The sequence below is a fragment of the Hyperolius riggenbachi genome, chromosome 3, assembly GCF_040937935.1.
Source record: "Hyperolius riggenbachi isolate aHypRig1 chromosome 3, aHypRig1.pri, whole genome shotgun sequence".
NCBI classification, from domain to species: Eukaryota; Metazoa; Chordata; class Amphibia; order Anura; family Hyperoliidae; genus Hyperolius; species Hyperolius riggenbachi.
This window is the reverse complement of record NC_090648.1, coordinates 138,101,428-138,219,947: the sequence shown is the minus strand read 5'-3', so window position 1 is coordinate 138,219,947 and position 118,520 is coordinate 138,101,428. Positions and strand designations below refer to the sequence as shown.

The following is a 118,520-nucleotide window of genomic DNA, read 5'->3' as shown; positions in this document are numbered from 1 at the left end:
TGTGTGTGTGTGTATATATATATATATATATAGATAGATAGATAGATAGATAAAATAGCAACTTCTAAATTGACTATATTTAAAGGAAATCTGTAATGAAAAAAGCTCCCCTATGGGGTACTCACCTCTGGTGGGGGAAGCCTCCGGATCCTATTGAGGCTTCCCCCGTCCTCCTCGGTCCCACGGTGGCAGCGAAAATTCTCCCGGAGCGGCGGCGATGTAAATATTTACCTTTTGGCTCCAGCGCAGGCGCAGTATCCGCTCCTTCCCACGGAGATAGGCGGAAATAGCCGATCTCCGTCGGGCCGCTCTACTGCGCAGGCGCAAGTCTCCTGCGCTTGCGCAGTAGAGCGGACCCGACGGAGATCGGCTATTTCCGCATATCTCCGTCAGAAGATCCACAACAGCGCCCCTGCTGGAGCCTGGAAAGGTTAATATTGAACAGGCTGTTGGGTCTGTCGGGCCGCTGTTCAGAGGGCTGCAGCGAGACCCCTGTGGGACAGAGGAGGACGGGGAAGCCTCATTAGGATCCGGAGGCTTCCCCTTCCCGAGGTGAGTACCCCCAGGGGACGTTTTTCTTGTTAGTGTCTCTTTAAAGGATTTAAATTTAAAAAAGGTTGTGCGCTCCTAACCATAAACTCATACAGTTGGCAAGCTGAACTAAAAATAGCTTGACTATATTGTGTGAAGGCACACTGGGTGCGAGTCAGGTGTCTGGGAGCACTGGTGGTGTGGAGTGTAAATTTGCTATACAGTATCACACTATTGCTGTGCATTTTTTCTCTCATGTCTGCATATGAGCACTGAATATTGGCTGATAAGAAGCGCGAGGATATACTGGCAAGGCCACAAACGCATCTGCTGATCTGAATTGGTTGGCCACATGATCTGGTGAGTGTATATGGTTTTAATGTTTTTTGAAGAAATCACTGTCAAGGAAACTATATGAGACTCTGATATTAAAGAGGAGCTGTCAGCCATACTATCTCAGAAAAAACACACACACACCCACATATATATATACAGATAAATACTTGCTCTACTTACATATGTATTGTACTGTCCACGTTTTGATTTTAGTGATTTTTCTACAGTGAAAAAAGAGAAAGTCCATCTTATCATTTCCCATTTTAAGTGTGGCTATTTTGAATCCAATTCTGATGTAATTTCCTCTCTTAGTCTCTTCTGCCTGATTTGCCCGCCCTTCACTATAGAAAGTACATTGTCTCAGCATGAGAAATATTGGCCAATCAGAGAGGAACAGATGTGTGGGAGGGGAAAACAGGAGAGAAAGGGGTTTAAGCCAATCAGGCTGCATTAGTTAAGTCTGAGGGGAAGTAGAGAAGCAAAAAAGGACAACCCAGCATGCCCTGCAACTTCCTTTTTGTGTACCAAATTTTGTGTGTACCAAATAAGAGTCAGGTAAACTGGGTAATGATCATTTATCAACAAAAGTAGTAGAGATTTTAACATTTGGATTGCCTGATTAGCATCCTTATTACTTGTTTACCAGATAAAAATAAAGAATTGATTTTTTATTTTATGCCCGACAGTTACTCTTTAATGTGAACAGGAGACTTTCTTCTTATTATTTTTTATTGTTTTAAGATTTGAGTAGTGTGTCACACTACTTTTTAAGCTGTGCATTGTTGAGCGCCACACCATTTCATTTTTTATATTTAAAGGATACTTGTAACCACCTAAATAAAAAAAAAAAGTTACATTCCGGAGAAGAAAGAAGGGGATCCTATAGAACCTTCCCGATCCTTTCTCGGTCTCCTCGTTCCCCCACTGTCCCCCATTCAAATTTCCTGCCAGCTGCATCTTCAGATCTCCTGGACAAAGTGGGAAGCAGGCCTGATGACTTCAGGCCGAAGTCGTCCCATAACGGAGGAGCCAGGAAGACGCCGGGGGACCTTGCGGCCTATGGTGGACTGGAGGAAGCCCCAGGTATGTCTCGGTCTCCTCGTTCCCCCACTGTCCCCCATTCAAATTTCCTGCCAGCTGCATCTTCAGATCTCCTGGACAAAGTGGGAAGCAGGCCTGATGACTTCAGGCCGAAGTCGTCCCATAACGGAGGAGCCAGGAAGACGCCGGGGGACCTTGCGGCCTATGGTGGACTGGAGGAAGCCCCAGGTATGTCTCGGTCTCCTCGTTCCCCCACTGTCCCCCATTCAAATTTCCTGCCAGCTGCATCTTCAGATCTCCTGGACAAAGTGGGAAGCAGGCCTGATGACTTCAGGCCGAAGTCGTCCCATAACGGAGGAGCCAGGAAGACGCCGGGGGACCTTGCGGCCTATGGTGGACTGGAGGAAGCCCCAGGTATGTCTCGGTCTCCTCGTTCCCCCACTGTCCCCCATTCAAATTTCCTGCCAGCTGCATCTTCAGATCTCCTGGACAAAGTGGGAAGCAGGCCTGATGACTTCAGGCCGAAGTCGTCCCATAACGGAGGAGCCAGGAAGACGCCGGGGGACCTTGCGGCCTATGGTGGACTGGAGGAAGCCCCAGGTATGTCACTATTTCATTTTTAACAAGTGCTCAGGGTCCCTTTAAGAGATTTTTTTTAATGAATGTTGTAAAGGCGTGGTGGTCACAAATGGATTTTCTTATTTTAGTTTCTCACTAGCGATGATTGACATAAAATTCCATCCTCTTTCTGGTGAGACAAGAGGAAGTAAGAGAATCTCTACAACAGGGACGCATTCATTAAAAAGCTGACAGATGTTTTAAATATTTCCCATTCCTTTACAGTAAGTGTATTAATATCTATCAGTCTCCCTGTTGAAGTGAAAAAAAACATATTCTCAACAAGAACACACTCAACACAGGAAAAAAAAAGACAGACAAATCTAGCCCTTCACTAATCTATTCGAAAATGAAAAAGTTCCAATTTAAGAAATTGCTAATAAACAAGATTTATGTTATTTATACGCCAGGCTTAGAGTGGAATAAAGAGGGCATCTTCTCAAGCTGTTCACAGTAAGACCACTGGGGAATGCAACATAAAAATATGAAAATATAAACAAAACATCAAAGAAAAATATAAGCAGGATTGTCCCAGATGCATAAATCACAGATGCACAGTGTGAAGGACTGGAAGAGCGCTTTCATACAATATATGATTTAGCTGCATGACTGTGTGTGCGTGCCATATAATCACTACAATATACAGTGGAATGTGCTCCATTTTTTCGCACCTTCTGCAATAGTTATTGTTTGGCTATAGTCTCTTACAGGTAGCTTTTTGCCCTGCATGGAAAATTAATCCTGGAAAATCTGCTCTATTACTTTATGGCAGTATAGCACGGGCAATTGGGCAGAGCAATTTCTATCTAGAAAACTGCAGTTCTAAAGGGAAATCCCAGCAGGGTGAGATGGACAATGAATTTATAATGAGGTTATGTGAATTTGAAATAAATGATTTTAAAGTGGAACTACAGTTACCACATGTACTTTGTTTAACCTCCTTGCCGGTTATCCCGAGCTCAGCTCGGGGTAACCTGCGCAGGAGGATTTCTCAGGCCCCGCTGGGCCGATTTGCATAATTTTTTTTTGTTACATGCAGCTAGCACTTTGCTAGCTGCTTGTAACATCCGATCGCCGCCGCTCACCGCCGCGCCGCCCCCCCTCCAGACCCCTTGTGCAGCCTGGCCAATCAGTGCCATGCAGTGCTGAGGGGTGGATCGGGATTCCCTCTGACGTCATCCCGCCCCGTCGCCATGGCGAGAGGGAAAGCCCGGCAGGAAATCCCGTTCTGAACGGGATTTCTGCTTACTCTGATCGCCTGAGGCGATCGGAGTGGCTGCAGAGATGCTGCTGCTCAGCGGCTATCATGTAGCGAGCCCTGGGCTCGCTACATGATTAAAAAAAAAAAAAAAAGTGCTGCAATGCCCTCTTGCCGGCGGGAATTGGACCGGCAAGGGGGTTAAATTAATATTATGCCTACCTGGAAAAAAAATTCTCTGTCGCTCTTTCTCTATAAATATATGTATACTTTTTTTAGTTAAAATAAAGTATTAGTTTCACTTTTCTTGTAGTGTGGTCACATGATTTTGTGAACAGATAGCTGCTGAGTCAGATGCAAGGTCTCTCAGTAGCTTCCTGTACTCAGGAGAAAAAATTAATTGCATATTGGACCAGGGCCCATATATAATTCACATTTTCTCCTGAGAGATCATTTTTTTAATTCTTTTTAAAATAACTTCTAAGCATTTCGCAATTGGAAAAGTACCTAAAAGTTGGTGAAAAAGTACTATCAAAACTATTTTGAGTATTTTCTTGTTTGCTGGTGGTTCAAAGGGCATTTTATGGCAAGGTGTGAAAATATCACCTAGGAGAAAACTTAGGAGAAAAAGTGAATTGCATATGAGCCCTGTGCATATGGGCCCAGGGCCCTGTGCATATGGGCCCAGGGCCCATATGCAATTCACTTTTTCACCTGAGTTTTCTCCTAGGCAATATTTTTAAACTTGTCAATAAATTGCCTTTTTAGGCCTCGTTCACAACTGCTGTGCTGAAAACCGTGTTAAAGCGTGTGGTAAAAAACGCATGCGTTTGTGCGCGCTTTAGTGCGCGTTTCTGTGCGTTGCGCTGCGCTTCTTTAAAGCACGTTTTGCTTACTGTAGCAGCAGCAGTTGTCAATAAAACTTTGTTTTTGTATGTAAATGTTTTTTTTTCTGCAATTAGGGGTAAAAAAACGCATGCGCTTCTATGCACTTGTACGCTCTTCTATGTGCTAAAAAAGCGCACCCATTCACTTGCGATGGTGTGCGCTTCACAGCTGAGCACACAGAAATGCATGCAACACCCAGTTTTTGCAGCGCATAGATGTGAACCTTTAGTTACATGGAAAAATCAATACCTTGCTGAACGCACAGGGCAGTGCACTGTGAAAAGCGCACAGAAACGTCCCTGATGTGAACGAGGCCTAAGACACCAGAAAGCAAGAAAATACTCAAAATAATTTTGATAGTACTATTTCACCAACTTTTAGGTACTTTTTTTAGTTGAAAAATGCTGAAAAGTTATTTGAAATCGGAGATGAAAAATGATCTCCTGGGAGAAAAGTCAGGTGAAAAAGTGAATTGCATATGGCCCCAGGTGTTGTTGCTGTTCACTTAACAACCAACAAACATTCCATAGTGATGCATCTTTGCAGCAGTAAAGAGATTGTCACCTGTGATAAACTGATAAATTAAGACTGTAAATCAGAGTGACAAAAGATTTCAACATGTGCAAACATTAAAAAATGTATAGAAATACTGTACAAAATAAGCTATTTTATTCATTAAGCTATATTCAGTAAAGCGCCTCTTTAAATATTTATGGTAATAAAAAAAAAAAGTGTGCCCAGAAGCTTTTTTAAACCTATTTTCCCTATGCAGGCTGGTATGGCCAGAATGGCTGAGCCTGCCATTGTGGGGCTACACTGCCAGAACAATATCAACCTACATGGTTCAAAAGATAAGCGGTCCACTACAACAGGAATTGGAAAATCCTGCCATGTTTTGTAAAGCAACTTAGTCCAAGGTTATGGACCTGAATCCAAATAATGAGGTAGAGTAATATCAAGCTAACCTGTAAGTCACTTATAAGTGACTAGAGGCCTGATGCAGTGGCGAAGTTGGTGTTTGCAGGGAGTGCATGGCAATTTTACAGTTACTAACGCCCTTTAGCACCACGGCCATTAACATGCATTACCTAAACAACATGCGGGTCAACCTGAAAATGCCCACGGCGCTAAAGGGTTAACGTTAGTAATGGTAAAATTGCCGTACATGCCCTGTGCATGGCAACTTTACCGCAATGTTGTGCATCAGGCTCTATGAGGCATATTCACTAAATAGGAGTAAAATATCTGTGCGTAGGCAGCACATGACAATTGTAGCGTTACTTACACCAGTTAAGTAACATGCGTTGCACAATTAGCACAAACCATGTTGTCTAGGCAACACGACCATTGCTAGGGCATAGCTCCCAACTGTCCCTTTTTCGGAGGGACAGTCTCTTTGGAAACCAAATCCTCTATCCCTCTTTCTTTCTCATCTGTCCCTCTTTCAGGACTGATGTACATACCTATGTAAATATATGTCTTTTTCTACTAAAAAAAATGTGTTTAATTGGCTCCAAACTTTATTACCATCTTTTAAGTTAACATATTTCTTAATTTCAAATGTTAATATGAAGAAAAACTAGTGACGACAGAAGGACTAGAGTGGTTTGAATTCTAAAATTACATATTTTGCTTAGGAATTTTTAGTGATATGCATGGCTAGGGGAGTGGCAGGGGCGGATCTTAAAATGTCCCCCTTACTCATCTCAAAAAGTTGGGAGGTATGCAAGGGTAATGTGTGTTATGCTACTTGTGTAGCACGTGTTACACTAGCAATGTGCGCATTACTTAGGTAACACGAGTTGCACTAGTTGTACAATGCATGCCATGTAACTGGTTCAAGTAGTGAAAAAACTTTTATTGCTATTTAGTGACTATGCCCCATGTTTACAAAATAATGTAATAGTTGTATTTTGCAGGTTCAAACAATAGGGAAGATCATGTGGAAAGGACATAAAACTCTTCAGCAGAAGACATTTGTGAATGCTAATTAAACTGCTGACTAAATAAGAACAGGTGAAACAAATATGCTTCTTGAGGCTGCTGGTGACAAGGTTGTATGGCAGCAGATGAGATTGGCTAGAGAGCAGATGAATAGATGAATACGCAAGCTAAGGCCGAGAGCCAAACAACAAGAATTATTGTGAAAAGAGAATACATCGGTTGTCGGGAAGATGATTGATTCTATAAACCGCCTGGAATTTTCCATTAAGGTTGAGTAGAGATTGTGTAGTCACCTCAGCCTGAAGTGGAATTTTTCAGAGTCCTCTAGTTCTTTACGTCTTCCAAATCTCCAGCACCGATTATTTCATCAATCTCAATGTCATTGTCAGTGACAGGGATAGAGTCACACATCTGCTCTTGAAATGCCAATGCGATGGTGTACGGTTTTGCAGAAAGTTGATGGCTGCACCGCTGTAAATACGTATCATAATATCCTTTTCCCCTTCCCAAACGGTGACCTTCCTTATCAAATCCTAGTCCCGGCACAAGAATAAGATCCAATCCCCCTGGAAAAGATTGGATTATTTAGTGTTCAAAGGTACTTTATTGATGAGCAATCAAATACAGTAAAAAAGGTGAAAAACAGTACAAGAATAGGAATACCGTATTTTCCCGGACTATAAGACGCACCTAGGTTTAGAGGACAAAATCAAGGGGGAAAAAAAAAAATATATATATATATATACTAAACATGGTGCATCCATGGTGAAGGGTCATCTTGTGGATTATGCCCCCTTTGTGTCCCCCTTGTATCTCCCTGTGTCCTCCTCTGTCCCCCTTGTGTCCAACTCTGTTCTCTTTATGTCCTCCTGTATGCCCCTTTGTTTTCCCCTTGTGTTCTCCTCTATGCCCTTTTGTGTCACCTGTGTCCTCCTCTACATGGGCACAGTACAGTACCCGACATTGCAGCAGGTTGAAGGTTCGTATTGGCAGTGTTCACAAGTCAGGAACTCCCTGCATTTGTACTATAAGAAGCAGTGACTTTTTTCTCCACTTTTGGGGGAGAAAAAGTGAGTCTTATAGTCCAAAAAGCACAGTATGTCTCAGACATTACAGTTAACAGATATTAGGAACATAAAACACTGGGGTTAGGGGTACATAGTTGTAGTTTATAGCCGTACAATATTTTCACACAAGTATCACAATAATTAGAGGCGTGAGGGTGGGGAACTGCAATGCCTAAAGTATGAAATACTTACAGACAGGGTCCCAATCCCGGTGAGGGAGGAATGAGTCCCAGCACACATAAACAACTGTTTAATATATCATGCATTGACAGCCCTCCTCTGTGGTCAATCCAAGGCTGCTAAACCTTTTTAAAATGGTGCACAGTATCTAAAACTCTGGCATCAATATGCTCATAGACAATTTTTTTTTTCAGTTTTGGCAAAAATAGTGTCAAATTGTAAATCTTGTTGTTTCTACTGTGATAGAATATAAAGTTTAGCAAAGGGAATTAGTGCAAATCCCTCTATCCCTCTTGTGCGGGATTAGTTTGTGAAAAGTATGTTTCCTTGGATCAGGTTTGTGGCACAGAAGGAAGATCTTGGGATCTTAAGTAAAGGAACTGTGAGTGAGATTGGCTACAATGTAGCAATTTTGGACCAGGAGGTCCATGAAGGAGCCTGACCAAAACCTCCATAGCTGAAGACTGCAGTGTCTCAACGGATTGCGGCTATTCCTCATCATCAAATGTGAACCCTACATCTGCTTCCCAGTCTGTCTGGAAGAGGAACAAGGCTTCCTCCGGTGGCATGTTAGGAGAAAAGTAATTTAAATTGCAATTTAGTCTGGAAAAACTTTTTAGAAGCATGTGTACAAATATATCATACATTTTAAAATTGTGGTCCTTTAAAGAGAGCCCGAGGTGGGCTCAAAAAAAAAAAAGTAGGCTACCTGATCCGCAGGGCTGAGCAGATCACGTAGCCACAAAAAACGCCGCTCCTGTAGGCCGCAATGGCCCACTTTCACTTGTGTGACCCTTGGGTCATGACGCTGCGCTGAGAAACTGTGTGTCCCTCACAGCGTGCAGGGAGGCGGGGGAGCGGCAGGAGGCGCAGCCAGGGGATAGAGCTGCTCAATGGCAGCTCAGGAAACCCTGTAAGAATGCCCCTGGCGGGCGTACAAGAGGAATCGGTGCAGGAGACTTGGACGCAGGATACAGCCGATATATGGCTGATCCTGCTGCAGCACAAGTCCCGGCCGTGTTAAATACTATTCCCCCTCCAGGCCGCCATGGATGGTGGGGAATGGAATAATTAAGGGGCCCATACACTCAGCCGATTTTCTGGCCGACCGATCGATCTCGATCGATCGTTTGCAAATCGGTTGGCCAATCGACCGATCGATGGCCGATTTCGATCGATTTCGATGGATTTCCATTGAACTGGCAGGGTGGAAAATTTAGGTCGATCTAATGAGATTGCTTATCAGTTTGCATTGGCCTTAATAGAAATCTGATGGCAAAAAAATGCCATCAGATCGAATTTCAATAGATTTCAAACTGAAATCTATTGGAATTCTATCCTGGTAAAAAATGTTCTAAAAACGCATCAGATAGATCATCAGATGCATTTCTTATCTATCTGCTGCCAATCTGACGAGTGTATGGGCACCTTTAGGCTTCCACCTTTTGCTGGAAGCCAAACTATTGTGTTTTAAAAGTAACTTCAGCTCCGTCCTCTGACGGCGCCGAAGTTACTCCTTGTCCACCCAAGTCTCTTGCGCTGGATTCACTGTGTTCGCCCTGGCGGGTGTTTTAAACAAGGAATTCCTCGCCCCAATGTTTACCTTTGAGTTAGCAACAAATCTTCTCGCTAAACTCTGTGGGCTATAGCGCGGCGGTTGGGGGACACAGAGTCATGTCATTAGGCAGAGAACATGGATCTGTGTCCCATCTGCCCCCCCCCCCCCAAGATCCACCTCGGGTTCTCTTTAACCAAGATGCAGAGTAAGCCTCTGCCCTTCTTTGCCCACATTATAGCATCATTCCCCGTTCTCCATCCCCTCACTGTAACTTGTGAGGGAGTGGTGGTGTTAGGAACTGATTGGATATTCTCTTCAGTCCCTGTTGACCTTCCCACGATGGAAGAGACTTTACCCAGTAGTGGAGTCTAGGTGACCACGGGTCTTCACCCACACCCCCTTGAGGGGGATGCAGGACCACACTCCCAGGAGGGGAATGTGGAACTTCGCTGCCTAGTGCCCTACCAGGTCACTACTGGGATCGTCTCAGCAAGTGGTTGGGAGAACAGAGACACTAATTGTGGAGCAGGAGTGGTCAGACGAGATCCGGAAGTCCAGGCAAACAGAGATCAGCACAAATCGGGGTCACAAGCCAAGAGGTCGGGGCAGGCGGAGATCAGGAGTAGTCGGGGTCACAAGCCAGGGGTCAGGGCAGGCAGCAGACAACGGTTATCCAGAAGACAAGCCAAAGATCAGGGCAGGCGGAGATCAGGAGTAGAGTTGGGCCGAACCTCCGATTTTAGGTTCGCGAACCGGGTTCGCGAACTTTCGCGGAAGGTTCGGTTCGCGTTAAAGTTCGCGAACCGCAATAGACTTCAATGGGGATGCGAACTTTGAAAAAAAAAAAAAATTATGCTGGCCACAAAAGTGATGGAAAAGATGTTTCAAGGGGTCTAACACCTGGAGGGGGGCATGGCGGAGTGGGATACACGCCAAAAGTCACCGGGAAAAATCTGGATTTGACGCAAAGCAGCGTTTTAAGGGCAGAAATCACATTGAATGCTAAATGACAGGCCTAAAGTGCTTTAAAACATCTTGCATGTGTATACATCAATCAGGGAGTGTAATTAAGGTACTGCTTCACACTGACACACCAAACTCCACTGAACAGAACAGGTATGCAGTGGCGGGTTCACTGAACAGAACAGGTATGCAGTGGCGGGTCCACTGAACAGGTATACAGTGGCGGGTCCACTGAACAGAACAGGTATGCAGTGGCGGGTTCACTGAACAGAACAGGTATGCAGTGGCGGGTCCACTGAACAGAACAGGTATGCAGTGGTGGGTTCACAGAACAGGTATGCAGTGGCAGGATCAATGAACAGGTATGCAGTGGCAGGATCACTGAACAGGTATGCAGTGGCAGGATCAATGAACAGGTATGCAGTGGCAGGATCAATGAACAGGTATGCAGTGGCAGGATCAATGAACAGGTATGCAGTGGCAGGATCAATGAACAGGTATGCAGTGGCAGGATCAATGAACAGGTATGCAGCCAGGGACAAGCTAAGGCTAACTAATCTTTCCCTATGAGAGACTGCAGTAGCTCGCCCTACTCTAACTAATGCAGGCACACGAGTGGCCACGGCCGCCGCTGCCTGCCTATATAAGGGGGGGTGGGGCTCCAGGGGCTAGTGTAGCCTAATTGGCTACACTGGGCCTGCTGACTGTGATGTAGAGGGTCAAAGTTGACCCTCAGTGCATTATGGGGCGAACCGCAATGGGGCGAACTTTTCCGCAATAAAGTTCGCGTGCGGTACCCGCACGCGAACCACCTAGGTTCGCGCGAACCAGGTTCGCCGGCGAACCGTTCGGCCCAACTCTAATCAGGAGTAGTCGGGGTCACAAGCCGGGGTCACAACAGGAGATCAATCAGGAAATCAGCAGAACTGGAACAACGGTTCACCAACAGGCTAGCCAAACTGATCAGAACGAGCAGCACTGCAGTTAGGGACAGTGCTACTTTTATACTGTGAATTGGCGCCGAAATTAGCGCTCTGCGCATGCGCAGAGCGCGCGCCCCCGTTTGCGCATGCGCGCGCGCATATGGTTATGCGCGCGCAGACGCGCGCGCGCACGGCACTGTGCGCATGCGCACTGCGCGCAGCGCCAAACGCCGTGCAGGAAGAGGGACTACAAGGACCAGAGAGCCCCCGCGCGTGCGCACTAGGGGGCGCCCCCGAGAGCTCCGAGGAGGACCCCGATGGTGAGTATGACATTGCCCCCCTCCCAGGGGCAACCTCCGGGTGCCCCTAGGACCAGGTTTGCCTGGGAATCTCTTGTGGAATTGTTTGACCAATCTAGGGGCATGTACATTCCGGGCAGGTTCCCATGAGTTTTCCTCCAGACCAAATCCCCTCCATTTGATGAGATACTGAAGCGACTGTCTAATTCTTCTGCTGTCCAGTATCTTCTCCACCTCAAATTCTTCCATCCCGTCAATCACAACTGGTTGTGGTGGATCCGAGGAGCGGCCTGGGAAGCTATTTGGAATCACTTTCTTCAAACTGGAGACGTGGAACACGGGATGCACCCGGAGTGAAGTAGGTAAAGTAAGTTTGAATGCTACTGGATTGATTTGTTTAGATATTGGAAAAGGTCCAATGTACCTGGGCGCCAGCTTCTTGGAGGCACAACGCAACTTAAGGTTTGCGGTGGAGAGCCAGACCAGGTCTCCAGGGGCAAAAACTGGACTCTCCTTCCGTCGACGGTCAGCAAACCTTTTTCCCTTCTCCTGGGCCTGTTTTAAAGTAATATGGACAGTGTTAATGTTGTCGTGGATGGCAGAAATCCTTTCTTGGGCTCCGGGACAGACAGAGGTAAAGTTCACATCAGGTAAGAATGAAGGATGATAACCGTAGTTGATGAAGAACGGTGACTGCTGAGTAGAGGTATGAATGGAATTATTATATGCAAATTCTGCCGTGGCCAACAGTGGGTACCAATCGTCCTGAGAGGCTGAAGTAAAGCACCTTATATACTGCTCCAGGGTCTGGTTTGTCCTTTCAGTTTGTCCATTGGATTGTGGATGGTAACCTGAAGAAAGGGAGACCCTAATTCCCAGACCCCTACAGAGCTCTCGCCAGAATTTGGAAGTGAACTGGGTGCCCCGGTCAGATACGATGTCCTCAGGTAGACCGTGGAGTCTGACAATTTCCCTTACGAAAGCTTGGGCTGTCTCTGCAGCGGACGGAACTTGTTTGAAAGGCAGGAAGTGAGCCATTTTGGAAAAACGGTCGACAATGACCAGTATAGTGGTAAACCCCTCTGAAGGTGGCAGATCCACCACGAAATCCATTGCGATGGCCTTCCAAGGTTGTGTTGGCACTGGAAGAGGTTTCAGAAGACCCCATGGTCGGCCCCGAGTGGTCTTAGAACGGGCACAGACCTCACAAGAGGCCACGTATGACTTGCAGTCCTTAGATAGTTCAGGCCACCAGAAGATCCTCCGTACTAGGTCCTGCGTTTTATGAACCCCAAAGTGGCCAGCCAGTTGATTATCATGACAGGCTTGCAGGACTGACAAACGAGTCTCGGAGGGAACAAAGATCTTCCCTTGGAACAGGTAGAGTCCTTCTTTAAGTGGTAAATCCGGAGGCGAGCTCAAGCCCGCAGAAGCTTGTCGGATAGAATCCATCAGGTTGGAATGCAGGAACAGGAAGTGCTGTGGAGACAGGATGTTCTCAGGTGATGACTCAGGGCCTGACTCGGACTGGTACATGCGGGACAAGGCGTCTGGCTTTATATTTTTGGATCCTGGACGGTAGGTCAAGTGGAAGGTAAACCTGGAGAAGAAGAGTGACCACCTAGCCTGACGTGGTCGGAGTCTCTTAGCAGTCCTGAGGTACTCTAGGTTTTTATGGTCTGTGAGTACCAGTATGGGATGTTCAGCACCTTCGAGAAGGTATCGCCACTCCTCCAGAGCTGCCTTAATGGCCAAGAGTTCTCGATCCGCCACGTCATAGTTCCTTTCTGAAGGATTCAACTTCCGGGAGAAGAAGGCAACTGGATGGAGGACCGCCTTAGGACCGAAGCGTTGGGAGAGGATTGCTCCAATAGCAACTTCAGAGGCATCGACCTCCAAGACGAAGGCTTTGGTAGGATCGGGGTGTTTAAGGATGGGTGCTGAAGTGAAGCACGACTTTAACTTTTCAAAAGCTGACTGGGCTTCTGGGGTCCAGCGGAAGGACTGACGGGTACTGGTCAACTGAGTGATGGGTGCAACAATCCGTGAGAAATTTTTGATGAAGCGTCTATAAAAGTTGGCAAATCCAATGAAACGTTGTATGGCCTTCCTATCAGCAGGTACCGGCCAGTCAAGGATCGCCGAGACTTTCTGGGGATCCATCTCCACTCCTCCTGGAGAAATCTTTAGGCCCAGAAACTGGATGTTAGTCTTATGGAATTCACACTTCTCGGGCTTAGCATAGAGTCCATGGGTTCGAAGACGGGCCAAGACCCGTTTTACATGACTATAATGGACCTCCTGAGAAGGGGAGAAGATAAGGATGTCATCCAAATAGACCACCATGAAGTTGTCAATATAATCCCTGAAGATATCATTGACGAAGTGTTGAAACGTGGCTGGAGCATTACACAAGCCAAACGGCATCACAAGGTACTCGAAATGTCCGAACCGGGAACGGAAAGCCGTCTTCCACTCATCTCCTTTGCGGATCCTGATCAGATTGTAGGCCCCCCTTAAGTCAAGCTTGGAGAAGATACAGGCCGATCCAAGTCGCTGGAACAAATCAGGCATCAATGGTAGAGGGTATCGATTCTTAATGGTTATCTTGTTCAGATCCCGATAATCGATGCAAGGACGAAGGGAGCCATCCTTCTTTTCCACAAAGAAAATCCCGGCCCCAGCGGGAGACGTAGAAGGTCGAATGAACCCCTTTTGGAGATTTTCCTCTATGTACTCCTTGAGGATCTGGGTCTCGGGTTCTGAAAGTGGATAAGTTCTGCCGAAAGGGATGGGAGCACCTGTCTGGAGGTCAATTGGACAGTCATATGGGCGGTGTGGTGGAAGAGCATCCGCCTTGGACTTGTCGAAGACATCTAGAAAGTCGTGATAGACCCTTGGGATAATGTCCTTTTTGGGTGAGTCCATACAGAACAAGGACCCAGCTCGAGGAAAACATGTCGTACAGGATCTCCACCGGGGTACGAGCTCCACTAGTGTCCATCTTGGCTGCTCGTTACTGTTAGGAACTGATTGGATATTCTCTTCAGTCCCTGTTGACCTTCCCACGATGGAAGAGACTTTACCCAGTAGTGGAGTCTAGGTGACCACGGGTCTTCACCCACACCCCCTTGAGGGGGATGCAGGACCACACTCCCAGGAGGGGAATGTGGAACTTCGCTGCCTAGTGCCCTACCAGGTCACTACTGGGATCGTCTCAGCAAGTGGTTGGGAGAACAGAGACACTAATTGTGGAGCAGGAGTGGTCAGACGAGATCCGGAAGTCCAGGCAAACAGAGATCAGCACAAATCGGGGTCACAAGCCAAGAGGTCGGGGCAGGCGGAGATCAGGAGTAGTCGGGGTCACAAGCCAGGGGTCAGGGCAGGCAGCAGACAACGGTTATCCAGAAGACAAGCCAAAGATCAGGGCAGGCGGAGATCAGGAGTAGTCGGGGTCACAAGCCGGGGTCACAACAGGAGATCAATCAGGAAATCAGCAGAACTGGAACAACGGTTCACCAACAGGCTAGCCAAACTGATCAGAACGAGCAGCACTGCAGTTAGGGACAGTGCTACTTTTATACTGTGAATTGGCGCCGAAATTAGCGCTCTGCGCATGCGCAGAGCGCGCGCCCCCGTTTGCGCATGCGCGCGCGCATATGGTTATGCGCGCGCAGACGCGCGCATGCGCACTGCGCGCAGCGCCAAACGCCGTGCAGGAAGAGGGACTACAAGGACCAGAGAGCCCCCGCGCGTGCGCACTAGAGGGCGCCCCCGAGAGCTCCGAGGAGGACCCCGATGGTGAGTATGACAGGTGGCATGACATTTTACTGTGGTCAGAGAGAGATGGGGGCTGGCACTGCATCTGGGTTAAACTCCAACCAACTGCTCTGACAGATGGATTGGCTGGGCTTACCAGGCAGGGTTATTGGGATACAGGAAGCTTGTGCATATATACACACCCCAGTGCATAGGGGATTGTTTGTTTCTTTGTTTTAATAACCACATAACCACGTCAGGTTTGCTTTACAACTGGCCTTTAGGTCCAAATGACACGATCCTCACCATAGGTAACGGGAGAAAAAGAAGGAAACATAACAACAACAAGTTTTCCTTTTATCACTATTGCATAGAGGTGGTCAATGAGAGACAGCTGCTGAATTTTATTGGTCCAGCTCCAGCATCAACGTGAACACCAGGATGAGGAGGTTATAACTTTATAGTAAAGTCACACACATCCAGTTGTGATTGGCCAATCAATGACCAATTTTAACACCTCCAAATACTGTAGTATGATGGCTGGCAGATACTACACAAAGATTGTGTAAGTAAGCTGTCATACTACATGGAAGTGGTAAAATTGGCCAATCATTGCATGTGTTTATCAGGCTTAAAAGTGAGAGGGATATGGAGGCTGACATATTTAATTTCAAACAATACCAGTTGCCTGGCAATCCTGCTGATCCTCTTCATCTACTACTTTTAGCCCTAGACCCTGAACAAGCATGCAGATCAGATGATTCTGACAAATATCTGACTAGATTAGCTGCATTCTTGTTTCAGGTGTGTGATTCAGACACCACTGATGCCAGAATGATCAGCCAGACAGCAGCAGCTAGCATTGTTTAAAAGGCAATACATATGGCAGACTCTATGGGCCTGATTCACAAAGCGGTGCAAAGTGTTTGCACGCCTGTGAAAAGCCCTTTATCACGCCTAAACTCAGTTTAGGCGTGATAAAATGAAACTCGCGCAGAGTTTTGCGCGCGCAATCGCGCGGTGCAGTGCGCGCGATGCGCCCATTAAACCCTATGGGCGCTGCGCGCGGAGTTGCGCGATTGCACGCGCAAAACTTTGCTCGCGATAAAGAGCACAAAACGGTGCTAACTCAGTGGTGCAAAGCTTATCACGCCTAAAATCTTTTAGGTGTGATAACTGAGTTATCACCGCTTTGTGAATCAGGCCCTATATCCCTCTCACTTCAGGTTCCCTTCAAAGTGTACCGAGCAGCATTTTTAGCCCCCAGAGCATCTCAATAGCACATTAAAAATGCATGCTAACCATTTGTCTCATTACAAAAAAAATCAAATTTACCTCTTCGTTTTACATTTAAATGTTTATTAGAGGCTTTTATCGTTCCAGTTTCACGGTCTGCTGTCCACAGAAAGAGCGGGTAGATAAGGACTGCTGTAATTAACAGTAGCAATGAGCAAACAACAGATTTCATCAGCTGGGGGATAGCACACTGTACCTCAAACAGTTTGGGGAAGTCACACTTGATTACATTTACAACCTCCCTTGGAAAAACAAAAGGCAGAGGGAAGAGGAAGGGGGGGGATGGTAGCTCCTACAACTATTAGAAGCCAGGGCAAACTGTAGGGGAAAAAAAGTTGCTTGGATCCCTTTAAAGAGGAACGCCAGTGAAAATAATGTAATAAAAAAGTGCTTCATTTTTACAAGAATTATGTATAAATGATTTAGTCAGTGTTTGCTCATTTTAAAATCTTTTAAATTCCTGATTTACATTCTGACATTTTATACATGGTGACATTTTTACTGTTGGTTGGTGATGTAGCTGCTGCATGCTTTTTTGGCAGTTGGAAACAGCTGTAAACAGCTATTTCCCACAATGCAACAAGGTTCACAGACAGCGCCCCCTGATGGTCTGTTTGTGAAAAGGAATAGATTTCTCATGTAAAAGGGGGTATCAGCTACTGATTGGGATGAAGTTCAATTCCTGGTCGGAGTTTCTCTTTAAGGATTATATTCAGGTATGTTATTTGAGCTGAGCACAGATGACTTGATAGACAGGCAGTCACTCAAGCAGGAGGTTCTGCTCACCCGATTGCCTGGTATGGTAAGACAGGCTGATAGGCAGGTAATCCATGTGTGGTCAGCCTGCAAATTAAAGAAAAAGAAAAACAAACTAACAAAGATTATTCAATCAAGGATGACAGAAAGCTAAGAAGCACGCAGAGCTTCCCATGAGTGTGAATGGTATTTGCATTGATGAAGAGCACTGTGTGTGCCTGGAACTCTGTTGCCTTCTGTACCTCTGGCTTATTGATTGAATAAACTGTTTGTTTTTACCAAGTGCACTTATTATATTACTTATTTACCGTTAAGAGTGCAAAATCCCAAAACTTAAAGCAGTATTTATAAACTGGTGCATGCGAATGTGAGGGCACCCCTGGCCAAATGACATATTTATGTTGAAAGTGAAAAGGCAGTAACAATTACAGCAGAAAACGGTCTGAAGAAAAAAACTGTGTGCACTGTTACTTTGGACTTTAAAACACAGGAGCAAATTAAATAGTAACTGTGACCAGTGTAGATAGGGTTGCCACCTGATCCCTTTAAATACCAGCACATATGAATTATACATCCCTTGTGGCTCGTTAAATGCAGTTTAGGTACTAATTACGTGTAAGTAGCCCCAAACCCTGTATAACTCATATGTGTCGGGATGAGGTGGCAACCCTGAGGGCTCGTTTCCACTATTGCGGTGCAGAATCGCCTGGATTCCACCGCTGTTGAAATTGCATGAAATAGCATGCGGATGCGAATTTTTTCGTGTTTTTTGCCGCGAATTCGCATAGGTGAGGGTATATGCGAATTTAACCATGTCACTGCCTGTTTGAAGGTACATTGATACCTATGCGAATTCGCATGAAAATTCGCATACCATAGCCGCATGCAAATTTCCTATTAAATACATTAGCGGTGATTCGCATGCATTCCACTCGCAGGCGAATTCGTTGGCTCTTTTGTGCGTTTTTTTACTGCTGAAAAAAACACACCTCAACAACGCTACAGTGGAAACAGGCCCATCCACTTGCATTACATGTGCGAATCTGCATGCGTTGGACGCATGCGGATTCGCGATAGTGGAAACGAGCCCTGAGTGTAGATGATTTGGCTGCCCAGGCAGGTCAGTATTTAGTAACACCCTTTGCTGCTTGTTCACGTAAATGACTGCCAAATGAATGGGAGCAGCTGGCAGCACAGTGGTGAAGTGGTTAGCACTCTTGCCTTGCAGCACTAGCTCCATGGTGCGAATTCCAGCCAGGGAACTGTCTGCAAGGAGTTGTTGTATGTTCTCCTGGTGTCTGTGTGGGTTTCCTCCTACATCTCTAAAACTTGCAGATAAGTTAATTGGTTTCCCCCAAAACTTCGCCCTGGAGTATGATGGGCGTATGACTATGGTAGGGATTAAATTATGAGCCCCTTTGAGGGACAGTTAAAGTGAACCCAAGGTGAGAGTGATATGGAGGCTGCCATATTCATTTCCTTTTAGACAATACCAGTTTCCTGGCAGCCCTGCTTATCAATCTGCGTGCAGTAGTGGCTAAATTACACCAGAAGCAAGCATGCAGCTAATCTTATCAGTCATGACAATATTGTCAGAGCACCTGATCTACTGCATGGTTGTTCGGGGGCTGTGGCTAAAAGTATTAGAGGCAGAGGATCAGTAGGAAAGCCAGGCAACTGGTATTGCTTAAAAAGAAATAAATATGTCAGCCTCCATATCACTCTCACCTCGGGTTCCCTTTAAGGGATGAGGCTATATACGCTGTACAGTGCTGTGGACGATGTTGGTGCTATATAAATACTAAATAACAATAAAAAAGCTAAACAGGCGGTGAATTCACCGCCTTCAGCTGCTTGTGGAAAAGAGGCCCAAACTACAAGTTCACCACCTAGCAAAACAGTATTTTAAAGAAGGTAGGAAAAAGGCTATCAAACATAAGTTAATTTGGGACAACTTATTTTGAGTACCCTTTTGCCTTGCTGAGGCTTGCTCGAGGCACACACAGGATTGTTATGATCCTGGAGCCCGGGAGGATGTTTGCCGGATGACTGCGCTGGAATGGAGGGACAGAGGAGGACGGGGGACGCCTCATTAGGATCCAGGGGCTTCCGCCTTTTGAGGTAAGTACCCCCAGGGGCTCTTTTTTTCTTACAGATCCCCTTTTAGCCAAACTGTTGCCAGTAGCTTTTTGCTTACCAGAGGATAAAGCTTCTTCTCGGCAGTCTTCTTCCAAAGGCTGTCGGATGTTCCAGGATGTTGCCGGTAACTGCTGAATTTCCTCCAGTGAACTCAGCTTCACCATGTCCATGTGATTACTGCGGGGCCGGTAACGTGGAATGAAACAGGCTTTACCTTGCTGGAAAATGTCATTTATGATGTCGCCAGTCTTTACCTCATCAGGCATGTTCAAAAACACAGCAATGCGTTGAGCCCTCAAGTACTTGTCATGAGACAGCAGCTGCAAAGGACATTTTTATTATGAAGAAAATGTAGAATTCTTAATTGTAGACTGTATAATATAGAATGGATTTTGTTCAACAACATTTTCACATAAGAATGTAAACTGAATACACACTACACAAAACACAACTGAATACCACTGTAGTACACATAATTACACATACCACTGTTGTGGTTCCTGTGCAGAGATGAATAGCTCATACAGGAGTGGATGAATGATGACCGGTTTAAACTAAATGCTGATAAAAACCAGGGCTGTGGAGTCGGTGAGTCGGGGCAATTTTGGGCACCCGGAGTCGGAGTTGGAGACGTTGATTTCTTAAACTGAGGAGTCGGAGTCGGATGATTTTTGTACAATATCCACAGCCCTGTTAAGTATTAGACTAAGGAGTCGGAGTCGAGGAGTCGGAGCCATTTTGGGTACCCGGAGTCGGAGTCGTGGTTTCATAAACTGAGGAGTCGGAGTTAGAAGATTTTTGTCCCGACTCCACAGCCCTGATAAAAACGGAGGCTCTTGTCATCGGATGTCAGCGCATGGCAGCGAAGCAGTTCTAGTCTCAATGAACACTACTGAAAATAGGGAGCTCAGACTTAAATAGCAATGACTTGGTACATGGCTTGGGTGTAGGAGAATTAAAGTTCAGGAATCAAATTACAGCTGTTATCAAACACGGCTTCTTTTCACCTTTCAATAAACATTGCAAAAACTAAGCACCTCATACCTCCAGAGGATCTTCCAACTCTAGTTCATGCTAACATCACATAATGGTATGACTACTGCAGTGCCCTTTATGCAGGCATTACAAATAAAGACCTGCTCTACCTGCATTTAGACCGGGCACCATCCTGTTAAGCGCATTTATTGCCGAACTAGCAGCCAAAAGTACAGCACAGTTTAATGATACATTGCATCAGACCTGATTCAGACGACCTGCATCTGGCATGTCCTAAGTGCGTGGCCCATGGAGGGAGGGGTGCGGTGACCAGGGGAAGAGGTGGACGGGCACAACAACCGTTTCGCACTACAACAGCGCTTGCTCACGTATGGACAAACACGTGAGCAACCGCTGTTGTAGCACGAAACGGCTGTTGTGCCCGTCCACCTCTTCTCCTGGTCACTGCACCTCCCTCCATGGGCCACACACTTAGGACATGCCAGATGCAGATCGTCTGAATCAGGTCTGATGCAATGTATCATTGAACTGTGCCATACTTTTAGCTGCTAGTTCGGCAATAAATGCACTTAACAGGACGGTGCCCGGTCTATCCGCTTTTGTTTTGTATACAACTTTGGGACTTTCTTCAATGTGTCTGCCAAACTGAGAGCACGTCGCTGTGCATACAAGCCGCAGCCGACAGCGTTTTCCCCATGGTTTATGCTTGTCTGGTGTGATACAACCCCTCTGCCAGCCAGGTGCCCAGCATACTCCTTTTGCTCCATTTACAAAAAACTACCTGCATTTAGTACAGAATGCTGCTGCAAGGCTATTGATAAACCAACTCTGCCATTGCCACATAACGCCAATCCTTTGCTCACTCCACTGGCTACCCATAAAATGGAGATTCCTCTCAAAAACTGGCCAACTAAAATTCAAATCTCTACAAAATTTAGGTCCTGGAAATCTGAAAGATTCATTGCAACTACATCAAAACTCCCACAACCTCAGATCAACAGCATCTTATAATCTGGTCACCCTCAGAGTCTACCTCAAAACAGTTGGAGCTAGAGCCTTCTGTCATGCTGTCCCTACCCCGTGGAACTCCTTACCAAATCCAATAAAGACAGCTTTAACCTTGGAGGTGTTTAAATGTAAACTGAAAAGCCACCTGTTTAGTCTGGCATTTATGACCACTTACGGTAACTTTTTACTCTGTAACTCATTTCATATGAAGCTAGTAATCTTGGTGCCAGGAACATAATATACAAGAAGGTGCAGGCATACACCCCAGTACAAGGTAGCGGTTATGTGGTGCCAAGTGGGTGACTTGATTGCCCATTACGGATTAGGCACCAGCGACTGGCTCTGGAGTTCAGCTTTTATTAGCTGAGCTCTAGTTATTGGGTGCTAGCGAATGTGGAGTGGCTATGGAATTTAGTTATTATCAGCCAAGCTCTGGAAATTGGTTTTGTCTGGGTGCCGAGGTTCAGCTATTATGCTGGGTACACACCATGCATTTTCCCGCTCGATCCGCGGATTGATCGGGATCGATTTGATTATTTCCGACATGCCTGATCAGGTTTCGATCGTTCCAGCCGTCGATTTTGCATGTTAAGTATGCAAAATCGACAGCAGGAACGATCGAAACCCGAAACGAGCATGTCGGAAATAATTGAATTGATATCGATCGCCCCGTGGATCAAGCGGGAAAACGCATGGTGTGTACCCAGCGTTAGTAGCCGGGATTCAGAGATCATGTTTGTTAGGGCAAACATGGAATGATTCTGGAGTTCAGCTTTTAGTAGCCAATCTCCGGATATCAGGTTTGTTTAACCACTTACCATTCAATAGAAATTAGCTATTCTAAAGATGCCTGGATGTGAGACACACACCCAGCAATAAAAACTGCCCCTGCCACTCGCGCACCCATTTAATAGTGAAGTGTTAACTGCCATCAGACTAATTAACCCCTTGTGTTATCTATACTTGGCCGTACGATTCATGGACACCTGTAATGGCTGCTGTCCATAGCAATCGGATGCGTCAACTAGGGCAATAGCTCGGGGACCCAACGCTGTATAGATTTATCGCTATGTTGTTGCCTAGCAATGCATCTACACAGCACTGTGGTCTCCAAACTGTGCACCTTGGCGATTGCATGCAATCGCTACAGACACGCAGGCTGGCGATAATGGTATGCTACATGCCCAACTAGTGATGGAATATGCATATATAGGGTAACATTTTAACCAGGACAAGCCAAATAATGTCTTTTGAGGGGTTTTACAACTGTGACACTTGTCATATAAAAATTAGAAATAGCAAAACATGAAAAAAAATTGTAATTTTTGCCTAATTTCTTCTTGATAAAACTCCTGTGAAATTAAACAATACTTGGAAAAAATATTTCCCAAAGAAAGTCAAGATTGTCTTGAAAAAACAATAGATGTATCGCTTTAATGGCATAGGTAATACAAGGAATGTGAGGGCAGCCTATTTGGTGGCATGAATGTAAAAAAAATATTGATATATCAATAGCGACACAGCTGATATGCCGAAATTGTCAGGAATCTTAAAACAAACCAGAGACTAAAAAGTGTAAAGAATCGATACTTACCCGGGGCTTCCTCCAGCCCCATAAGCAAGTGTGAGTCGCTTGCCATCCTCCCACGGTCTGCCGTTAAGCCGCGATCAGCCCTGGTAACAGGCTGTCACGTCAGTCCGGGTCTACTGCGCATGCGTGGGAGGTCCGCGCATGCGCAGAAGACTCAGACTGGACCCAACTGAGCTAGTTACCGGGCCTGATCACAGCTGGACGGCAGATCGCGAGAGGACAGAAAGGGACTGGGCCGGAGGAAGCCCTGGGTAAGTATCGATTCTTTATACTTTTTGATTTTTGGAACACTTTAAGGAGAAAAACCGAGGAATGCGAAGTGGTTACGCACCTGTGATTGTGGGATAGCTCCAGAGTTCCAGCAGTACTAGTCCCTTCCCAGAAGACAGAACTTTGTATTTAGAACTTTCAGAGATATAGGGCATGATTCCCTAAAACAAATAGCATGCCTTATCCGAGTTAACACGCCTTATCAGAGATAACACGCCTTATCAAAGTTAACACACCTTATCAGAGTAGCATAGCGAGCGCTACGAACCCGCAGCGGCTCAGGGCAGGACGAGTGGAGCTCTCGTCATTGCCAATTAGCAGGCATAAGTTTGTAGCGCCCGCTATGCTACTCTGATAAGTCGTGTTAACTTTGATAAGGCATGTTATATCTAATATCCAGCTGACCCTGCATCAGTCTGCCTTACCAGAACGCTATCCAGCTGACCCTGCATCAGTTTTCTGAAATTGCATTTGTCCTGTATTGTGTAGTTAATTAGCTTAAGTTTAAATGATTTTTTCTTTGCCGATGACGTACCACAATAATGAGTGCCACTAAGCAGTCCTTATTTCTATACTGGTTTCCATTTGAATAACTGCTGGCAATAATTTTCCCACTTGGCAAACGGATTAAAAGTAGGCACAAGGCATCACAGTCATTATTGCATTTGCAGCTTCCTCTCATGCGCTGGATCAAGGCCAGATTCTGGTAAGAATTCATTTGATAAATGTCCCCTACTGTCTGTAAACTGAGGGTAATTATTCAGAATGACAAGTCTCATACTGAAATGTATGCTGTATTATTATCTAATCAATCAATTACAGCATGGCATACTCCTCCTCATTATTGGGGAAATTCTGGACTACTGTATGCTTTAGTCATGCGGTAGAGTGTTGTACCATGTTAGCCATCAGTAAAAGCAAAACATTTTTTTATCTTATTTTTTATTTCTTGTGCCATAATTCTTTTTAATTCTTGTGCTGATAAGAAGGGGTTTTAAATTCTACAATATGCTTTAACCTACGACAAACATTGTATGTAGCCTGACCAAGTTACCTCATCACACTGAGTCTGTGGTATGTGATGGTTAACCAAACAAGTGGTCTTATCTTTTGGTATTAAATTAGCTGGCATCCCTGTGAGATCCTCTTGATGTTGTAATTAAGGCATCCAATTACTTTTATTGCAGAACAATGTATCTCATTTTTAATGTCCAGTGTATACAAGCTGTGTTCTAACTTTTGTCAGTATACAGGAATCAGTCTGATGAAGGCTTCATGGCCGAAAGAAACTGCTTTTCTTCTAAGGGCTGGTGCACATCAAGAGCGCTTCTGAGCACTTTTAAAAATGCCATCGCTTTGTAAAGCAATTGGCTAATGTATCTGAATATGATGGAGCACACCAGAGCGATGAGTTTTTTTCCCGAACGCAAACACGGGTCCTGCAGCATTCAGGCGATTCAGCCTCAATGTTAAAGAGAACCCGAGGTGGGTTTGAAGAATATTATCTGCATACAGAGGCTGGATCTGCCTATACAGCCCAGCCTCTGTTGCTATCCCAAACCCCACTAAGGTCCCCCTGCACTCTGCCATCCCTTATAAATCACAGCCATGCTGCTGACAAACAGCTTGTCAGAGCTGGCTGTGTTTATCACTATAGTGTCAGTCTGCTGCTCTCCCCGCCTCCTGCAGAACTCCAGTCCCCGCCTGCATCCCTTCCCTCCCTGCTGATTGGAGGGAAGGGACGGGGGCAGAGACCGGAGCTATGCAGGAGGCGGGGAAGCAGCTGAGACTGACACTACAGATGTAAACACAGCCTCAGAGCATGGCTGTGATTTATGAGGGATTGCAGAGTGCAGGGGGACTTTAGTGGGGTTTGGGATAGCAACAGAGGCTGGGCTGTATAGGCAGATCCAGCCTCTGTATGCAGATAACATTCTTTAAACACACCTCGGGTTCTCTTTAAGTATAGGGAAGTTGAAAATTGCTCTAAAAAGCTCTAGATCAGAGCGATTTTCCAAGCGTTTTTGTTACAGAAGCTGTTCAGTTACAGCTCTACTGTAACAAAAAATAAACGCTACACCAAAACACTCCCAAAAACTCGGCTTATACTCGAGTATATACGGTATATTGCCAGTGGTAGTCAGCTCTTTATGTAAATAGTTTGAAGCCTTGCTCACTCCTTCCTCCCCTCACAAGATACATGTAGAAGCGGTGGTGTGGTTCACATCATGGACCAGCAGGACCTGCTGCATTCATGCATATCTATTGTTTGCCAGTTACCAGACAGTGTAGTTGAGGAAGGGGTAGCAATTAGACACATTATCCATGAGATGAACTTCATCCCTGTCGTACCATGTGACCTTTCAGACTGCTTGGCCAACGGAAGGGAAAAGAAGGGGGTGACCCAATGATCTTGCTGTTTAACTCTATTATGAAAGATGATTCAACGGTTAAAATATCTACCTTACTCCATGTTTTACTTGTAGCGGCCAGAAAGGTAATATACAACAGATGGATCTACCCTACTCCACCGTCTCTTTGGAATTTGCAGGAGGAACTAAGACACCTGGGGCCATATGCAATTCACTTTTTTCACCTGAGTTTTCTCCTAGGAGATAATTTTTCATCTTCAATTTAGATAAACTTTTTAGTACTTAGCAATGGAAAAAGTACCAAAAAGTAGTTGAAAAAGTACTGAGTATTTTCATGCTTGCTGGTGGTGTAAAAGGAATTTTAAGTACAAGTTGTAAAAATATCACCTAGGAGAAAACTCAGGTGAAAAAGTGAATTGCATATGGGCCCTAATGCTGTTAGAGAAACTGGAAGCTAGTCTTAACAAAGAAAAAGGAACTAAGACATTTTTCACAAAATGGAAACCCTTTATGTTGGACTCCTCCACTACGGAACTGTGCAACATGGTGTCTTCCTTTAAATATACTACTTGGTACTTAAAGGCTCATATATCTGGCTCAGTAGGACGCTTGGACTTTGGCGTATGATCTATGGACCAGTGACTGGTATTAGCAATGTTAATCGGTTCAAGGAGCTCAACAAACTTCATCCAGTAGTAGTATGATCAGAGAGTGGATGGGGGGTGGAGAGGGAGGGCAGGGAGGGAAATTTTGCCACATTACTTAAGCTAGTGCCTGTTGCACTAATAATCACCTTCTGTCTGTTATGCTCAGATGTGGAAAAATTATGTTTAAAACTTAATAAAAACACATTGAAAAAAATAAATCTATTGAGTGATTACTTCCCAGCCCTCTGCTTCTACAGCAGAGATAGCTAATTTTCAGCACAGCTAGGAATGTAGCAGGAATGTACACAAAAGATAATGTTATCACCTCTCCGGCCAGAAGCTTTTCACTGAAGCAAGGAGCTTTCTGCTGAAGAACAAAGCGATGTGTGAAAGATGGCACTGCTAAATAAATGCAAATAAAAATAATTTATTCATATTGGGTCTCTCTTGACGTGTTATCGCCCAGTCTGCCTAGATCATCTTGCAAACTGGACTCATCTTTTTTGAACTGTATTACACAAATAACTGTTGTGTCATCTGCAAAATAAGACAGTACTTTCAGCCAGTATTACATCAGTGGAAAGTGTTGCGTGTTGATGTGCCATCCCATCGAAACACCAAAAACTAGATTCATATCACCCTGTGGCACAGTGTGCCGACAGGGTCTAAAGCATAGCACTGCAACCCCAAACACACCACTCACATGCCCCCCCCCCCAAGCCCTTCGCTCAGTGACATACTCCCTGCTGGACAGGAAGTGCATCACTGGAGTTCCTGGCTTTCCCGTAATATTTGCGTGCCGCCACCAGCAAATTTAAAATGTCAGCGACACCCACTGACTTCCTTGCATTCCGCTGTGTCGCTGCAGAAGTTGCACAGTGTGCCGACAGGGTCATAAGCATAGCACTGCAACCCCAAACACACCACTCACATGCCCCCCCCAAGCCCTTCGCTCAGTGACATACTCCCTGCTGGACAGGAAGTGCATCACTGGAGTTCCTGGCTTTCCCGTAATATTTGCGTGCCGCCGCCAGCAAATTTAAAATGTCAACGACACCCACTGACTTCCTTGCATTCCGCTGTGTCGCTGCAGAAGTTGCATGGTAACGCACTGTTGACTTTGTGGCGGGTCAGAAATTTCCGCTGCAACGCGACGAGGTAAGTGTACCTGGCCCCATACACTTTCTCTGCTGTTGCATTACCCTGCATGCAAAAAGTATTGACTAGGCTGCCCCCTTCCCCAGTAAAGATAGCCATATGTGTCCCCAGTATTAGGTAGTCCTCTACCCAGTTTAGTTAGCTAGAAACACTCCCAATATTAGGCAGCCCTCCAACATTAAACGTGTGCGGAGAAGAGCGTGCCTGGCCTGGCTCTTCTACTGACCACATATGCTATTGCTCCGTTGTTATTGTCTGATGAAGTGGGATCAAACCTGCAAAACGCGTTGCATATTTGGAGTTCATAAATAAAATATATTGACTGTGTTTACTACAGTCGTTGTGTGTCTACTTGGAGGAGGTAAGTCCACCACTACCTCCTCTATTTACCAAGAATTTGGTTTTTTAAGCTCATTTAGCTTCCTTTTATCCTTTGGGCGCCTCTGTTCTCCTGCATACTAGAGGGGGCTATAGAGGAGATGCTGCGAGCCTGAAACAGGCTGAAGAGGTAATCCAGCGCTGAGATGTGAGACGAGTAGCACTTCTATAGCGATTCCCCTTACTTTGCAATGGCCAGGTGAGGGACAGCACTCAGGACAACAAGTGAGCACCCGCAGGTCTGAGCACCCAGAGGCTGGTGCCTTCTCAGCCTCTGCCCTGTCCTCAATCATCAGAGTAGTTTTCAGTCATGGTTCCCCTCTGAATTAGTTGGAATGGAATTCAGAAACAGGTGCTGCAGTTGTCCATACCCGCAAAAGTGAACATTATATCACAATGGTTAGAAGACGGGCATGCAGCAAAAAAAATGAAAATGTAGCAGTAAATATACCGTACATTCACACTTATGACCTCATTATAATGCGGGCTTAACACAATGCACATTGAATGTGGAAACACACACATTGGTTTATAGCATGGTCAGTTAGTACGGTATGACATGCGCTGTAGAAAGCATGTCATGATAACATGATCAATTACAATACAAATATGTGAACATGCCCAAAAGTGCGCTTACCCTTGTCTGCATGAAAAAAGTTTTTATATTTTTTAGCAGTTTTCTGGACCTATGCATGCCGTGCAATAACGTATACTTTTCCACATTAGCTAAAGGCAAAAAGGAATCTTTTTTTCCAGTATGCAAAATGTTGCATTACATTTGAACAAACAAGCCCATTCATTTGAGCGGTCAGTTCCAATGCAATTTTTATAGCAGAAAAACACCCGTAAACTTGCAAAGTGTGAACTGTGCTTTAGGTTAAATTATGTTGCCTTTGCATTCCCTGTAACAGCAGGATCGCAAAGGCATGGAAAGGCATGTGCTTTGTGTCAGATACAATGAAGCATACAGTTAATGAAAAGTATGCTTCATCCCTGTCAACATATGCGTTTTGCAGTAGCACAGAGCACGCAGTTAAACAGCAACACACCCGCCACACTGCTATAAGTGTTGCATTGCCACGTGGCAAGCCGTGTTACAAAGCAAACTTTAAGCTGCACTGCAACGCACCGTGAACGTAGCCTCAAGAAGGAACCACATTTGCTGGCTGCTGATCCGGGTGTATGGGCGGGAATTGCAAATGATGTGCTATGTTATTCTGCAGGGACTGAAATATAGCAAAGCATGAGCACATCCCATAGAGCAGTGGTCCTCAAACTAAGGCCCACGGGCCGAATGCAGCTCCCTGAGGCTTTTTGACTGGTCCCCACTAACAAAATGTATTATTTATAGAAGTGCATCTTTAAATATCGGTGACTCGCATATAGAATAGCAGTGCTGGCATCACCAATCCACAGGGAAGCCAGCGAGCAGTCATTCTCTAGCTTCCATTCCAATTCTGCATCCGGTGATACTGCTGTCCAGTTGGTTTAGAAGTAGTATCTGCACACTCCAATGGGTGACATCCAAACGATTGTATTGAACAACAAGATAAATTGCAAGGCTGACATGTTTCGAGCCGCAATGTCCTTATTCATAGCCTGGGGCTATGTATACTACAGCCCTCCAGCAGTCTGAAGTATGTTAACCGCTTGACCGAAAAAGTTTGGGGACCTCTGCCATAGAGTATAATTGTGTGCGATTCTGCATTGCACATAATCGCACACGATATTTTGCAAACATAAGGAAAGGATCACACTTGGGTCCACGGAAAATGGCAGCGGTTTTCCACGGATGATTTTTAGTTTTAGAGTACACTTTCCCCATGTGTCAACCCTACAGTATGCAATGGGAAAAGTGCACAGTGTGCAAAAAATTACTGTATGCAGCAAATTGTTTATCCTGCATGCAGGAACCAGTCATGTGAACGTGGCTGTCGAATCTGGAACGATTTTGCAAGTGAAACCCCACATGCAGTGTGCTCCCTACTTCATAGTTTTAACAAATATTATAGTTCTGTAACATGCCCACACTTAAAATGGACCATCAACAGCTTTGCCCTTACTACTACGCAGCTGCATGCTAAACTTGCAGGACATGTTACGTTTCTCTGCTACTTAATACGTGGCACACACCTTTCGCGTCACAGCTCGGGATTGGTGAAGCTTTTCTAGGTCGTTCAGAGCTAGTAAGCGTTGTTTCAGCTGAGCCCTGAGCGCCTTCTTAGCAGCGTGTACACTCGCCATGATTTTCGGGATCACAAAAGTGACGCTCCGCTCTTAGCCCCGCCCACACCGGCCGCTGTCAGCTGATGAGCTGAGGTCAGTGACCTCGCTGTTGTGGCAGTGCAGTCAGGTGCTGTCAGCGTTGTACCTGTATGGGTGCCTGGTATTCCCCATGACTAAGTGAAATGCGGCTATTTTTATTCCAGTACGCTGTTAGATTATGCTCGAAAGAATAAGTATGGCTCTAATGACATTTGATAATTGCTGTGTCACTGCAATGGCCCAGCTTCCTGCAGTTACTTCTGGGAGTAGATGCTGTCCATATACAAATCCCCACCACCACCTATAAAAAGGAACTATAACCAAGGATTGAACTTCACCCCAATCAGTAGCAGGGAGGATGTCGGGATGTCATAACCATGGTCCAGACAGTTTGCTGCCCGTGAACCTTGCTGCATTGTGGGAAATAATGGCTTTTTACAACTGTCAAGTATGCAATATTTCCCTCTGTGCGTAGAACACTCAGTAACGAACATTCAGCGCAGATCACCTGGCAGAACTAAAGATGCCACTACTACATTTCATAATGTACATCAGAGAAAGGAAATATTTGACAATGGGCAAACACTGAATAAATAATCTATAAATATTATAAAAATAAATTAGCAATTTTATTCATTATGTTATATTCGCTACAGTTCCTCTTTAAAGGATACCACACCTGAAACTGAAGACTGCAACATCCAGCCCCTGTACACGACCCTCGCTGTCCTCCAGGGCCTCCTCCTCACCCAGCTGTTCAACTTGCTAAAGCAGCTGAATTGTGCAGTACTGTGCATACGCTGGTCCAGAGGCATACATCTTCATACTCACTATGTCAAGCCTCGTAGCCACGCATGTGCAGAACGCTATGGGAGTGCGATCAAGGAGGTGTGCTGCTGGGCCAGTGTAAGTGCAATACTGTGCGACTTGGCTGCTGTAGTAGGCCGAACAGGTAAGCGAGGAGGACAGTGAGGGACATGCAAGCCTAGGAGGGATTGGTGAAAGGGGACATGTGTCCCCTGAGCCAATACGTGCCTGTTTAATGAGAATTATTGCTGTTATAGCCGGTGATCATTCTCAAAATGCATACAGGAAGTAAATGACTTCCTGTAATGATCGTGTCCACGTACTTGACCCCCTTACTGCAGCTGTGGTTGGTCAAAGGGATCATGTGATCCCTTGACCAATCTGTCCTCAGTGTCCCGCAATGATCATTATTAAGGTGCCCATTAACGGTACAATTTTTTCATCAAATGCGATCTTTCCACGCAATTTGTACAATAGAATTGCGCAGTGTGTGTCGAAAAATCAATGTAAAATACTATAGACAATTGGAACAGAAAATGTAAATGAGTCGAATGTTGGTATTTATGATCAAATCAGAAGAGCGAAAATGCCCTAATTGACCCGTTTATGGGAACAATCAATGATTACCTTCCAATTACTGTACTGTCAATCAGGGCTGTGGAGTTGGAGTCGAGGAGTCGGAGCAATTTTGGGTACCTGGAGACGGAGTCGTTGATTTCAATAAACTAAGGAGTCAGATGATTTTTGAACCAAATCCATAGCCTTTGTAAAAATTAGACTAAGGAGTCGGAGTAGGAGCAATTTTGGGTACCTGGAGTCTGAGTTGGAGTCTGTGGTTTCTGCAGAGTCGGAGAATATTTGTGCCGACTCCACAGCCCTGCTTTCAATCATAAAAACGACATCAAAAGATAGCATCTGATGAAAAAATTATTCCGTTAATGGGCACAACGCATGGTTGCCTGAATTTCGGGGCGACTGCACCCGCTATCCCATTCAGGATAATGAATGGGATAGCAAGCGCTGCCCCCACGGGAGTCATGTGCATTGCAGAGCCGCGCTGAGCGCATGGCTCTGCGTTGTATAATGGAAATGATCCCTAATAGTGATCAATGATTAAAAAATTGTTAAAAAAATGTTTAAAGTACAAAATATATACAAAAGAAAAAAAAAGTGTTTATGAGTGCACCTGATGCTTCTCCCTCCCATGCAGCAATGATTGGTGTAAGGGATCATGGGGTCCCTGAACCAATTAGTGTGCCTGAAGATCCGTACCTATGACACAATTTTTGCGGCAAGTTTTTTTTTTTTTTTGCGATGGGTGCCTTTTTTTTTCATGATGTGTAACATTGTTTACTGAAAATTAGTTGAACCATGTTTAGCAATATGCAGCAATCGTGACTATCATGAGGGATCACTGGCAACCAATCGCTCAGATCCCCATTGCCCAATGCCGCTAATATTGGCTATAATAGTAAATTTGGAAGCCAGAGTCATACAATAAAATAGAAGATGATGGTGGTTGCCCACTATAGAAACTGCGGCTATAAATATAAAAATAGCTGGTGCCACAGCAGTTTCTATAGTGGGCGATCCCGCTGCCTGTTATTTTCAAAATTATGATCAAACTTGGGGAAGTTCCAGCAAAACTACACAAGTTGGTAGCTTACAAAACATCCACTTTTAACCTCCTTAGCGGTAACCCCGTGTGTGACACGGGGTAAGCCGCCGGAGGGTGCCGCTCAGGCCCTGCTGGGCCGATTTACTTAATTTTTTTTTTTGCTGGACGCAGCTAGCACTTTGCTAGCTGCGCCAGCACCCCGATCGCCGCCGCCGCGCGCCCGATCGCCGCTATCCGGTGCGGCGCGCGGCCCCCCCCCAGACCCCGAGCGCTGCCTGGCCAATCAGTGCCAGGCAGCGCCGAGGGGTGGATCGGGTCTCCCAATGACGTCCCGACGTCGGTGACGTCATTCCGCCCCGTCGCCATGGCGACGGGGGAAGCCCTCCAGGAAATCCCGTTCTTTGAACGGGATTTCCTGATCGCCTATCGCCGGAGGCGATCGGCGGGGCTGGGGGGATGCCGCTGAGCAGCGGCTATCATGTAGCGAGCCCTCGGCTCGCTACATGATTTAAAAAAAAAATAATTAAAAAAAAACTGCTGCGCTGCCCCCTGGCGGTATTTTTCATACCGCCAAGGGGGTTAAATAGCCCTGGTTATTAGCTTTCCATAATGGTGACTTTTGTGGCCTTTGTTTAGACTCTTCTAGGGCTATGCAAAGTATGGCGCTACAATACTTTGGGAACAAAAATTGGCCTGTACAAATCCAATTGCACACTTTGGAGTTGATGGCCTGCATATATGCCCCACTGGCTATCAACTGAAAGATATGGGGTATTATTTTAACTGTGATATGTTGTAGAATAGATTTTAGGGTTGAGGCCTATGGCAATTCTTTTTAGTGACAAACTGAATAAAAAGCAATAAAATGTTTCAGCATTTTAAATATGTATGTCATAAGGGTATATTACTGTTATTATTGAAAATATGGGCTTGCAATTATTGATAGAGTACAATGAGAAAATATAAAACACAATATAGAAAAAATACACCTTTATTTCCAAATAATATGTTATCCCCATACTTTGCACTACTTTAAATATTGGGATTACCATTCTAAATGGGCAAATAAATGGGTGGCTTTTATCTACGGTAGCATTGTTTATTTAAAAACTATAGTGAATGGAAATTGAGAAATAGTGTTTTTTCAATTTCCTTTAAAATGCATAGAGAATAAAAAAAACTTAAAAAAATATAATTCCCAAAAAGCCTAATTTGTCCTGAAAGAAAAACAAGATCTAGATCATTTAGATGTGTTAACTAGTGAGAAAGTTATTGGGGAAGGGATGGGAGGAGTGCTGAAATGTGAAAATTCCTCTCGTTCATAAGGTGAAAACAACACCTGGACTGAAGGAACAAGATTATAAATATATAAGCTGTTACTGCTGCATTACTGATTGTCCATATGTCCCTTTGTTCACAAAATATAAACTGGACATTTTATGATGTTGGTGAGCTGATCCCTTTGCGTATGGTATAAATATATAAGGGTGAAAAAAGCTCTGATTGTAAAGCTCTGTGTTGGAGTTGCAAGGATAGGCAGGTGTCAAGAGCAGTAACTCACCTGTAAATGACTAGAGGTCTGAAACTCCACCCCTCCATCAGCAAGAATGCCATGGCCATTTTTATCCAAAGTCTACCAAAGCTGTGGCCACCCCCACCTGTGTTGCCCCCAGCTCGGCACCCGGCAATTTTTATGCAAGCACTAAAATTCCAATGCGTTTTGTGGTAACTTGCCTGCTTCTTCAGGTCAATCAGATCACAGTGCCTTGCCCTTAACAGTCTGGATTTCTGTTATTGAGATACTCTATACCAGAAAGCCAGACCACTAAGAGGCTCTCAGTACAAGAAAGCCAGACCGTTAAGGCACTTTGTTTGATTGATCTGAAGAAGCGGGCAAGAATAAAAAAAACTTTGCCCTTTTATTCATTGGATGAGAACATTTTTTCCCAGTATTCTGGCCTATTTTTTCAGGAGGGGTAAGACCAAAACTACTTTTCCTTGTTAAAGAACGATTGAAGTGAGAAGAATATGGAGGCTGCCATACTTATTTCCTTCTAAACAATACCAGTTGCCTGGCAGCCCCAACAGAAACAAGCATGCAGCTAATCTTGTCAGATCTGACAATAATGTCAGAAACACATGGTCTGCATATGCTTGTTCAGGGTCTATGACTAAAAATATTAGAGGCAGGTGGATAGCCAGGTAACTGACCCTGAGGTAAGGTCAGAGGGATAAAATATAAATACCTGGGGCTTCCTCCAGCCTGATCGCTCCCACTCCATCTTCTTCTGAATTACCGTTCTTCCGCAATTGGACCCGGAAAGTCCTCCGGTCTAGGGCCAACTGCGCATGTGTGGCCGCGCGCTCCCACCACGTTTAAGTTGCCGGGAGCGCTTTGCACCTACGCAGTACTACTGCACAGGTGGAGAACTCCGGAAACGAAACATGGGCGTGCACCTGGCTGGACTGCGCCGACTAGCCCCGACTGATGGATTTTCCGAGGCCAGTAGCGGGTGAACGGGTACTCAGAAGAGGACGACGTGGGAGCGATCAGGCCGGAGGAAACCCCAGGTTTGTATATTTTATTCCTGTGGCCCCATCTCAGGTACACTTTAGAAGGAAATAAATATGGCAGTTTCCATCTCCCTCTCGCTTCAGTTGTCCTATTAGCATTTTATATACACCAGGCGCCTCCGCAACAGTGTTTTGTCACTCCATGGGTCACAGTTGTTGTTGTGGCACAAGATGAACCGATTAGGAGGTTACATTATTTTGGCTGACTAGCTTGTGTATCATTTCCAGTAGAGCTGTACAAAGTAAAAATCAACATGGGTGCATACCACAGAGATACTGTAATACAACATAATGCCAAGATAAGACAAAAATGTTAATGTGTCAATAATTAAGGAGACAATTGTCTAACAATACCTACAGCAATGAGAACAACAACATTAGAGAGCCCTACCCTGACACACTTACATTCTAGAAGGATCTACAGTCAACATTCCTTCTCTATACTGTCAGTATACATTTATTAATAATGGCCTCTAGCAAACAGCTGGGTGGCAGCCATTATAAACTAGTGATTCACACGCAAAGCTAGATAAGCCTGACTAGAAGAACTGGCCCCTGAGTCATGACTACACATCGATGACGTCATAGAAATACTGGTGCGTCATGTGAAGTTTTCCTGCCTAGCCAATGAGAAGAGGGCACCAGCGAGGAGGAGCCGGAAGGTGTCCCGGAAAAATCTGCTATCAGCGGAAGTTAGAGGAAAACACCGGAAGTGTGAAAGAAGGAAGTGGTTGCAACCGGCAGTCCACTGTCCGTAGACAAGCCACCGGCAGGAGCGTTAGCGGGGCGCGTAGAGTTGCGGCGGATAGCGAGGAGGGGATCCCGAAACACGGAGGCCGTGACACTGCCCTTGCCAGGCCGGAGTGTGTTGTCGTTCCGTCACTATAATAGCGCTTCCCCGGAACGGCCAGTGCGGAGAGTAGTTCCCCGTCGCCCCCCCGCCGGTGGTGTGTGTGAGGTGAGTGCCTGGCACGGGGGAGGACCCTCATGTCACATCATGTGCCCCCCATACAGCTGTCCCAATCTGTATGGCCTCTGGGGAGCCGGGGGACGAAGGCTGTGTGGAATGAAGGGGAACCCAGTCAGTGAAGCAATGATTACTACTACTGGAAGATAGCAATGTACAAAACAAGTGGTTTCAGTGCCTAGTACATATGATGACATTTCCATGTTTACTGTTAGTTACTGTTAGTTTACATATCTGTTAGGGTTACAGAGTGTTGGTGTTGTATGGACAGGGGTTAGTCCTGGGGCTCTGGCGAAATGGAAGGGCCAGATTATGCCAGGTTTATTAGGGTTACAGAAACATGTCAGGTCAAGGCACTGGTAATCATAGATTGGTGATCAACATATATTTCAGCCTTCAGTCAATAGCCTTGTTGTGACCTTACATAAACTATTTACAAAGGTTCAATTGATTTTTGACATTTGGCTATTGGGACATAGCTGTCCTGTGTATGGTTAGGTTTAGTTATAAATTGCTTCAAGCAGAAACTGAAGTGACATCAAAAGCTGGAAGCTGCTGGTCAATTGATTTGGAGCTCTTGGCTTGATTGAACTGTTCTCCACTTCCTGTTGAACAGAATTATTATTATTATTTTTTGCGTAAAGTGCTATTGCACTTACATTTTTTTTTTTTTTTATTATTTACAAATAAAATTGGAATGCCTGCTTTAGCAGTGGATTTGGAGATTGTATGCCCAAGTAAATGATTGTTCCCCTTTTTACACTCCATCCAATTGCATTCTACCTTTTGGGTGAGGAAATGTCTGCTCTGACCCACTTGCCCACCTCTTGTGACCATTGGCTGTGCCCTTCCACTCACATAATCAATTCACTAATGACAGGGAATCGAGCGGTGATAAGGAAGCGCCGGCGGGGACGAGCGGGAATCGATCCCTAACTAATTGCTCACAGGGATTGTGATTAGGGATCGTTTGGGTGACAGTTTGGGGCCCAATTTTGTACAGAGATGTCATTAGCCTCCAGTGTAGCCATGTGTTCTGTTGCTATGGACAGGGATGGATAAAAAATGCCCTCTGCCAAATTGATTTGCCATACGGTTCGCTCCCCAACGTATTAAGCGGGCTTGCCGTTGCTGTACACACACTGGATTCTATGCAGAGAGGTGTCCCAACCGGCCTTTTTTTTGCAGAGAACCAACTAGCTTGTATACAATGCTTGACGTTTCACCCCTGCTTTGTATGATGAGTAGTGGTAAATTGCAATAGAATTGGGTCATTTTCAGTAGATGGCCAACTTACCATTGCATAAGCAAATCTTTACTACATTGGGCTCTATTCACAAAACTTCTCAAAAATCTTTATCACCTAATTGATAAAAATAACCTTTCAGCACATTTACAAGCAACATAATCACTCAAAGTAAGTTGTTCCTGATTAACTTCATTTCAATATTGCTTGTCTTACCTTAATTATATTTATATTTTTGCTGTTGTTTGAAGCTTAAAAATACTCTGTAATTAAAGTTTCCCTGGGGGGTATTCACCTTGGTAGGGGGAAACCTCTGGACCCTATCGAGGCATCCCCCGTCCTCCTGTGTCCCAAGGCGGTCTCGCTGCGACCCGCGGAATGCACAGACAACAATTTGGCTTTGCAATATTTACCTTTTCTGGTACCAGTGGGGGCGCTGTTGCTGCTCTTTTGCTCGGAAATAGCCGGTCTCAGTCGGGTCCGCTCTACTGCGCAGGAGACTTGCGCCTGCCCAGTAGAGCGGACCCGACCGCTATCGGATATTTCCGCCTATTTTGGAGCCGAATGCCACTACTGCGCTGGAGTCGGGAAGGTAAATATTTACATCCCTGCCGTTCGGAGAGCTCGATCGCTGCCACCGTGGGACGGAGGAGGACAGGGGGAGCCTCGATAGGATTCAGAGGTGTCTCCCTACCGAGGTGAGTACCCCCAGGGTACTCTCTTTAAGAATGTAACAGATAAGATAAAAACAGAGGAAAACAGGTGAAAAACCTTTGTGAATCATGCCCACTGAAGTAAAACTAGACCAAACATGCTAGACATATGCATGCTTCACTATCATTCGTGATTGTTTTGAGTGACTATTTAGGAACATTCACATTGTACAGATGTTGCTGGTAGCCTGTTCCATTCCATGGAGCAAGATAGGTGACAGGCAAGCAAGAGTCTATGTGGTGGGTCTTAAAGGATGACATCGGCCACTTAAAGATTTTTGTCTAATCTATGAAATCTAGTGTGTACATGGCTTTACAATGCTTCTCAGGCAAACCAGTGGTTGAAACAAATATTTTAATGTCCTTTGTTTATTATTGTGCTAATAATATGCAATAATAGCCATGTATTCCCTTTAGAGGGAACCTGTATAGTCTTGTAGCCTTTAAAAGCGCTTGTTTAAATGCAGGTACCTAGAGGCATGAACCAACTGCCCTCAGGGTATTGAATCTGTCAGCTGTGACCTGAACAGGAACTCTCTGCTGGGTCATTTCATGTCAAATCTACATGTCTTTTCCTATTGACCCTGCCAGGTTTTAACCTGTTTTTGTTTATTTTTATTGGCTGCATGGCAAAATGAAGGTTTGTTTATTTTTATTGGCTGCATGGCAAAATGAAGGCACACCCAGCTCTGTAAGCTCAGTGTGTGTGTTTTTGATTTTGATTTTCTTTTTATATTTTAGTTTGCCTCTCAAAATTTCTCTAAAATCTCAAGAACCATTATTATTTAAAGTGAACCTTTAACTAATGGGGGAAAAAAAGAGTTCAACTTACCTGGGGCTTCTGCCCAGGGCTGTGGAGTCAGTCGGGGCAGGTTTGGGCACCCGGAGTTGGTGTCTGAGTCGTGGTTTCATAAACTGAGGAATCGGAGTCGGATGATTTTTGTACAAAATCCACAGCCCTGTTAAATATTAGACTAAGGAGTCTGAGTCGAGGAGTCGAAGTCAGGGCCATTTTGGTTACCCGGAGTCGGAGTCGTGGTTTCATAAACTGAGGAGTTGGAGTCGGAAGATTTTTGTACCGACTCCACAGCCCTGCTTCTGCCAGCTTCCTACAGATGTCCTGTGCCCACACTGGGACCAATAGATCCTCTGGCCCCACAGAGCGTGCCAGTTTTGTTTCTAGCCAGTCAGTGGCCACTGCTCCTGTGCGTCCTCGATCACGCTCCCGTTGCCGTCCCACACATGCAAAGTACAATAAAAAAATCTTGTACTGAGCATGCACTGGATGCTCCTGGTGATGGAAGCATGATCGAGGACTCACGCCGCACAGCCTCAGTGGCCACCAACTGGCCAGTCGTCTTAAACTGGCTCGCTCCAGGGGGACCGGAGCATCGGTTTGTCCTGGCGTGAGCATAGGACATTTGCAGGGGGGCAGTATATGCCCCAGGTAAGTTAAACTTTTTTTTTTTTTTTTTTTGTCCTCAGTTAAGGTTCCCTTTTAAAGCTCAATGTCGGGCACAAATGGTGGCGCTAGTCTACTTTAGGGGACTCAGCGGGAAACCTCATGACGAAATTCTGCTAACCTGATTGGGTGGACAGCACCCTCTCAAACGGCTAGGTTTCCAATAGGTTGTAAACTACGCCCGCAGTATTCGGCCAATCACAACACTTTGTGCTGTGAGAGGGTGCTGTGATTGGAGTACTGGGTGCTAGTCTAGTTTAGGGGACAAATCTTCTAGGGAAAATTTCTCCAATCACAGCACCCTCTATAGCTTGAGGCGTTGTGATTGGCGGAATAGTGTGGGCATGGTTTACTACAGCCTATCTGAAACCTAGCATTTGGAAAGGATGCTGTCCACCCAATCAAGTTAGCATTTCCCTATGAGGTTTTCTGCTAGGTTACCTCAACTAGACTAGGGCCCAAATCGTTTTATAGATCTTTGCAGCCACTCAGTTGTACAGCTTCTTTATGTACAAGCTTCTTGATCATCTGATCCAAAATAAAACATTTAAAATATGCATTCAGCAAATACAACACTGGCTACTTTGCGACGTCTTACTCAGGGCTGTGGAGTCTGAGTCGAGGAGTCGGGGCAATTTTGGGCACCCGGAGTTGGAGTCCGAGTCGTTGATTTCATAAACTGAGTTGGGAGTCAGATGATTTTTGTACAAAATCCATAGCCCTATTAAGTATTAGGCTAAGGAGTCGAGGAGTCGGAGCCATTTTGGGTACCCGGAGTTGGATTCGGAGTCGTGGTTTCATAAACTGAGGAGTCGGAGTTGGAGTCAGAAGATTTTTGTCCTGACTGCACAGCCCTGCTCTTACTACCTGTGCTTCAGTCTAATCAGATGATGTGAATGATGGCAAAATTGTCACAGTCAATTTTTCCATGATTTTTCAAGATTGCAGCAGTGAGAATGCATTTTCAAAACGCAGCCAGTGTGGATCAGCCCTTACAGTATGTTTTGATGCTTGGGGAGGGGTGATGGAGTGGGCAGGGCTCAGTGGGGAGAAAATTCTTTGGAAGATTCAGTCACATGGCCTAGATATTTGTTTTAAAAAGTACAAAGAGAGTGGGTGTTGCTTTTTCTGCTAGCAATGTGTCTATGTCCCTGACAGGTGGTGTCCTAGTAGGCATGCTGTGAGAACTGGAGGTGCATTATTCCCTGTGTATTCTGTATTATTCCAGTGTGCATAAGTCTGAACAGTTTGTAGCAGGTCTCTGTACAGCAATCACACCAAAGCATAGAACTGGTCATGTGATCCCACCCATCTCTCTGTTGCTCAAAGATCGTCTTTGTGGCCAGCACTGCAGCGTAGTAGGCCCTTATTTTCCAGTCCAATTGTCCCCTTCCCAGTGTGTAATAAAGCTTTTAACCCTTCCTATGCTCTTCTCAGTGTGTTTTTAAAAGCTTATGTCAAAACCATTACACTGCTCTTTTACTTAATGCATTTAGAAATCACTGGGGTGTTGTAGCTGTAATTCTGGCCACAGAAGGTTTATCTTGGCAAGAGAGAGCAAAGGTACATGGGCAGGGTCAGGTGATCGGGTCTGTACTCACAGAGATAGAATGGTATCCGCTCTCAGCTCCTCACATGGGTAATGATAGGAAGGGGAATGTTTTCACCTTATCTATGTTACTTTTTTAAGCTCCCAAAGAGCAAAAATATAATAAGTCAAGAAAAGTAATATTGAACAATGTACTTTGAGTGATTTATTTTGCTTGTATATATGCTAAAAGGATATTTTTTTAATTAGGTGATAAATAATTCTGCGTTGATGCTGGTATGAGAAGTTTTGTGAATAGAGCCTATTGTCAGACCTAACAAGATTAGCTGCATGCTTGTTTCTGGTGTTTTTCAGACACCACTGTGGCCAAATTAGCAGGGCAGCCAGGCAACTGGCATTGTTTTAAAAGGAAGTAAATATGGCAGGCTTCATATACCTCTCACTATAGTTGTCCTATAAAGGAAACCTGAAGTGATAGCTATATGGAGACTGCCATACTTGTTTCTTTCATTTTTAGGCCCCTTTCACACAGGGTGCAACGCAGCGCGCTCCCCAGCACTCCCCATGTCGCAGTGGCCATTAGTCTCTATGAGGGAGGCCACTACCCGCGGTGTGATGTGGCGAAAGTGCTTCCGGCTACGCAGGTTCTGCAGCGGGTTGCCGAGCGATACCACCTTCAGGACTAGGGTAATTTGCTTTGTTTGCAATACACTGATTTGAGTCAGTATGTTTTTAACAGGGTTTTTTTTAGTCTCCTAATCCCAAGCGATTAACCTTAATCAAGTAACCCTGGTCTTAAGGACACACGCACAATTAGTAGCCCATAGGAATTGGGACTCAGTCCCTCGTGCAACAGTTCAGGGTATAGTTCTGTTGCTATGCAGTAGAGGCACATGATGGAGCAGGCATACGGAGAATAGTGGACTTGGCCTGTGCTTGGACGGGATGCTGTTGTAGTCCGTATCACTCTTGCCGACACGATAAGAATGCTGTTCACACGTTAGATTATTGGCAGAGGCAGCCCTGACTGGCCGACTCAAGCAAGAACTATCTAGCGCGTGAACCAGACTTGCGTTTGTCAAGGTGCATTTACAGTGAAGGGAGAAGTGCTTCCTGTGCGTCTAATTGTTTTTCCCCAAATTGTGTAAAGTGTAGATGGGCTTTTCCCTGTAAAACTATGCATATTCTGCATCACTCAAGTGATCCCATAGTGGGTTGATATATTTGTAAGTAAGGCTGCAGAGTAGAGCCTCAGTGCCTCAGCAGCAGGTGTGGATAAGATCCCAAAGGGCTCCTTCGCACAATCAACCAGCTGCTGGGGTTAATTGCCTTCTGGTTGCAAAGTAATGCAGCTGAGAAATGAAGGGCTAGTTCACAGTGGTGAGTTGCGTTTCAGAATAATTCTGCATGTCAACTTACTGCCCATATAATTCTATGGGCCTGTTCACAGTACTGCGTTGTAACTGATCGCGTGGCTAGATAGTGTAATGGTTAAGGGCTCTGCCTCTGACACAGGAGACCTGGGTTCAAATCTCGGCTCTGCCTGTTCAGTAAGCCAGCACCTAATTCAGTAAGGAGTTTCTTGGGCAAGTCTCCTTAACACTGCTACTGCCTACTGAGTGCGCTCTAGTGGCTGCCCCGCAAGCGCTTTGAGTCCGACAGGAGAAAGGCGCTATACAAATACTGCAATTATTAATCTAACCCACTGCATGCAGGATTTGTATTAGTTCTCCATTGCAGTTCACACTTAATATAATGTGTTATGTAACTGACCACTGAACCTAGCCAGAATGTTTGTAACTATGGTTGCATGGCATTTGCTACTACCCTTTAAAAAAATGTTGCAGCCACCCAGGGTTGGCTGCAGCCCACTTAGATGCACATGAAAGAGATTGCCGCACGTGCTGTATGCTTGCAGCCGGCTTCGAGCACCCAGCAAATAAGCGTGCCTGACAACTAGTTAAAGGACAACTGAACCGAGAGGTATATGGGGGCTGCCATATTTATTTTCTTGCAAACAATACCAGTTCTATTTGGCTGCAGTAGAGGCTGAATCACACCACAAACAAGCATGCAGCTAATTTTGGTGGTTCAGGTTCTATGGCTAAAAGTATTAGAGGCAGAGGATCAGCAGGATTGCCTGGCAACTGGTACGGTTCAAAAGGAAATTAATATGGCAGCCTCTATTTACCTCTCCTCACAGTTGTCCTTTAGGTGTACTTCTGTCAGCTGTTGCCCTGCACTCAGCAGAGTTCCAGTGAGCCATTACAGTGTGATAAGAATCCATCTTGGGCTAGACAGCTATGCCCCCTGCCGCCCCCCCCTCTGACATCTACCTGGCCTCAGCATTGGTGCAGGGCCAGGAGTTTCAACATGGCAGTGCCAGGAAGAGGGCATGATTGTGCTTTTGAACCAGGAATTCCAATGCAGCATCTGGCCTTACCATGAATTGTTGTAGCAATCTGTGCCACTGAGGTGAGGAGGCTGGATATTCTGTAAGCTTTGCCTTTGGTGTTTGTCCTATGTTCTACACTGTAGATTGCTTTACAATTTTGGAAGTATAGTCTGTAATAAGAGGTCAGCTTGTCCCTGGGCTCTACAGGGTGCTTCTTGCTACTCCTCCACCTCTATAGAACAGAACATGCAGCTTCACCTAGCTGAATGTTCATGCACTGTCAGCTAAAGCCATCAGCACAATCTTCACAGCCAGCTAAAGTAATTGCTTGACAGCCTTCCATCTCCAGACAAAATTACCATGTCTGCCACAGCTAAACAGCTTTATCATACCATGAGTCAGAAAAATTGTTATAGAGCTGTGGAGCCTGTTATATCCAGCTAATGGCCCATACTCACGAGGGACTTTTGTCGCCTCAACACGCGGCGCGCGCGTGTTGCGGCGACAGGTCGCCCGTGAGTATGGGCCGTCGCACGCCCGCGCGCCCCCGAACTGTCGCCCGTCGCTATGTCGCCATGCGATTGAAACTTTCAATCGCATGGCGACAGTCGCCGCTGCCCCCCCGCCGCAACTGTCGCTAGTCTGCGTGAGTACGCGGACTAGCGACAGCAACGTCCATTGAGGTTCACAGACCTTCCGGCGGGGGGAGGAGGAACGTCAGCGACAGCTTCCGCCTTGCCGCTGGTCCCTCTTCCGCATGTGTACGCGGAGGGACCTGGCGAGAAGCTGTCGCCGGCCTCTCGCCCACACGCTCACGTGTGCTGGCGACAGGCGAGTTTTGCAGCCCGTGAGTACGGGCCTTAACACTGAGCAATGTCTAATGATCCAGGCAACAGGATGTCTTCACCTCTGCTGCTAAAGCTAGCCATGCACGAGTCAGTAATGGCCTAATTAGTCTAGCTCCTAGGTTCTCAACGTGTGGTACGTGTACCCCAGGGGGTACTTCTGATGGTTCCAGGGGGTACTCGGGCTTGATATACTTAACCAAGATTAACAAATTTAGGGTTTAGAAAATGATAAATCTTATTTAAACAACACCGAATTAGTGTTTAGCTAATTATAAGCAATGGTAAATGCTTGGAAATGGTTTAGAACCAATTATCATGTACTACGATTAAATATATATTTGTCAAGGGGTACTTGTGATAATGTTTACTATGCTAGGGGGTACTTGGTGAGTACAGGGTTTTAAAAGGGGTATATACCAAAAAAATGTTGAGAACCACTGGTCTAGCTGATCTATCCCTACCATACATGGCGAGCACAATTCTGATAGATTTCAGCAGAAATACATTGCGCCTGGAGAGGGAGGATTCCCATTGGTCTGTAGCAGCGCTGGGCAAACTACGGCCCGTGGGCCATATCAGACCCGCGTGCGCTGTACATCAGATTCCTCCCCCCATCAGAGTCACGAGCGGGCGATTAGCAGGGGTTAAAACTCACCTGCTCTCTGATTCCGACATTGCATCTCCATGGCAACAGGGCGTCACATAACACGCCGTTGGGACGTGTCGGCGTGTTACGCTGGCATGTGATGTGACACATGTCACAACGCCCTGTTGCCATGGAGACGTGACGCAGGAAGCGGCGGGTAGGTGAGTCTTAACCCCTACTAATGCCATCCAGCGGTATCCTGATGCGACTGCTGGGGCATTTATCTGTATACCTGCATTTGGAGCCGAGCGGCGGCAGCAACAGTGGCGGTGAACCCAAAGGAAAAAGATGGCTGAAGACAGGTCAGTAGAGCAGCAATGTATATGGAAAACAGCCTAGTGAGAATGGACACTGTCCGTTCCTATATGCATGCATTAATTGCATTGGTGTCTGGGGAAAAAACCTGCAGTTTAGGATTGTGACGATCCAATTTCCAGAATGCATCCATTCAAAAAGCCAAGTGTGAACGGATCTTCTGCTTATCATGGGATCTGTGTACACATCCGTTCCTGTGTTCTGTGAATTGGACATAAGTGTGAACCGGCCTGTGAGATGAGAGATAAGCCAGTGCCACGTGTACTGTGCTGTATAGTTCATCTGATATATTCTGCAGAGTGTATGCACATAATTGTTCTTCATATAGTGCCAACATTCCCTTTCGTGCTTTGCAAAGTAATATACAAACATAGCTGCATAATGTAAAAACCATGCGTCATTAACTGATTCAGGTAAATGTTTAATGAAAACACCCTTGACAAGAAATGGTAGATGATGATTTGAGCTGTCAGTCTGTGCAGAGTCTGGTAAAATCCTGCAGGCTCTGATTAATTATCTCTACTCCTATAATCCTCTACTCTAATGCTAGGTACACACGATACAATTTTCTGGCTGATTTACTTTCAGATCGACTATTTCCAACAAGTCTGATCTTTTTTCCGTTCACTTCTATGGGAAATCGATTCGAAATCAGATCAAACCTGTTGGAAATAGTCAATTTGGCAGAACATTGTATTGTGTGTGTACCTAGCGTAGCGTAGAGGCCCGTACACACGCTCAACCAAACCGCCAGACTGTTGTCTGATTTTTTTTTTTTGGTGTGTTGAACTACAGTCAGGCATGTGTAGATGTGGCAAATGATTAGACGAGTGACTGATAACAGGCGGTTTTCTTCATCCGTACCGTGGATCAACTCACACAACTGTTGGGCTGATATCGCTCAGTTGGCCACGTGTGTACAACGTTGCTGGAGTGACGTACTTGTTTTGAATGTGGCCATGTCGTGCAGTCGTTCAGTTGGTTGGTGCGTGAAAAGTACAAGTCATGTAAACAGCTCGTTGTGGTGTTGGGTGTGCATTGTTAGACGTGTGTATGTACCTTAAAGTTAAATTGGCTTGGCTGAGAATAGTCTGTGTACAAGTGTCCTGTGATGTTAAGCACTTTAGCATGCTTGTTACACAAAAATGAGAGAGCAATAAACCTCCAAAAAGGAGTAAAGCCATGGACCTGTAAGCTCTTATAAAACCACAAGAAAAGCATCCATCTAGGCTACTATAATACATCACCATCAGACCACCAAAAATTTAAATCAAAAAGTTTATTGGGGACTTGTCCCTGCAACCAATAAAATCATTTAAAACCATACAGCGCACAGATTAACCAGCAGGCACCACATAAATATAACATATAGTATTGCAATAGACATATTAACTACAGCACTGGCAAGATAAAGGTATTGTGGCCTTTTGGGAAGTATTAGTATACACCCTCCGAGATATCAACCTATTCCATAAACAAGCCGCTGTCAGCGGGAATGATCCCAATGGGAATGATCCCATTCACTGTAATGAATGGGATCAGCAGCACACGGCAACGCAGATGGCGTGCAATCGGGTCTGCTTGTGTCTCGAACCCACGGCCATACGCGTTGCCTAATGTGAACGAGGCCTAACAAGTTAAACACAGTTTATTTATTGCTTCATTTGTATGGGTGATATCTGCTGCCTTTTTGCACATAATTGAGACTTGAGGCATCATTTGTGATATCAACTCATTGGCTATCATTCATAAAAGTGTGTTAGGATAAAAAAAATCCAGGCAGGAAAATACCGCATTCAGTATTTTAGACTTCTGTGTGCTCATTCATAAAAATGTTTACAGTTGCGATTAGCAGTGCGGTGATCTCCCAAACTAGGCTGGCGGAAACATGAGAAGCTGGCTGAGTTGATACATTTTCTCCTCCAGAGACAGCCTTACAATAGGAGGCAGCCCCAGCTTCCCTTTAGATGTGCATTATTTTTTAAAATTGCCTCGGTTTGCCCTGAATCTATCTATTAGTCTTTCTAAACAATCTATTTAATTGCCACAGCTTAGAATAACTTCAAGAAATGTTACACATGCAGGATTTCTGATGTGAAATATATCTGAAAACAGGTACCCAAGAGGTTAAAAAACACAGCCTGGGTATTCTGGGATGCCTTTTTTTGTTATGTCTTCGCTGCTGCTGCCTGGGAGGTCTGTCCCTATTAACATTGCTGTTATCTGCATGCTTATCTCCGCTTCCAAGGGAGCGGTATTCTCCGTCCTGATACCGCCTGCTCAAATCTTTATGAATTGACATGTAGTGACGTGTTGAGATAATCACTGCACAAGGCGGTAATTTATCGTTCTGCTCAGGACTGTCAGCTTTTCATGCGGTAACAGCTTTTATGAATGGACATTTTGCTAAGTGGTCGGTAAAGTCAACTGTTTTCAGCATTACCGCATGCGGGAATGCTTTATGAATGATAGTCATTGTGCGGCAGCCTGGAAAATACTTTTCTATCTTTATTTCTACACAGATCACGTTTCAGCAATTCTATACACTAGGACCACCAATAAGTATAACTACTTACTGGTTTAGATAGTTATGCGCATGTATTATTCACTCGGTGTTTTACAAATTAGTAGTAATTTCGTACTGTAATTCCAATCACAGAGATTTGTGTTCTCATCATATCTTTGCCCTATTCAGTGTAATTAAGATCTGAATAGAACGTTCTAAACAGCTGTGGAAAATTGTAGGAAGCTCAGAACACTCAGTTTCAGTTTTAGTGAAAGTATATGTACTGTACTAAGTGGCAGAAAACCATTGCTAAGAAAAAGATGGGGACTGTAGGTTCGTTCTTAAAGGGCAACTGAAGAAAGAAAAATAGGGAGGCTGCCATATTTGTTACCTTTTAAACCAGTTTCCTGGCAGCCCGGCTGATCTACTTGGCTGCCGTAGTGTCTGAATCACACCAGAAACAAGTATGCCGCTAATCCAGTCAGATCTGACAATGTTGTCAGAAACACCTGATATGCTGCATGCTTGTTCAGGATCTATGGCTAAAAGTATTAGAGCCAGAGGATCAGCAGGACTGCCAGGCAACTGGTATTGCTTAAAAGGACATAAATATGGCAGCATCCATATTCCTCTCACTTCTGTTGTCCTTTAACCCAAATCTCCCTATAAGTTGAAACACTGTGCCGTCTTTGTCTCCTGTGCCTTCAGTGTCCCCCTCTGTGCAACCTCTGTGTACCACAGCGAAATGTCATTTTACCAGGTTAAAAAACATTTTGTCTTTGGATTTTTTTTCTAAATTGAAGTTCTCAAACTACAAGGTCTTTTTGAAAGATTTTTTTTTTTTTTTTTTCACTTGCACCCACAGAATCAAATTTAATATTTTTGGGGACATTCGTATTGGCAAGTCATTTGTAAGTCAGAGAGGGGATTGCTAGGTACACACCATACAATTTTGTGGCAGATTTATCTGCCATATTGATTATTTCCAACATGTCTGATCTGAATTTCGGTCGATTTTTTTTCCAATCATTTTTTTAATTGTTTTTTTTCCAGTCAATTTTCGTTCAGTTCTATGAAAATTGATTGGAAAAAGCTATTCAACAAATGATCGAAAAATCAAAACATGTTGGAAATCTATCTGGCAGGTAAATCTACCCGAAAATTGAATAGTGTGTACCTAGCATAACTCCAGTGTTCTCCCCAGAAATTTTTTCCAGCTGGGTGGCATGAAAAAGTAGCCGGGTGGGGCAATATGAGAGAATGCAGGGCCGATGCTTCTGTGTGCAACTCGGCTTATAGTATAGGAGGAGGTGAGTCGATGACAGCTGGGTGCTCATCAAAACTAGCCGGGTGGAACATCCAACTAAAGCCTGGGGAGAACACTGAACTCGCTACATGCAGACCCTGAATTAACGTGCAGATCAGTGTCCATTAGAGTCCCTGCACATCACAACCTGCACAGTGTGAATCCAGTGTGTAGTCTGCCTAGTCTGATTTCAGTTTAGCTGTAGTCAGTAGGTTAAAAAAAAAATCAGTTTAGAGCTCCTATTGCAAAATAGAAATTATATTATAATTACACGTTGCACACAACACATGTGCACTGTGAATGTCGCACAGACTTTGCATTGCTGTGCATTAGTCTGCGTTGGAACATTTTGTAACGTGCGACTTTAACTTCGCACTGTGAAAGAGGCCTTACTTCAGATTATATGCCATAGGTTTTACCTCCTTGACACTCTAGCTTCATTTGCTATGTGACTGTGTGACATCATGCCACTTTATTCTGAGTAGCGTGGTTTAACAGCTGCTGCTGGATTCCTAATTGATTCTTAAAGGATAACTGCAGCTACACACTTACAAACATCAATAAATGAGCCGTGCCTGGTTAAATAAAAGCCAATTGATTCCCCCGACCATTTTGTGCCGCAGCCTATAAAGTGTCAGGTTTTAGTGTGTTTTCTGAGTACCTGAAAGTAGAGATGGTCAATGAAGCAAAGAATTCTGACTTGTGTACACTCTGCAGGTCAGAGTTATTTCCCTCTCGCTGAACATCTATTTGGAGAATTACCGGTTCTACATATCCTAGGAATGCGTGGCTAGAACTCTAGGGATGGTTAAAGGATACCCGAACTGACGTGACATGAGATAGATGTGTATGTACAGTGCCTAGCACACAAATAACTGCTGTGTTCCTTTTTTTCTTTCTGCCTGAAAGAGTTAAATATCAGGCATGTAAGTGACTGACTCAGACAGGAAGTGGCTACAGTGTGACACTTACTGATAAGAAATTCCAACTACAAAACACTTTCCTAGCAGAAAATGGCTTCTGAGAGCAAGGAGATAACAAGGGAATTTCTTATCAGTGAGGGTCACACTGTAGTCATTTCCTGTCTGAGTCAGGACTGAGTCAGCCACTTACATACCTGATATTTCATTTTTTCAGGCAGAGAAAGAAAAAAAGGAACACAGCATAGTTATGTGTGCTAGGCACTACATACACGTCTATGTCATCATGTCACTTGCCAATTTAATGAAGGAAAGTGACCCAAAACTTGTCTGCAACAAGAGGCTAAGAATTCCAGTTTTCATGCACTTTTTTATTCAAATTGGGCCAGTCTGATGCATTTCCTAACAATTTTAATTTGATCAAAGGTGGTCTCACACACTACAGTTTTTCAAGTTGAGAATTTTTAATTAATTCTTCTGATTGTAGCATGAAAAATCTGACCAATGTGTATCTCACACACCTGTGTTCAATTCTTCCACAATTATGAAAAAAATATTAACTCTGACTATATTGCTTTGGCCCATATATCAAGAAATTGACCTGACACCCCCCCCCCCCCCCATTAGAGAGCTAGTTAACATTTATAAATACATCAGAGGGCAATATAAAAGACTTGTGCAAAAAGGACTAGGAAACATGATCTGCGCATGGAGAAGAACTATTTAGCCATTTACGTACTTTTCAGACCATAAAACACACTTTTTCTTCCCCAAAAGTAGGGGGAAAAGTCAGTGCGTCTTAGTCCGAATGTTAAACTTCGCCCGGTGCCACGGATACTTCCGCACTCCCCACTAATCCCCGTCATAATTTGACAGTTCGGGCATGAACCTGAGCATGGTGGAGTGAGCAGGGTGAGCTCAGTCTGTGCCAGCCCCCCCCCCCCAGGTCTTACCTGCCTGTCCGCTGTCTGCAGCCAGGCCTGGGGAGCCAGCGGTAGGGAAAGAGGAATCTGCGGGTCGCTGGGCATGGTGCACGGGAACTCTTTCAGCTGGCGAGGAGGCGGGAGGTGTTCTTCCTCCCTGTGTGGCTGATGCACTTGGTGAAGCTGCCGAGTCCCGAGCTGTCATTCCGCTGCACCCTCTCCATACAGAGGCAGGAGTCTCTCATTGTGCGGTTGCAGCAGCAGTGGCGCTGGTAGGAGGGCTTGAAGAGGAGGCGGCGGCCGGTGCAGTTGGCGCGCACGGAGGAGCCGCCGAGGTCTGGGCTATAGTCATGCTGTCCCCTCCTGCACACACAGTGCACTGGAGACCCGGAGCAACCTGGAGGACTCTTTCCCCTGGCGAGGAGGCGGCAGCTGGTGCGGGAGGTGTTCCTCCTCCCGATGCAATGTGGCTGGTGCTCTTGGTGGAGCTGTCGAGTCCCGGGCTGTCATGCCTTTGCACTCTTTCCTTACAGAGACAGGAGTCTCTCCTAATAGTGCGGCGGCGGTGCCTGATAAGAGGACCTGTTCTGGAAGAGGAGGCGGCGGCCAGTGCAGATGGCATGCACGGAGGAGCTGCCGAGGTCTGGTCTACAGTGCTGCTGTCTCCTCCTGCACACACAGTGCACTTTATTTATAATAAAAGTCCAGCGCACATCTGTGCGCTTTTATTATAAATAATCTGTGGAGTATTGCTGTACTCAGGTGTAAGCGCACTCTGTTCTTAGCTAACACAGTTGCTAGCCTGAGCGCTTTGAATAATTAACAGATATCTTGAGGTTTAGCCTATGATAAGCAGCTTGGCAATATATGTATATGATTGAAGTGATTGTTTGATCAAAGCAAAGTGAATTTTAAAGTGATACGGTATAAGGTATCTGAAACCACTATTTTCCACAAACATGGATGTATTTGAATATAGGGACAACAGAACAATAGACCTTGATGAGGTTTTTAAGGTTAGGGAAGGGGGCACTGGGGAAACAGATGCGAATTTGGATCAGCAGTTCAAACAATTAGAACATGTCCTTATTAAAGAACAGAACACATGGTGGGATATAGCTACTCTAAATAAATATCTAGCTAAAGGAATAGTCCCTAGTAAATACAGATGGGACATTGTGTCTGATGATGGTGAAGATAATGATTCAAATAGAGAATGGGGTGAATATCTTGAGAAAAAAAAAATACAGATGTGCGCTGGACTTTTATTATAAATAATCTGTGGAGTATTGCTGTACTCAGGTGTAAGCGCACTCTGTTCTTAGCTAACACAGTTGCTAGCCTGAGCGCTTTGAATAATTAACAGATACACACAGTGCACTGCTTGGCATCGAGACTGTTGGAGACCCGGAGCAACCTGTGGCTCTTTACTTCCTCATCACTGCACTTCCGGGAGGGTGCCAGTCCGCATAACCACATATACACGTCGGCCTCCAGCTCCCTGGTTCCTTTGACTTTGTCAAGATGGCCTAGAGGTGACCATGTGACTATCAGAGGTGGTTATGTAAGTCCTCTTACTGTACTTGGTGTAACTGTGGTGGAAAAGTAGATTATGGTAACTGGGGGCTTATTAATGTTATGGGACATTATTACTGTAACTGGGTTGGGGGCCAGGGTATGTAACTGGGGGGCATTAATGTAATGAGGTATTATTACTATAACTGGGGTGGGGGCCAGTGGATTACTGTAACTAGAGGGTATTAGTATAAGGAGGGGGTATTAAGGTAATTAGGGGGTAGTACTGTAATGGGGGTGTTACTATAACTGGGTGGGGGAGCATACTGTAACTGTGGGGATATTACTGTAACTAGAGAGGGATTACTGTAGTTTGGGGGTGAGAAGCTCCACAAGATGTTCCTGCACCATGGACGCATCAGGTGTAGTAGTAGTATTTTTTTTTCCTGGTTTTTGTCCTCTAAACCTAGGTGCGTCTTATGATCCGGAGCGTCTAATAGTCCAAAAAATAAGTGTAGGAAAAGGTTCTTTACAGTGAGGGTGATTAAAATGTGGAATGTACTGTCACAGGAAGTAGTTAAGGCAAATTCTATATCTGTGTCTCATGCTGTAAATACACAGGTCGACGGGCGGCTCGATTAGCCGCCGGATCGACCCCAGCCTCGTCCCCGCGGATCGATTACCGCTCGCCCCCGCCGGCGCTTCCTTATCAGCGCTCGATTCCCTGCCATTGTCCGCAGGCAGTAATCGAGCGGGCGGGGGTCGAGCGGCTTGATCGGGCCAGCTGAATATTATCAGCTGGCCGGATCAGCTGGTCGATACACGGTACAGAAACATACCGTGTATCCCCAGCATAAGGGGGCTTAGATACTTTCCTTGTGTTGAAAGACATCAATGACTATAATAGGTTATCTCTGGTGGTGTTGAGCCAGGGATTTTATCTGATTGCCATCTAGAATCAGGAAGGATTCTTTTCCCTTTTTGGGCTAATTTGGACTATTATTATTATTACTATTATTAAAAAGTGAGAAGTGATCATGGGTCACATAATAATACAGACAATGGTATACACCATATACAAAATACATAAATGGTGACAAAATACAGTTGTTAATGACAGTGATAAAAGTAACATGATGAATAAAATGTATAATGACTTCCAAGGCACTAAAGGGGGAGGGACCATGCCTTGTAAGGGGTTTTTGCCTTCCTGTGAAATAACAGGGATATGTGAAGGGGCGGGCTGGTGTTGTACTTTATTCTCTGGTTGAACTCGATGGACCTATGTCTTTTTTTTTTCAACCCAAATAACCATGTAACTGCATTATGTAAGTGTCTATCCTGCTGCTGTGCTTTGACATCTTGGGCAGAGTTTTGGGGTGGAGAAACATCTCCCTACCTTTTCCCACCAAAGACCTTTGAATACCTTCTAAACAGCTTATAATGTCATTAAGTTGTATATAACAAAAGGAGAGCAGATTATCTCCTCTGTATAATGCAGTTCAGTGTTCTCCCCAGAATTTTTTTCCAGCCGGGTGGCATGAAAAAGTAGCCGGGTGGCATGGAAAAGTAGCCGGGTGGCATGGAAAAGTAGCCGGGTGAGGCGAGATGAGAGCATGCAGGGCCAGTGCATCTGTGAGCAATTATGCTTACAGAATAGGAAGAGGTGAGCCGATGACAGCCGGGTGCTCCACAAAACTAGCCGGGTGGAGCACCCGGCTAAAAGAGCCTGGGGAGAACACTGCAGTTGTGCACCATCCCTCCTGCTGTGCTCCATTGGTTAGAGACACTGTCCTCCAGAAGCAGGGCTGTGCAAATGAGCTAACATTAGCACAGAGGGGAATGCAGGATATTCAAGAACTTTATTGTCATTGTGTAACACAACAAAATTACTTTTCATGACACTCTAGGCTTCACTCTTCCCTCATTTGCATTGCTATGGAGAGCTGACACTACACACTGAATTTATGTAGATGAGATGGGCAGGAATTGAAAGGGTGTGCTGACTTTTTTTTTTCATTGCTGGAATGGCAAGGTCACGCATGTATACTGTTACTGTACACTATATACATGGATAAGTGGCACTCTAAGCATGATTTGAGTTTACTGGTGACCTGTGGCTGAGTCCATTGTGTTCCTGTACTTGCCTTTCAGCTGCTTTGTTGTGTGCTGCATATTGTCCCTCCTCCCTTCCCCATGGAAACAGACAAACCATAGCAGGGTGAGACATCTGTACAGGACTCTACCCCCAAATTGTAGTCCAAGTGATTGTGTGCCGGTCCCTTTAGGTGACACCTGTGCGTGTATTAAGTTTTTGTAGTCTCTATTTTAAGTATCCATGTTTGCCACTTGTCAGTTCAGCTATACTTTAAGGCTGGCTGTGTATGATGTGGGGTGAGTGCCCAATCTTTACATCATTTATCTAATATAAGGTCCAAGGGATTGGATGTGTTTTTTTTTAATATAGTTCAGGTCAGACCTTTTCAGATACATGTCCAGCATAAGGGTTGCAGTAGCCCTTTTATACTGTTACTAGTGATTCTGGACCACCATAAGCTGTTTGGGTATTCTGTAGTGTGTGGGTGTGAACTCCAGTGATATTCCTGATTAAACACATTTTTGGTTGTACGTATAATTGTAGTACCCATACAGATCTCAAATGGGGTAGCTTTAACCCTTTCCACTCGGGAGTGTTTTCCTAAAGGGAGTCGTTTCTACTCTGATTTTTTGTTTTGTTTTGTTTTACAGAAATGCACTCTTCCTCTTACTCTTTCTCCCATTCGTACATGGAATGTAACACAGTAACATGGTATATCTTATTTTAAAGAACACATGATAACGTTTAATTTCATACCTTATTTGAACAGTTTGGTGTCTTCTATTGGCTGGTAGCAGAGAAGTTGGCCAAAGTATGGTACACTTTAAAGCAATTTCCTGGGTGTAATCCTGGCCTGCATGAGCAAGTTTCGCAATAATAGGTGTTTTTTTGCCTGCTACCTGGTGTCTTCCTGTCACTGCACACTGTGAAATCTTTGTTTCGATTGGGCATATTGGCAATAAAATGCTGGATACCATTTAGATGCTCCGCTGAGGCCTAGAGGCTCGTTTTTCGCGAACCAACTCAAGAATTAGTTTCTTGCGGTAGCGGATATTGGCCTCGATTCATCAAGACTTATCGAATCAATTACCGATAGCTCGGTAAAATACCGAACTCGATAAGTTGATTTCAGGATTCATCAAAGTTATCTACAGCTGTTGGCGAGCGTTCAGTAATCATTCGGTAATGATGCGATAAAACGGAAGAAAGTGCAATTCATGAAAGTGGGTGTGGTTTAGTGTTACATTTAGGATTAGTTCTCTTCTTCACTACTCTGTCGTTGTTCCTGTCAAATCATTGCTGACGGAGAAGATGGAGCCATTTGAAGTGGTTATGTATCAGCTGAAAGTGATTCAAAGGCACAGAAGGGCAAGAATAAGGTCTAGAACCATATCAATTTGCAAGAGAATGGATTTATTTGCTATAACAGGACATCTGCATTTCTCTTGAATCCTCTTGTAAGAGAACACAGGCAGTGCCAGGTTTAACTAAATTGTTAGCTGCACTACATTTTTTCATAAAAGGCTCCTATCAAGCCATAGCTGGCGAAATTGTGTGATTGTCCCAAGCCAATACCACTAGAAATCGATAAACTTCAAATTCGGTAATTTAACAAACTAGAAAAAGTTATCGCAAAGACGATGAATTGAGGCCATTATCCTTTGGTTCATGTGGATGCAACTGGTTGTAAATTATGAAGCTATTCACTACTGCCAGCTCAAACAACCAAAAAAAGGTCTTCCTCCACCACTTCACTGACTTCCTGTTGAAAGAGTAACTACTGGTGTAATGATCAAATCGGTCAACCGCTCCCATGTGTTTAGTATATTCTACGACTGATGTGGGCTTCTCAACATTTTCAGCCACTCTACCCTTCATTCTGCTCTGCTGTGTTGTTGTAGTAGCAGGGTAGAAAGTGCTAAGCATGTGTATAATACGCTTATCCTTCCATGCCAATACCATCTCTTCACTGTCAAGTTTCCAAGCATGAACTTCACAACGCTTCAGTTTCAACTTTTTTTTTATTTCACTTGGTAGACCTTTACGATTGGGCATGACCATTCCAGTTATGTGAATTTTTCTTTTTAGTAACTCTTGTGCCAATATGTGACTGGTATACAATCGATCTGTAAATAAATGGTATCCATGTCCAGGAGTGGCTTGTTTCAGATTTGTACAAAGATGGACAATGCGAGCTGAAAATGGCAAGGATGCCATTGCTTCGCTCTGTAAGGAATCTGCAAGGAATCTTCAATAAATAACCTGGAATGGATCTGCAAGAAAGAACCTGCAAGGAATTTGCAAGAAAGAACCTGCAAGGAATCTGCAAGAAAGAACCTGCAAGGAATCTGCAAGAAAGAACCTGCAAGGAATCTGCAAGAAAGAACCTGCAAGGAATCTGCAAGAAAGAACCTGCAAGGAATCTGCAAGAAAGAACCTGCAAGGAATCTGCAAGAAAGAACCTGCAAGGAATCTGCAAGAAAGAACCTGCAGAAAAGCTGCTACAATAAGCAACAAAAAAAGCAGAATTGATTCTGCCAATTCCTGCCAGCGCTGATCGCGTGTCCGGTTTAGGGGAGGGGGTACCACCTGTGTGGGCATATAGTCTTACATGCCCACTAAACATAGGGAGAGAGATTGGGCTTTGCTGGGGGCCAAATGTGCTGCAAACCGCCGCTGAAATAGACAGGAACGGGAAATTTGTGATGTCCCACATGGAGTGAAAAGGGTTAAGTTAGCGTGCAAGTGGGAAAAATCAGCATTTCATTGACCAACCCTGTCCTTCACCTTTGCTGTAATAATGTCTCTTAACTGTATAAGAGCTAAGCCAGTGGTAATGGATAGCAGATAGCTAGGACTGTTGATTATTACTAGAGATTTGCATAAACTTCTATTTTGCATGCAAATGACCTCTAACTTTTAAACTGAGTGAATGAAGCCCAGTTCCTGCTAATTAGCTGTCAAAAGTTTATGGCCCATACTCACGGGCAACTTTTTTTGGCCTGTCGCCAGCACACGTGAGCGTGTGCGCGACAGCTCGTCGCCAGGTCCCTCCACGTACACACGCGGAAGAGGGACCAGCGATGCGACTGAAGCGGTCGCCGACGTTCCTCCTCCCCCCGCCGGAAGCGCCGTATTCTTTATGAAGGTTGCTGTCGCTAGTCCGCATACTCGCGCGGACTAGCGACAGTTGCAGCGGCAACTGTCGCCAGGCGATTGACTGGTTCAATCGCCTGGCGACATCAGCGACGGTTCGGGGTGCGCGCCCGTGCAACGCCGCATACTCACGGGCGACCTGTCGCCGCAACACGCGCGCGCCGCGTGTTGCGTCGACAATTGTAGCCCGTGAGTATGGGCCATTACAATACAGTAAGGCTAAGTTCCCACTTGCGCCGGACCACAAGCAGCTAGCGAGAGCCTGCTTCGATGGTCCGCGGTGGTACAACTGTAGCTGCTGATGCGTGAGCCCTATAGGCTATATGGAGGAACGCATCTGCCTGCCCACTATTATCGCGTACTGCACAGAAGTGCAGACTGCTTACTTCAACAGATCTCACAGATGACTAGTGTGAAGCGCTCCTATTTATAAATGCTGTCAGTGAGCAGAAAACAAACAAAAATGTCTGTTCTCAGCTCAAGCGGGATCACAGCAAAACGGCTAGCTGTGAGTTTTTAAGCTTAGCTGATTTCTGAAAACTTCTACTGTGTACATAGTGTAAAGATACATCCCTGTGACTTGGGGAAAAAAGGCAGCAGAAAGAAGTTATTAGGACAGGCAGCAGGGGAGAACACTTGTACAATGAAAACTGTTTCTAGTAGTAATAGGCGGTTGGTTTTACCTTGAGCAGATAGAAGTGGGTACACATGTATGACGCATGTCGCCTGTCGAGGATCTGTACCTGATCTACAAGTGACGCTTCGTAAGCCTGCAAGCTAGCGACGTGTTTTGTTCCTTTGCGGGGTGGGTGAAGCAGCGTGGGCAGGACATCACATGCCAGGCGGGGTAAGGTACAATAATCTGTTGTCAGTCTGCCAATGCGATCCATTAGGCAGGGAACACACTTGTATTTCAGTTTTCAGCGCTCATTTTTCTGCGTACTTTTTCTGCACACCAAGGCCACGATTCAACATTGTTTTTGCGATAACTTTTTCCAGTTCGTTAAATTACCGAATTCGAAGTTTATCAATTTCTAGTTGTATTCATCAAGGTTTTCCGCATTCGGTGTGACGACGATAAAATATCGATAGCAATGCGGTAACCATTCGGTAACGTGTCGCTATTTCCATTTTACAGCGGTAATTTAACACAAGGCCATAAGATTCCCATGGAATTGTGGGTAAAAAGGCAGTCCTTTGAACACCACATAGCAACATTCTGAATGGGGCTTAACGCCTGGACCAGGATTCTGGAAGTGGCTTGGGACAATCCCCACAACTTCGCCAGCTACGGCTTGATAGGAGCCTTTTCCGAAAACAATGTAGTGCAGTTGGCAACTTAGTTAACCCTGGCACTGCCTGTGTTTTCTTACAAGATGATTCAAGAAAAATGCAAATGTCCTGGTTGGTATAGCAAATCCATTCTCTTGCAAATTGATATAGTTCTAGACCTTATTCTTGCCCTTCTGCACATTTGAATCACTCTCAGCTGATACCTAACCACTTCTAATGGCTCCATCTTCTCTGTCATCAATGATCTGACAGGAATAACGACAGAGCAGTAAAAGAGATAACTAATCCTAAATGTAACACTGAACCACGCCCACTTTTATTTTCATGAATTGCACTTTCTTCCGTTTTTTTATCGCATCATTACCGAATGATTACCGAATGCTCGCTAAGATCTGTAAATAACTGCTGAATCCTGAAATCAACTTATCGAGTTCGGTATTTTACCAAGCTGTTGGTAATTGATTCGATAAGTCTTAATGAATCGAGGCCCAAGTGTGATTCCATGCAGGAAACGCGCATGTTTTTTCACAGCAGCTGATTGACAGAGAAAACTGACAAAATGTGCAGAGTCATCATGCAGAATGTCAGTTTTTCTGCATGTGAACAGCACATGTGTACTAGCCCATTGATTAACATGAGTTCTCAGTTTTTCTGTGCAGAAAACACGCATGAAAACAGTCAAGTGTGTTCCCTGCCTCAGGTGCATCGTTTGACAAGCATGTGAGAGGGGTGGGGGGCTGCTGTACACATCGGCCGAGTTTTCATCTAGAGTGTGTTATGAATGGAGATGTATCTAAAGTCCACAATGCTGACCTAATCTTCCAGAAACAAATTTGTTTTAAAACTTCATACATTAAAAGTTACATTTTGAGGCACATGTTGGCAGAATAGGTATTGGAGCTGCTTCAGTAGATGATATGCTTCTGCGGTTCTCATACTACACTAATGTGCTTTGTTATAAACTCACAACTTGGGCCTTGCTTTTTCACAGACTCATAAGTGTTTCTGCCCGCCTTGTCTTTCAGTTGCATGGTGGATGAAAATGGCACAGGAGACGAATCACAATCAGGCACCACTACTTTGTTCCAATGGCTGTGGCTTCTATGGCAACCCACGCACCAATGGACTCTGTTCTGTGTGCTACAAAGAACACTTACAAAGACAGAATAACAGTGGCGGAAGAAGCAGTCCTCCAGGTAGATGACTTGTGTGAACTTTCCTTGTAAACTTGTTTCTGTTAGACTTGCTAAAGGGATTTTCCAGTTTCATCACATGTGTAGGAAATTTCCCCCACCCCTCCAGCTTTAAATACCAGTGAAGTATCTCACCTGGAATTTGTGCTTGATTCTTTTAACAAACATCTAAGTGATAAATCCATTCCCACACTTCTGTGAACCAGAGTCCAGCTGTTTATGTAAAGGGACTCCAGGCCTATGTCCTAAATGTGTGCCTGTCCCTTCTGCCACACTAAGCTTCTCCCACTGGCCAGATGACCCCATCTCTTGACATGCAGTGTTGGTAACAGGAGGGGACTGGCCTAGTGACAATTAGCAAATGAGAGCAGCTTAATGAGGGTGGAATATACGACTTAAAGAGGCACTGCAGTGAAAATAATGTAAGTAACGAAAGTGCTTAATTTTAACAATAATTTATAAATTTAGTCATGGTTTGCCTATTGTAAAATCTTTCCTTTCTCTGATTTTGAAATGTATCACATGGTGACATGTAACAGGCAGGTGATGTCAGTGGAAAGAGATGATGCATTTTTGGCATTTGGAAACAACTGTTATTTCCCACAATGCAACAAGGCTCCCACTGTGTAATGTCAGCACCCTGGTGCTGACATCACACCGTGGGAGGGGTTTCACCACAATATCAGCCCTAAAGAGCCCCCTGATGATCCTTTTGAGAACAAGTAAATCTCACGGAAAAGGGGGTATCTGCTACTGATTGGGAAGAAGTTCAATCCTTGGTTACAGTTCCTCTTTAAGCCTGAGTTGTGTGCCATCAGCAGTTGAACACAGATTTCCATTTAAATTTGTAACTAAATAGCTGGTCGACTCAGCTGAGACATCGCCATATGAGACGCACTTTTTTTCTCTCCAAAAATGGGGAGAAAAAGTCCCTGCGTCTTATACAGCAAATGCAGGGAATCCCCGACATACGAACCGCCGCCACGTCGGGGATTCCCTGCATTTAGCTACCTGTGTGGTCTGCTCCCCATGTAATTTATGTAGGGGCATGTATGTATGTGCTACCCCTATGTGTTCCTGGCTCCCCCTTTGTGGTCCGCTTTCCCTTTCTGACTCTCTCCCCTGCCTGCTTGTGCCAGTGTTTGCTCCCGCATATGTGCGCTCCCCTCCCCGCAATTGTGCTCTACCCCCACCCCGCCCGTTCGTTTCTTCCACCCTCCCCGTTTGCGTGTGCGCTGCCCCGAATATCAGCATAGCAGCCGTAGTCTTACTGTACCAGCAGCTTCCTGGATCGCAGACCTGGTCTCCTGTCTTTTCACTCTAGTGATGGCTTCTGCATTACGTGTCATCAGCAGAAGCCATCACTAGAGCGACAAGACAGGAGACTAGGTCTGCGATCCAGGGAGCCGCTGGTATAGTAAGACTGCGGCTGATATCGAGGGCAGCGCGCACACAAGCTGGGAGGGTGGCAGAAAGAAGCGGGGAGGGGAGCGCACATATGCGGGAGCGGACACAAGCAGGCAGGGGAGCGAGTCAGAAAGGGAAAGCTGACCACACTGGGTGAGCCAGAAACACTTAGGGGCAGCACCTACATACATGCCCCTAAAATTACATGGGGAGCAGACCACACAGGCATGGGGGGGCACGCTATGGACACATGGGGGACAGCTTAGGGCCTGTTTCCACTACACGCAGATTGGATGCAGAATTGTTGCAGAAAAACTGATGCCAATGAATGCCTATGGGAAAATCTGCATCAGAAAAATCGCGTTTAGTGGAAATACGCCCATAGACCTCATTGGAGTCAGTTTTTCTGCATCCAATCTACGTGTAGTGAAAACAGGCCCTATGGGCACATGGGGACACCTAAGGGCACATGGGGGGACATTAATTGGGGGAGAACATCTACAAGATGCTCCAGTATATTATTATTTATTGTATTTATAAAGCGCCAACATATTACGCAGTATATAGACACACCAGGTTTAATGTACATTTTTCTTTTTTTCCCCCTACTTTTTGCCCTCTAAACCTGGGTGCGTCTTATATTCGGGAGCGTCTTGTACGCTAATTACCCCAACTGTGAGTGTTTGGTTTTCTGCAAAACCTGCACTGTTGGCGGGCCTTGAAGACAGCGTTGCGGAACTTTGACCTGATAGATAAAAATAGCTGGATCAAGTGCTTATTGAGTAGTGTATGGCGTACATGGAACATTGATGCAGGATGAGCTGAATGACTGCTTACTCTGCTGCCACATAAATTACGGGTGGCAGCAACTCGAAGGGAGAAGTCATTGTGGGCGCCGGATCCCAGAGTTACCCGTGCGCAGGCCGCGGACTATAGCATTACTGCTATAGCTGCGCCAAACTGCCGCGCACAAAAAGCACTGCTTTGTAGTGTATGCCCACCCTTGGCCTTTTTGTTTCTCTCGGTGAATAGATTGTATGTAGATATTTCATATTTGCTGTTATTTTTATTTCCTGTCATTTTAGTGGTGTCGGTGGGGAGTGGAGTTGAGATCCCCTCTTCACAACAGGCTACCACACCTCCTGTATCTGAGCCAGAAGAGTCAGTGTTGCCACAAGCACAAGCAAGGTAGGTGTAAAGCTACTTGCAAGCCATTCTCTCCATTCTGTAATTGCCATCATTGAGATACAGTCCCTGCCAGCAGCCTGTAGTACTTGCAGTATCCTATTGTATGGACTGCTGTCTGCTTGGCTACTTGCAGTTTTTTAATTTGTCTTTTCTGTTTTTGGTCAGTTCCTTGCCACTCCCAGAGTCTGTATCCTCTTCACAAGAAGAATCAACAGAAAGCAGAACCACCGAAACAAAAGATACACCAGGTAACACATTGGTTCAATACAATGGTGCTTTGTGTCTGTAGTGTCCACCCATGACTAGCGATGATCAATGAAATGCTGAGAAATCCAGCTTATTTTCAGATTTAGGCTCGGGACACACTAGTAGTGCGTTTCTAAGCGCTTGTGATTTGAAAAGCTCTTTCTAATGTAATTCTATGGGAGATTTAAAAAAAAAAATTACATCCCTTAACCACTGCACCCCAGCCCATACGAATTTCTCCATCCCTTTTTCCATCCTTCCACCCCCAGGGACGGAGAAATCCATACTTTCTGCGCTCCCACCGCTGCCCGCGCTCCCGCTCGCTCTAGCGCTCACTCCCGCGGGTAAACACACCGCTCGCCCGGAGATCAATGAACGGGAAAATCCATTCCCGTTCGTTGATCTAAGCCCCGCAATGATCCGCTGCTTTGCCGATAAGCAGCGCGATCATTGTGTAAAACAAAAAAAAAAAAAAAAAAAAAAAACGTACCCAGCCTCCAAGTACTTCCTTCCGGACGCTTGGAGGTCGCATTAAACAAAAAGTTACTGTTGCCATCTTGTGGCCAAATAGTAAAACTACACCCTAAAGCATTTTTCACATACAAATTCATTACTTGTACACAAAATTAACTCCTTATCTCCCACACTCCCCATTTTTTTTTTCTTTTTTTTTTGTAATTAAATTTTTTTTTAAAAAATATACAATTAAAAAAATACATAAATAGTTACCTTAGGGACTGAACTTTTAAAATTTTTATGTCAGGAGGGTACAGCACTGTTACTTTATAAACTATGGGCTTGTAATTAGGGATAGACGCAAAACTGAAAAAATGCACCTTTTATTTCCAAATAAAATATTGGCGCCAAACATTGTGATAGGGACATAATTTAAACGGTTTTATAACCGGGACAAATGGGCAAATACATTTCATGGGCTTTAATTACAGTAGCATGCATTATTTAAAAACTATAATGGCCGAAAACTGAAAAATAATGAATTTTTTTCCCACATTTTTTCCTATTTTCCCATTAACCACTTGACGACCAGTGGCTTTTCCTATGATCTGTGCTGCGTGGGCTCTCCAGCCCGCAGCACAGATCGGGATAGAGCCAGGGCGATCAGACTTACCCCCTTTTTTCCCCACTAGGGGGATGTCCTCCTGGGGGGGTCTGATCGCCGCCGGCTTGCTGCGCTTTGCGGGGGGGCCTCTTCAAAGCCCCCCTCCGCAGCGTTCTCGGCGCTCCGTCCCTCTCCCTCCCCCTCTGAGCTGCGCAGGACGGATATCCGTCCTGCGCATTGTAGGATAGGCTTCAGCCTATCATATGCTGGCGATCCCCGGCCAATCAGAGGCCGGGGATCGCCGATCTGCCTTACGGCGCTGCTGCGCAGCAGCGCGTATGATGTAAACAGCGGGGATTTCTTCCCCGCGTGTTTACATTTTGCCGGCGAGCCGCGACTGGCGGCTCTCCTGCTGTTCACGGAGACACCCTCCGTGAACTGACATGGAAAGGCCGCTCGATTGAGCGGCCGTTTCCATGGTAACCCGCAGACGACCAGTTTACGCCAATCAGTGTTAGCTGGTCGTCAAGAGGTTAAAACCTATTTAGAATAAAATAATTCTTGGCATAATGTCCCACCTAAAGAAAGCCTAATTGGTGGCGGAAAAAACAAGATATAGTTCATTTAATTGTGATAAGTAATGATAAAGTTATAGACGAATGAATGGAATGAGCGCTGAAAGGTGAAAATTGCGCTGGTGCTCAAGGAGTAAAACCCCTCAGTGGTGAAGTGGTTAAAGAGAGTCTGAAGCGTTACAAAATATCTGTTTTTACTTACAATTCTTATAGTGTAGTATGGTGGTAGCTGAAATGCCGCTATTCCGCGGCTGAATGATCCTTCTTTGCCCCCCAAATCCCCGGGGCAAAATCTGGGGATCGCTTCCTGTTCGAGGCAGAGCTTTCCGCTTCGCCTCTGCTGTGTCAATCGGCGCTGATTGCCACCTCTCTCCGCCCCTCTGTCTTCTTTCACAGAGAGGCGGGGAGGAGGCGGAGATCCGTGCACTGATTGACGAGCATGAGGCAGAGCTAGAGCGGCTAGTTCTGCCTCCCCGGGCAGCGAAATCCGCGACCAAGGAAGTTGTGGATTTCTGCCCCAGGGATTTAGGGGGAAGAGGCATCTTTCTGGGATCATTCAGCCACGGGATAGCGACGTTTCAGCTACCACCCTACTACACTATAAGAATTGTAAGTAAAAGTTTTGTAAGATATGTTGTAACGCTTCAGACTCTTTAAGTGGCATCAAACACATAGCATTACATTAGCAAGAGGTTTTCAAATCACAAGCGCTTAGAAAAGCGCTGCTAGCGGGTTCCAGGCCTTAATGTGTGTTGTATGGAGCTTGGAACTGAGCAGGAATAGGCAGGGGTTGCATTTGGTTGGTGCAGTTGCATTCTGCATACAATTTATACTGAAGTTGCATGTAAGCCTGAATTATCAGTTATCAGCATCTCATTGACCATCTCTACCAATGACTGATTTAGGGCTGTGTGCCAAATATCATTGCTTGTACAGTAAGGCCTCGATTCCACTAGAGGCGATCCAATACATTTCCCATTATGCAAATTCTGATGGGGAAACGCAGCATATTGAAATCAATAGGCTGCCATCCAATTTGCAAGTGGGGAAAAAACTGGTGGCATGCAGCAAAAAATTGAATCATGCATGCGAATCCCTGTAGCCGTGCATGGCATGGCTCGAGAAAGCTCCGCCGCAGCACTGCAAGTTCCTGAAGTGGAAACAGGGTCATAGGGTTCTTCACTTCTGTCCTAGATTCCTTCATGGCACAGGAACATCAACAAATTAACTGAAAGTTGTGGGTGAGGGGTCATTTTAGCTTTTGTAGAGTGCTTTAAACTTTTTTTTTTTTGCCATCTTCTTTTGGATTGTTTGCAAACATTCCATTTCCTTGAGGGCCCGTTTCCACTATCACGAATTCGCATGCGTTGCCCGCATGCGAATTCGCATAGCCAGTACAAGTGGATGGGACTGTTTCCACTTGTCCGTTTTTTCCTGAACGTTTTCTGTGCAGAAAAAATCTGCACGCTAGGGCCCTCAGAATTCGCCTGCGTGTGGAATGCAGGCGAATTGCACGCAATGTAATTAATAGGGAAATCGCATGCGTTTTCCCCATGCGTTTTTGCCGCGAATTCGCGTGCGATTTCGCATAGGTACCCATGTTAATTCACACAGGCAGTGACATGGTTAAAATCGCATCACCCTAACCTATGCGAAATCGCATGCGATTTGCCTGCGGGGATTCGCCGGCGATTCCGCAACGCTATAGTGGAAACGGGCCCTGATGCGTAGAGGGCAGAAAACGTCTAGAAGCCCTTTAGAACCATGCTTTCACATACCAAATTAAATACCATTCATTATTTTCAGCGGGTCGGTAATACAACATTCAGCCCACTAAACTGGTGTCTTAGCATCATTACAGTACGAAACTGTGCACACTGTCACATGCCAGGTAGCTTAATTCTCTTAGTAGCAGGGAAGCCATTGTGTAAATATACAAGCTGGAGAGTAGTTTGTGAAATTGCAGCATCACTTTACTGAGTATGCTCATTATATCTATACCTGCTTTACAGTGAAGCAAGAAAAAGTCAGCCTTGACATACCCTCAACAGTGTGGCAGTTGACCTCTCCCTCTCATCAACCTGCTTTTGTGCTTTCTGAAGCTTCTGACATACTGTAGTTAGGATAACTGATAAATGAAGTAGTTGGGCTTTTAGCTGTATTTTTGCCCAAATATTAGTGCAGCAAATGAGAATCAAATTAATGGGCAGAAAGAGATACCTAGCAGTATTTCTGATTCTCAGGGAAAAGGTTGTGTTTGATGAAAAACAAAAAGGCACCTTTGCCAGACCTTCAGTTAAACTTGATTCTTATATGTTTAGGTACCCAAAATTTAGTGACTCCACAGAACTAGGAGTAGGAGGAGCTTTCAGTTTTTTTTTTAAAGCTGACATTTCTCAGATTGAAACTTTGAATAGATGGAGGATCTCACCATGCTGTGAATAGAATTTACATACTAACCTTGATCTGTTTCAGCAAGCTGGCTGCCTGCATGTGGATCGAGTTGTCCTACGGCGAGGAATTCCCTCAACCCTCTTTTATTAGATTGCTTTTACAAAGCCAGTTATTGCCCTTCTAGGACACAAGTTGAAGAACCCTGTACCACAAAGTGCCATTGCATGTTAAATATGCTTATTTGATGAGTTGGTGCTGGGAAAGGGAGATATATACTGTAAAGCATTTGTGTGATGTAGCTGAGTTGTAGTAGCTACTAGAACATGCAGCTGTACTGTGAAACTAGCTATGGAAGGTGTTGCTGTTGGATATTCCAGATTGCTCTGGCAGACTCTCAGAGAAAGGTTTCAGTTTATCATGCGTAGAAAAGGGGGGAAGTCAGCGCAGTGTGTTGCAAGAAGGCTCGAGAAGGGGCAAGAGAAAGCATTATGAAACAGAACAGACGTTAGACAGTGCTAATGGTAAGTGATGATTTGCTTTGATGGGGTTTCCTCCTTGTATAGGGAAGGTATATGCTAAAAGGAGACGGTTTTACTTTATTCGTTTTTACTTCCTTCTAGCTGCTTCATCGGACAGTTCACAAAATTCTTCGGAAGAGCAAGCCAGCTCCCCTGCAAAGGCCAAGCTTAAAAAGAACCGCTGCAACATGTGCCGCAAGAAGGTTGGACTCACAGGTGGGCATCTGATCAATTCTTGGTGCATTATACGGAACACAAAAAGTGATTTCCTCTGGTGTGGGCAGAATGTGTTGGGACATACAGCCGTCTGTGTGACCTTCCTTTTTACATTGTTCTACTAATCTCTGGTTTCTCTGAATAAACTTAAAGCGGACCCGAATTCTTGCACAGAGAGCAAAAAAAGGTCTCATATGTGCTGAAGAAATTCACTTCTTTATGTACTGTGTTTGTTTAGGCAGGTCAATCTGTCTAATTAGTTCTCATCAGCAACTGTGAATAAACCGCAGGAGAGTTCTGTCAAGGCAGCTCTCCATATAGTAAACACTGAGGCGCAACCCTTTTAGAGCCCTTGGCAAAAGTGAAACCAAACGAAACTTTAGGCGTTTGGTTTTTGTTTTGCTTTGTTTTTTTAGGGTTTCCATGAGTTGTAAAGAAGATTTTTTTTTTTGTTTGTTTGTTTGTTCTTTACACAAAGGTTATCATGCAGTGGCTAATATTTTATAGCAAAGAGGAAGTTCTGAATCTTTTTCTACTTCTGTAAATGGGCAAAAAATTGACTGAATATTCTTAAAAAAGATCTTTACTATTAACTTTTTATATACAGTAAAGCTTCTCTTAACCACTTTCTGCGATTGCGGCAGTATATCTATGCCCTGTGGGAAGACTTCCTGTTCCAGGGGTGTAAATATTCATCTTTTTTTGAGTGGCTGAGTTGTAGACCACTGATTAGTGAATGGGAACACCGTTCCCATTCACCGATCAAAGTACCTGTGATCAATGATCACCGGCATCAATGAGATGCTGGTAGTCATTGATAAAAATGAAAGTGAAAGCACACACGCTAAACTTCCTGTGCGCTGTTCACAGTACACAGGAATTAACTGGGTGAGGGGACATCTAGGGTCAAATAGTAAAGTAACACCCTAATACATTAAATTTAAAAATGCTAAAATCCCCAATTAAAATTACCGTATTTTTCGGACTATAAGACGCACTTTTTCTCCCCCAAAAGTGGGAAGAAAAAGTTACTGCGTCTTATAGTCCGAATGTAACATTCAGGTACTTGTTTCCTTGGTCCGCAGTGGGGTGTCAGCAGTGCAATACATTCTGAGCTGCATATAAAAAGATGCTATTCTCAATCCCCATGCTGGCCCTTTGATCTGTAATCTCACCTAGCAGTGCGATCCCCATTGTTTCTAAGCGGCATTGGAGCAGCCGCTGTAATCCTCACAATGCCTGTCCTTTGATCTTCCGTCTGCCTCAACCTTCCCCGCAGCGCGATCCACAATGTCTCTAAATGGATTAAAAAAAGCAGCTGTAATCCTCCACAATGATTACTCTTTGTTGCCCAGCAGCCCCGCAGCAGCGCGATCCATGCTGACATAGCACATCTTCAGTCGCTATAGCGGCAGAGTCAACAGCGGCTTCCGTACTGTCTTGCGTACTTGCATCATCACATGACCCCGGCGCACGTGCGCCGGGGTCATGTGATGATGCAAGTACGCAAGACAGTACGGAAGCCGCTGTTGACTCTGCCGCTATAGCGGCTGAAGATGTGCTATGTCAGCATGGATCGCGCTGCTGCGGGGCTGCTGGGCAACAAAGAGTAATCATTGTGGAGGATTACAGCTGCTTTTTTTAATCCATTTAGAGACATTGTGGATCGCGCTGCGGGGAAGGTTGAGGCAGACGGAAGATCAAAGGACAGGCATTGTGAGGATTACAGCGGCTGCTCCAATGCCGCTTAGAAACAATGGGGATCGCAATGCTAGACACTCTGGGTGAGATTACAGATCAAAGGCAGCTCCTATGCTGTTTAGGAACGCTGTGAATCACGCTGCTGCTGATGCCACCACCTCATTAGGACATCATGGACACCCAGACCGGTCCCAGCAATTGCCACCCCGGCTGGTGAGATCTCATTTAATGCTATTGTATTGGTTGGTTATTGTAGCTGGGGTGGGGGTTGTGTAGTGTGGGGTTGTGTACTGTAGTGTTAGGTAGTGTTGTGTTGTGTAGTGCAGTGTAGCTGGGCGGGTGGAGGTAAGCAGGGGTTTGTGTAGTGTAGTGCAGTGTAGCTGGGGGGGGGGGGGGGGGGGCAGCAAGGGTTAGTGCAGTGTAGTTTAGTATAGTTTGTGGGGGCAGCAGGAGTTGTTAGTGTAGCCTAGCAGTGTAACTTAGACATCTTGGGGGGGAGGAAAGGTCCATAAGACACTTCTGGACCATTGATGCACCCAGGTTTAGTTTTTTTTTTTTTTTTCCCTGGTTTTTGCCCTTTAAACCTAGGTGCGTCTTATAGTCCGGAGCGTCTTATAGTCCGAAAAATACGGTAACCTCTTACCTCCCCCACTATATCACAGTTAGCTCTATCTATCCCAAAAAATTTTTTTTTTTTTGCAAATAAGGGCTTGTAATGAATGATGGACGCAAAACTGAAAACAATGCCAGTGTTCTCCCCAGGATTTTTTTCCAGCCGGGTGGCATGAAAAAGTAGCCGGGTGGGGCGGCACGGGGAAATTTGGTGGTGTGGAAAATAAAATATGCTCTAATTATGTCCCACACATGCGCCCATATGCACGCTGGCAGCCACGTGGGGCATGTGTATGGATGATGGACGCAGCCTGGAGCTAGTGGTGCACACGGACAGGTAAAGTATAGGGGCGGCAGCACATTGCACATTAGGGGGGTAGGTGGCGGATGCGGATACTTACAGGCTTGACAGTAGTGTCCGTGTACGATGACAGCTTGTCGGCCGTGCACGATGACAGACTGTCGGCTTAGCCTCGGGCGCTGGTCCCGCCTCTTACTACCGCTGAGACTGTGACCGCACAACTCGCCGGGAAGCGCGAGATCTCGTGCACAGAGCTGTGCAGATTCAGGAGCATCGTGCGCGATAGCTGGCCGGTGATGGCAGCTGGGAACGCAGCCCGCCGGGCAGTAATTGATTTTACCAGGGCCGCCCACCTGTTTGATCCTGGGGAGAACACTGCATTGTTATATATGTGGTTCAGGTATGCACACAACATTGATGACATCTTTCTTATTTTGAACACATTGCTACAACAGCATGTCAGTGTCAGGAGTATCATCAAGCTGTGCATGTAGCTTCTCACAGCTCCACTGACTCATCTGCTGCTCCAGCCATGAGATCCATAGCAGCCTGGACCCCTCCCCCTGAGTGACCCAGACATATTTGTAGTGCAACCCTGACCCCCGATTGCCCCCTCAGCCAAATGCCGGGCAGAATCGTGCTAACACAATCTCAGCTCAGTGAGTTGATGTGTTAATGTCCCCTCCCCCCCGAGTTTTCAAACATCCTCCGGCAGAGCAGAGTAGTAGACAGAGTGTAGTCCTTATCAGCAGCGTGTCCGTCCCCCTCCTGCACATACGGGCTCTATTAGCAGAGAAGTTTTCACTCACCGCTCCTCGCCGTTCGGGTTCCCCTGCTTTGCCTGTCATTCCCCTGCTTTGCCTGTCACCGGCTCACATCTATGTCGCTATGCTGTGGCGCCTCGCCACCAGAGGGCATCATACATATGAGCCGGTGACAGGCAAGCAGGATAACCCGAACGGCGAGGAGCAGTGAGTGAAAACTTCTCTGCTAGAGCCTGTATGTGCAGGAGGAGGACGGACACGCTACGGATGACGACTATGCTACTCTGCAGCGCTGCTCTGTGCACATTCGGGAGCAGCGCTGGTTTTTGCTACTTAACCCAGTGCGATACCCGGCCACGTGCTGATGGGACCGCAGGCAGGCGGGCAGTAATTGATTTTACCCGGGCGGCGCGCCCACTTGATTGATCCTGGGGAGAACACTGAATGCACCTTTATTTCCAAATAAAATATTCTCCCCATACATTGTACTAGGGACATATTTTAAACTTTGTATTAACTGGGACAAATGGGAAAATAAAACGTGTAGGTTTTATCCACAGTAGCACATTCTATTTTAAAACTATATAATGGCTGAAAACAGATTATTTGTTTCAATTTTTTTTAATTATTCCTGTTAAAATAGATTTAGAATAAAAAAAAATTCTTAGCTAAACATACTACCCAAACAAAGCCTAATTAGTGGCGAATGAATCCAGATGTAGATCATTTTGTTGTGATAAGTAGTGACAAAGTTATTGGAGAATGGATGGAGTCCTGAAAGGTGAAAATTGTTCTGGTCCATAAGGGGAAAACCCCCTTAGGCTCCGTTCACACTGCACGCGTTTCCAGCCAAGTTTTGGGAACATGTGCAGGAGGCCGACACGCACGACATCAGACAGTGCATAGAGTGCACTGTCTGATGTTCACACTGCATGCGTTCTGGACCAGTGCGGTCCGGGAACGCATGCTGCACGCATTTTTTATAGAAACGCATGGCTGACCCATTCACTTCAGTGAATGGGATCAGCCACGCAACACATACAAACGCGGGTGGCATGCGTTCGTATGCGTTGCGTTCCGCACGCATGGCTGTCCGCGTTTGTAATGTGAACAGGGCCTAAGTCGTGAACTGGTTAAAGCAGAGTGAAGACTTTCTCCATTTTAAGTCTGTTCTCAGTGTGCATTTGACCTTACCCACTAAGGAATCACCAAATGTTTAAATCCCTAAAAATAAGAATCCTTTCCTCTGTAGTGGGAAGCCTCTAGATCAGGGGTCTCAAACTCAATTTACCTGGGGGCTGCAGGAGGCAAAGTCAGGATGAGGCTGGGCCGCATAAGGGATTTCACAAAATCTCGCCAAACCCCCCCCTTGCATTGATTTTTATTTCAAAATCAAATTCACATTGAAGCGAACTATTTTGCCTATTTTACCTCATAGTTCGCTTCAGTGCTCCCATTACAAGTAATCCGCCGTGTCCCCGCCGCAAAACGAGGGCTGCAGAGCCCCCAAATCGCCCGGGGGGCAGTCCGCCGGCATTTACTGGAAGGGGCAGAGCTTTCAGCTTCAGCTCTGCCCCTCCTGACGTCAATGCGCCTCTCCCCGCCCCTCTCAGTGAAGGAAGAGTGAGAGGGACGGGCAGAGGCGGCGATGCGCCACGATTGACGCCAGGAGGGGCAGAGCTGAAGCTGATAGCTCTGCCCCTTCCAGGAAATGCTGGCGGATTGCACCCCGGGCGATTTGGGGGCTCTGCAGCAATCGTTTAGCGGCAGGGATGCGGCGGATTACTTGGGAGCACTGAAGCGAACTATAAGGAAGCTTTTTCCGGTACGGGCCGCAAAATATTGTATCGAGGGCCGCAAATGGCCCGCGGGCCGCGAGTTTGAGACCCCTGCTCTAGATAGTCCAAAGGCTTTTTGGATCTGCTTGCAGCCTATCATTTCAGTGCTAGGTCCCTTTTTAAACCCCCTTTCAACAAGAGTTTGTCAGTTTCTTCTTGGCTCCCGCTGTGTACATCCGGAGTAGGCAGGTGCGAATAACTTCCAGGTATGCCCAGCAGAACTAAGTGCTCGTGTATGAAAGAAAAACCGGCTATGCACTAGTGGCTTCATTCTACTGGGTGTGTGTGGAGATTACTCGTGCATGCCCAGTCGGGATGCGCTCATACACGGCCACAAGAAGGCTGCAACATTGCACGGGACTAATTGGGTTCAGAAAGTTAACCTTTTCCGGACTCCCCAGAATTTTTTCCCAGCCGGGTGGCATAAAAAATTAGCCGGGTTGGGTGCGAGGGGGAATTCAGGACTAGCGCTTCCATTAGGGCAAACTGGACCATTGCCCCCAATTGCAGTGCAGCTCTCCCCTCAGGTGGTTCCTGGACATCGTTGCAGGAAGCAGATGGGAATGTAAGCTCTGGGTCCCTGGTTCGAATCTCAGCCAGGGCACTATCTGCAAAAGAGTTTGTATGTTCTCTCCGTGTCTGCGTGGGTTTCCTCTGGGCACTCCGGTTTCCTCCCACATTCCAAAAACTTACAGATAAGTTAATTGGCTCCCCCTAAAATTGGCCCTAGACTACAGTACTTACACTACATAATAGACATATGGCAATGGTAGGGATTAGTTTGTGAGCTCCTTTGAGGGACAGTTAGTGACAAGATATATATATATATATATATATATATATATATATATATATATATATATATATATATATATATATATATATATATATATATATACACTGTACAGCGCTGCGTAATATGTCGGCGCTATATAAATACTAAAATAATAATCTGTAGGCTGTACCAAATGGTGATGGAGAGGCATATGAAATCATAGCCTCTTAGGTTGTGCTGTTCCCTGCAAAAGCCGTTGCAGTTTAGCTTTATGGGGATCAGCAATGATCACCGTAACTAAAGGTGCCCATTAACAGTACAGTTTTTCCCTCAGATTCGATCTTTCAACACAATTTTTATGTTCAGAAATATAGAAAAATGTGCCTTATGTGGCGTAAATTGATATGAAACAATTCTTTGGTCATTTTACAAAAGGGGGGGGGGGGATATTGATCCAAAAACTTTGATTTTTTGATTGAATTGGAATGTAAAACCTTCTTAAATTGATCTGTTAATGGGAACTATCGATAACTGCCATCAGATTAGTTTTGATCATTCAAATGGCATAGAGAGATCGAATCTGAAAGAAAAATTGTACTATTAATGGGCACCTTAAAGGAGAACTGTAGTGAGAGGTATATGGAGGCTGCCGTATTTATTCCTTTTAAGCAATACCAGTTGCCTGGCTAACCTGCAGATCCTCTGCCTCTAATACTTTTAGTCCTAGACCCTGAACAAGCATGCAGCAAATCAGGTGTTTCTGACATTTTTTGTCAGATCTGACAAGATTAGCTGCATGCATGTTTCTGGTGTGCTACTGCAGGAAAATAGCTCAGCAGGGCTGCCAGGCAACTGGTATTGCTTAAACGGAAATCAATATGGCAGCCTCCATATACCTCTCACTACAGTTCTCCTTTAAAACAAATGTGCAGAGCCTTCTGTCTCTCCAGCAGGACTGACATAGGATAAGGAATCAGCCATGCTGACACACAGTGATATATACTCTGCAGTAGCATAGTGTGCCCTTTCCACTCCATTCCTGCAATTTATTGTTCCTGACTGACAAAAAGTAAACATAAAAGAATCCCAGGAATGCAAAGGAGGGAACACACTATACAGACTATAAGTATATACTGTATATTACCATGTACTGCCGGGCTGCAACTAATGGTTATTTTCTCCAGCAGTCTGCAAACGTTTCAATTCAGTTCTCCTCACACTCTCTGCTGCTGACTTGCTGAATGAGGAGAGCTGCGAGTGTCCCGCCCCTGTTCATTAATATTCACTGCTCTGCTCGCCTCCTCTGCACACAGGGCTCAGGACTGAGAGCTGCGAGTGTCCCGCCCCTGTTCATTATTATTCACTGCTCTGCCCGCCTCCTCTGCACATGCTGGCTGCTAAAGAGAATGTGACAGCGAGCAGTAGCCGGGCGGAGCGCCCACTGAAATGGGCTTGGGGAGAACACTGCGACTGACGTAGTTGGAATCTTCATCCTGCTGGTGGCTGTGTGGACCTGACAGGATGTAGGTTGCACCATGCACTCATGCTGTCCTCACCATTTGAGCCATGTTCTGTCGCTGGTTCAGCTGTCTCTTTTGTGAGGTAAGCACAGTACACAATAGGTAATGTACTGCTCTGGTCCTTAAAGGGTCAAAACTGTCGGGTCCTGAAAGGGTTAATGATTGATTTACCCAACAGTTTGAACAGTTGATTGTGAGGTAATTGGCTTTCCAAATCTGATTTATGTAAAATTCAGCCTCACACTAGCTTATACAGTACTATACCCCACTCTATATGCTATACACACACCCTGAACTGTCTGTATTACATGTTAAAATACAGTGATTGAAAACATATTAACCTTTGGGGGAGCCATGGAATCACATTCTTTAAAGAGAAACTCTGACCAAGAATTGAACTTTATCCCAATCAGTAGCTGATACCCCCTTTTACATGAGAAATCTATTCCTTTTCACAAACAGACCATCAGGGGGCGCTGTATGGCTGATATTGTGGTGAAACCCCTCCCACAAAGAAATTCTGAGTACGTACTCTTGGCAGTTTCCTGTCTGTGAACCCTGTTGCATTGTGGGAAATGGCTGTTTACAGCTGTTTCCAACTGCCAAAACAGCAAGCAGCAGCTACATCACTTGCCAGCAGTAAAAATGTCACCATGTGATAAATGTCAGAATGTAAATCAGGGATTTAAAACATTTTACAATGGGCAAACATTGACTAAATCATTTATACATAATTATTGTAAAAATGAAGCACTTTTTTTATTACATTATTTTCACTGGAGTTCCTCTTTAAGCACAGCAGAGCCAACAAACAGCTTAAAGGAATACTTAAGTCAAAAAAAAAAAAATGACATTTACTCACCTGGGGCATCCCTCAGCACCCCGAAGCTGGATGGTGCCCTCGCAGCCCCGCTCCGATCGTCCTGTCCCCGCCGGCGGCTACTTCCGGTTCGGCGACAGCCGCCGACAGGCTGGGAACGCGGCTGATTTTCCGCGTTCCCAGCCGCTGCTATCACTCTCTATGCTGCTATAGCGTATATATATACGCTATAGCAGCATAGAGAGTGATAGCAGCGGCTGGGAACGCGGAAAATCAGCCGCGTTCCCAGCCTGTCGGCGGCTGTCGCTGATTTTCCGCGTTCCCAGCCGCTGCTATCACTCTCTATGCTGCTATAGCGTATATATATACGCTATAGCAGCATAGAGAGTGATAGCAGCGGCTGGGAACGCGGAAAATCAGCCGCGTTCCCAGCCTGTCGGCGGCTGTCGCCGAACCGGAAGTAGCCGCCGGCGGGGACAGGACGATCGGAGCGGGGCTGCGAGGGCACCATCCAGCTTCGGGGTGCTGAGGGATGCCCCAGGTGAGTAAATGTCATTTTTTTTTTTTGACTTAAGTATTCCTTTAAGAAGTTGGCCTTTACCGCTGTGAAATATTTGTGCTGGTTAGTTGAGTTCTTAATATCAAGATCTACTGTATGTACCACATATCTCTAGAAAAGCAGTTAAAGGGCTCTTTTCCACTAGCAATCGCTAGCGTTAGCGCTAAACACTAGCGATTACGATTCAGCAAAAGTACAACATTTTGCGGCAATTTCCCGACGTTTGCGACCGCGATTTTGCTATGCACTGCATAGCAAAATCACAGCAATAATCGTTCCACCGCGCGATCGCGATTAGGTACAAAACGAATTGCGGTAGTGGAAATGACCTACCGCGATCACTAGCGGTTCGCGTTTTTGCGATTCAGCCATCACAAACGCCGTAGTGGAAAAGAGCCCAAAAGGGCTGTAGTGATCAAATAAGTTCACTAATCCTTGATTACCCTCTCTAATTTTTAGTTTGCTGTAGTTTCACTTATGTGAACTTGTGCTATCATTTTGTGTTTTAGGATTTGAATGCCGGTGTGGAAATGTATTCTGTGGCACCCATCGTTATTCTGATGTCCACAGTTGTTCCTATGACTACAAAGCAGAAGCAGCTGCAAAGATCAGGAAAGAAAATCCCGTTGTGGTTGGAGAAAAGATCCAGAAAATCTGAGCGAGAAGACCTGTGTCCCAGTTGACACCATCTTTGAGGACAACGCTGGGGCACATATTTAAGTCCATTTTTACTCTGGATCCAGGAAAATGGCTACTCTAGCATCAACTTTTTTCCTCCCTTCCTTTTTCTTACTGCAGCTTTCCCTGATACCTAACAATTGAAACCAGGATTAAACAGGAAACAAACTGAGTAAAAGTCTCTAAACCCTCTCCAGGTGTTTCCTTCCTTAGCAGTCCAGTTAGTCTCTTCTCTTTTAAGAGGGACAAATGAAATAACGAAGCACGTTCTCTTCTATGGAATGGCTCTGTTTTTTACACCTCTAGATTCCGGATCCTGACTCTGTAACCCACCGTATTTATCCTGAAGCAAGCGGATCAGCATTTTATCGGAACTGTTTAATTATGTGTGGTTGAGCTCTGGAGAAGTGCCCTTTTCATCAGAGGAGCGTGCTATAAGAAGATTTTCTTCTGCATCTTTTGTGTGATTGTGTGGATGATTACAAATATCTTTAATTCTAGAATGAAAACAGAACTATTGAATTTTTAGTGTTGGGCCTGGCCTTTTTCCAGCAGGTCTGCATGTGTATGCTCAGAGCCCAGCCTACACTAGTGGGTTGAGTTAGTTATGTTCGGCCTTGGGGAAAGGGGAGGGAGTGAGTAAATGCATTAGGTCTTTTTGTGGGCTGGGTGGAGGCTTAATTTTAATTTTATTTTATTTTCCCAGGGCTGGTTCATTAGGCTGAGCATTTGTTCCCCAGGCCTTCCGTTTTTTTTCCTTTTGGCCGCCTGACAACACAATAAATTATATTCTTTAATATTTTTGTTCCAATTTTATAGTAGAAGCAATCAAACGTGTGAGTGCTGGCCATTTATTGGTCTCACTGGAAGGTTTTATGTTGATGTCCGTTTGATTTAAATAAAATGTAAAAGCTTGCATGTTGCTTGGTTCTTAGACTGGCCTCAGCCCTATGACATCAAAAATATATTTTTATTTTTTTATTTATATACCCATGAAGTAATCTTTGTTTACCACATTTTTTACCACATTAATAATGTTGTGAACAGATAGGGCAAAATCAAACTGGAAGAAGAAACTGCATTGTCTGATGGGTATTTTCAGGGTAGGTTTGCACCTGTGGTTTTTCAACTCTGCACAGGTTGTAAAACTCAGATTTTATCTAGGGCAGTGGTGCCCATTAGGTAGATTGTGATCTACTGGTAAATCCTAAAGGACTTCTGGGTAGATACCACACCACCTGCCTGAGTGACATAAGCATCATACTGTCTCTTTGACTTGGATGAGCTTCGTGCGGTATGCTGTCCTGAAGTTTTGCACAGCAGTGTAGAGTATGTATGATGTTGCAACCCATACATTTAGAAGCATTATGTGCAACTGCTGATTAGTTGAACATGACATTGTAAGCATGGTATTGTGCTTCTATTTGGTCAAGCACTGTACTATTTGGCTTACTGAGAGGCCTATGATATGCATCTAACTGACTGGCGGCTTGTGGTAATCGCTAATGCTGGGTACACACGTTGCGATTTCCCCGCTTGATCCACGGGATCGGGTTTCGATGGATTCAGCCGTCGATTTTGCATACTTAACATGAGTAAATCAAAGGCTGTATCGATCAAGACGCGATCGAACATGTTGGAAATAATCAATCGAGCTCTGGATCGAGCGGGAAATCACGTGTGTACCCAGCATAATGGACTACCGCTATACATGCGCTGTAGTTGTGAATTGCATCAGTCTGTAGTCTACCAAGTAGATCATTTTCAATTCATAATTATTCAAGTAACTTGCAAGCTGAAAAAATGTGGGATCCTCCGATCTAGGGTGTCTTCAGACCCTTCCTTGCTTGAGCAATCCCTTGTAGACTGAACACATAGGATTGTCTATATTAAATTTTTGTGGTAATCTCAGTTTTCCATGCATATAGGGTCACAGAACAACTTTGGACCCAAACTAACTTAGTTGCAGTATTGTCTGGACAGGGATGCCCAACTCCAGTCCTCAAGGGCTGAGATCCTCACACATTTTTGGCACAGCTCAGTTTCATTGATGGGACTGAAACAGTGAAGGTATGGATTATGAAGTAGGACACATTCGCTATTTTTCTGTCCATCCTAAACATTGCCATGGACATGGCCCTTGAGGACTTGAGTTGGGCATCCCTGGTCTAGGACAACCTGCTCTCCGTCCCCCCATGATGGTTGTAATGGTTGTAGCTTTACCGAAGTAGGTCATAGTAGTTTCATTTGGTTAGTGAAAAAAATGTCAGAGGAGAACACCTAGTCCAAAAATGTGGAATATGTGGCCAAACCCCAGAACATGTATTTGATTAATGCTTCTGTTTTAGGGCATTTGAAAATGTCCTTAGTGGTGTCATTGAGGCCCAGGATGTAAGAGTCTCTATTTTGTATGGCTGACATCTGAGGTTTAGTATTTGTTTCTCCAGTTATAGGCCCGCCAAGCCACACCAGGTACTCGCACACATTTTTTGGGTGCAAATCATCTTAGCTCTGTAAATGTTAATAAGTCACTTTTTATGGTTACACACCTTTCTACTATAATTAAAAGTAGTGAAGTCTTATTATAATTTTCAAAGTGGCACGTTAAAAAAAAAAGTCTAACGTTGCTTGACTGCTACTTTAGTTAATCAATATAATGTGAAAACTTGGTGAATATATGCCAAAATGGAGATTCTATTTTATGATCACGCCCCCATGTTTACCAGCTTATGACCTATCCATAATGAGAATTGTACAAATGTGTAAATCTAGGCTAGAGATTGTTAGGCCTGGTTCACATTGGGCAATTAAGCCAAACTGATCTGGTTTCCGCTTCACCGGATCCGTAAAGGCTTGATTCATGTTGGCAAACGGATCCATGAAAACGGATCTGATCACTGGTCGTTTCGATCTGTTTTCACTCTTTTGGCACTCCGGTCTTTTAGAGATTGGGCAGGTGAGTGAGGGTTTCTTACCCAGGCATCTGTCTTCCTGCTATTGCATATTGCATCCCAGGTCGTGTCATGTGACTACCACGCTTTCTTCTCCAACCCAGAAGGGAGACAGCATGGTAGTCACTTGACGCGACGTGGGATACAGGAACACTGAAACCTGGGTAAGACTCATACATGCATCCCTGCAGACCCACAACCACAGACCAACACCCCAATGGAGCGTCCCCACATCCCCTTCCCCCAGGATCCCCCATTCATGTGTATTTTGCTCCTGAACAGTCTGTTTCTTCACTAGTGTGAAGAGACGGTCTGTTCTCCCATTTCCCCCAATGCAGGGTTTCATCTTTCGTTTCGCAGCCGTTCTGTTTGTACAGTATCCATTCTGTTCCGCTTACGGTCCGTTTTTTTTTTAACACTGATGTGAACCAGTGCAAAAAGAGTGTATTTTAAAGAGTTTCTCTGGCAATAGTGAACTTTGATTAAGGTTGTGTAAATTGCATGCGTAATTTGTGTAAACTGCAATGGACCCAGGCCTGCTGTCTGTGCTTCATCCTAGACTCTGCTCTCTCCTTAAAGGGAACCTTAACTGAGAGGGATATGGATGTTTCCTTTTAAACTATACCAGTTGCTGGTCGGTCCTGCTGATCTCTTTGGCTGCGGTAGTGGCTGAATCACACACCTGAAACAAGCATGCAGCTAATCCAGTCTGACTTTAGTCAGAGCACCTGATCATGCTTGTTGAGGGGCAATGGCTAAAAGTATTAGAGACACAGAATCAGCAGGAGAGTCAGGCAACTGGTATTATTTTAAAAGGAAAAATGCATATCCTTCTCAGTTAAGTTTCCCTTTAAGCCCCCCCCCCCCCCCCCCCCATCCAAAATGTTACCACAGCCTGCAATTGCCACCTTCGAAACATCTCCAAAATCCACCCCTTTCTGACCCCAGACACTACCAAGCTTCTCATCCATGCCCTCATCTCCTGCCTTGACTATTGCAATGCCCTACTCTCTGGCCTCCCCTGGACCGGCCTCACATCCCTTCAATCGGTCATGAATGCAGCAGCTTCACTTCATGCCGCTCTGCTTTCACGTCTTCCCTCTGCAAAGTCCTACACTGGCTTCCTATCTGCTTAAGGATCAGTTTTAAGATTCTGTGCCTAGCCTACAAATCTGTGCACAAGACCTGCCCAACCTACATCTCTGAGCTTGTCCACCTGCCTGCCCCCTCCGGTCCCCCAATGATCTCTGCCTGACCGCCCCACGCATTTCTCACTTCCATGCACAACTACAGGACAGCTCAAGAGCCGCCCCCACTCTGAAACTCTCTCCCTCCAACACTTTCAAGCAAGCCCTCAAAACACATTTCTTTGAAATCACCCACACCCCCATTTACCACTCTAACTCTCTCAGCTGAGCACCTTTTCCACAACCGTACCTTGTGTGACCCCTCCCCCCCCCCCCCCAGTGTGTCCTTAATCTTGCAATCCCAGCTATGACTCTTCGCATGGACTAACTCAGACTTGAATTGCTGGGTCTCTGTAAATTCAAATGATGCATCTTATACCCTGTTCACATATACAACCTTGTGCTATGTTATATAACTGTGTGCTAACTCTGTCACCCCTTGTTTGCATTGTGTGTATCCCTATTTATTGTCCAGCGATGTGTAATATGTAATATGGCACTTAAGTACCAGCGGTCTCTGCCCCCTTAAGGACCAGAGGCCACTGGTACAAGAACGATGGGATCTAGAGGAATCGCAGCGCATACCTGCCGTCACCGCCGCTCGCCGGGATCCTGAGGACAGACTCTGCCGTCTCTATGATGGCAGAGTCATGTGAGCCAGTCAGGAGCTGATTTCATTGGCTCCTGACTGTGTCTATCAATGTAAGCCAATGGGAGCGGCTTACATTGATAGACACGGCCAGGAGCCAATGAAATCTGCTCCTGACCGGCTCACAGGGCTCTGCCGTCATAGAGACAGGCAGAGCCTGTGAGTTGCGGCGAGAAACGTAGGGTTTGAGCGACGTAAACGGCGAATGCGCGCTGCGGACGGTGATTGAAATCTATGCCCTGCCAGCCAGGAGCCCACCAAAACATGACGTAGATTTCAATCACCCGGTACTAAAGTAGTTAATAAATATAAAAAATCGTAATAATGGACACTGCAAGCCCAATCCAATTCACGGTTTCTCCTGGGTGATATTTCACGGCTTATCAATAAAATGCTTTTTAAACCACCATCACGCAAGAAAATACTCAAAATAATTTTGGTACTTTTTTTTCAATTGCAGTGCTGAAGTTATTTTAAATAGAATAGGAAAAATTATCTCCTAGGGGAAAACTTAGGAGAAATGTGAATTGGATCAGTCACTGCTTGCGTTATAACATACAAGTTAATTCAAAGCCTGCATGCAATGAATAATGCAATCTGTTACAACAGAGATGTGAACAGGCCCATAGAATTGTATGTGCAGTGAGCTGACATGCAGAATTATTCTTCAATGCAACTAATGCACTGTGCAAAGTGCCCTTATGCTTTTGGTAAAACAGCAGGGATCTCTTTACATCTGTTCTATCAACACTTAACGAGACTCTGAAGCGAACAAAAATTGCTATTTTTACCTGGTAGTTCGCTTCAGTAGATGTAAACCGCTGCATCCCTGAGCCAAAGCAAGGGGTTTATACCCCCCAAATCCCGGGGCAAACATCCACAACTTTCTTGGTCGTGGATTTTGCTACCCGGGGAGGCAGAGCTTTGAGCTGTAGCTCTGCCTCTACTGGCGTCAATTGCCTGTGCGGATCTCTGCCTCTCCCCGCCCCTCTGTGAAGGAAGACTGAGAGGGGCGGGGAGAGGCAGCGATTGACATCTGTAGAGGCAGACCTACAGCAGAAAGCTCTGCCCCTTAGGGATTTTGGGAGTCTAAAGCCCTCGTTTTGGCTCGGGGGTGCTGCGGTTTACCTCTACTGAGAGTACTAAAGCAAACTACCAGGTAAAAATAGTAATTTTTGTTCGCTTCAGTCTCTCTTTAAGAAACTGATACATAGCCAACTTCACTTAACATTTTGTCTCAGATGTTTTCCATTTTCTGAGATGCCTTTATTAAACCTGAAATGACCACTGTGTCTGTGGTCAACCAGTACATGATTAATCCTGGATCTATACAATGCCAGCATCTTCCATAGCCTTGTCATGTCATCCTTTGGCAGTGACGGGAGAGAAGGAACTTCATTCATTGGAGTCCTGCCCACTACCGCTTGAAATGAGAAGAATATGGAGGCTGCCATATTTATTTCCTTTTAAACAATGCCAGTTGCCTGGTAGTCCTGCAGATCTATTTGGCTACAGTAGTGTCTGAATAACACCAGAAATTGGCATGCAGCTAATCTTGTCTTATTTATATAGCGCCGACATATTACGCATCGCTGTACAGAGTATATCGTCTTGTCACTAACTGTCCCTCAGAGGGGCTCACAATCTAGTCCCTACCATTCTCATGTGTCTATGTATGTATCGTGTGTAGAGAGCACAGGTGTTGAACTCCAGGCCTAGAGGGCCAGATCCATGCCAGTGTTTAGGATGGACTGAGAAAGAGGAATGTGTTCTACCTGATGGATCACACCTTTCCTGATTCAGACCCATCAATTAATTTGAGCTGTGTCAATGTGTGAGGACCTCGGCCCTTGTAGGACTGGTTTGACATCCCTGGTGTAGAGCATGTATCCTAGTCTGGGCCAATTTAGGGGAACCCAATTAACTTATCTGTATGTTTTTGTGATGTTGTAGGAAACCGGAGTACCCCGGGGAAACCCACGTGACACGGGGAAAACATATAAACTCCTTGCAGATGTTAACTTGGCTGGGAGTTGAACCAGGGACCCAGCAGTGCAAGGCGAGAGCGCTAACCACTATGCCACAGTGCTGCCCAGATCTGACAATAATGTCAAACACTTGATCTGCATATGCTTTTTCAGGGGCTATGGCTAAAAGTATTAGAGGCAGTTGATCAGCAAGTTAGCCAGGCAATGGGTATTGCTTAAAAGGGAATAAATATGGCAGGCTCTATATCTCTCTCACTTCAGTTGTCCTTTAAAGGCACCTTTTAGTATATGACATTGGTGTGTACCAAAATTTGAATACCATTTTAGGGAGGAGTACGGAGACTGTTGCTTTATATTTCAGCATATACGGTATTTGATTTGAATCTTTAGCTGATTGCTGCTAGTGGTGTGGAAAATGTTCTACAGATACTGTTAATTAGTGTCACCCCACTGTTCAGTGACTTGCTAGACTCAGCTCCTGCCTGTCAAGTTCAGCTAATTGGTATGCTACGGGAATTTTTCAGTCACCACTAATTTATTACTGGTACTTAAAAACATATTTTCGCTGTCACTGGTAGTATTTGACTGGAAAGGTGAGTAAATATAACTGTCCTGGTACACAATCTAAATGGAGCACTTTCAGGTTTTAAGCTTCTGATTGTACTAAAGAGGTTGCAGTGTTTTTGTGTTTATTTTTTTGTTTATATGCTTAACAACTCTTCTTTAAGACTCAGAAAAGGAGTGAAGTTCTGCACATTGAACCAATCGAATTATCAAGCCTTTATTAAGTAGTTATAGTAGTATTAAGTGTAAAACCGGATTACATGTATAGCTGACATGTTTCGGACACGCCATGGTCCTTAATCATCTATGCAATGATTAAGGACCATGGCGTGTCCGAAACATGTCAGCTATACATGTAATTTGGTTTTAGGCTACTTAAGGCTTGATCATTCGATTGGACCAAAGTGCGGGGCTTCACTCCTTTTCTGCTGCCTTCTGGGTGTTGAGTCGCCTAGTTCCTGCACTGTTCCTTCACTAAGGGCTGGTGCACACCGAGCGGCTTTTTCAGCGTTTCTGCGGCTGCTTGGTCAATGTATCTCAATGGGGTGGTGCACACCAGAGCGGGAGGCATTTTGCAGAAACAAAAAATGCCGGGGTGAGGCATTTTTTGGATTTCGGATGCGTTTCTGCCTCAATGTTAAGTATAGGAAAAACGCAAACCGCTCTGAAAAACGCCTGTTCAGAGCGGTTTTGCAGGCGTTTTTGTTACAGAAGCTGTTCAGTAACAGCTTTACTGTAACAATATATGAAATGCACTATACTGAAATCCGCTGCAGCAATCCGCAAAACTCTAGCAAAACGCCATAGAAAAATAAGAAAAAGTGTTTCAAAATCTGCTAGCATTTTGCGGATCTGCTAGCGGTTTTTGGTGTGCACCAGGCCTGAGAGAGTAGAGTGGACTTCACCTTGCATTGCTCTTCTTTAAGACTGTTGAAGGTAATGTGAGTTAAAAAAAAAATAAAAACAAGTGAAAACAAGATAAGTGAACACTTTTAAAGCCTCAGTCACACTGTTAAATCTATGCAGCTAGAGGTTATGGAGTGGAACACGCTTGATCTATATAGACTCAGCAGTGATTTGTTGTGTGGTAATGTATTGCAGGTAAGTTGCTGCTCTACTGGTACTTTTTGCAAAATACTTTTCACAGCTAATTTGTATTTCCAATTGAAAGATGTGTCTAATACGCCAGGCATAGACAGTAGAAAAGCGAGAATATTATATGTTTTACTAAAAGCAAGGAGTTTTGAATCCGGATGATACCATTTATTGGCTAATTTAGAGATGAATAAACAGTAAGCTTTCGGCTTGGGTTTTACTAACAAACAAAAAAAATTAGGTTTGAAACAAACTTTCCAGAATACACCATTCCCTTCCACACACAACATGCTGCCTGGGAAGAATCTGGTGCTAGCAAAACTTTGCTTCCCAAAAATCTATTTTGTTTGCCAATAAAATGTATTTCCTACAACAGATGGTTTGTGCTTTAGTCAGTAAGCCTCACTAAAGGACACCTGAAGTGAGAGGAATATGGAGGCTGCCATATTTATTACAATACCAGTTGCATGGCTATCCTGCTGATCGCTTTGACTGCAGTAGTGTCCGGAATAGCCACATGCTTGCTCAGAGATGTGAGTCAGTCAGAATTCAATCAGAAACCCCTGATCTGCTGCATGCTTGTTCAGGGTCTATGGCTAAAAGTATTAGAGGCAGAGGTTCAGCAGGACTGATGAGCAACTGGTATTGCTTGAAAGGAACTAAATATGGCAGCCTCCATATACCTCTCACTTCAGGTTCCCTTTAAGCTACATTCACACTTATTGAAGGGATTGGCTAAGTTCACACTGAGGCATAATGATCCATGTAAAGCCTGGTACACACCATGCAATTTCCCATCAGATAGATGATTTCTGACAGGTCTGATTTCTGATCCTTTTTCTGATCGATTGGCATAGGAGTGATCAGAAATCTGATAGGATCTGTCAGAAATTATCTATCGACCCATCTCTCTGATGGGAAATTGCATGGTGTGTACCAGGCATAAGAAACAGGATCACAATGGAGGCAAAAAGCCTCCTCATGCGTTAGATGTGTGATGGGATGCATACAGTCAATGAAAAGTATGCTTCACTGTGACTGGAAATGCGTACAATATGCAGTGCTGCATAGCATGCCTTACATTATGGCAAAGGATACCACTGCACCGGTGTCAGTGTACCATTACAATATAATGACATTGTGTTAGCAACGCAATTATAATAATCCCTCCTCAAAAAAAAATGTGGTCTGGTGTGCCTTTTTCACATCTAATGCATTTGTGGTGGAAGAGCTGACATTTTACTCCATTTTTTTTCAGACAATATGTGTGCCTTTTCTTATCTATTGTACATATGGCAGCTGTGGAATGGGTATTCATCTGTATGTGTCAATGTTAATGAGTTTGAAAACAATGCTGTTTGAGCTTTTGAAATCATGAAATCAATACTTGTATTGCACCCAAAGCGCAGACTGCCAAGTACTTCTCCTGGTCATGCATGTGTAATTGGTTGCATAGAGCACAAAATATTGCATCTCTCCCTACATACTGTCACAAGCATCGGACATGTATCTGTCACTGCACATTAAACCAAGGTAAGAAAATTGAAATGCACATCTGTACACCTTGGACTCTGGAAGGGTTGCCTTTCTCTCTATGAAATTGTTATTCCTGATTTGTTTTTTTTAAGGATGAGTGGGTGTGTTGGGCTTTTACCATGCTTTGGAATAGGGACCAACATATCTTTTACTGTTGCAATCAATCCCAGATTTATACTTGCTAGCCATAGGCCAACTTGCCTCTGAGCATCTTACAGAGCATCTTTGCATTAAAAGAGGAGAGCAGTGACCTTGAGAGAAAGCCCTCGTTGCTGGGGCTGCAGAGTGGATGGAGCAATGAATGGAGGGAAAAGTTGTGCACACACATTTGATACTGTATGGCCTGTACAGCAGGTTCACTGGTAGTAACATCCAAGAAAGAGGTTTGTTTGCACACACAGTGCCCCCTCATGCAGAATAAATGATTATAAAGCATTTGCAGTTACAGTAACTTTCTGTCTAGATCCCCAATACATTTCTATCACTAGGGGGCAGACATGCTTTGTAGCCATAGACGTTGCTTCTACTGAATAGAGGTGGCAATGCTGCTAGATCTTAAAGAGAACCCGAGGTGGGTTTGAAGAATATTATCTGCATACAGAGGCTGGATCTGCCTATACAGCCCAGCCTCTGTTGCTATCCCAAACCCCGCTAAGGTCCCCCTGCACTCTGCAATCCCTCATAAATCACAGCCACGCTGCTGACAAACAGCTTGTCAGAGCTGGCTGTGTTTATCTCTATAGTGTCAGTCTGCTGCTCTCCCCGCCTCCTGCAGAACTCCAGTCCCCGCCTGCATCCCTTCCCTCCCTGCTGATTGGAGGGAAGGGACGGGGGCAGGGACCGGAGCTATGCAGGAGGTGGGGGAGCAGCTGAAACTGACACTACAGATGTAAACACAACCTCACAGCACGGCTGTGATTTATGAGGGGTTGCAGAGTGCAGGGGGACCTTAGTGGGGTTTGGGATAGCAACAGAGGCTGGGCTGTATAGGCAGATCCAGCCTCTGTATGCAGATAACATTCTTCAAACCCACCTCGGGTTCTCTTTAAAATTGTAAATGCTCAGTGCCAGAAATCAGTTAAGGATTGAGTGACTAGCTTCAGACTTCACTTGATGTTTAATGCAGTGTGGCGGGTTACAATGCAGTAACGCATAGCATGCTGGGCAGATTTAGGCCCAGTTCACACTGGCGGTCCGTTCCCGCATCGGATGGGAACAAATCCAATGTTAACCTATGGATCCGTTCATATTGGTCCGTTTAAACAGCCATTCCACACCATCTGCTGAACAGAACGCAAATTTGGTTGCCGCACAGCGGAGACGAGCAGAAAGGAAACGGAAGCTGAAGCGCTGCATTGGGGGCAATGAGAAAATGGAATGTTTCTTCACACTAGTGAACAAATGGACCATTCTTAAAGAGGAACTTCAGCCTAAACAAACATACTATCATTAAGTTACATTAGTTATGTTAATTAAAATAGATAGGTAATATAATCTCTTACCCACCCTGTTTTAAAAGAACAGGCAAATGTTTGACTTCATGAGGGCAGCCATCTTTTTGGTTGGAAGGTTACAGGGAGCATGAGACACAGTTCCAACTGTCCTGTGTGCTGATCACCCTTCCCAGTTGCTAGGCAACGAGAACAACATAGGAAATCCCATCATGCTTTGCACAGCATCAGGGAAAAACCGACAGGGTAGTTTTCTTTGATGGATGGAGATTAGCTAAAAATGCAGCTAAAAATGATGCTTTGGTAAGAAACACAAAGTTCTGATGCTGTGAAACTGTTAAAGAAACACCAAGCCTTTTCAGTTCTGCTGAGTAGATTTTTAGTCCGGGGGTTCACTGTAACAGTAAAATACACTTTGGTGATGGAGGTCTGGGGAGGGGATGTGGGTGAACGGAACAGAAGCAGTGGAACAGAAATGGAGTGGCAACGTAGTGAAAACTGATATAAACCACTGGTGATCAGATTAGTTTTCACGGGTCAGTTTGCCACTTCAACACAAGTGTGATCTGAGCCTTAACCACCTAAGGACTTTGTCATGCCGATAGGCGTGAACGCGGTGGCTCCTCCAGGACTGCGTAATGGCAATTGGATTTTAGTCCTGGGGGTGTGGTTTGCAGGGGATTGCGTGCGTTGATGCTCTGTCAACAGTCTACCAGCGGCGATCACCAATAGGAGACTGTTAGAAGGTGGCAGTCTATTTACATCTACGGCAGTGCTGTACTGGGGACAGCCATGTCACTCGACTGTTCACTGGGGAGGCTCACAGAGCGATCAGCTCTCATAGGCTGATATCTATGAGAGCCGATTGCTGGGATTGGTTACCGGGGGAGGCGGGAAATAAAAATAAACAAAATAGATTATTTTATATAAAAAAAAAAGCCTGCAGCAGCGCTCAGAGCCTACCAACAGAAAGCTCTGTTGATGGGCCGAAAAGGGGTGGGGGAGGGGGGGGGTGTCATTTGTGTGCTAAGTTATAGTGCTCTGTAGCAAGCTCTTAAAGCTGCAGAGTGCTAAATTGAAAAAAAACCAGCCTGGTCACTAGAGTGGTGTAAGCCTACGGTCTTCAAGTGGTTGAAGAGGCAGTGAAGCATAATTTCATTGTACTATATGCTTCATTGTATAGGCACTGTTGCATTGTGATGGTGTCGCATCCCAAAGTGCACAATGTGGTGGAAGGGCCTTAAGTGCTTTTACATATCATGAAGAAAACCCTGGGAATCTTGCATGAGGAGATGGACTAGTCCAAAACATGTCAGATTTTTACAGCCTACACAGTGAGATAGAAAAAAAAAGAAGAATTCATAGTATATTTTGTGCATTTTATACATATGCATACACATGCTTTTTACATTTTTCGTAATAGTGGTCCTTTAAGATAATGCTGACTACAACCATGTATTCCAGAGGATGAAAACTGTAATATGCAGTTTAGCCACTAGATGTCCCTCCTACCACATTCAGAGATTTCTCTTCTAGGAACATTGATAGTATTTTTTTTATTCTGGTATGATGTTGATGGAATTTAAATGGAACATTTCTTTTAAGCCTAGAATAAGTATTGTTTCTACTCTGTTTTTAAGTTAAATTATGAACTCAGAATTTACGATGTAGCCAGGTTAGCCTGAGTCTGAGACACATAAGGAGTAAGTAAACGGGTCTTGTCTGTTAGTCATAAATACTTCTCAACACTTTTTAGGGATTAGCAAACATCCTTGCAAGAGTAACCCAATCATGTAACGAATGCATGTTAATGGAGTTTATTTATATTTGCAATAAAATCCAAGGACCTTCTGATCGATGTATAGAAGCTGTGTGTTTTTGTATATTGTGGCTTCAGAGTAACCAAGCAGCTCAGGGTGACCCAACCCACTAGGAAAGTATAGGGGACTGAGAGACCGAAAAGAACTCCTACTAAAAAGCAATGCTTAGTGTGGTACTTGCAATGATTCAGCTTTGTATTGTTCTAGCACAAAGGAATAGAGTGTGAAGAAGTTCACTTTTTTTTTTTTTTTTTTACTTTTGAGTAACCAATAAAGGGTATCAAAGTACATTCATGTAAAATGGGCACCTAAAAAAAGCCACTAGTAGAATACAGTATTGGTAAAATTATAGATCTTGTACTATTGTGCCGTGGTAATTCTGATATTAAAACCTTATTAAATGTCATCAATCTTTTACCAGATCACTAAACCTAACCCTATTCTCTCCAAACGGATGCCAATCCCAACCCCCCCCCTCCCCCCCCCCCCCATGATCCCTAACTTCCTTTCCCCCACCTTCTGTGTTCCTCACCACTGTTCTGCAGAGTCCTGTATAGGTCGGCGGCATACGCACGTGTGGGGGCGCCTCTTCCAATCCAATTTCTGCTGCCGGGAGTGTTCTATGCATGCCGTAGCTTATACCGGTACTATGCAGAACTGCGGAGGGACACAGACTTCTACAACATAATACCCTTGTCACCTCGGATATCCTTTAACCTCTAGCCGACAGTCACGTCGATGGGTGTGGCCGCGGCGGCAGACCCAGGACCACCTAACGCCGATCGTCATAAGGTCCTGCGGGCCTGTTTTGCAGGAGATCGCTGAATGACGGAGGTCCGCTCTGCCATCAGCCTCCCAGTGGCAGTCGCCGCTAGGGGACTGTTAGACGGTGAAACCGCCATCTAATTAGTCTGTACAGCGCAATCCACCGCAGTGCTGTACTGGGGACAGCGTGTGACACGGCTGTCCTCCTGGGGGAGACCGAAGTGATCGGCTGTTATAGGCTGAAGCCTATGACAGCTGATCACGGGGATTGGCTGGCGGGGGATGGAGGGGCAGGCCTAGGGGAAAAAAATAAACAAACATTTTTAAAAATTAGAAAAATAACAAATTTGTCAAAAATAATTAAACATTGGGGAGCGATTAGACCCCACCTACAGAAATCTCTGTTGGTGGGCAGAAAAGGGGGGGGGGAATCGTTTGTGTGCTGACATGTATGGCCCTGCAGTGAGGCCTTAAAGTTGCAGTGGCCTATTAAAGGGGAACTGAAGTAAGAGGTCTACGGAGGCTGCCATATTTATTTCCGTTTAATCAATACCAGTTGCCTGGCAGCCCTGCTGGTCTATTTCTCTGCCGTAGTATCTGAATAACACCAGAAACAAGCATGCAGCTAGTCTTGTCAGATCTGACTTTAAAGTCTGAAACCCCTGATCTGCTGCATGCTTGTTCAGGGGCTATGGCTAAGAGTATTAGAGGCAGAGGATCAGCAGGGCTGCCAGGCAACTGGTATTGCTTAAAAGGAAATAAACATGGCAGCCTCCATATACCTCTATCTTCAGTTCCCCTTTAAGTGAAAAATGCCCTGGTCTGTAGGGGGGTTTAACACTGCGGTCCTCAAGTGGTTAAGATGTATACGTACACCATATCATTTTAATTTTTTTGTACATCCTTTTTTTACATTTTTTTTACCACGCCAATTATCCGTATATCAGTGGTTCTGGATGTGAGCCTGGCTTCAGGGGCATAAAGAGATGATTTCCATATTCAGGTGTGATGCATCATGGGAAACCACAGTTGCTCACCTAAAGCTGATTTATGGTAAATATCTTCTGTAAGAAGAGAAAATTACATTTGTTATGAGAAAAATTAGAAAACGTACCAGTAATTTTTTGGTTAAATGGTCACCTTTAGGGCCGGTTCACACGGACGATTAACACCGGCTATGGTGGTGCTTGTTATAATGGGGATGCCAATGATAGTGAATGGGAAGTATGCTTCACTGTCACTACACTTCTGCTGTAACGCACTGTATGCAGTAGGATGGGAGGCTGCACCGTGATTGCCGTATATTATTTTTTTTATTATTATTATTTAGTATTTATATAGTGCTGACATATTACGCAGCGCTGTACAGTGTATATATATATATATATATATATATATATATATATATATATATATATATATATATATATATATATATATAGTCTTGTCAGTAACTGTCCCTCAAAGGAGCTCACAATCTAATCCCTACCATTGCCATATGTCTATATTATGTAGTGTAAGTACTGTAGTCTACGGCCAATTTTTAGGGGAGCCAATTAACTTATCTGTATGTTTTTGGAATTTGGGAGGAAACCGGAGTGCCCGGAGGAAACCCATGCAAACACGGAGAGAACATACAAACTCTTTGCAGATAGTGCCCTGGCTGAGATTCGAACCAGGGACCCAGCGCTGCAAGGCGAGAGAGCTAACCACTACGCCACTGTGCTGCCCCAAAATAGGTGTTGTATTGCAGTGCTATGTTCTGCGTTACAATGCTCACTGCAGCGCCCCACTGTGACTGTAGCCTTAGACTATGATAGGGATATTAGACTATTGCTGGGCATACACAATGAGATTTTTTCAGTCGATTTATTGTCCGATCTTATTTTTAATCGATTTTCTTATCAATTTCCATTCGCTTCTATGAGAAATCGATCAGAAAAATTATCGAAAATAGGATCGGACATGTCGGAAATGATCTATCGAACCATCTATCTGCTGAAAAAACTTTTGGTGTATTCCCAGTATATGACTATGGTTGGAATTAGATTGTGAGCTCATCTGAGGGGTAGTTAGGCAGCCATAACGCTTATCTCTGTGATTTTCAGCTTTTTTCTTTCAAAAAAACTATTTTTGGGTGTTAATTTAATGATTTTTTTTTTTGGGGGGGGGGTTTGTGTATATGATTTTTCATGCATACCGTTGAAATTTAATTTACATGAAATGTTAATTATGCATGCAAAGCACGGGGTAGGTAGTAGCACTCCTTGCAGTGCTGGGTCCCCGGGTCAAATCCCAGCCAGGGTACTATCTGCATGGAGTTTGTATATTCTCATTGTGTCTGTGTGGGTTTCCTCTGGACACTCTGGTTCCCTCCCACTTCCCCAAAACATACAAATACAAAGTTATTTGTCTTCCCTCTAAATTGGCCCTAGACTACAATGGACATATGACAGTTAGGGACAAGACTGTATACTCTGTAAAGTACTGTGGAAGATGTCAGCGCTATATAAATACTAATACAATACCAAATGCAAATTTTCTTTGACATTGACTCATTACAAGCAATTTGCACATCATACGCAAAAACAAATAAAGAATAAAAAAAATTCAGCACTGCCAACCATTTAAAATTGCAAAAAATCGGATCTTAAAATTTGCACAGAAACGCAATTCTAGTGCGATACTATTGAAATACATTACATTTGCGACAAACAAAAAATCGCAACCCTGCACGACGCACGCAAATTCTATTGGGTGTCAAAGTGGCTTAACTATATACTATGTAAAGTGCTTTTAAAAGATGTTTATATAAATTTAAAAATAAGTAAATATCTCATATACTGGCGCTCTCTGTCCAGAAGTCACAATGTGTCCAGCAACACAAGGCCAATCTTCAAGACGTATCTACACCAGATAGTCTCTTTAAATCTGCGTGTCTCTCAACGACGTATCTTCAATCATATAAACCTCATAAAGATAAAAAGCTTATCATGTGTAAAATCATTTAATAAGAAGCTTCTCGCTTAAAACATATATATGTGTACATAAAATTCCTCTTGAAATTAAGCCCATAACATAGTCACCGTTGCCTCCAGGAATTGTTCCGGTCTCGGCTGCGTGTGCACTTATCTCCTTATTCAGCGCGTCCCTCTAGGCTCCGCCCTACCGGGCTTAATTTCAAGAGGAATTTTATGTACGCATATATATGTTTTAAGCGAGAAGCTTCTTATTAAATGATTTTACACATAAGCTTTTTATCTTTATGAGGTTTATATGATAGAAGATACGTCGTTGAGAGACACGCAGATTTAAAGAGACTATCTGGTGTAGATACGTCTTGAAGATTGGCCTTGTGTTGCTGGACACATTGCGATTTCTGGACAGAGAGCGCCAGTATATGGGATATTTACTGAATTTTAACCGGAGGAGGTTGTGATACTGGAACGCACCACCTAATAACTTTATATTGAGACCTCAGGTGTGCACTGACTGTTGTTAATCTCTTAACTTTTAAACAAGTTTCCTAAGCGCGGCTTATAAAATTTACTTGTTGCAAAATTTAAAAATAAGGTGGCAGATGTTTACCAATCTTATACTGTAATACCTATTTTTCCACCTCTTTCATTGTTGCTGTGCAGCAAACACACTAATGTATTACAGGTTTTCAGACAGAATTGCTAACAGGCATGTCAGAATTTGGGGACTGTCCATGAACTTTGCTCCCTGGAATGGGCTGAGTCATTCTGACCCTGGTTTTGATTAGTGCTGCTCTGGAGGGTGGAGAAGCTCCTCCTCACGGGATTGGTTGGAAAGGAGGAAGCAGCTAGCTTGTGATGTGACACATCTGCAGCTGGATGCAGTGTCTGTGGATCACTCCAAGTTTGTGACTCTTTCTTCACTGACTGACCATGTCTTTCATCCCTGTACCAGCAGATTGTGACTTTCCTATCCAGAACCTGCCCTATGGAGTGTTTTCTACAGAAGATGAGGTTTGTCTTTTTCACAGGATGCATTGATCATTAACAGTCTGTATCAGTGTAGAATGCATGTGAGTTTTTGAGTAATGTTTAGCATCTTGCTAAAGTGATATCCATACTTAGAAATGTACATAAAATAGTCACATTAACTTGTTTTTACTGCATTGTATTCCACTCACTGTCACTACACACATCATCCACAAAATTAGTGATGGGAGCAAAGAACTGGCACGGTGATATATGAAACAAAAGCGAAACAAGCATAAAGGACCCCTTTTGCACTTGCAGGTCAAACCTGCGTTGCGTTACCCAATTTTACTGCACAGGGCTGCAAAAGCAATGAAAGCCTATGGAGATTTTCACACTTCTTGCATTCCATTGCAGTGCGACGGAAGTATCCGAGTGGACGCAAGCGCAGCAGCAGGTTACCACAAGCACCGTGCTTAAAGGGAAGGTCCGAGATGATTAAAAAGAAAACTACTTACCTGGGGCTTCCTCCAGCCCCTTGCAGCCGTCCTGTGCCCTCGCTGCAGCTCCGCTGGCTCTCTGTCCCCTCCGGTGCAGATGCCAACCTCGCCAGAAACAGTCCAGATGACATCAGCGCGACTCCGTAAGCTGCATGCTGAAGCGAAGGAGACATTCTGTACCGGAGGGGACGTCAGACCACTGGCGGGGAGCGGAGTTGCGGTGAGGGCACAGGATGGCTGGAGGAAGCCAGAGGTCAGTTGATTTTTGCTTTTTAACCACCTCAGACATTCCTTTTAACACACGGTGCTTGGGGTAATTGAAGTCTATGGGTGATGCAATAAGTGTAAATACCAGTGCGTCATGGTGAGCATGCGCGAACTGATGGGAATCCCAGTGATGTATTTCCTGCACAACAGGCAGTATGTCACTGAGTGGGGGGCGACGCTATCCCGCAGAGCAGGGCTGTGGAGTCGGAGCAATTTTAGGTGCCTGGAGTCGGAGTCGGGAAAAAATGCACTGACTCCGACTCCTAATGAATTTGTAACTGTAATTAAAATAGAAAATATGATAAAATGTTCTATTTCTCAGATAATAGTTCAGTCCACAAAAATGAAATAAACCAATCAATACATATCTGATTGTGACTGTACAGTATATATGTGTTCCCAGGAATCTTATATATACGAAATAACATCTATGCTGTAAGTATATAGCCTGATGTGTAGCCGTGTCACTAATAGAGATGGTCAATAAGATGGAAAAAATTCTGCACTGATGCTGGTTTATGCAAATGTTGGCACTCTCTTGGCTCATGAAATCAAATAAATTGATATGTTGTTAAAATTTGGTTTGGTGACTATGAATTAAAGGGTACCTGAGGCGAAATAAAAGAAAAGCTTTATACATACCTGGGGCTTCCTCCAGCCCCCTTCAGGCCATTCGGTCCCTCGCTGTCCTCCTCCGCCACCTGGATCTTCTGCTATGAGTCCAGGTAATTCAGCCATTCAGCACAGTCTGGCTACGTGCCGCTTCCACAGCCAGGAGCGTTCTGCACCTGCACAATAGTGCTGCGCAGGTGTAGTATGCTTCCGGCGGCGGAGTGTGTGCATGCCCACTACACCAGACTGGCTCAAGTACCTGGACTCATAGCAAAAGATCCAGGTGGCGGAGGAGGACAGCGAGGGACTGATTAGCCTGAAGGGGGCTGGAGGAAGCCCCAGGTATGTATACAACTTTAATTTCATCTGTCTCAGGTTTACTTTGTTACACAGTAGTACTATACTCTACATATGCTCTCCCCACAGAGCTGCAAGGAATCCACTGAGAATGTTGTGCACATTGAACACAGAGGTGTTGTCTATCACCCATAAACCTTGTTCAGATTGTGCATGAAGAATGTGTAATAGAGGAAGAATCTCCTCATTCCCCTGCAGTGTACCTGCACATCACTCTTACATGTACCCACAGTTACATTACCTACTGCCTGATAGATGTTATTTGTTCCGGCCTGTACCTTTTACAAGTACTCTTACCAAGGACTAGTTTTAGTCTGTTTTAGTCTAAAGGGAATAAATATAGTAGTCTCCATATCCTTCTCACTTCAGTTGTCTTGTAAAATTCCTAAGCGTTGGCAGTTAAGAGACGAATTTCACGTTACATACTGTTAATCAACAAAATTGTAATATGCAAATTAGAGGAGTCGGAGTCGAGGAGTCGGATTCGGTGGAATCCTAAACTGAGGAGTCGGAGTCGGTGGATTTTTGGACCGACTCCACAGCCCTGCCGCAGAGTCGTGAGTAAGGGTTTTTTTGTTTTTTCTTCTTAGTGCGATGTGGCGGGAGCATCGCACCGCAAAAAAACAATGTAAAACCGGCGTAAATCCACCTAAAACTGCTATTTCTACTTTTGGAGGATTCCATCGGATTACATCAGCATCTTGAGTGATTTCGTTGTTTGACTTTATGGGCCATATGCAATTCCTTTTCTCACCTGCGTTTTCTCCCAGGTGATATTTTCACAACTTTTAAATAAAATGCCTTTTAAACCAACAGCAAGCAAACAAATACGCAAAATGATTTTTATAGTACTTTTTCCATTGAAAAGTTATTTTAAATAGAAGATGAAACATTATCTCCAAGGAGAAAATTCAGGTGAAAAAATGAATTGCATATGGGCCTATGTCTCCTGTAGCTCTCGGCGCCGGGTTCTCTCTTCAGCCACTCTCTCCACTGTCCCCTCTCTCTGACTCCTGTAGCAGTGTCATGTAATGAGAGATGCTGTTGGAGGAGTCATGGAAAAGGAACACTGCTGAAGAGAGATCCTGGCACAAGAGGTGAGTAAACTACCACACTTCATGTGCCAGTCACATTACTGCAGCCGAGGGACAGGGGGCACGTGGGAGGGGAGAGGGTTTGCACTACGCCCATAGCATGCTGCTTCTTGAGGCTCTGCCTTGGGCTGGCCCTGATAAGACCAGTCTATTTCATCAGCATGGTTGCATATTGCATAGTCACTATCTGCATGGAGATTGTATGTTCTCCACCGTGTCTGCATAGGTTTCCTCTGGGCACTTCAAGCGAGGGCAAAATGGGCAAGAGGTGAGGTGAGTGCGTAGTGGCAGGGAGAGGAAGTATACAAATTGGCAAAGATAGAGAGTACAATTAGCAACATAGCAGAACAAGTGCAAGGTGGCAAGATAAAAAAAAGTGCCAAGTGGCAGAGAAAATGAGAGAGCTCAAACTAAAATAAAAGCTAATTACTACCATAATGCATCACTTTGGGTCAGTGAGTGAATCCATCGGCAGTAGTCAGCCACTGCAGCAGATGTGCCTAGATTGGTTGTTACCAATGCCCAAAATAATTTCAAAATCATGCCCAAAATTATTCTCACACTCATGGGTTCACTCATCTGCATTTCTTGTTTTTTTTTCTGAAGATAAAATCTGCTGGAAGCATAAACAGCACCTCACAAAAGTGAGGAGACTCTTCACATTTTTGTAAATATTTTATTATATCTTTTCAAGGGGCAGTACTGAAAATATGGCCAAAATCTAAAACTTAGTCTAAGTCCCGGGCCAAATTGTTTATCAAGATTTAACATTTATTGAACAGTAGCATAACTATAGTGACTGTAGGGGGAATGGATCGAGGGGCGTAACAATAGACCCTGTAAGGTATGCAGCCGCCAGGGGGCCCTGTGGGGGGAGAAGTTTCTTTTCCCTGTACTGAGAGACTGACAACTAAGGGCACAGAGAAAAAAGCTTTTTGCTCTCTGCACAATTGTTTGACTGACTGCATCTGCTCAGCCACTGATCAGGGATCATACAAACTTTTGTAGACAAAGATTTTTAGACAGTTGTTTTTTATTCAGCATGTAGCAGGCTCTTGTGTACAACACCCAGCCCCCAGGCTATTCACCCCATTCCCAAGTGCTCTGTATTATAATGATGCTGGAGAAGTCTACTGAGCCAGTTCTGCTCCATCAGAGATGGACAGAGTGAATGTAATAAGCTGAGGCTGGGGCCACACTCGTCTGTTGATTTTCTGTGTGCATTTTCTGCACACCACGTGTGTCTGTATTTGTGAAAACATGCACATTTATCACAGAAGTTAATTTAATTGATAGAGAAATGCTCCCAGTGCTTCACTTCTGCCTGTTTCTATCTGCATTGGGAAAACATCCCAAGTGTGCACTAGTCATTTGAATAGCATTGGTTCCAGGGGCGTAGCAATAGGGGGTGCAGAGGTAGCGACCGCACCGGGGCCCTTGGGCCAGAGGGGCCCCGAAGGGTCCACCCTCTATCATAGTATTAGCTCTCTATTGGTCCTGTTCTGGTAATAATCACTTCTATAGATGCTTTGAATAGTAGTAATCCTTAACACACTGTTCCCAATCCCCTTCTTGCACCTCTGACACTGTGGTTGTCCTTGGCAAGTTTTGGTGCGCTGTATCAATTGCTATGTATAAAATTCCTGGGGGGGCCCCATGTAAAACCTGCACCAGGGCCCACAGCTCCTTAGCTACACCACTGATTGGTTCTCAGTTTACCTGTGCAGAAAGCGAGGGGGGAGAGGGGACCCCAACCTAAAGTTTTGCAGGGGGGCCCAGTGATTTCTAGTTACACCCCTACATGGATCCCCACTCCTCCCACTTAGGGTAGTTGCACAGTTGAAAAGTTTTATATTTGCCTGCTCCAGGGTTGCTTTAGGTTTCCTCTAATAATCCTGACAACCACATGCTGTGTGCTGTATACCTCTGGCTCCAAATAAATGTTGCGTAATCAGGAGCTGGAAGGAAGGAAGTTTAGAACGTGCAGCTGCCAGGAAGAACGGAATAGAGAAGACACTGCACTGGAGCATATAAATATTACACTGCTTTGCTGCACTACTCTGCAATGTGGCGAGATGGTGTTGAGGGTGGGGTGGGGTGAAGTGTGTGTTTTAGCAGCCAAATGGGGGGGGGGGGGGGGTTCGTTCATACTACTTTCACAGAGGGGCTCCCATTGGTTGATGCTGCACCCAGGCTCAAACTGACAATGTTTAAACCAGAAATTGTCCTCTGGATGGGATGGCAGTGTACTGTTGTTCTCTTACTGCTTTTGATGAACATTTGAATCTCTGAAGGACCACAAAATGACAATAGGGTTGCATTCGGCCTGCAGGCCTTGTGTTTGACACCTGTGGCCTATGGGGTTGCAAAGAGTCAGACCCAACTGAATAGTACAGTCTAATCTCATTATAGTAAACTCCAAGGGACCAGAAAAAGTGGTTTAAACTATACCAGATATCTTCCTAAAAATAGCCCAGCATGCCCTGGTACATTCGCTGCTGCAAAGGAGCAACTCTGTCCTCCCAGACAAATTGCTGGTGCAGTATTCAGGCTCCTTAATAATTGCAGCCGTCACTGAATACAGGCAGCCACTCGCTTCCTGTGAGTAGCTCCGATACCTCCGTGGGTGGAACTTGCAGCACATGTCCTACAAAACTTTCTGCTCACACTTGTGCCAATTATGAAGCCTCTTTTCAAAATGCAGCCAATCATAATAAGCCACTCTCATCTATAATGTGAGTGGCTCCGATACCTCCATGGGCAGGACTTGGCATTCTACTCTTCACTTTCCTTAGTTTTCAAGCGAGTAGGCCCACTCTGATCTGTACTATAAGTGAAAGTAGCCTGTAATGCACTGCACACGCTACTAGGAGCGTAATCGCTAACAAGGGAAGAGATACCTGGGAGTGTGTACAATCCCATCGGAGGAATGTGATGATACTTTTATTGGCGATTGCAAAGTGGAAGTGGTAACACTGCATCCTCCTTTGTTTATGTTCACATTATTCCTCATTTTCCCCAGGCTGCTTATTTGTACAGCACTGTATGTCCGGCACCGGCGACATTCTTCGTGTCTTACAAATGCATCAGTTCACTTGCAGCCAGCCTGAAGATAGCAGCTGGCCATGGGTGTCACATTGACATATGATGCATTCACTAACCACTGTTTACTATATCGAGACTCAGCATCACATAGGGGCTAAAAATATGTGTACTATAAGAGAAGTTTTATGATATCAGCAGGGGCGTAACAATAGGGGATGCAGCCCCTGCAACCACGGGGGTAGGGGCCTGGGGCCCGCTCAGGGCCATTTGGGGGGGGGGCAGGAGGGGTCGCAGCATGAGGGGAGAGCATTGCACATCGGCGGGGAGGGGGGACAGTCCCCACTGGGCTCTCCTCTCAGCGCTCCCCCTCCAGTATCTATCACTGACAGGCAAAACACATACCTCCATCCACCGCTGGAGGTTCCGATCTCTAAGTGCTTCATGCTGCTTCCTGTTTAAACAGGAAAGTAGCATGAAGCACTTAGAGATCGGAGACCTCCAGCGGTGAATGGAGGTATGTGTTGCTGCCGCCGATGCCAGTGATAGATGCTGGAGGGGGAGCGCTGAAAGGAGAGCCCGAGATGAGGGGGGGGGGGGGGACTGTCCCCCCTCCCCGCTGATATCCAATACTCTACCCTCATGCTGCGACCCCTCCTGCCCCCCAAAATGGCCCTGAGCAGGCACCCTGGGGGTGGGCCATCCAAATTCTTGCAGGGGGCCCGGTGACTTCTAGTTACGCCCCTGGATATCAGAGTTTACTATATCAGGAGTTGCTCCCATAGACTTATAATGGAGATTGTCCGGGACCTGGAGAGGTAGTTTACGATATCTGAATGTTTACTATACCGAGTTTATTATAACGAGATTATACTGTATTAACTGAATAACAAAAGTACTTAATATATACGGCTTGTAAAACAGTATAAATTTTAATCGGATAAAAAGGGTGCTGCCACAGACTTAAATGTAAATTTCCACACTTTTTTTACGCTGATATTTGGTAACTGTGGCAATTATTGTAACCAAATGCGGGATATATGCGTTAATCGCAGCAATTAACCATACAGATGGCAGCTATTATTGTTTTGCACACACCATTTGTAGCCGCAGTTTGCACAGTGGACGTCATTTCTAAATATAATAGCTGCGGGCAGATAGATTTAGACATGGGGAGGTTTAGGGTAGGAACACACTAGGCAGAAGCGTTTTCCACTATATGCTATGGAAATACATATGCGATTCTGCTTAGTGCTCCTGCCCTTAGGTTTGTATGTGTGGGGGTAGAAGTATGGTTAAGATGAAGTACTGCTGGGAGTGATGGTTAAGGTTAGGCACTTCCAGCACGGAGGGGGGTGTTAAAAGCAACCCGAGGTGGGAGACCTATGGAAGCTGCCATATTTATTTCCTTTTAACCTCTTGAGTACCACGGGCTTAAACCCCCCTAAAGACCAGGCCATTTTTCACGAACTGGGCCACTGCAGCTTTAAGGCCTACCTGCAGGGCCACACAACTCAGCACAAGAGATTCCGCCCCCTTTTTTCCCCACCAACAGATATTTCTGTTGGTGGGGTCTGATCGCTCCCTCAAGGTTTGTTTATTTTTTTTACTAATATTGTTCTCCTTTTATTTTTAAATAAAAATGCTAATTTTTTTTTATTATTTTTAACACCCTCACTCCCCCCGTCAACCAATTACAGCGATCGGCTGTGATAGGCTTCATCTCCTGCAAATCACGCCTCAAGGACTTTACGCCAATCTGCGTTAGGCAGTCCTGGGGCCGGCACCGTGTGGAATGTGCATTGTTTAAAAGGAAACAAACATGTCAGCCTCCATATTCCCTTCACCTTGGGTTGGTTCCCATTAGGATCCTGAGGCCTCATTAGGATCCGGAGGCTTCCCCCTCCCGAGATGAGTACCGCCCAGGGGACGTTTTTCTCGTTAGTGTCTTTTTAAGGTTAGGCACCACCATGGGAGAGATTACCAGTTATTTTAGTATCAGAATTAACTAGTAGAATATCAGTAATTTTATCTATATTCTACTAGCGACTTTCTACTAAAACCTTTAATTTCTACCTAGAATTTGCTTCATTTACCTGTTGGCCAAGTGTGGTGGCATAAATAATAGGCTCCTTTCAGAACCACAATGAGTTTGGCCACTTGTCCAATTTGTCCCATCACTGTACACCAAATTATGCTTCCTACCCCTATTATTAGGCAATATCTATGCAATATAATATCTATGCACAGAGATGAAGCGGGCTGGAGTTGAGGCAGAATTATCTAAGGCCTAGAGGTAGAAAACAGTTTAAGGCTCCAGTCCAATTGTGCTTGATGGTTGCTTGTCCCTGAGCTATGCACCCCTGTTTTCGTGAATGTTCTGCTCAGCTACCATCTTTCTCTTTGCGGTAGAGTTAATGGCTCCTCTTTATCTTTCCTGTCTACGAAGTGTACTTGAGCAAGTCCCTGTGTCACACAGAACTTCAGGAGGGTGTCTTTTTTTCACAGTTGTCCATCTGAAAAAGTCACAATCAGCTTGTTTAGTTTCTATCCCCTCTCTGGGTGAGAGAGTGGCAATGATTACATATTTTCTGTTTTGTAGTGCCTTCACCTTGTACTTTTATGGCAACAGTCTCTGTGTGTACATCCGCCTGCAGCTCCCGCCTGAAAACAAGAGGCAAGGTCCCCCTCATACATGTTGGTTAGGTGATTTATTATTTGTTGGGCTTGAGTGGAAGTAGTGGCTTCGTGCTTCCGTACTCCTCCATGGCCAGTGCACACTCCTCAGGCTTGTTAGATTTATTTTAGTCAGAAAAGCAGGGAAATTACCAGAAGCTGAGTATTTAATTATTCTTGAAGTGGGTTCTGAAGAGTTTAGTTGTATGTGCCAAAGCGATTAAAAGATTTCTGATTCTGATTCTGAGTTGTAGAAGCCTATCCCTATTATTATTGAACAGCACAGAAAGTAGTAGTTCTTATTAAAGAACACTAGAGGGCACTACAACATAAGTAATGTCAGTGATGAGACTGCTGATACAACCACAGTAATTACTGATGACTTATACAGTTTTTTTCTTTTTTTTTTGTTGTTGTTTCAGGTTTGCTCCCAAGTCACTTAGCATACTTGTTCCGCTAAAAATATGAGGTTACTTTCAAGAGATTTTGGGGTGGGGACCTAAGAGAAGCCTGCACATTGGCATCCATGCTAACATTTATTGCAATATGCGGAACTGATGTCTCTTTTGCATGACGTTTTTAGCTGCTGTGTATGTGTGCAGGGGAGGGCATATGCTTAGCCTGTGCCTTTAAAAACGCTGTAAGGCCTCTTATGCAGCCAAGATGCTGCTTGGTTTGGAGAGCTTTCTCTTCCTCTCCCAATGCCAGTATAGAGTAGTAGTACTTTTTAAAGAACACTAGAGGGCGATACAACACAAGTAATATCAATGATGAGACTGGCGATACAACCATAGCACAGTGATTACTGAACCTACATCAGAGAGACTGGTAATGAGGGAAATGTGATGGACACTACTACTGATCTACCTCTGAAAACACTAGTGTCTTATTATTATTTAGTATTTATATAGCGCAGAGCCGCGCTGTACAGAGTATATTATCTTGTCACTTCCTCAGAGGGGCTCACAAGCTGATCCATACCATAGTTCTATGTATGTATCGTGTAGTGTATGTATCATAGTCTAGGGCCAAGTTTAGTGGGAAGCCAATTAACTTGTCTGTATGTTTTTGGGATGTGGGAGAAAACCTGAGTGCACAGAGGGGCAGACACAGGGAGAACATACATACACTGCAGATAGTGCCCTGGCTGGGATTCAAACCGGGGACCCAGCGCTGCAAGGTGAGAGTGCTAACCACTACGCCGCCATGCTGCCCATAGCCTGGTCTTAGCCATAATCCTCATCCAACAATTCCTTACTGAATAGGTAACTAGCTCCAACCATGATTTAAACCCTGGTCTCCTGTGCCATAGGTGTTATGTGTAGCCAAATACACTATCCAGCCACTCTGCAAGCATTAGACTTTTTTTTTTTTTTATATCATATGGTGTATAAGATTTAAGTATTGTTACTTTTGTACTCATACAGTACCTTAAATATTTTTATAGTGTGGGGGAAGAGTTAGAATCACCAGCTAGTTTTTGCTGAGCTTTATTTCCTGTCCCAAGTGCCACCAGTTTTTCACAGCCACAGAGCTCCATGGAGGTCCAAGGGCCAGGGAGTGAGGGGACATCTCACCAACGGGGACACAGACAGTGATGGGAAACCTCAAGTCATCCTAAAATAATTAAAAAAATCCTGCAGCAGGTCTTTAAGGCTTACTGTATGCATTATTTACAGGAAGGCAAAAAATCAACAGAATTCATAGTTATTACTGCTGCACTTGCTTCAGGCAATTATGAATTGTTTGCACAGAATAGAGGATACAAAACGGCATCAGTTTCTTAAACAAAAACAAAAAACACTTTGCTTTTTTTCACTAAAACATGCAATAAGATATTTATTTGCTAAACAATTAGCAACATTCTAAAGGTGGCCATTAACTGTCCCGTGGCCGGTTGATCCTCTACGATTTCCAAGGCAATTCATTGAAAACTATCAGTTTTGCCCATTAAGGGCTCTTACACACCAAATGCGTTGCATTACAGTAGTGGTAAAAGAAGTCGAGCCGCAACAAACTACCAAAAAGTCGCCTGCGGTACAGCACACAGCTGATCAATTTTGGGTGGCAATTTCCCCTCTATAAACGTGCAGTGCCTCTTAAAAGGTGCAAGCTTCTCTTTCTCTTGTTTTCTGGCAAACTCGCGTTGCCATTTGTTTACATTAGTGCGTCATGATGTGCGTTGATGCATAACCCACGGCAACTGTGCATTGGGTCGCAATTCACCGTTTTGTCATATTGCAATGCAGTGGGTGTGGTCTGCAAACAGAGAAAAATTTGCATTGCTATGGCAATAAAGTGACAATGCATAGGTGTGTCAGTTTCAATGCGATTTAACGCTGCTTGATGCATTTGGTGTATAAGGGACCTAACGGCCAAACTCCCGTTAACAAATCCGATCAAATGTGCTTGATCAGAAAAAATGGATTCCATTAATCTGATCTAATTGGAGAGCGGGAACTTGGCTGTCTAATGAGCATGACTGATCTTTTCCAATCGATTAGCCGTGGGATTGTAGCCCCCCCCCCCCCATGCAGCAATAAATACTTAATGAGCCTCCGGCAACATTTTCTAACCTTTGTGTAGCTCCTGGCGGCATTCCGGCATCCACTGTGCACGGCTCCTGGATACTTTCACGGAGAATGCCGGAAAGCCGCCAAGTTCTACAGGAGGGTTATAAACCTTCGCTGGAGGCTCGGTGCGTATATTAATCAGTGCAAAAACCCCAGAACTTTTAGTCACCATTATCCCATCAGGCATGCTGGTTAGTTGAGACTTCCGTTTGCCTAAGTTCTGGTTAAAGGGGACTTTGCCTTAGTCAAGATTATTGAAAAGTAATTCTGACTACCATCGTACACTCACAGAATTACAATAGTCTACCATGCACTTAACAATGTATATAAACATACTCCAAAACAAAATCAAGAGGATAGAAATATCTATTACAGGTTACACAATTATCTTAGATGTTTTTTTACATCTGAAAAGAAAAAGCTTTTATATAATCAACTAAAATTAATGTGGCCCATAAGGAAATACTGTATTTTTTGGACTATAAGACTCGCTTTTTATGCCCAATAGTGGGGGGAAAAAAGTCGCGGCTTCTTATAGTCCAAATGCAGGGAGTTCCTGACTTGTGAACGCCCTGCCAATACGAACCTCCAAACCGCTGCAATGTCGGGGACTCCCTGCAGAGGAGGACACAGGGGGACAAACAGAGGACACAAAGGGGCATAGAAGACACAAGGAGGACATTGCTGGACACAAGGGGGACAGAAGAGATCACAGGGGACAAACGGAGTACACGGGGATACAAAGGGGCATAGAGGACACAAGGGGGCACACAAAGGGGCTTAGTGGAGGACAGAGGCGGACACATAGGGAACACAGGAGGACAGAGGCGGACACAGGGAGACACTAGAGTTACAAGGGGACATAAGGTACTAAGGGGGCATAATCCACAAGATGCCCCTTCACCATGGATGCACCAGGCTTAGTATATACATTTTCTTCCCCTGGGTTTTGTGCTAAACCTAGGAGCGTCTTACAGTCCAAAAATAATGTAAGTGGAGACACAGATGATATAGCAGGAAGGCATGAAGAGTTACAAGTCCCAGGCGCATGCGCGGCAGCTCCAGGATGGCCGCTTAGAGAGAGAGCTCCGTCCGGGTCCCACGCTGATTCCGCCGCCATAAGCACCCCCTCCGCTACCGAAGCGCGGCGCCGGCAGAGAACAGCAGGCGAACACCCACCCGAACAGATGGCAGCCAAATCAGGCCCTAAAGCTTCCACACAAGCGGGCTCCATGGACCGCTATGTCCGCCAGCCGCAGATCCAAGATGGCGCCGACCACGCCGAGTCCTCCGCACCTGCCTCCTCTCCACAAACCCTGTCACAGCAGCTACAGCCTGGTTCAGTCCCCCAAGCCACAGAGGACCCACCGCTGACAGCTGCAATGCTAGAGGTAACTTTAGATAGACATTACCGTACCCTCCACGAGTCCCTTCAGCAAGTTATTCTCTCTGCTCTCAAGGATCTTAAAGGGGAAATCACAGCAATTGGGGAACGTACTAATACTCTGGAGGAGAAAATGGATGCCCTAGCTATTAAGCAGCATGATATAGAAGATGAGCAGCGCATTATACAAAATGACTTAAAAGCTATAAGAACTGCGCAGGAGGACAGTGAAAACAGGGATAGGAGGCAGAATATTAGGATTAAAGGCATGTCTATGTCAGTCACATCGGATCTACTGTTACCACATCTCACTGAATTATATAAATCAATAGTGCCAGACCAGCCAGATGAGTTCTGGCGAATGGATCGTGCCCACAGATCCCTGGGGGAGAGACAAGCGACTGCAAGACGCCCTAAAGATGTCATAATCAAGCTACACTATTATGAGGCGAAAGATGCCATAATGCGTGCCTTGCGTAATACCCCCAAAGTGTCATTTAAAGGGGACGATCTATCTATTTACAATGACTTGTCCTTAATTACGCTGGCCAAAAGAAGGGCCTTTAAACCAGTCACGCAACTTTTATCTGATGCCAAAATACCATACAAGTGGGGATTTCCTTTCCGCCTTATGGTCACCAGACATGGTGCTCATTTTACTCTATCCGACTTGGATGACGCCCCCCTCTTCCTGAAACAGATGGGCCTCCGCCCACCTCAATCACTATCTGCCCAGCACCTCTCATCCCCCTCCGCCAGATCCCCACCACGTAAGATACGCCACGTCTCTGAATGGTCCAAAACTTCGATTCGCAGCCTTACTTACCCTGATAATTCTAACGAGATGGAAGCCCTTCCGAGCTGAACTCATACCCATAGGGGGCTTGCCTCCCTGGCTTGACTTTCACTATACCTGAGGAGGCCCCAACTGCCTGATTGCTAAAACAAACAGAGTTTACATTTATAATAGAAGTAATTCTGTTCTCTCACCTCCGTACCTGACCCAGGACTGGACGTCGAACTCTAAGAGGTTTCTTTTGGACTCCCTCATGTACCTCCAGAAGGTAACTTGTGAGACTACATGGCCCCTTCGGGGATCATGTACCCTCCAGTACTTTCACCTTTTACAACTACTTTTAGTTGTCCTCACTTATTGCCACAAACTGCACAGTGGCCGCCGTACATATGATATTATCTGGTTAATTTGGTTTTGTGCATTTAGATTATATACTTGTTCTTATATTTGTTTCTCTCTTTTCTCATATCTCTACTATACTTTCCTTTTATGCCAGAAGGTTGCCATACTGGTTAGCGGTAAAGAATATATCTTAGATAATGGTTAAGCTATATACACTAAATGTTAAGGGCCTTAATGCACCTCAAAAGAGAATGTCCCTTGCGAAAGACTTGCGGAGACTTGACATAGACCTAGCTTTCCTCCAGGAGACACACTTAACTCCTAAAGACTCCACACGTCTCCATAGTAGATATTACTCCGAAGTATACCTAGCCTCTGGTCCTAAAAAACGTGCAGGAGTTGCAATATTGTGTAAAAAAGATTTACCCTTAAAGATAGACAAAACTATAAGTGATGTCAAAGGGCACTACCTAATACTCATAGGCTCCCTCGCAGGTAAACCAATTACTTTAGCGAATGTTTATGTCCCAAATACACAACAAATCGATTTTCTATCCGCCTTTTTTACTAAACTCCAAAAACATACCAAGGGAACTCTTATCCTGGGAGGGGACTTCAACCTGGCTTTTTCCTCTACCAAAGATAGAAGTAAAACTACTACCCCTTCCACCTCTGCCCTGCATGAACGCAACTCTCGTAAATTTCGAGTACTGCTCCGAAAGCATAGTCTACTTGACCTTTGGAGGATAGCCAACCCAACTGCTACAGATTTCACTTTTTTCTCCCCACCACATGCATCACACTCACGCATAGATTATTTCTTTGCAAAAGCCCATCTCCTACCTATCCTAATTGACTCAGTAATAACCCCCTCAGCCTGGACTGACCATCAAGCAGTCACTATAGATCTTGACTGGTTATCCAATCCACACAAACCTCTACATTGGAGGCTAAACGAATCCTTATTAAAGGACAGCACACTCATCGCTGACTGCCTAGAGGAACTACAAACATTCTTCAAAATAAACACTGACTCAGTAACTTCATTTGGCTTAGTATGGGAATCACATAAAGCCTTTATTAGAGGCTTTTTCATAGCAAGGGGTTCTCGGAAAAAACATAACACCTCAAAAAAACTGACCGAATTAAATGCTTCACTTACAAGGGCAATTAACGCCTACAAGCACCAACCGACACAAGATCACTTCTCTACCATACAACAACTCAAACTTGACATCCGTTCCCTACAATCCTCTCAACTTGAGAAGAGCCTGAAATGGAATAGGCAGCTGTTCTTCGAAAGAGGCAATAAACCGCACACTATACTAGCCCGAAAACTTAACCCGCAGAGTGTTCAACGAACTATTTACGCTATGAAAGACACCCAGGATGTTACCCATTACGACCCTGCTAAGATAGCGAGCGTATTTGCCTCCTTTTATGAACAGCTGTACAAGCTACCAGACCCCTCAGCTAACCCACAATATTCAGAAAAAGTATCTTCTTTTTTAGAACAGCTCAACCTTCCTAAATTAACAGAGGAAGACCGTAAGGTACTCAACTCCCCCATAACTACAGCTGAAATGTTGGAGGTCCTTAAAAAACTGCCCTCTTCCAAATCCCCGGGCCCAGATGGCCTTCCCTACTCCTACTATAAACTGTTCCAATCGATCCTCATTCCCCACCTAACAACTGTGGCCAACAAAATTATGACAGGTGAAAGCTCACCCACGTCCATACTTAACTCTCTCATCACAGTTTTACCCAAAGACGGTAAAGACCCCCAACTTCCACAAAGTTATCGCCCCATTTCCCTCCTAAACTCTGACCTAAAAATAATTACAAAAACCATAGCCAACCGTCTAAATCCTATCCTAGTTAGACTCATAAATAACGACCAAGTCGGTTTTATTTTAGGTCGCCAAGCGGGGGATAACACTCGCAGAGCTATTAATCTTATATCTTTGATGAATAAATCAGACAAACCTTCTCTGCTTCTAAGTTTAGATGCAGAGAAGGCCTTTGATAGACTTCACTGGTCCTTCCTTTTTAAAGTCCTCGAACACCAGGGTTTCCTAGGCCCCTTCCTCCACCTAGTTAAATTTCTTTACTCATCCCCAACGGCCTTAATAAAACTTCCTTTCGCTCCCTCCAAACCCTTCCAAATATATAATGGGACAAGGCAGGGCTGCCCCCTTTCCCCACTCCTCTTTGCGCTCAGCATAGAGCCTCTCGCTGCGGCTATCAGGCAGAACGTCAATATAAGAGGCATTGTACATGGTAAACATGAATATAAAATCTCCCTATTTGCAGATGACATCCTATTGTCCATAATGAGCCCATTAACCTCACTCCCGGCCTTACATGATACTCTAAACTTATATGAATCTTTATCAGGATTTAGATTAAACCAAGACAAAACAGAGGCTCTACCTATAAAAATACCTCCAAGCCTTCTCACTTCCTTACAGACATATTTCCCTTATAAGTGGCAGACACATTCTATAAAATACTTAGGAATTCACCTCACCCCCAATTATAATACCCTATATAAGTGCAACTTCACTCCCCTTATTCAACGGATCTTACAGGACCTACACAAATGGACGGCATATAAAATCTCCTGGCTAGGCCGGATCTATGCTCTAAAAATGAATATCCTACCCAGAATACTGTACTTATTCGAAACCTTACCAGTCCTTGTCCCATCCTCTCAACTGACGTCTCTACAAGCGGCATTCCATAAATTTGTTTGGAATTATAAACGACCGAGAGTCCATAAAAACATTCTTAACTCTCCTAGGGAGCAAGGTGGCCTGGGATTACCACTCCTACGCTACTACTATTACGCTGCTCATTTACGTCAGCTGTCAGAATGGTCCAACCTCAGAGTACATACAAAATGGGGTCTTATTGAAGCGACCAGTATGCTACCCATCTCCCTAGCTTCTTTACTCTGGTCTCATACCACACCAAAAATTCAACAACAGCATTTACTCCCCACCATCAAATTTACTTTACACATCTGGAGAATTGTGGCCCCGTTGGGTAGGCTGAAGTCATCCCCCTCTCCTTTGCTACCAATATTGGGAAACCCCAACTTCACTCCAGGGCTCTCCAAGTCCTTCATGAACACCTGGTTCACATTAGGCTATTTTAACCTCAGCAATTGGATCCACCCCCTCACAGGGAAAGTGTACACTAGATCGCAGCTCGAAGACAAAATTAACTTTAATATGCAGCGGACCATGGAATATAATCAGATTACCCATTTTATAAACTCAATTGTCCACAAACCCTTAACTACCCCTTTTTTCTCCCCCTTTGAGAGACTATGTAACCGTAATGGACATCAAAAGGGCTTAATTTCGCAAATCTATATAATCTTAATGACCAAATCGGGAACATGGACCCCAGATCACCCATACATGTCAAAATGGTCATCTTCATTGTCCACACCCATAACAATGGAAGATTGGGGAAAGATTTGGGAAAACGCCAAACACTCCTCACTATGTATACAAATTAGAGAAAATATCTATAAAATTTTGTTTCGCTGGTATCTTACCCCAGAAATACTGTCTAAAGTATACCCTGGTACTTCGGACTTATGCTGGAGGGGCTGTAATGAAGTAGGAACGTTAGAACATATCTTCTGGCTGTGTCCCTTGTTGACCCCCCTGTGGTCCAAGGTCCAAGAAATCATTACCTCAAATACGGGCGTCACAATACCACTTGACCCCCTATACACGATTCTGGGCAAACCTCTCCCAAAGGTGAACAGATACACAAATCGCCTGATTAACCATATACTAACGGCAACCAGATTAACTATTGCCTCCTCTTGGAAAAATATAGCCCCCCCAGATATCTCTGAAGTCATTCTTAAGGTCAATTGGACCAGGTCCATGGAAGAATTAACTGCATCCTTAAGGGACACCAAAAACAACTTCCATAAAATTTGGGATTCATGGCCCTACTCATCCCCTATCTTCCAACCCCCATAACTTCATAACTTCACACCCTCCTCTACATGTTGCAAGCTGAATCAAAGATGGACATCGTGACTCCAACAGGACACTTTCTTGACTATCCAGCATGAGGCCCTGACTTGAACACCTCTCTATTGTCTAATATATGATGTACGACGACTGTAGCTATGGCTAACCTTCAATTTCTTTCTAGAACGACCACTTTTCTTTTTTTTTATATACCTCATATCTCTACTAATTAACCACTACCCTTTTTCTTCGTTACCTAGTTATAGTTATACCTCTCTAATAAGAAACCATAAGTTTCATTGGATTTCAGTTATACAAGAACTTTGAGCTACTCAATTCTCATGGATAGAGAACTAAGCATATATAGTCAAGATAAACGAGCTGTATTAGTTAACCATTACTATGTTGTTATCCGATTGATAAACTATAATTGTAAATCTTAGAACTTTTTATACAATATCACCTAAGTCCAAATACTCTTGCTATATCCTGTTATATGGTTTTGGCTTGTAGCATAATACATCCTGTTATAATGTCTGATTGAAAATCAATAAAAAAAGTATGACAAAAAAAAGAGTTACAAGTCCCAAGCAGGACTGAGGAGAACTGCTAAAAAAAAAAACAATATATCATACAGGGCCGCTGTCAGGAATTGTTGGGGCAGCTACAGCCATTCTGAGATTTACCAGAAAAACTTGATTTGTTTACAAATGATTATTAGAATAGGTCAGTGTTCTGAAACAACAAATGATGTGGCTAAAAGTACAGAATGGCTAAAGAATCAAAGTCGCTCTCTTCAGGGATGACCGCTGTCTGCTGTGTGTGGTGCTGAAAGAAAAAACAAGCCTGCAGCAAATGTCAGAAGAAACCTGGACCTCAGACCACACGACTGTTTAAAAAACAAACACAAGTTACAACTAGGTTGTCTCTTGATACTTGAAAAAGCTAGAGTGATATGAGAAAAAGCCTTTATAACAGAATACAATTCAAAGTGAACCCGAGGTGAAAGTAAACCCATGAGAAACAATTTTATTTATCCTCCTACTTCTAGATATCCCATAGTTTTATTTTATCTTTAAACATTTATTTACAAAATAGATTGAATGTTTTGATATCCCTGCTCAGTGGCAGCCTATTAAGTGTCCCTAAATGAAAACACATGAACTATTGGCCGTTTTCTACCCCCCCCCCCCCTCCCCCGCCCTCAGAAGTTGTATTCTGCAAAGAAAGTTTATATGGCTGTAATTTGCTTATCAGTGATGGTTACTATATTCCCGAAACAAGGTACCAACAAGACAGAAGCTGTCACTTTCTAAAAATTAACTCTTTCAGGCAGCAAAATAAAACAAGTTAACCACTTCGCCATATCTGGACGCATATATCCGTCCAGATAGGCAGTGGTGCTGCAGCCGTGTGGTGCGCGTGATCGGGCGCGCGCTCCTGCTGCCTCCCGCTGCCCCCGATCAGTGAATGGGAATATAATTCCCATTCACCGATCTAAATCCCCGGCAGAAATACCGACGCTTTCTCATCAGAGAGCGTGGTATTTCTGCCCCCAGGAAACTTCTTCTCTTCTTTTTAGTTCCTAGATGCAACATCGTTCGCATCTAGGAATTTTTTGAATGTGGCCATCTTGTGGCCAAATAGTAAACTGCACCCACATACCTGTACTGAATAAAAAAATACATTACATTACATCTAAAATTGGCTATTTACCTCCCAAACTAAAATTACCCAAATACAGTTTTGTATTAAAAAAAAAATAAAAAAAATTACAATTAAAAAAAAAAAAAAACTACATAAATAGTTACCTAAGGGTCTGAACTTTTTAAATATACATGTCAAGAGAGTATCTTATAAATTTTTTTTAAATTATAAGCTTGTAAATAGTGATGGACGCAAATTGAAAAAATGCACCTTTATTTCTAAATAAAATATCGGCGCCATAAATTGTGATAGGGATGTAATTTAAATGGTGTAATAAGCGGGACAAATGGGCACATAAAATGCATGGGTTTTAATTACTGTAGCATGTATTAATTTTAAACTATAATGGCCAAAAACTGAGAAATAATGATTTTTTTCCATTTCTATCTTAATCTTCCTGTTAAAATGTATTTACAGTAAAGTGGCTCTTAGCAAAATGTACTACCTAAAGAAAGCCTAATTAGTGGCGGAAAAAACGAGATATAGATCAATTAATTTTGATAAGTAGCGATAAAGTTATTAGCGAATGAATGGGAGGTGAACATTGCTCGGATGCATAAGATTTTCGAAGCTGTAGGCTGAAGTGGTTAAACAGCCTGGTTAATGATATATTTTGCACTGTACATTCACATGTTTATCTCATCATCTCACATGTCGCATCGGGTACACTTTAAAGAGTATGGAGAGTTTGATGCAGAGTTATGTGGAGTGAGGAATCTTGGCTCGAGTTGCAGTTACTGCTGCATCATTGTTAGCTATTGCTGGCTTCATCTCCAGTATTTTTATACTAGAAGCCATTCACTTATGCTTATGAATGGCTTTCTTTATAACTGCACTTTCCTAAGAACAGGGCCGGGCCGAGGCATAGGCTGGAGAGGCTCCAGCCTCAGGGCGCAGTGTAGGAGGGGGCGCACAATTCATTCAGCTGTCATTCCTAATTGTGTTTGAAGCAGAAAGAAATAAGAAAAGGGGATACATAGCAGTGACTGCAAGCCAGATAGCTAGATATTAAGGTGTTGGGGAGGTTGTGGGCCCTGTGGCACCTCTTAGTCTAATAGCAATCAGTGTGTGACGGCTGGGGTGGAAGGGATGGAGGGACGCACTTTGGTGTCTCAGCCTTGGGTGCTGGAGGACCTTGTCCCGCCTCTGCCTAAGAATACCACAATAAATGCTGAGTAAAGGGCATTAATGTCACAACAAAATATGGGGGCAAATTACTACTGCATTTATTGTAATTTTATAAACTGTCCCTTTAGTAAATAATATCTTAGTTGTATGGTCTCCATTTTACACTGCTTATTGTACCCTATTCTAAATATATTTTGTTATATGAGATGATTTGATTGCATGGGCATGGGAATGGTCTCCTATCAGGATACATGCCTACAGCAAAAAGCAAGTAAATCTTCTTGGACAACCATAATCCTTTTTTTTATTTCTTTTTTTCCTCAGCCTGCACCTCGGATAGGAGTTGCCATTGGAGACCAAATCTTAGATCTGAGGGTCATCAGGCATCTCTTCAATGGACCGTTCTTGTCCGGACACCAGGATGTGTTTAATGAGGTTTAGTATAATGCTGAAAAAACTGACTTCCCTTTGACAATACTCTAAATAAACAGAGAGTATGATGAGTATTCAAACAATATATAGTGACTGGATGATGTTAGTATTATTTTAATGATTACAGATTTATATAGTGCCTTGGTTACAATGATACAATCTATAATCATAATTGCATGCTACAAACAAGAGCAATATAAATAATATATGTTGTTATATAGCTTACCGGGTAGGAGATGCATAGCATAAAAGTCATGGTAATATACAGCAATATGCAGGGCGCAAATAAAACTTCAAGCGATTGTGGTACTTTGCGCGGGAGTCGTTAGGATCTTAAAGATCCGATCCGCTGTGTCGGCCATTATCTCTGCGGGACGATCGTGTGATCGTGCACCTGTACCCACGTCACAAGATCGCGGAAAAGACCGCTTGTCGCTCAAAAAAAATCGTCTGTCATTTCGAAAATCGTCAGAAAAATCACTAGGTGGGTACGGGCCTTCAGACAGGCTGTGCTGCATTAAAATAATGTTTTTTTGCCTACTATAGGCAACTCTGAATAGCTTTATGTCCCTTGGTCACAATGCATGGAAGGAGGCCCGGCATGTTCTTCAAAGGCTGCTGTCAGCATCTGAAGCTACTCTCCGGGACAACAAGGAGCTGCGTGCCAGGTGAGCGGGGCCTGCGACTATTTACACTCAGTATTTGCCTGTCCTATGTACTACCGGTCACCAGGGGCTTCTGTTTACTTGTGTTTTGGGTCAGTGAACTCAATTACTTCCTTGACAGCCCAATCCTAAAGTCATGGCTGTTTCTGCAGCATGGCATGTGGTATGTCTGAAGTATGGTCACATGATTGATTAATCCGCTGTCTGTATCCTACACTGATGTCAGCGGAAGAGCAAGGTGTTTTACAGGTCAGATAAGCACTTCAGATAATGTTAAAAAATGAACAAGAACTGAAGAAAACATATTCCTTGTCTGCTTTACGTGTGCCTGAGTGGGAAAATACCGTATTTACTGTAAGTTAAATAACAAAACCAACAAGTTGAAGATTTTCCTTTTCATCTCTGCTATTTAGTCAGTAATGGGAGTGGCGTATTAGTGATTTCGCCTTTAGAGAACTGCATCCTGTCACTTCCCACTCAGAGCCATGGAAGTGATGTGAAAACACGAATTAAGCCAGGCGACTCGCATGAGAAGCCTCAGGGTGCTAATGCAGGAAAGGTGTCCATAGGAATCGTGCTGCACCAGGAACACTAAATGCAGGCCATGATTAATTGCTAGGGGAACGAGAAAAACAGTCCACTCGGACACCTTTGATCAAGAGGCCCATTGTTATGCAGAGAAATCTTGTTGTTTGTCGCAATCAGCGTATTACGGTTATCTCCTTATAGCAGGGAAGGAAATAAAAGAACAAATCCGAGGGCTTACTGTGGGAATCAAAACAGCTTTCCATTAAACAGCTTTTTGTGCTCAAGACTCCTTGTCCCTCTTAAAGCTGAATGTCAGTTAGACAGCTAAATATATGGCTGACAGAAACATGAGGGAAATTGTCTTTACATAAAAAGATGGAAGACCACCATATATTATAACATGTGGCCCCCAGATCAGATAGATGATTTATATCTGACTGATACCAATAATTTATTTGGACAAGGCCATACAGTATATCCCCCTCGACGATTTGTGTTCCAGCAATAAATTACTGAACGTTAACTAAAAGGGCCTACATTTTTTTTTTTTTTTAATCACATTGAGAGGGGTTTGTGCAATAAACTGCGTTAAAGCAAACCTCAAGTGAAAAAATTGTGATATAATGTATTGTATGTGTAGTACAGCTAAGAACTACTGTAGAACATTAGTAGCAAAGAAAAGAGCCTCATATTGTTTTTCAGTGCAGGAAGAGTTACAAAAACTTATCTAAAAGTTATCTATGCAAAAGAGCTTTTCTGATCTATTTGACCCACTGGGGACAAATATAGTCCTGTTTTCTGAAGCACTTAAACAGCTTGAGATTAGGTTTTACTGCAGAAAGTTCAAAGGGTCATTATTTCTGCTTTGTTTTATAGCTTAAAAAACGGAGAGTTTTAAAACTGCAACAGTGACAATATGATGCAACATTATTAAAAAATGTATAACTAAAAATAAAAATACCTGACTCTTTGCTACTAATGTTCTATTCATTATCTGTATTACACATACAACTTATTATATTATGAGGGCTTTTTTTTTCATTTCAGGCTTGCTTTAAGC

General features: G+C 44.5%; 3 protein-coding genes across 5 annotated transcripts in view; 2 read left to right on the top strand and 1 right to left on the bottom strand.

Moving 5' to 3' along the window:
* Positions 1-5,259: 5,259 nt before the first annotated feature.
* MTHFS (methenyltetrahydrofolate synthetase) lies at positions 5,260-30,202 on the bottom strand. The gene is made up of 3 exons (XM_068274966.1): positions 30,050-30,202; positions 19,555-19,816; positions 5,260-7,122 (listed from the first exon to the last, which is right to left on the bottom strand). Exons 1-3 carry the CDS (start codon positions 30,158-30,160, stop codon positions 6,881-6,883), a joined length of 615 nt encoding a protein of 204 aa, XP_068131067.1. The 5' UTR covers positions 30,161-30,202; the 3' UTR covers positions 5,260-6,880.
* Positions 30,203-35,855: 5,653 nt separating this feature from the next.
* On the top strand, positions 35,856-78,319 carry ZFAND6 (zinc finger AN1-type containing 6). Of its 3 annotated transcripts, none has more exons than XM_068274963.1 (7): positions 35,856-36,138; positions 60,064-60,234; positions 62,724-62,826; positions 62,992-63,074; positions 67,479-67,622; positions 67,722-67,835; positions 77,235-78,319. In XM_068274963.1, the coding sequence occupies exons 2-7, from the start codon at positions 60,075-60,077 to the stop codon at positions 77,381-77,383; spliced, it is 753 nt and encodes a 250-aa protein (XP_068131064.1). In that variant the 5' UTR covers positions 35,856-36,138; positions 60,064-60,074; the 3' UTR covers positions 77,384-78,319. The 3 variants fall into 3 exon arrangements, with proteins under 3 accessions (XP_068131064.1, XP_068131066.1, XP_068131065.1); XM_068274964.1 differs by lacking the exon at positions 35,856-36,138 and adding an exon at positions 52,407-52,540; XM_068274965.1 differs by lacking the exon at positions 67,479-67,622 and having other exon boundaries at positions 35,862-36,138.
* Positions 78,320-95,246: 16,927 nt separating this feature from the next.
* FAH (fumarylacetoacetate hydrolase) overlaps positions 95,247-118,520 on the top strand; it is a 62,117-nt gene continuing 38,843 nt past the window's right edge. The window contains exons 1-3 of the mRNA XM_068272420.1: positions 95,247-95,401; positions 116,160-116,270; positions 116,814-116,935. Coding sequence (XP_068128521.1) covers positions 95,321-95,401; positions 116,160-116,270; positions 116,814-116,935 — 314 coding nt within the window. The 5' untranslated portion in view covers positions 95,247-95,320. The remainder of the gene's footprint in view (positions 95,402-116,159; positions 116,271-116,813; positions 116,936-118,520) is intronic.

Excerpts from the sequence above, each read along its gene's own strand:
- ZFAND6 (XM_068274963.1), top strand. The coding sequence starts at position 60,075 with ATGAAAATGGCACAGGAGACGAATCACAATCAGGCACCACTACTTTGT. Across the intron at positions 60,235-62,723 it reads CGGAAGAAGCAGTCCTCCAG|TGGTGTCGGTGGGGAGTGGA; the intron begins GTAGATGACTTG and ends CTGTCATTTTAG. Across the intron at positions 62,827-62,991 it reads TTGCCACAAGCACAAGCAAG|TTCCTTGCCACTCCCAGAGT; the intron begins GTAGGTGTAAAG and ends GTTTTTGGTCAG.
- MTHFS (XM_068274966.1), bottom strand. The coding sequence starts at position 30,160 with ATGGCGAGTGTACACGCTGCTAAGAAGGCGCTCAGGGCTCAGCTGAAA. Across the intron at positions 19,817-30,049 it reads CCCGAGCTGTGACGCGAAAG|CTGCTGTCTCATGACAAGTA; the intron begins GTGTGTGCCACG and ends TGTCCTTTGCAG. Across the intron at positions 7,123-19,554 it reads AGAAGAAGCTTTATCCTCTG|GGGGATTGGATCTTATTCTT; the intron begins GTAAGCAAAAAG and ends AATCTTTTCCAG.